The sequence below is a fragment of the Drosophila obscura genome, unplaced genomic scaffold (assembly GCF_018151105.1).
Source record: "Drosophila obscura isolate BZ-5 IFL unplaced genomic scaffold, ASM1815110v1 contig_29, whole genome shotgun sequence".
NCBI lineage: Eukaryota > Metazoa > Arthropoda > Insecta > Diptera > Drosophilidae > Drosophila > Drosophila obscura.
The window spans coordinates 1,693,219-1,830,220 of record NW_024542816.1 but is presented as its reverse complement, the minus strand read 5'-3'; the positions used below and the strand labels follow the sequence as shown (position 1 = coordinate 1,830,220).

Genomic DNA, 137,002 nt, shown 5'->3' with positions numbered 1-137,002 from the left:
TCGGCGCTTTGTCCAGGCAAATCCCAAGTGGTGGCGGAGCTCGAGCTCACATTTAATGCGTTTAAATGCATTTAAACCGACGATTGGCAAATAATTAAGGTGCTCATTATTCCCCTCAGCCATTTGCTAGATATGTTCGGTTTTGTCGTAGAACAGCATTTGGAATGCTTTTTGCATATGATTCAAATGGCATACTTACAGGTGCTCTTTGGGACTAATACTCAAAGACGGATCGGAGCTCGCTCGATTGGTGCTCTCCTCTGGCTTGCTGCCATCAATTCCCAATGCAGTGCAGTTCACCGATCACTCACATCGGCCTGGTCTGGCCTGTCGCCCTTCCACCGTTTCTTTTCTTTTCTTGTTTTTATTTCTTATTATTTTTTTTGTTTTTTGTTTTAGACACAAACACGCAAAACACTTACTTATTTTGTCTATTGACAACGCAAAAAAAAGTTGTAAAAAAAATCAAAGAAAATGTTTTTGTTGTTGGCCGACGGACTTGCTTTTGATAAAAAATAACTTGAACTATGATCCTATGCTATTTTATTTCTTTTTTTTTTTTTGTTTAATTGCTATATTTTGTTTTGTTTTATTTGTCCTATTTGTTAACTTTATTTTTGCAGCTTGTTGATTGAGTTGGTTACCATTAATGAGATAGAGTGAAAGAGTGAGAGTGAGTGAGTGAGAGAGAGAGCGAGAGAGAGATGGAGCTGGAGCGTGGCAGGGAGACTGCGAGAGGCGCGAACTGAGGAGAACACAAATTTCTAAACACAAAATTTCTAGCACGAAATGTTTTCCAATCCTCTGATGTATTTTCTTTTTTTGTTTTGTGGTTTTTTTTTTTTCTTTTGGTTTTGGTTCTTTTTTTTGGTTGCGTTTTTTTTATGTTTTAATTTTTTTTTTTTGGTTTTTTTTGGTTTGGATTTTGGTTTGGATTTTTTTTTTTGACCAGAGTCTGGGGTGATTTATTTCGGTTTAGTTTGAGTGGAGTTGTATTGAGTGGAGCGGAGTTGAGCTGAATTGAACTGAGTGGATGGCTGTTGAAGCTGCTGCGAGATCCGTGCGGCACGTGCGAACACGTTCAGATTTCATAACCAACTGTCGAGCCACGGCAGCGCTGGCCGACAGCAGCCGACACACAGGCAGGCCAGAGCCGAGGACCCCACCATGAGTCGGGGACCAGTGCGAAGCCGCACGAGCCGCAAAACGACGACGACAGCGACGAGGACGAGGACAACGACGAGGACGAGGACGATGACGAGGACGAGTTCTTGGGCATTCGAAAGGCTTTCGAAGTTTGCTCTTTGGAGACGACATGGCTAATGGCATGGCAGCGGGTCCTGCCTGGTCCTGCCAGACACTCGGGCGCTGGGTCCTGGGTCCCTGGTCTTGGTCCTCATGCTGATGCTGATGCTGCTGGTCCTGCCAGCATTCACAGCGACTCTCTTAAGCCAGCTCACCCTGCTCTCTTAGCTCTCTCTCTCTCTTAGGCTGCCAGGCTGAGTGGTTGGGGGGCATGTGGGTATCTCTGTAGTGGCTTGTGGGCTGTGGGGCGGCAAGTATTACACTTTTATAACAGCAAGCAAGTTAAATTCCACATTAAAGCCATGCCCCACCGCTGATGCTGTTGCTGTTGCTGCTGTTGCTGTTGCTGCTGTGCTGCTGCCGCTCAAGTGTTGCACATTACGGAGCTGAAGCCAGGCATAAAACTTTCACCATTAGCCGCGTTAATGTGACGCCCGCGCCAAATTCGTCAGCTGGCCAGTGCTGCAAGGACATCAGCGCCGCAGAGGGACAGGCACAGGCACAGGCACAGGGACAGGGACAGGGACAAGGACACCCAAAGTGGAGGCTTAGCGAAAGTTTTATCGACACTTTCGGCCACATCGTGATGTAAGTAGCTGTCCAAGGATATGTGCACAGCGCCAGAGATGAAGCTGTAAGCGAAAGACGATAAGCAGAACCTTCCATCAAGAGCCCAATGATCTCGAGGATCTAGCCCCCCCCCTCCACTGATGCCAGGGATTTGCATGGTTCAGGTGCCTGGTTCAGGGCTGGAGGGAGGGTAGTCCTGGCCCCCAAGTACACAGCACACAGTACACAGAAAGGCGAATGGAGCATGGAGATTGGGATGAAGATGAAGCCCAGGCATATTTATGCGACCCACTTGGGATCGTAAGTGCTGTCAACGATGCCTTTGGCCATGCCCTGGCTCTGGCTGTGGCTCCGGCCATGGCCAATGCCAAAGCGTTCGGATGGAATCGCGACACATGCTGCTGCTCCACTCCAAGTGGGGGCTTCCCTCGCTTCCCTCCCACTCTCACGGCTCTCATCCTCGTCAGTATGGCACTATGACATATTGTATCCACAAGCGTACGTGCCTTGGGTGCCAACAAAAGAAAGTTTTCTTACTCAGCTCCGTTAAACCTCAGTCCCAGTGCCAGTTCCAGTGCCAGTGCCAGTTCCAGTCCCATTCCTACCCTTCACCTTCGTCAACTCTCTCCGTCTCTCTCTCTCTCTCTCGGCGGCTCCTGCCATCGTTATGGGTAGTTCCAGGCTGAATCTTGTTTTCGTGTCCCTTTTCAAGATCCAGACATAAATTTAATGAATGACATTCTTATTCTTATGCCGCCGTTAAGGGCGAGACGAAATGCAAACACTCGCAACCCACCCCCACGAATAAAATCGCAGCCAGCATTGAGGCTCATTAGGGCAGGCCAATGGAAAGCGAATCTGAGCGAGCACCAATTAGTGTACATAAATCGCAAATCACACGAAACGGTGGTGGCAACAGGAGCGGGGAGAGCATACAGGATCAGGAGCTGCTGGAGGGAGAGCAGTGGAAGTGGGAGGTGGGACTACAGTTGGATCCAAAACTCAAAGGAGCTGAAGCTGGCTAAGGAAAGAGCTGGCAAAGCGCTGCCAAAGGAGCTCGAAGTGCAGCTGGCCGAGCCGAGACTGGAGCAGAGCTGCAGCTGATAGCAGCAGCCAGATCCCTGGCTGGAGGAGTACCAGACCCCGGAACCCAGAACACAACCTGCGGGGGAAAAAAAAAACAAACAAATGCAAAAATTCTGCAAACTGCGAACGGATTGCGAACGGATCAGGTCCCAAATCAATAAATTAAGTCAAAGTCCCGCCTGGGGGAAGCTGCAAACTAAAAACGCAGGACACCGGACACCGGACACCGGACAGAGCACACACTTTCAGGATTCATTTGGTTTGCGCCGCAGCTCCTCCTCCCTCGGCGAGCAAGGCCGCTGGGAATGCAAAGTTTCAATAGCCCTGCCCCCGGTGCCGACCTTGAGCGCACAATTGACACACAAACTGGTGACCCATCCAGCACTTAGAGGTGTGTGTGCCGGGGTGGGGGGGGATGGGTCGCCAAAATAACAAACAGCCGAAAAAAAAAAAAGAAATATACAAAACAAACCGGAAAAACTGCCAGTCAGAGAAGTTTGGCACATATGTCACATGGACACTCGCCAGATTCACATTTTCGAGTGCAATGAAATGTTGCACAAGGCACACGGCACATGGCACACACTCACACCTCCACCCATCCTCCTGTTGAGCCCCTCAACTGGTGGCAGTCAAAGTTAATAGGGTGGCAGAGGGGGGGCAGGGGTTTTGGGGCATTAGTTCACCGCATTTTATAGCCATGCAACCTCGCATATGTGTGTTATCTATCCAACAGCCCAACCACCCAACCACCCACCCCCTGGGGGCATGTCAAAAGGTGCTCACATCTCCTTCCTGCCAACATCCATCCCCCTCCGTACCCCCTTCCCCACCGCAGACAGTGTGTGTGGGCTAGAGAATTTTTTGCGTGTATCAGCCCCAGAGAGAGGGACACAGCGAGAGAGACAGAGAGAGAGAGCAGGGACATGGGCGTGGGTCTGGGCGTGGGTTAAACTTTTTCAGCAACTACAATAATTTAGTATAGTTCACAAAAAGTTCCACCTGTCCGCATCCGCATCCGCCTTCGCATTCCACAGCCGCCACGCCACGCCACGCCGCCCGTATCCGCATCTGTTTCGGGGCTCCAGCACCCCCCCGCACCCGGCCATCCATGTGTGCGTCTAAAGTTTATTGGTAAAATTTTATTGCAGATTTTTGTGCGCCACGAACCCTGCACCTACACACCTACACACCTGCACACCTACAGCTACCCCTAGGCAGGCAGCCGCAGCACAGACCCAACGCCTAGGGCTTGCCGTCGTCTTGTGAAAATATTTTGGGAAAACTTTTGCAATTTATCTGTTTCATAGCCAGCGACCAACGCACACACACACGTGCTGGTACATGAGGGAAAAAAGAAAAGCCAGAATGAAAGGAGGAGAAACGGAGGGGAAGAAGAAAAAGTCCGTTCAGGTATCTCTGCCTGTCGCTGCCAGGCTTATAGAGCTGTGCTCTGCCCACAAACAAGTGAACAAAAAGCAGACCAGAAAAGAAAAGACTAAAAAAAACTAAACACCGAAAACCAAAAGGAAATACCAAAGCAAAGCAAAGGGAAAAAACAACCCAATTGCAAAATGAATCGAGTTAAAGTAATTTAACAGTAGATTGTCCAAGAGCCCCCTCCCCCCACACACACACACACACACACATACAGACAGCACCCGCCAACCATCCACCCACAGACCGTTCCACGATGTCTGAGTCCCAAGGTGGACTACAACAGATGGCCAAGTGCTGATAAGTGCCTCGAGTGGCGAGGAGATGGCCATGGAGTGCATGGCGCTGATGATATATCATTTAAGGGTGGGGGTGGCCAGTTCTTGGGAAGCAGCCACAACTAATTGATGCTCCAAAGGGGGGCCAAAGAAGAGAGGAAAACGACAAATTATATGTAGGGTAAATTTAATTGAATGTATGTACATATAAGTATGCCAAATCAATGTACCCATTTATCACTCGCAAAGGATCAAAGCAGAGAAATCTTTAAGCAAAATCAGACACCAGAACCGATCTGCTGCTGGCTGCTGGCTGCTCAACTCAATACAAGCAGTAAAATGAAGAGCACTTCACATGGAAATAAAACCGATCGCAGCTCGTTCCAGTTCGTTCCCTCCCCATCAAGTGCTAATCCCTCATCAAGTGCTAATGCCGAAATGCGAAAATGCGAAAATGCGAAAATGCTACACCCACAAAAGGGGAGCAGAAGGCGCAACAGAGCAAACTCTGGAATAGTCAACCGCAAAGCGTTGAATTGGGTTGGGATTGGGGCTGGGGGTTGGCGTGGGAGTGGGGGCACAGCCGCAAAAAAAACCAGAATGGGATCGAGGCACCGTTGAACGTTGGAGGCGGAATGGAGAAATACCAAAAATAAATCCCAAGCAGGCAGAGCAGCGACTTCACAGTGGGTGTGTGTGTGTGTGTGTGTGTGTGTGCATGAGGGGGTAATAATCTTATCTTTAACTCGGCAGAAACAGAAGCCCTTGTCGTTGCTGTTATTGTTTTCATCGCCGTGCCCGTAGCCAGCGACTGTGAAAGGCAGCGACTGCGATGCGACAACAACTGCTACACTGAGAGAATATTTTATTCATAACTTATAATAAACACAATGCATATATCTTTAAGATCCCCCATTTAAGGGACAATTGCAGCATCTTGCAACCAGAAATAACTCTTCAGAGTGCTTACGAAAGTGAATCCTTTTATGCTGCATCCCTTACTTAATTATGTCTGAGTTATAGTTGGAGCTTCTGTAGTTTAAATATTGCTTAAATATATGGAATGTTCTTTTTCTGGCTGCGCCTAATTTCTGCCTAATTTTTCGCGCTGTGTGACAACGGGCTGCCATGGTTGTCAGTGTACGGTAAATATTCTTATGCTCCCCCGCTCCGCTACGCTACGCTTCACCTGAGAGCACCGCCCCTCCCCCCTCCACCAGTGCTCCCTACGCCCCTGTGTGCTGCCATTTCCATATGGCGTCATATTGCTGGCTGTCATGGGGCGGTGGGCGGTGTCGTGGCTGCTGCCGTTGGTTTTCATACAATTGAAATTTGTAATTATTCAAATCGGATTTAAATACATACATACATATGTACATTCGCACACACACACACAGAGACTCGCAGAGAAGCAGCCCAGAAACGGATACACATGCCGGCGGAGAGGTGGGTGGATAGGGGGTGGGGTAGGAGGACAGAATCCTGCAGGGACAGTAGTTGGAAGCGCCATGTCGAAATTTAAAATCAGCCATGAAAAAAATAAAAGAAAAAACACAGCAGAGAAATTAAACAAAGCGAAATAAAATGAAAATGAAAATGAGAATCAGAATTAAAAAAAAAAAAATATAATAAAGAGTAAAGAAAGCCAGGAGGCGCGTACAACAGGCGCTTGTCATGCAGCAGCAGAGAGAGACAGAAAGAGAGAGAGAGAGAGATAGAGACAGTGCCAGAGCCCAGACCCAAAGCCAGAAGCAGACGCAGGTGCATAATGAGCCAAAAGACGACAATGTGGCACAGTTCCAGCCTGCGACTCAGTGTCAATCTCAGTCTTGGTTCCACTCACTAACTCTGTCGCTGTCGCTGTCTCATTCTCTTTCACTTTCGCTGGCTTCGGATTCGTCTCCGTCTGCGTCTTGGTCTCGCTCTTGGCCGCCTTCTCTTTGTGTGTGACAACGCCAAATTGGATGAAAATTAATTCATTTTGAAGCGTTAAGATTCTTTACGCGCTAATGAGTTGAAGTGTGTGCACACACACCCAGCCAGCCAGCCACCCAGCCACCCAGCCACCCGACCACCAACACACACCCAAGCCTACACGCACTGCCACACACCTTCACACAGGTGGCTCCTGGACGGGGGGAGGGGCAACAGAGCAACATCTGCTCTAATGTTCTGGCCGCATTTGCTTTGCGGTTTAAAGCGAAGCATCGGTTGACGGGAGGAAGCGCTGCCTGTGCCTCCCCTCAGGCATAAACTTTGCTTCGGTTCTGAGAAAAGCCACACCAAATGAATGAGCCTGGCGCAGATGGAACTGTGAACTGTACCCGTTCCATGGCAAGCGAAACACTTCATCAATGCCTCAGCGAACTCGCCTCAGGCCTGGACAGCAGCCACAAACCCCAAGGCAGCCCAGATACAGCGAACCTTTCTCTCGACAAATCAATAAATACAATCAATTAAATACAAGTATTAAACGGGGCCCAAATAGCTACAGAAACTAATTAAAAGTGGTAAATGCAAAAGTGATACGGGGCCACATGGCGTATGGATTTGAATTTCTTCAATTGCCAAAACTGTTTCCCAATTACTTTGCCATAATCGCAATAATAATACTAATACTAATCGCAACTAACACCAACAGCCACAGCCACAGCAACGGGTAACAACAACGGCAACAGCAACAGCAACAAATTAAAAACCAAATAATTGTCTAATTATAATTCTCAACAAATGAGTTTCCAAGTGGTTATCTTCATCTTGCGAATCCTCCAGCAGCTCCTCCCACACAGCCACGCGGCTTCATTATAGTCGTACCCTGGCAGAGGGTAGCTGTAGCCCTCCTATAGCTGCAGGCTGAATCATATTTAAAAATATAGAAAATTGCAGTTACACAACTAAATACGTCACAAGTAGAATTGGAACTTGAGATATGGAATTACTTCCTGCCAGGTGAACACTCCTAGAATAAATTATTCAGATATATTTATTTAATTTTAAGTTCCATAAAATTTATTTTCTATGGGAAACAATACAATTTGCCAAGGGTAACTTGCGCTTCGACACCCAATTCCACGTCTTGGGTTCTTGTGCTGAAACATGAAAATGTTGTGTCTTTTCCCATTGCAAATTTTTGTGCGACAGTTCGGTTGTAGGATGGTGACGTGGTGTGAGGCTGAGGCGCTGAAGAGTGCTGTGTATTTAGCTAGCTTATCGCTTAATTGCCCCAGAACGAGTCAGAACGAGTGGCAGCGGCACGAGGACGAGAACGAGAACGAGTACCACTTGGAATTATGCAAAAATAAACACGAAATAAACAAGAAATCTTTTGGCACACACATACCCCATGGCTGCGTGTGGCTGGCAGGCTTCCTAGTGTAAGCCAGAATGCATTTCGGCACAGTGCATGCTGGGGCGCTATGGCCTAATAATAAGCATCTTTACACTGAATCTGGCAGGCCACTCAGACCACTCAGTGCACTGTTCTGACTGACTGACTGACTGACTGACTGTCTCCTCTCTCTGTTGGGGGTATCATGCTCTACTGGAGTTGATGGAAGTCCCTCTGTCTCTCTATTCTGCATCGGAGCACAGAGTCAGGGGAATGGCTTATCTAATGAGGAGTGCCAATGCCAGACCCTAGATCCTGTCCAGTTCAGACTTCAGCTGGGTGTCTCGGGGAATGGCAGCGATGATGATAATTATTATGCTATACGTATAATCATTATTTGGCCAATCTAAGTGCGCCCAGAGCCATTTTGCGGACGAGCTTGGGCAACTGGAAAGTGATTAAAAACAATTAGATCCCAGTGGGGCGCCCAGCTTAGAGGATGGACAGCAGCGAGGGTGGGGTGGGGGCAGGGGAATGAGTAACGTTGTAATGCGTTACGAATGGAATGGACCAGGGCCGGATGGCAGGAAGTGCGCACAATGAGTTAGCGCAACGGAAGCCAACTAGAAACTCCCAGAGAGAGAGAGAGAGAGAGAGAGCAAAGTTGGAGTCGCCAACTTCTCCTACTTCTGGCACTCAATTTATGCATAATCCTTCTAGGAATTAGACCTGCCCCACCCAACCCCAATCACCCACTCAATCCCTTTGCAGGCCTTTAATGGCAGGCGCGTTTTTCGTGCATAACTAATCACAAATTCAGTGATTAAAATGGCCCCAAGGCATAACCGAAAAACCAAATCGAAGATGATAATACGCAACGGGAATGGAATTGTAAAACTAAATCAATGGCCGAAGGATACGACTACAGTTACATGGGAAATATCAGTCTCTGACTGCACTTGTTTGGGTTAAGCATTGCCATAGTTTCGAGTGTAACTTTGCTTAGTATTTATGTGGATTAACTACAGCAAAAAGTATCTTGGATCGATCTTTTATATTCCATATATTAATAACATTCAAGATCCAATAGATCTGATAAATAGAAGGGCACTCCAGATACTCCAGTGATCAGTGCAAAGTCGCAGTTGATGTCAGCCAGTTCTGGCAGGCTGCCAGTGATGGTTTAATTAGACTCCTTTATACAGAGCCAAAGTAAATAGCATAATATACACATAGATAAATACACAGCTCTATATGCCATACATACACGTATCCAGTGCAGTCTGTGTCCGAGTGTTGTGTTCTGTTTGCATTGGTGCGCGTGTCCCGTGTCCCGTGTCTGTGTCCGTGTGGCATGTTGGATTTGCTCATGCGAGAAATCAACATATCAAAATTAATTTCCCATGCATAAATAAGTAATATGAATGTCATTTTAATGCATATAAGAGAAGCGTACGAGGCAGGAGGGGCGTGTGTGCGTATGTGGGCGTGGCATTGGGACAGATTGCCATCAGTGTGTGTGATGTGTGTGTGTGTTTGTTTGTGTGTTTGTGTGTTTGTGTATTTGTATTTGGGCTTTTCCTTTTTGGCAGAAGGTGTAATTTTAATGCCAACAGCCTTGCCATTAATATTTTTCATCTTCTTCTCTTAAGGATTTTTCTCCTCCTATATAGACACACCTCCAGCACACACATCACATAAATACAGGCAAATGGCTGCAGGGGATACGAAAAAATAAACGTAAGCGAACAGCAAAGAAAAGGGAAAGGGAAAGAGAAAGGGAAAGCCAATATGCCGAGCAAATTTCTGTGAATTATGGCAAATTACATTCTTATCGATTTTGGTCCATTTTTTGGTCGCAGCATTTCCTTCATTTTTCCCCTACACTTTTGTTGTTGTTGTTTTTGTTGCCTTGCCCCCCCCCCCCAAATATATTTTGTTTTCCTGTTTTTCCCCACCCCCGTACTGGTATTTGGGGTTTTGCTTTTTGCCCGCTGTGCTGCTGCCATTGCACCCACAGCTCTTTCAATTTGTTTTGCCATCGATGGTGGGGCGGTACAGGCGCCGGCCCCCAAACACACGAAAGGTGGGATTAACTATGTTGACGCTACTTCACCCCAAAGGAAACAAATGAAACCAAAAAAAAAAAAAGGGGGGCCAACCATTAAAGCGGAAGGCCTGACTCATCCAGGGCACTGTGGGACGGGGGACACGGGGACACGGGGACACTGGGACAGGCTTGTCACAATCAGAGACACTTAACAGGACACAATGAAGTGGTGACACTCGTTCCCGAAGTGGGCTCTGGGCTGTGGGCTGTGGGCCCTGGTGGTTAATGGGTTTATGTGTACCTGTGTTCCGCCTGGAATGAAAATGCTGGGTGCGAAGCCAAATGATCCCTTTCTTTTGCCTATTCCAAATCCATATCCAGATAGGAGTTTCCTATGCGAATTTACACCATCCAAGGCAAAGCTAACATGAAATGATTACACCTTGTTTGGTCTCCAAAAAGAGTTTCCAGTTTCTATTCTGATTTGTCCCGCATAGATCCTCGCGTTGAGATGTTCCCTATGCTCCAGCATATTGATTCCAGCCAGCCAGCCTTCTGTCTGTCTCTCAGCACATTAGGCCAGCCCTGAAGATGATCCGGTGGGGGTGGGAGGGGTTGGAATGGCGGTGCCTGAGGGCCCTAAGGGCCGCCTGAGCATTATGGCTTGGATTATGAGAAGTGGTATCTGGCTCTGGCTCTGGCTCTGGAACTCTGTGTTGAGAGATTGTGGCATGGGGGGGCGTGGGGTGTGAAATTATTTGCTTCGATTTTGCTGTGCGTGTGTGCTGTCATTTGGTGTGTTCCACTTCTGCCACCCCATCCACTTCTTTATCATCTTTTGCACAGGGTAATAAGATAACCTTATTGCATATGTTTATATTACCGTTACAACGATGCGTGCTTATGTGTGCTGAGTGTGTGTGTGTGTGTGTGTGTGTGTGTGTGTGTGTGTGTGCTGGGTGTGCTCTAACCTAACACCCTAAACAAAAGAAGAAACCGGAAGAAGAGGAGCATTCAGCACCTGACAGACAGCCACACCCACTTAGGAAGGAAGCACAGAATAGGTCCCCTCTCTCACTCTCTCTCTCCCACTCTCTCTCTCTAAGTGTGTGTGGTGTGTGTGTGTGTGTGTGTGTGTGTTCGGTGCCTAATAATGTGATTGCCTTGTTATGGCTAAGCCATATAATGTAATATGTGTGTGCGAGTGTGTCCTTTTGTGTGTGTGTGTGGGTGACTGAGTCCTAGTGTGTGTGTGTGTGTGTGTGTGTTGGATTCACAAATTTATTTTTATGATCATGTGAAATTTATTAATATTTATTGTTGTACGTATACTTTTTGGTATTCTCTTCTTTTTTTTTGTTTTCATTGGTTTTGGTTTTGGTTTTTGTTGTTGTTGTTGTTGTTGCTGAACCTCCTTCCACTCCATTCCATTCGATTTCTATTTTATTGTTTTTATATGTACTCGCACTCGTTTTCCCCCACTGCCGCCAATATTTGTATCTGTATCTGTATCTGAATCTGAATCTGTCAATTGCAAGCATTTATGTGCTGCCGAATGCCCAGGCACACGCCTTGCCAATTGTGGGCGTGTCTATGGCGATGGATATAGTCGTTAGCCAACACTGACAGCCATTGGCCATCCGATTGAATGTCTTCAACAAAAATCCACTCAATAACAGAGGGAATTGCGCAAGAGTTCGATGGAAAGGGGAACTGAGATCCCAGTTCAGTTAATGGTTAAAGGTAGCACCAGCTAAAGCTAAGGCTCTCAATCGGTTGCTATATTTCGTAATGCATTTTTAAGTCTACGGTAGCTGGGGATTGCCTGCACAGTTTAGCCATCGCATTGAATGTCCATCGATGCAATTATGCAAATGATTTCTGCCGGCAATATTCTGGCTTTGTATTTGATACAAATTGCATCGCAAATTGCTTCATGCGTTGAGGAAGAATACGCTCCAATATATAAACCCAATAAAAACAGATTCCAGCTGCCAGTTTTTAATTCCAATCCATTTTTGTAGCCTCTGCAGCACAGAGTCCACAAATCGAGTCCAAAAGTTTGCTGTGTACTGAATGATAGCTCGAAACGGTTCTTCAGCTTAAACAATAACCGATTCGAATCGGTGTTCGTGTAGGCCATGAGCCATCGACACACCAACATCCATCAGCCCCCACCCATCCGTTTGGCTTCAGCAGAAATCTGCCAGCAAGCACTCGTCAAAGGCTTTCATTGCTTTTCATTTCATTTCCTTTACCCCCTTTTTAAGGCCAGTTTGATGAAAAGTTTTGGCTTTCACCTGTCTTCAGTGTCGGTGTGAAATCAAATCTCATGCAAATTATACGCCTTTTTACGCATTTACACAACCAAGGGGGGGCGAAGCACTGCCACCGACTGCCACTGCGGCAAATGCTGCTGCTGCTGCTGCTGCTGCTGATGAGTGAGTGAGTGAGGGGGGGGTGGAATCGCATTTAAATTCTGCCTTCAATTGCGGCGCGCTTCGAATTTTGAGTTCAACAAAAGCGAAAAGGGAAACGCACCGCTGATGAAGTAACAGAGGGCAGGGCAGCCCGCAAGAGTCGTCTGTGTGTGGAGTCCTTAACTGACTGACGGCTCTGACTCTGCCCCTCTCCATTTTCAGCTTCTACTTCAGATCCATCTCCATGCAGAGGCTCCAGAGGCTTCAGTCCCTCGCTCGTTCCGTTTTACATTTCATATCTGATTTTTTTTCGTGCATGTGTTTGTGCCATGGAAATTTAATTTGTATTTCATCATACATATCTGTCGTCTACCGTGTGCCCCATGCACTGTTGCCGGTGTTGTCTGTACCCCATTGCCCCTCCCGTATCCAGTTTTCTGTTGCGTATTCTCTGTGTGCCCTGAGCCGCCGCCTCCTGCCGCCGTCGCATCATCCGCAACTCGACAAAAGAACAAAAGTTAAAGGCAAAAGCAACAGTAGCAGCAACAACGAATTCTTTTAGCCAAACGAGCAATTGAACGTCAGGGTTTATGTGGGCAAATGGGCGTGGCAAATGCGTTAACACATTCGCCCTGTATACAAGGCCGCGATGCGAGTGGCGTGTGGCGTGCGGCGTGTGGCGAGTGGCGCCTCGAGGACAGCTGAAACTTTCATCTGTCATTCCGCTGGTGGGGCAAAAGGGGTGAATTCGGTTTGGTGTGCCAGCGTAAAGCCACGTGATGTAGCATTACGGTATGTGATGTTACGGTCTGTGATGCCATGCATACGGCAGAGTACAAACGAGTATTGCTGCTATGCCGGAACGCAAGTGTCCCGCAAGGTGATGATATGTAAGTGATGGCACTTTAAGCAGGTTGTGACACGTTGGTATTGCGGAATTACTTAGCACGTAACGAGACGAAACTCTGCCCCGTGTGGATCCGCTTGATCCTCATCCCCATACGAGTCCCTATGAGCGGAACTTTATGCAAGCGATTAAAACCAAAAACCAAAAACCAACGAGAAGGAACGTGTGAGTGGCTTCTGGGGACGCGACTCTACTTTTACTTTTTTACTGCCACAGATTTTCGTCCTTTGTGGTGGCGGAAGGGCGCGGGGCGACACTTGTAGCAGTGTTTATAATAGTTTATAATACGGCAGCAACTAAATTCGAAATTCGAAGTCGAAAGCCCTTACTCCTTTTGAGTACGGGTATAAAAACCAATTAAGTTCGTAGATTGCCCTCGGTCAAGGGCATTCACATTCAGAATCAATCGAACCGTAAGCTCATATAAATATATAAATATCCACATGGCACTTGGACTGTGCATGTGTTCAGCATTCTGTCTGTCTGTGTGTGTGTGTGTGTGTACTCTGCTCATTTCTGCTTAAATGCCAAAAATATGCAACACTTATGATCGTTTAATGTCGTGTGAAACAGACAAATGGAGAGGATTGCCGCTGAGAGAGGGAAACACACAGACACCCAACAAAGAGGGAGACAAGCAGCAAAGCATATGGTGAAAGCAAGCAGCAAGCAGCAACAAATGTAGAAGGAGCCGGAGACAGCAGACAACAGACAGCAGACGACTACGGAGGAGGAGCATCGTTCATTATGAAATCGTGGCATGCAGTTTATCCAGCTATTAGTCAGAAGAGGAGCCAAGAGTCATGGCGAGGAACCAAGTCAAATTGCACGATGCACTTAAGCACACACACTCACAGGCTGCGTAGGCGAGTCACTGCACTGCATCCTTCATGCGAAAAATACAAACAAAAGTGCCAAAATGCCATCGCCAGCTGCCTCACAATATAAGCAGCTGCAAATGCATTTGATTTTTTCACAGTTTTCACAGAAATTGGTGGCAATTTACTTTTGCCATTGCCACAACTCCAGCATGTCCTTATATAAAGCGAGCGTACACATGCTCGCACATAAATTTATGGCGGGTGCGGGCGCATATCGTTTGTTGGGCAGCAGACAACGTGCCGTATGCGTAATATGCAATTATCTACACTCTCTCTGTCTCTCTCTCTGTCTCTCTCGGTGTCACTATCACCCACTTTCTCTGAGGGGGCGACACCCATTGCCAGCTCCCAGCAGTGGCAGTTGCCGGCTGCTGCTGCATTCGCCTGTTATTATTCAGTTTTTTCAGCTTTTAATTAAACACTCCACGCATCGCCCCGCAAATAGTCGTAGATTATGCAATACAATGCGAGTAAATGGCATGCTCTTACCCAAGCCAGACGACCACACACAGATACTCAAATTATTTTCACGATGCTGGCAATTTGAATGCAATAATTTTATGAACTTTCGACGCTTGGCGGGTCAAAAAACATAATTGCAGGCAGCCAAAATTAGCCAAATTCTCGTAGCTTATTTAACCAAACTTATTCTAGTCGAAGCTCAACTTTCGCTGCAGCAGCGTTTCCTGTACAGACTTGTGGGACTTCTTCCACTGCTGCTTTGCGCTGAGGGTAGCTGAAAGTGTCCCAATTCTGCTCACCATGCAGGGCATTCAATCATTCCCAGGGACAGAACATTCCATTCCAAGCCATAGCATTCCGTTCCGTTTCATATCGCCAGCCATAAAACACGCTGCTGGAGCAGCAGAGCCAGCGATTGCTGGGGGTAAGTGGCAATCAGGCAGCTGCAATCCTTGGCCACTTTTCAATTCCCAGGCAAGGGACCAGCACCTCGCCTTCTCTCTCTCCCCGCTGCTCGCTCTCTACGGTCTCTCGATGGCAAATCCCAGGACGTAATTTATGCCTATGGCCCAAAGTACGCATTGATATTTTGATGCAAAGCAGTTGAGTTAACAACTGACAGACAGCTGGCACGAGCAGCTCATTCCCAGCACCAGCACCAGACCCAAGACCCGTTTCCATTTCCATTTCGCATGCCCAGACTCAGCTGCAGCTTCACGCTGATGCCAATGGTGGGGAGTGGCTGGGGGGAGGGAAAAGATGAAGCAAAACCCAGAGACCTATGAAAAGTCTAAAGTTTTACATAACAAGCACAATCCAAAGACAGGACAAGACACGACAAGAAGGCAGCAACAGCAACAGCAGCAGAAGACGGCAGGGCGGCAGGGCGGCAGGCAGAACTATCAAGGAGGAACAAGAACAAGAGCCCAACAAGAAAAAAAAAAAAACCAGCAAACTAGTAAAAGAGTGAGCGTGGCAGAGGGGCAGAGGGGAGGTAGTCAAATATATGGGTCTAATTTACATGCAGGAAGCCGAAGCCGAGCAGCCGAGCAGCCGGGCAGCCGGGCAGATGGAGTGCCACACAAATGGAGGATATGCGGCACAGATGGACTCCTTCTCTCGCCTGCAGTTGCGGCATATTTGCGGCAATGCCGGGCCGGGTAACGGGCGCAGGCGCGCCCATTTTTGGGGCAAGATGTTTGAGGCAAGGTGTAACTGCCAGGAAGTTGGGATGATCAGCTGCGGCGACAGCTGCAGTCAGAGTTTTGGTCTGCCTTCTTCTTGGCATAACTTTGGCCATAAGCCACTGCACTGCAAAAAGTTTTCTTAGATTTTTTTTATTAACGATGAGTGGGGAATTTATTGGCATCAAACTGGAAGCAGAAGCAGCAGCAGAAGCAGCAGATCCTTTTCGTGGCACTTCACTCTGAGTGTAAGATTCGTTTCAGCTCTCCCTGCGGCTTTCTCCCAGTGCACGGTGATAGATGTGGCTGTGGCTGTGGCTGTGTCTGTGTTTATAAGCCACATCAAAGTATGCAGCATAATTTTCATTGTGTGCATGCGATGTGCTCTGCTCTGCTATCCTCTGCTCTGCTGTTTACATGGTAAGCTGCTTAGGTCCAAATCCTTTTAGGTATGTCATGTGGCATCAACGCTTAGGCTTCGGCTTCGGTATCGGCATCATCATCAGCATCATCATTGGCAGCGTTTCCATCGTTCTGTGTAGTCATAGCAACTTGCCCCCAGAATATTTTACATATCAGACCCAGCAACCCTCCCCCCCTACCCACAAAGGGGCGCACCCTAATGTGTATAAGTGCACAAAACTAAACAGAATCATTTATCGATTATAAAGAGAGCAGAAAAGAAAGCAAATCAAATGGGTTAGGCTCTCAAATTGGGCTGGAATTCGGTGAGGGTGATGGGTGATGGGTGGGGGGTTGTAGTGCGTGTGTGTGTGTGCGTGTGTGGATGAACTGGCCAAAGCACATTCGACTTCATCTCTTGGCTGGCCACAGATGTTGTGCACTGGCCCGGGCCACTTAGGGTTGCCCTGCCGGATGGTTTTCCGGCTTTGCATGCCCCAGCCAAAAAGTATTCCAATTATGTGCAGACAGTTGGCCACGCCACAGCACATTCGAAGGACATTGAAAATATTGAAAATATATTCTGAGTAGAAATTTTATTTTTTATTTATTTATTTTATTTATTCCTTTTTTAGTGCATTAATTGTGAGCGCCTTTTTTTGCAGATTTTATGGGCGAATTTTTTATATACATATATATTTTTTTTTTTATATATATTTTTATAATTTTTATTTTATATATTTTTATTATTTTATTTATTTTTATTTGTTGCCTAGGATTGATCGATCTATAGCTTCGGCTTCGGAAGTTATCCCTTCGGATGTGCTGGAACTTTCCATGGATCAGACAACGTTCGTTGGCACATCCTTTGATTGATTCCGCTGCTCGCATATGGCTGAAAAATTGGAAGGATTTGTACGCTGCCACTTTGGCTGCGACTTCTCTCTCGCTCAGCTGTCTCGACTTTCGTTGACTTTTGAGCGAAACGTTTGACTGCCAACGTTATGCGATATATGTATGTATTTATGTACATTAGCTGTACCGTTGGCTGTACCGTTAGCTGACGTGCTAATTGATGGGAGCGCCGACGGCATGTGCCAGGTGCCAGGTGCCAGGTGCCAGGGTGCTGGTGGGGCCAAAAGCTACAAAAGGATGCCGCTTCTGCCAGCTCATTAGCGATATGTGGCAGGAATAACAAATGAATGATGCGCACCATACAATACTCATGCCATGCCTCATCGACCTTACCATAGTCAACGGAGAAGCCATCAAGGCAAAAGCTTCAGCTCTACCACCAGCAGCAGCAGAAACAGCAGCAGCAGCACCAGATCCAACCCATATCATACCAGAACCGAACCAACCAGAACAGAACAGACCAGAACAGAACAGAGTAGACGCCCGCGCTGGCAGAGCCAGGGCAAAACCACATCAGACCGAAAAGTCCCACCCAGAAAACCTCAAAATGCAATTTTCAGCGTATCGTTCTGCCACACAACCGCAGCAAGAAAAGGAAGAGTGAAGATACTTCCACACCCCGATACACAAACACACACACACACACACACACATGCTCGTATGTTGTGTTTTTTTAATACCTAACGGGTAACATGAAATGAAACGCCAGCGAAGAGCGGTGCAGGTGGAGTGCAAGAGGAGGGAGCAGAGCTCCATGTGGGGGGATCAAATAAAATGCATATAACACGCCTCATCAGCTATAAGCTTCGAATGACAGCAGCAGCAGCAGCGGCAGCAGCAGCGGCAGCAGCACAACAAAATAACTTTCACTGCACAAGCCACACTTGCAGCTGCCCCGCTCCCATCCTGCCAGCAGCCAGCGCCACCAGCCACCCGCCACCCCTCTCGTTACTCATTGTCAGTCGGGGTAGGAGCTAGAGCCTTTCAGCATCCTCCATCCTCCATGCTCCCACGCTGGAGACGCGTCGGAAAAGGAACACGGGCCACGATGATGAGTGACTTAGTGAAAACAATTTCTTTGGGTCTCTGGCGCTGTCTCTCTCCGTAGCTGGAGGTTTGTTTGTGGAGTTAGTTTTACTGGAATATGGAATTGTACACTGTACAGTGTTCTCTTTCCTCTCTCTCTCTCTCAACTGTGCCTTTGATACCTGAGGAGAACATGAAAATTCGCTGAAATACGAGTATTTATTTTTTCTTATGCGGACAATGTCTAAGTATGACTGTCTGTGCGTGTCCTCCCCAAGGAGCTTTCACTGTTCCACTGTTTTGCCTGCATGCGAAACTGAAGGTTGATACTTATCCATCCTTGAAGCTCCTGCTCCTCCTCCCCCTGCTTGTTTTCTTTTTCCAGCACATGCACTGCGTGGATGGAGTACACATCCCTTTCTCAAGTAGTCCCCCCACACACACACACACACACACACACTTCCACACCTGTGCACCCTAGAATGCAAACCCTAGACCCCACCCAGCCCCGCCACCGCACTACAAGTCTCGTCTTTGCCTTTTGGCCTTTGTAAATATTTATGAAAAGATTGTATGTATGATTTATGACAATGATAATCTCGCATACACAATGACGTGTACAAAAAATTTATATGAGTTGATATATTTTAAGCAAATATTTAATTCGCACTGTTCACCGTTTCTCCAAGTCTCCAACTCCAGCTCCAGCTCCTGTTTCGTTTGCCATCTTAAAGATGCTCCACTCATACTCATACTCGAGGCATTTGTTGACTGTTTCAATGAGCCACAAAAAAAGAGGTTTTGATTTGGTTTTGGTAGGCACTGAAGCAGGCGTGTGCTGCATGGAAAATCAGGAAAACTTTGCCACAATCACAGCCACATCCAACGTGAAAATCTATCCCTCGATTGGGCGAAAAAGAAGGGGCAAAAAAAAAGAAGGTTTACGGATTTCAATCTCTTGGCTTTCCATTTCATTTCCGCTACAAATATGCAGCTGTGCTGCCCCCTCCCTTGATGCAATTATCGCTTCACGCTGTCCAAAGTGTGGCATAAATCTGCGCTGCTCCTCAGTCAAAATTCGGACATTAATTGCATTCGGATAACTCAAAGGGCTGAATCCACAGCAAAGAAGCCATAACCATATTTTGTACTCAGACAAATCCCCTCCAATACCTTCGCACTGAGCCGCCCCCAATCGAATGGCATATCGAAGCCATTTGTTCAATGTGTAAAGATACGGATACGGCTACGGATACGGATATATATTGTATCTGTTAATAACTCACTCGTTGTAGTACTCCTGCTCGTTTTCCTATTCGAGGTATCATTGGAGCTGTCTTGGCAAAGTTCTCAGCGCATCTGTGCAGCAGATTTCGTGTTCGCACAGGTTGAGATACTTTTCACTGTTTATGCAAATGGGGCGGCAGAACACAAAACACGCTCAGATACAGACAGACAGGCAGACAGACAGACAGACAGACAGACGATGGCTGACGGATCGAAGCGACTGAGCGGAGTACAAGGGAAAACTTGCCGCGCTGCCAACTGTGTGCAAAGTGAGCGCCGTGTCTGGCAGCAGCAATGGAGTGGAGCCTCGTAATTTGTTGTCTGCATATGTTTTTCGGGACAAGGTTTTTGGATGGGACTTGGCTTTGGCTCTGGCTCTGGCTCTTGCTGCGGCTCTGGCCCCGGCTGTGGCGCATCAAATTCTAAATATGAAATATGCAAAACTGTTGGCACGTGAAATGCGAAGCGAGAGATCCCTGCCCCCAGCCGAAGAGGGGGTGTGAGAAATGGATGGGAGACAAGGCGGCAATTTGAATGGCAGAATGGCTTAAGCAACTCTGCCGCCTCTGCTGTTGGGGATTTGTTTGAAATCGTCGAACGTGGTTCGTCGCTCCCCTCCGCCAAAGCCCACATCCACGACCCCACGTAAATTGAGTTGATTGTCGTCATTCAGAGTGTGTTATACGGCTGCTGCTGCTGCTGCTGTTGATTATGCTGCTGATTTTGTGGTGTCTGTGCGGATTGTGATGCCAGATCCGGCAACACACCGCAGAATTGTCCGCGACACTTTCTGGCGGCCGCCCTCCCATCATAAACAAGTTGAAACAAAGTAGATCCAATACTGGGTCGAGTTTAAACTCTGTGAAAGCTCAAAGATGGCCCCTGACGTGGCAACAGATTTTACGAGAATTTTGCGGGACGCTTAATCAATGTGATGTCATTCGCTTGATTGGAAATAGCAGCAGAAAAAGCTGAAAAGGCAGCAGCAGCAACGGCAGCAGCAATGGCACAAAAGTTAAGAAACCGCAAGGATCGTGCCTGGGTTACCCATAGCACAAAATTGGCGACACTAAAGCGCACTTCTTTCGCTCACTAACACCCACACACACACACGCACTGCACACTCACACGCCTGGGCGTGCACTCACACTCAAGCCTTTCACCTTTCAAGGATTTCCGACACTCGCTGCGTGAATGTTGGCCGCAAATTTTGCACATCAAACGAACAAAAAGCGAAAGAAGAGAAACCAACCAAAAAACGGACACAAAAAAACAAAAGGGAAGCCCAAAACAATTAATGAGAAAGAGCGAAAAAGAGCTCAGCGAAACGGGCAGCTAAATACTCTCTCCGGAGAACAGTACGATGATTATTGCAGAGAAATGATTGGCTCAATTAATAGAATAAATTTCACAATTATTTATTTTAGTGGGCCAATGAGGAATCTCCCTTCAAGCAACTAATTCTATTGCCTGTCAATTTGAATTCAGGAAGCTATTTAGTAATCCAATTAACACAGTTATCGAATGGAATTCATAACTTAATCATTATTTAATTATTTCATTATTAAATCTTATAAATACAAACCCTATAAGTTAGCATTCATTTCTTTAATTTAGTTTGTTCTCTTCGTTACAGGGAATTAATAATTAAATGCCATCCAATAAGCACATTTATGAAGTATTTTTAAATTCGCAATTTTCTGTTATGCCTTTGGCTGAACATTCCTTTGGGTCCCTTACAGATTTTGTTGCTCAATCCTTTCTTTTTTTTTTGAATCCTTTTGGGCTATTCCAATGAAAAAAAAAAAAACAGTCGCCCGTTGGTCACGCCCACTTTGTGGTCTGTGCGCTGCAAAATCAAGCGAATTAAGTCATTTAAACTGTTGAAGCGTGGGATTTTTCTTTCCGGCATAATTTCCACGGCCCATGCAGCAGCAGCCACAGCCACAAAGCGACAACAACAACGCGACTGGGACTAAAAAAAATACAAACAAAAAAAGCAGGCAAAGTCGAACAATTTTATTTATGGCGAGTTTATGGGCATTCATCATCGTTGGAGTGGGAGTGGAGTTGAAGTGGGAGTGGGAAAGGGGCTATGGTCATGTCCCTGAATTCCTGTGTCTCTCTCCCGCTGGCGCTCATGCTTCTCACCCACCCGCTCCCTGAGTTTGCCTGTGTGTGTCGACTTAGCGATGCATTGTCTGTGTGTGTAAAGCTACTTAGCGTGCGTGCATGTGCGTGTGTGTGTGTGTGCGAATATGAGCAACACACGCACTTGACATTTATGTGCGAAACGCAACTAAAGTCACCCGCCCAACCGCACCTCCTCCCTCTGCCTGCGACTTCCTCCCACAGTCGGTTGTTTTCTTCCGAGATTCTTTGGCATTTTCCTCACGCACGCCAGCGGCCAGCCAGCCCGCCCGCTTCGCTCCTACCCACTCCCCGCGCAGAGCCACTGAACTGTTCTCTATGATTTATTTGCTGCAATTAAGCTAGCGCGTTCCCTGAATTGACCAAAAGGCGCGTGACAGGGTCTCATCGCTGGCACCCAGTGGCTGGCCCCCGTAAGCAGGCAACATTTAATTGCCGAAAATGGAGGATGCCCCGCCACGCCAGGCAGGAAGCAAGGATGACTGCCCAGCTACACTGCAGTGTACGGAGTGTGTGCGATGGTTGGACACCCGCAGTGCGACAATCACATTGCCACAGTTCATCTTTTCTAACTGTCAGACAACCCTTGGGTTAGCTTCAATTTCTATAGTTCGAATAATTTGAGGGCACATCTCATGGAGCAGCGATCCATCCGCTCCAGCGAGACTTTCAGTGTAAAAAAATTACAATTCTGAAATTTGATTAGCCAACATCAGGCACAAGGCAGCAAGAGTCCCAGAGCATCTAAGAGCGGGCCACGCTCTCTTCGGCATCAACTTAAGAGAGCGAGACAGAGAGACAGAGAGGCAACGCAGCTGCTGCTGCCCGCCTGTTCGCCTGCTTCCATTTTGTTCTTTTTCGAAGTTCGAATTTCGAAATGTGTGAATTTGTTTATCACAACGTGCTGGGGGAGGGGGGGTATATGGCGGCTGCTGTGCGTGTGCGCCCCAGTGTGTGCCAGCCATTTCTTGGGCCGCTTTAAAACGCAAAATGTGTGCGGTGTGTGTACTTTCCCCGGAAAATCATTCTCCCCACCCCAAACCACACCACACCAACGAGCTCTGACCGTGTGTTTGTTTAGGCTGGAAAAATGGTCGGCAAATCATTTGCAAGCTAGTTAATATTGGCCGAAGATTTACTTTCCATGTAGTATTTGGTCAGTGCAAATATTTGTCAATATTTGTGGTAATTTCCATCTGATTTTCGAGATTAGTTTTTGGGTCGCTGGGCTGGGTTCGGTTTCCATTAATTGATTTTGAAGGGTTGTTGCCTGAGGTTTTGAGACCATAAATAAATGCATTTTTTAATCTTCATTCGATGGGTTATTGCTGGCAAGTGATGTGCCCACCCATAACGTGGGAGAACGAGAAACCCTGGCAGCCCTTTGGCACCCTCGGCTGATGATGTTGTTGGGGTAATTGAGTTTTGTATATGCTGATAAAAATAAAACTGCATAGTGTCGTGCGAATTTATTGCAAATTTTCAAAATGGAAATTGCTGCAAAATTGTTGCCCAATGAACATGTCGCCCGTATACCACTTACTGGCGCAAAAATTCAATTTATAAAAAAAGAAAATATATGTATACACACATATACTACACATATACATACATATATGTATATGTCTTTAAATTGGTGTGCCTGCAGTTATACAACTCACATCCGTTCATGTAATTCTGCTGTGCTAAATGACCATGATTGGCTTTCGATTGCTCACTTGACAGACAGATGAAGATGGATAGATGGCTGACTGGATGGATGGATGAATGAATGCGGATGATGGGGGGTTCGGTTCGGGTATGGGTGGAAACTTCTCACTTGAAGTGCAATTCATTAAAACAAACGAAGCTGCTAAGAATAATATTTACTTTTCACACATGTGCCTCAAGTGGTGCGAGAGGCAAGCGCTTAAATATTAGCGTTTGGGGCGGGGCAGCGCCGCTCCCTCGCCTCGCCTATTCGCAGGCCATTTTGGTTTGCTTTGGTCTCAGCGGATGCCAGCGGAAAAGGAAGCGGAAACGGAAACGCATCCATAGAATATTCATTCATTCACGTACAGTTTTTAGCAATTACTTTTGCATGCTCTCCCCGTAGCTTTCTCTCTCTCTCTCTCTCTCCCTGTCCCTGTCCCTGTCTCCCTCTCTCTGTTTCTCTTTGCCGCCAGTGTCACGGGCTTTGCCATCCATAATGGCTGGCAATTGGTTAAGTTTATGGCTTCATTTTTGTATTCGCATTCGATACACTCATGGACACATCGAGGCAGTGTGCAGGAGAGACAGGGGCAGGGGGACAAACGCACGTGCGCATTTTCAATTTTGCTCATTAATTTTAATTATTTTGTAATAAATTGAAGATTTATTGCTTCCAAGTTGCATGTGGCATAATTTTTATCACGTATTTGCTCTTTCCTTTCCGCACTCCCTGCCGCTCACCTCCCCCAACGTCAGGCATTGATTTTTGGGGTCTATTTCGGCGCTACAATGAAGTCATTCGGATCCATCAGCTGCCCTTGCCCTGGGCAGCTTCTCCAAGGACTGACTACCAGAAATACCCACGAGCAGCTCCAAGTCCACAGAGCCACTGTCAGTCTCTGCCTGCACCTACAGTGCAGTTTCAGGCCCCACCTATCCGGGCTATCGGTCCATTCTCAGCCACTGCGTCGATCCCCAAGAGCGGCAACAGACACAAAGAAATCTCAAAGTGAATGAAAAAATGGTAGAAGACAAAGGAAAATTGTTGTCTCGAATTGGGCATGGTCTTTCAACATTTTTACATTTTTTTCCTTTTTTTCTTTTTGCTGCCCCACAGCCGCCTCAAAGGGGCCGTCGCTAATGAGGCTCCAGCAGAGGCAAAGGCAGAGGCTGCGACAGAGGTCGATGATGAAGGGGGGTGACCGTGGTTGGATGCGAAACGGTTCTTAAATTAAAGCGCCATTTGTCCGTCGCAGCAGGACACACAAACACACACAAACACACACACACACACACACAAGTACAAGTACAGCAAAGTACAAAGTACGAATAAGAGGAGCCATGGCTGAGGCTGCGGCAGGAGCTGAAGCTGAAGCTGTAACAGGGAAGAAAGTTCTAATTGTTTGTGGACATTAAATGAGTCGCCGTTTGGAAATTATTGCCTTGCGCTTCGAATATCTTCGGTTGGCAGGGCTGTGGGGCTGTGGTTACACTGCAAGAAAGTTTCGATTGCATAGCAAGGCGAATATTTAAAATATAAAATATTATATTATTATATTCGCAAAATAAAGCTAACTTTATAGCTCTAGGTTCCAGGGAGAGCTGACTCAATGCCATTGCAATTATCATAGAAATGAATCCTTTCCATATCTTCTAATTGATACATTCAAAATGGAAACCCTTTTTACAGCCCATTTGCATGAATATATATATATACATAATATAATATAATATAATATAATATAATATAATATAATATAATATAATATAATATAATATAATATAATATAATATAATATAATATAATAAAATAAAATAAAATATAATATAATATAATATATGTTGCAACACTCTCGACTTATAAAGGTCAGCGATCATCTGGAGCCTTGTGCTGCGACGAGTTATCTGAAGTTCATTTCTGTAAATGTATTCGCTGACCCCACCACACCTACTCCCCCTCCCTCATCACACTATACATATATTTGCCTTATTCCACACTCTAATTGGTGGCTCGCTTGGGCCCATGCTTTGGTCATAACAATAACCAGAAATGTTCTTGTAGCCATGTAGCCCTGGCCCCAAACCACTCTTGAGTGCGGCTCATAAATTTGCAACAACAGCAACAACAACGACAGCCACAATTAAGGCAACACAAATGATGTTTTTGGGGCCAGGGGGCGTGGCCACTTGCAATTTCAATTGCTTGTCATACGAGTTTTTGGTGATGGGCTGGCCCAAGGGGAGAGTGCTGCAGGAGGTGGCAGCTGTTCATGTTCATTTCGACGCCTTTCATATGTTTTAATTGTAATCGCCGCAGAGAAGCAACAACAGCACAAAACATTTGATAATTAGATATTAAATAATGAATGACATAATTGTTTTGTGTGCATGCCTTTGTGGGTGTGTCCATGCATGGTCTGTGTGTGTGTGTAACACAAACACTCTCAAACAATGAAGCACTTCCGTTTACACGTATCTCAACCATTTTGCGGTCGCCATTTCCTGCCGCCCATCCTTCCTCACAGCCTACACTTCAGCCGGAAACCACCTTGGGCATTGGGCCGTGGTCCTTGGTCCTTGCTCCTCGGGCCCTTTGCAATTGCAATAACCATTTTGCGGTTCTTCGGCCAGTTGCGGCCAAAGAGGGAATTTAATTTAGCTTGAAATTCGAGGCGAATGTCTGTTCGTTTCGCATTTGACATTTCCGAATTGCCCGAATCGCTACATGGAATTTCCCATTGCATTCCAATGCAATTCTGCAATTAATTTGGCACTGCAGTGGAGACATATTTCTCCTGCCGCGAATGAGTCAAAGTTTAATACATTTTTCTGCCCAATAATTTGTGTAAATGACGCAGCTGCGAAAGGATTTCATAATCGTTACAAATTGATGCGACAATTTGCACACACACACAAAAGGCCAAAGCCTTAGAGCTATGCAGTCGAGTCGAGTCCAAGACCGAGTCAAGCCAAATCGAGTTGTGGAATTAAGTCAGCGCCCTTGGGGCATGATTAATTACGGCGACTAGGCCGATCCCCCCAGCCCGCCCGGTTCCAGCAGCCGCCAAATGATTTATGTCTTTTTAAAGATAGCCATCAACATCAACGCGCAAACATTGGCCAGATAAAACCGCCACAATGGACCCCACACACAGTGCCACACCCACCCAACCAACCACCCACCCAACCATCCACTCCTTCATCTTCCCTGCTCACTCCTCACTCTCATCTCCCCATCACCCCATCTCCTCTCATCGCTTCGTCGGACTTCCGTTTCCGGCTACTGAACCAATACCCGTGCAGTCCAGCTCAGAGCCCTCCTCGTTCTGCTCCTCCTTGAACGTAGTTTTCTGTTGACTTTATTCCTATGTAAGTGAAATGAAGCTGATTTCATGATTCTCGCCCAAATTGTCTATGAAAATGTAAATGTGTAATTATTTGGAAAATGGCAGCCCGCCAAATGGAAGACAAGAAATAAATCCTGATCCTGCCATGTGGCAAATGAAGGGCTCTCACCCCAGCACTTCCCGCCGAATGGCAGGAGGGAAGTGGCTTCATCAGGCAAATGCTTTAAATCGTGTGACAAGACATTAGGCACTCGATAAGCAGTGGCAGGTCACTCAGCCAGAAGGTAAGACATTAGTCCAGCAGCCAGCAGTCAGCCAAAGGCGAGCTCTCAGGTGGCTCAAAGCTATGATCTAAGCTACAAGACGGGGGCCATGAATAGCAAAAGCGACGGGCGACATTGATTTTGGCACAGAATAAGATTAAATTGTGCTCCACTCTACTGCAATGCCAGAGCGCGAGTGTATGTAGATCCTTCAGTTGGCTCTAACTGAGTCGAATGTCCCACTGCATGGGGCATAATATTGGTAATAAAGTTTGCATCGCTAGAGCCATATTCTGCTCTCTGCATGGGTCTTACTTTTGTGCAGATCAAGCCACAGAGGCTACTCTGACATGAACTAAATGAATGAATGAACATGCAAACTGGAGGAGGGTCAGGAGCCAGCTGAAGGGCGACTAGAAGGGGCAGCATAGAGGATAGAGTAAGTGCAGTGATACTCGTATCAATGCACTCAAAGAAAGTGTTCAAGTGCCGAGGCAAAAGTCAGCTAATGGTGAGCATTACCTTTGGCAAGAGATACTCTTGGGCACACGAGCCAGCCAGGCATCCATCTGTGTGTGTGTGTAACTGTAGAACAATGGCAGCACAGGAATTGAAAGCTCATCAACAAGTTTCGATATTTCGCCATCAAAAAGTCAGATTACCCACAAACAATGGCCAGAAAACTTTCAATTTGGCAACACACAAAAGTAACACAATAGATCTGTGTGAAGAACCATCTAACAGGGCTGGAGGTAGAGTGGGTGTGCTCTGTGGGTCTGTGGGTGTGTGGGCCATATTTGGTCTACTATAAGGACAACAATGGGCATGCGGTAAGCGGCTCATTTGCTTCTGCAGTGTTGGCCAAATAGAATAGAGGTGGAATATTTTCCTGAAAATTGTGAAAATAATTTAACAAAATTTTGTTGTCATTGCATTTTGGACAGAGAGACAGCGAGAGAGAGACAGCGAGACAGCGAGACAGAGTGACAGGGAAACAGAGAGACAGGTTTTCATGTATTTCATGTATTTTGGCTTATTGTTGCGTGAAGGAAAGTTGGAAAGTCATTTGATATTCAATTGGGGATTCACTTATACTCACACACACACACAGGGAGAGACAGATGGATAGACAGAGGGAGAGACAGAGGGAGAGGCAGAGGCAGAGACAGAGACAAAAGCAACCAAATGAATTTGATGTAAAAACTTTGGCCTTGGCCAACAAAAGTTTGATGTTTGTGCAACCACAGCCAGAGCCAGAGCACACACCTGACCCCTCACTTACTTAGCAGGTGTGACAAGAACAATGGAGTGACAGAGACAGAGCTAGAGACAGAGCCATGAACTGTGAACAGTGGCGGATGGGTGGAAAGGGGAAACGGTGCGAGTAGAGTAAAGCCAAGTGAATAACTGTGACGATGACAGGGACGAAAGGGCAGGGACACGTTTTAGTAGATAAATGCCAGGCACTTAAGTCATTTACAGCCGGCGCTTAGATGCCACAGCAACAGGGACAGGGACAGAGCAGCTGAGTACTTGCTACACACAGAAATACACAGAGAGAGGGAGACAGAGAAAGAGAGTGGGAAAGACTGTACATAGCTGGATAAAGAAGGAAGGAGAGAAAGGTGCAACCAACTGCTTGTAGGCAACACAAGATCCCAAACGAAAGCCAAAGGACAAAGGACAAAGGACACTGCCGATCCAGCCCCGAACGGATTGTCATTACAATATTATATTGCTTATGGCGCCTGTCACATCACCCCCCCTCCCCCCATGCCCCACCCCCCATGTGCCACGAGTACACTACAGACAATGGCCATAAAGACAGCAAACAATGTTTATGTGTTGCACTGTGCCAGCACTGTGCTGGATGCGGCTTGGATTGGGTGGGCGGTGGGTGGGCTGTTGGTGGGGGGGGGCATGGCACTGACTGGATGGATGGCCGCTGGCATTTTGCATTCGGCACTTGAGCCAAGTCGACAAGCTGCAGTTGCAAGCACTTGAAAATGGCGCAGCTAAGTGCGACAATAATGATGTTGTCACGGGGTTGGATGGGAGGGAGCAGGTGCCTGCCCCACAGCACGAAGCACGAAGACACCAGCAAAGTGGGGGTGAGTGGGTGAGAGGCAAGGGCGATAGTTGGTGACGACTTTGGAAACTTTTGAGCCACTGCCAAATAGTGTTACGCCCCCAAGGAGAGGATAAAGTGGACTTTCTGCCACGGCGCTGCTGTCTGCATGGGGATAATAAAATAACGCCAAATGCTTCACACTTCACACAGCGGAGGGGTAGGGCAGGGCAGGGCTGGTGCTGGTGCTGGTGCTGGTGCTGCTAAGTGAATTGATTCAGTGGCATTACATAGGCTGTGGCAAAAGTTCACTGTCTGTCTGGCAGGTGCCTCCTGCCTCTTGCCTCTTGCCAGCTGCCGCCTGCCCGTGCCACCGTGCCAAGCCGCTTAAGACGCCTGAGTGCAGTGGCAACATTTCAAGTGGATCATGTGGATGAGAGGCGGCGGCGGCGGCCCCTTAGTCATCTGGCTGCAAGACAACTGCAGCACTGTGTGCAACAGTGTTTGGTGGCAAGCGACAGCAAATGGGGAGCATGAGTGGAGTGCCATTAATGGGGAGCAGCCCCTTAGCCAAAAACGAACATTAAAGCGCTGGCGTGGCGGAGAGTAAATATTTCATGGTTCGGGGCTTCGATTCGCTGGCCAGCCTTCGCAGTGCATTCATCTGTGATCGAAATAAAATCTAAATGCAGCACTGCCGTCCTGGCCACTGGCCACTGGACGCAAGGGAAACGCTTGTCGCACTCGTAAATGGCAAACTGCTTAAATGGCATTGTACAATGTGTGATAAATGTGCCGGCCAGTTGTCGAGGCATTAGAGTGTATTACACACACTCACACACAGAGACACAGACACACACAGTTGAAAATACATGCAGCCTGAACGGTTGGTTGCTGCTGCTGCTGCACTCATAGATGTAAATGGCACTCGAAAATTCTCCTCCGCCTGTCAAGTGAGTGTCTGAGTGTAACTCAGTTTGTGTATGTGCAACCTGTAATTGCACATGCCACACAGACAGTCACAGCTACAGTCACAGAAGCAGAAGCAGTCACAGACGCAGACACCGAAGCAGGCACCGAAGCAGGCACAGGCACAGATAGGACACGGGTATCACATGGCATTAACATAGAGAAACACTTAAACAACTTTGACGGATGGCAATGGCCAAAAGTGCCACAAAACCCCACAACGTTCAAGACATGCAGCTGAACACACACACACACACAGGCACACAGGCACACAGGCACACACACATAGGCACATCATTTTTATGATTTATGTGCATAATATAAGTGCATCTCCCTGGACACTGGCAGGGCTGGCAGGACAGGGCTGGGCTGGGCTGTGGCAGAAGCGACTGCTGCAATTTATTGCCCCTCCCCCCACAATATTAGAGCATGCCACACAGCTCCACTCCCGCTGGGGTGGGGGGAGAACCATCACTCAAGGGGCCTGAAGCCTGTCAACAATTGATTGTCCAAATGAAATAAAGAGAAAGTCTCAAATCGAATTGGAAAATGCCAACTTTTTGCCATTACCAAAACAATTAGACAAATGTCCATCAAAGTATCAAAGATTGTGGCAGGGGTGGCAGGGTGGTGGTGGGGCCCCAAGGTGAGGCTTCACTGCTGCTCAATCAAAGCCAAGTTCAAAGTTCTCAAATATAGGAAATCAAAATCATTTTTTTTTTTCCCCTCGAAACAACAAATGAAAGAGAAGCAAAAAAAAAAAGAAGAAGAAAAAATACGGAAAGAACGTAAAAAATTAAAATTATGATCTTTGTATATTTTTCTTAAGAATTTAATTAAATTTTACGTGATTGATTGCACTTGGCTGGGCGTGGCCGGGCACGGCCCACAGGGATCCACTAAGGGGGGGCGTTAGGTGTTGGCCCCAAAAATGATTTTATAATTTTTTGTGACAGCCTGAAGAAGAGGATGGTGGGCGGTGGGGGGTGGAGAAGGCAAATAGAAGGCAGCGGCAGAGTCAGGCATAATTAAAAATGAAAGCTGCTTAATAAGTTCGCTTCATGTTCGCCTTTGATGACGAAATCAAACGGGGGCGGTTGGTTGTTGTGAAAACCCTCGTCCCAACCCCCCACCCCAAAAAAAAAAAAAGTTAAATAGCGGCGAAAAAGGGGCCGCCGTGTGGGGCTTCGTGCAGCGGTGGCGTGGGCGGGACGGGGGTAACTTCTAGCTAGGTGAGGCACCGGAATAAACGTACAAATTAAGAGACACTTTTATTTTTAGTACTTGCATATGCTACCCTACCTAAGGGTGCGGGCATGGCGGGTTTTCCCCAATGTTTGCTCTGGCAAAATCCATCGGAGGATCAGTTGTTGGTGGGCTGCAATGGGCGGATCTCTGCAAGGGTATTTCTATATTCTGATGCGCACAATGGCCGCTTCTCGTTCGTGTTTCCTGTCGGTTTTCATTGTGCGACATGCGTGCCGATTGTGGGGGGGGGGACTCCAGCGGCAGACCCACAACTCAAATAAATGCGCAGGCTTTCGTGTTAATGAGGCAATGCGTCACGGGGAGCTGCTCCTCCCAGTGCCAGTGCCAGTGCCTGGGCTGCTTCCACCCACACACAGACCCCCCCGGGCACTGTCTCTCCTCTCTCTCTCTCTCTCCGCTACAGTCAAGTTCATCAGCATAATTATCAATGGCATTGACTTCATCAGCTGTCCAATTGTTGTTGCTGCCCCCTACCCCCATCAGGCCAACACCATTTGCCACTTCAGTTGCCACTGCCAAATTTGGTTCAAAAATAAAAGGAAACTGGGTGGGTGGTGGCAGCAGGGGCAGCAGGGGCAGACAACAGACAATGCCACATAAAGTGTGTTAATTGTGGAGATTTGGCGCTGGCCAGTGGAATGCCAGCGAAATAAATGTTCGATGGCTTAAACAGATAAATCGAAGGGCCCGCAGGGGAGCTGCTGGCAAAGAGATGAAAGTCCCCACACACACACACACACACACACACACACACACAGACAAATTGATGGAGCAGAAACGCTGTGCCGAGGACACGAACTAAGCGGCAAATAATTCTATGCGTAGCCCGCTGCTTAGCGCTAATTGAGAGCCATCAGAAGAGGACTCTACTCAAAGAAGTAAAACCACAAAAAAAAGAAACCCCAAGCAAACTGGCGAGCAGCTAATGCAAATCGAGAGAAAATCTTTCATTCACGTTTCCAGCTACTCAATGTGGCAGTGAAATTCGTGTAGCTTTAAGCAGTAGTAAAAAGATAAAAATATGATTTGTTTTTGGGCATTTTCTACGCTATATATGTACACTCCCACTGCTTTGTCTCATTAGTTGACACACGCCACGAAAAGCAATCAAATCTTGCACAGCGAAAACAAAAGGCGGCGAGCTCGTTGCCCGCTTTTCCCTTCAAGGCCAGGGCGGATGAGCAATGGGCCTGGACTGACTGCAATGACGGCTGGAATCACAAGTGCTTAAGGTACTGCCAGCACTCCGCCTCGGATTGCCATCTGCATCTCTATTCCAATTGCCCTTACCCCATAATCATCTCTCTCTCTCTTTTTTTTTGTGTTTGTGGCCACTAATCCAATGGCAAGTTCTTGTCTGCGGTTGCCTCCCACTTGCCACACCCCTGGAACCGTGTGGTCCGTGTGCCAGCCACGCCCACCTGGGCAAACAAGTTGCTACATACAACATGCGATTTATTTTTGATTGATATTTGCGTAACTGTCAGCGTTGGTGATTGATTGAAGGGTTGCCTCCTCCAACGCCGACTCGGCTGGGTTCGGCTCCCCTTTGGCAACCCCAAGACGAACGGGGAGCGCTTTTTGCCGAGAACAGCAAAAGTCAACATACAATTACTACATAAGGGGGGGGGTAAAGGGAATGGCAAATGGAATAGAGTAAGAAAAAGTGTAGAGGAGGCTGGAGGCTGGAGGCTGGGTAGGAGTCGACTCCTGTCAGCTGAGAAATTTTGATCTGAATAATGCGTAATGCGGAATAAATAAGTGGCATATGTCTGCATACATACACATACATACATGTGTCTCTCTGTCTCTCTGTATATGTATACAATATATGTACGTGTGTGTGGGCACGCGTGCTGGTGAGTGTGACAAACGATTTGCATTTTGTTTCTCTAAGAAAATTGGTCCAATGACTTCTGCTGCTGCTGCTGCCCCCTGCCCCTGCCCCTGCCCTATCCCAGCCCAGCCTGAAATATTGGAGGTTGCTTGGGCTTTTCCGTTCCACTTTAGACAGACGTGTGTGTGGTGTGTGTGTGTGGGACTGAAGCGGAAAAGGTTGCCGTTGCCGTTGCCATTGCCATTGCCATTTTATTTTGATTTGATTATCGCTAATCAAGTGAACTACCCCAAAAGGCCAGGACTCATGCCCGCCGTAGATTGAACGAATGAAGTGGCCAGCAACGGGTTTGCTCAATAGCATAACGAGATCTCAGGGCTGCAGTCTGCTTAGGGTTATGCTTGGGCAGCCCTTGAAGAAGCGTTGCCCGGACTTCAATCAAGTGAATCTCCGTAAACAAGTTGCTTTGCGCTGTGGCAGCCAGGAATTCCCATTTACATTTACATTTATTTTGACTCTCCGCTTCTACTCTTCTCTGTCATTATGCAGCACGCAAAGAATGCAATCTGAATCTGTTTCGTTTGTGGTAAATAAAATTGCATTTGTCCTGCTGCTGTTGCTGTCACAACAACATTGAGTTGCAAGTAACCAAAGCGGCCGCAGCCAAAGGCCCAAAGGCACTTCAATATATTTTCCTTTGTCGAGAGCTTTTTATGCGGTTTGCTTTTCTGTTGACTGGTCGCCCGGTCTGCCGGTCACTAATGTTCTTTCATAATTGGCTTAATGGCATGGCATCTAAATTTAATTTTTAAGCACACCCAACTTCCCTGTCAGAGGTGGCAGCGGCGGCAGCGGCGGCATGCGGCGTACAGTTGACGCAACTCGAGTCCTTGGAACTGACATTTTTGAGTGGGTTGGCAGGTCCACCTCTTTCACTCTCTCTCTGTTCCTCTCTGTCCCTCTCTGTGTGTGTCCCTCTGTGTGTGTGTGTACTGTGGAAAGCTAAAATTAACATGAAACTAACACATTGAGTTGACATCTTGCATGAAATATGCAGAGACACACACAGACACATGTACGAGTACGAGTACGAGTACGAGTATGTATGAAGGTGAACACGTGTACATGGAGCCGGCAACTCTTCGGCTAGAAAATAACTTGGACCATATCTCTCTCCATGTCTCTCTCCTCTCTCTCTTGCTCCTTCCGCCCGGCAGCATCTGAATAATTTATGTAACAATTGCGACACTTTTTTCTGTTGTCGCTAGTCCGGCAGGGCGGGGGGCATCTACAAGTTTAATGGCATTGTTGCTTTGGGCCCAGGCCCAAACGTGTCGTAAAAGTAAATAGAGCAAAATGTGTTGCAGAAGGGAAATGTCAAATGGGTGCGGGGAGGAGGTGGGGAAAGCCTTCGGGTTTCGGGTGTACTGGGGAGTACTGGGACTACCGGGCGTCCAAATGCATCCCCTTTCGATCTAAGTGAATGAAATATGGAGGCCTAATAAAAATTGTATGAAATAAAAGTGATGACTTTCACTTTCACTTTTGCTTTCGCTTTTGTTGCCACTCCCCACCCCCTGGAAACGGGGTGGGGGCCCAAGTGCGTGGCTCAATGTCTCCTCCACTGGCTGGAGTGGCTGCTTTGTGGTGGCTCGAGCGGTGGGTGGAGCGAACCTGTTGCGCCTTCGCGTAATTCACAGCAACGGCAACGCCAACAACTGGCATGCAATCAAAATGCCAAAAAGTATCTTTGTTATTTGCATAACACACTCGGTGCTCGGTGCTCGCTGCTCGTTGCTCGGATCAGCCCGGAGACGGTACCTGGCTGACGGAGGTGGTACCTACCGCGCGGCTGGCTTGTCAGCGCTTGTCAGCGCCTGTATGCCACACGGGGGAAACCTTTCAAGTTTTTCGGTTAGGAAGCAATTGATGATTGTCCTGATGGATAACAATTTGCCGAAAGGGTTAAGCAAACGGGGCTCAAGGGCATCCAATAGCTGCTGGTGCTGTGGGGAAATACTCACAATGCTGGCAACAATCAGTGTGTGGGGGGCAAATCCTCTTTTTTTAGAAGCGTTTTCCGAGAGCAGAGCAAGAGAGACAAATCGATATATGTATCTGCCAGTTTGTGGCAGCGTTGAATAGGAAAAAAATTAAACATAATTCCCGCATTTAGTTGAAGAAATCTTCTGCAGTTTCTCTTCTCTTACTGCGGCGTGCTGCGACCGTCTTGCGAATTTTTTTTTTTTTTCTTGTTCTTAGTTTATTGTTTGCCTTGGTGGAAATTCATTTCATAGAGCTGGAAATTTTTGTATGCCAGCCCGACGAAAACTTTATAAATTTTTGAGCAAATTCTCAGCACTCAGCACACACAGAATATGAGTGCAGAGAGAGGGAGAGCGAGAGCGAGAGTGTAGTGCAGTGTAGAGGTCAATCCAATTAGACGCCAATTAGGATGCGACTCTGTCGGTGTGCGTGGCCCTGGTTGATGTGGCGTATACGCAATGTTGCCAGTCGGCCACCAAACAAAAACTAAGCAATAACGGCAGACAAACACTCTCGCACACACGCACAAACACACACGCACATACACTGACACACACTGACACACACATACTTGGAACCGGGGACTTTTGGCCATAAAAACCACATGAAATGGCAATAGCAGAGCACACATTCAGGCGCAGCTTAAACAACTATTCTACTGCTCAAATCCCCACGCTCCCAGTCCACCCCCCCGCGCCATTAAATACGGTTTAATGTTGGATACCCTCACAGAGGGTACTGCTATGCTTATGGTAGAGGAAGGCGCCTTTTATGGTCTCTGGTTTTTGTGCAAAAAGAGTTGCATAATTTGCTTTGTTTTGTCATCTTACCCCTTACCTCTCAGCATTCTTGAAGGCAAACTGTCGTTCAACGTCCTAGGGTTAGCTTTCCCACCGCCTATTTCACCCCATAATTTCTTCTTGATCAGCATCTAGCCAGGGCATGTCTCTGCATTCGATCACTGCAGGCAAACTTTTTGTTTCTGTTTCTGTTTTGTTATGCTCTTTCGCTTTCCTGCTTTACTGCTGGCTGTTTTTATTTGCCCCCAAAGTTGCATGTTGCTGTTGCATGTTCCTGCCGCTGCTGCCTGCCTCTCCATTTTTGGTATGCAATAAATTGCGCCACTTGAGCAAAGTTAATAAAGTTACAAATAGTTTAAATATTTATTTACAGTTTTTTGGTTTGGCTCAACAATTTGTGCTCCGCCGATGTTTTTCAGTTCATTGTTGGTCCTCTGACTCTGCCTCTGCCACACTCCTCGACGAGGCGCTTTCCTTTCTCCTTTTTGTTGTTTTGTTGCTGCCTACGTGACATGGCCTGGCCAACAAGCTGTAGCCAAAGGGGGCGATGGCGATGGCGCTGGCTGGGGACAGGGTAGGTTAGCGCAAGAAATGCGAAAGTGAAAGCCACACAAATAAAAGCCATGGACGGCATATCAAATACTCTTCCTCTCCATATTCTCTACAAGTGCAAATGGGGTTCACAATGTTCACTGGCAACCAGACACAAAATTTATTTAGAGTCTTAAAACTCCAATGTAAATAATGTTTAAAACTCTAAGCAATATATCCGATACGATGCCTGATTTCGTAGCAGCTATTTGTATCAGCATCGTAACGCTGTTTGGACGATAAGTTTAGCCCATAGAAGCCATAAACCCAATGGCATGCCCTTCCTGCACTCTGTTGCTGGAAATAACAAACAAAAAAATAAAATAAAAGAAAACCCTATTATCCATTGTGGTTGTTGTAGTTGAAGGGGCTGGGGAGGGGGCCACTTGAAATGCGTAAACAATTTTTTTTGACAAGTGCAGTGCCCCCACACTGCTACTGCTGCTGCACTCAATTTCCTATGAGGCCTGGAATTTGCGAGTCCACAGAGACTCCGATTAAAATGAACTTCAATTTTTGTCACTTGAACGGGGGCGGACGGGGAGAAGGGAGTGCCAGGATGAGGGCGCTTTGACAGGACAGGACAGGACCGGCTTCGAGGAACACACATAATTAGCCAGAAACATGATTTCCATATGGTCAGAGATTTTCACAGAGTGTTTCCCATGTCCACATCAAACACAGACAGACAGACAGGCAGACAGACACACATACCATACACGTATATACTCGCATACATACATAACTGTTAATTTATGCCTGACCCGGACACAGCCTCAAAAGCCCCTCCAGGCACACACGTGTGTCGTCTGCTTGCTATTTGGGAAAAGTCTTGCGCTGGCCAAATGAAAATTCGCTTTTCTATGTTGTCGACAGCAATTTGAAATTGTGGCTGCCATGGCATCAGCATTCAGCATTCAACATTTGCCTGCCACCACAGCACGCAAAGAGTGTGTGGGGAGGGTGGCGAGCCTGAGGGTCAGATTTCGGATCAGATGAATCTGGCTTCCGTACCGCCCCATCCCACACCAGAGACAGCGTAGAGCAGCCGGGGAACCCTTAAGCAAATTCAACAAATTTTAAATTTAAAACTCAACTTTTATGGCAACTTTAGCTAATATGCAGCCAAAGAATTGGGTACACACTGCGGCAGAAAACCCAATAAATAATCTAATAAAATATAAGTTAAAAATAAGCTGGAATTAAGAGCTAAATGGAGTTAAATGTGAGATGGAGCTCAAAATACAATTAAAGTAAATGCAAATGATTTGCAGGGGCAGCTTTGAAGGGGCTCCTTCGGTTGGTTTTGTGGAATATTCTTTTGATATTTTGTGCCCACTGGATTATCCATAATACATCTGCTTCGATGGCTTTAAAATGTATGCAACAGAGTTGCACACACTCCCCCCTTGACACTTAACATTTTTTTTGAAAGATGAAAAATTGCACATGAGAGAGTCGCCATGCCCCGCTTCCCCATTCCCCACAGCTGGCTGATTTACTAAATCAAAAATAATATGATGCACACACACACACACACACATGCACATGCATGCATGCAGGACACACACGCATGCAATGCTACATAAATCTTGGTATTAAAAAATTGAACACCATGGCAGAAGCAGCAGAAGCAGCACAATGCAGGGAGGGATGGTGGATGGAGCACGGGAACGGGAACGAGGAAGTGTGAGAATACCAAGAGTAACCATTGGGCAGCAGACGCACAAGCACACATTGTTGTCGTATATCATTATACACTCAGGCAAGAAGAGAGGCAGGCAGGAGGGACATGCAGGAGGGACATGCAGGAGGGGCATGCTGGAGGAGGGGACATGCAGGAGGGACATGCAGTAGGGGTAGCAAGTGGAAGCGCAAAGTGGGTGTGAGATATGGAATGTGCAACGATATTTTACAATATAATTATGTCAACTACAGAGCATGACGACAAAATCTCCAACGAGCTCTCAACTTCAACAATACTTTATGTGTATGAGGACCCATCACCACCCATCGCCCCAGAGAGACAGCCAGAGAGAGTGAAACAACAGTGGAAAGAGCAAAGAGTTTTGGAGCCGCTGGCGCCAGCATATGAAATTATGTCACCCGCCGGGATTACAAGCGAGCTTTGAGATTTCATATTCACATTCACATTCACATTCTCTGTCTCCCCACCATTCCCCTTCCCGACCCCCACCACACTATCGCCACAACAGCAACAGCAGCATCAGCATTTTGCACTCTTTGCACTCTTTGCACTTTGTTGAAAACAATTTGAACGCTGAATGGATGGATCACCGCTGCTACGTACCCTATACCCTTCAGCGGAGAGAGTAGCTTTTGCGACTGAGCCAAAAAGGAGCACATCTGATCACACATATGTCTGTATATGTTAGCCCTAGGTACGTAATACGTATGTGGGTTATCTGATAATTTTTTGATTATTTATCAGATTTACTGCCACCATGCAGAGCCATGCACAACGCCCCATGGGCGAAAGGCATAGAAAAATTATTATTATGATTTTTACTGCAGTAAAATATTTAAAATAAACAAAACTAAAGTCACATCATATGCATAATGCAGCATTAGCGTTAAAGATTTACATTTATGGAACATTATTAATTTATAAAGATTTTAGGCCAGTTGCCAGCGACGAGAGTTCCGCGTTGCTGGATCTACGTACGTATCTATGATGCTCGCTTTGGATGAACTCAGACACACACATCAAAGGATTGTATACCTATACCGCCCCTCCCCCCATACCACTGGCAACTCGTTCGAGCTGGGTGTACCCCACTCTTGCCAGCAATGAGAATTTTAATTACTTTGCCACTTTTAGTGGCCGACTCTGTCGGTTTACTGTTTAATAATCGCTCTCAAATCAAGGCACATTTGTCTTAACGAGCCAGCACCCACACACACACACACACACACAGCTACACTAGTGCACACACATGCATGTATATGCCAGAGAGAGAACCGCAGGACTCTCTCTCTCTCCTGTGTGGTGTATGCCACAAACTATGCTACATTTATTTGCAATAACTCGACGGGCATAGAGAAACTATTCGTACGCCCAACTGCGTTGACTACTGACACACTCCACATCCATCCATGCATCCATCCATCCATCCATCCATCCATGCCAGCCATGTCATCACTCATACGCCGCGTGTGACCAAATATTTACACACATCGCCACAAAGATATACTCGCCACGCAAAACCAATGTCAGTGGGGGGGGCCGGGGGGGCAGCAGCAAACAGCATACAGCATACTGGCTGCTGCTGCTGCTGCGTATCACGTTCACGTGTATCCGTATCCCAAAGATACATACTGGTACTTTACCTCTCGAGCACATCAAATTAGCTCTCCACAGCAAACTGGCCTCCATATGTGTACGTACTACGTACCGACACAAAACAGAATCTGTTTGTTCAACACTCTGCTGGTGTTTTTTTTATTTTTGTTTCTGTTGGTTTTGTTTTTTTTTTTTGTTTGTTTTGTTTTGTTGTATTCCACCTGCAGTGGAAGCAGCTCGCTCGACCGCCAGACAAACCCGAGCAGCATACGATACTCAGCCAAAAGGCAAACAAATACAAATCCTATTTGAATTGTTCGCAAGTATTTGGCATGAGTGAGTGAGTGAGTGGGTGAGTGGGTGAGTGGGAGCAGAATCAGAATCAGAGCTGCGACCAAATCAAGTGGAGTCAACTGAACGAGCGACATTGGCCCAATAGTGGCTTGATTCGCAGCAGCCAGAGCCAGAGCCACAGTAAGAGCCAGAGCCAGAGCCAAGACAGGCTGAGCAAATATTAATCTAGCTGGCAAGCTGGCAAATCCCTCAGGTTCTCGCGACTGCCAGTAGTAAGCCAAATCAATTGCAATTACAACAAACAAACACTCGCTGATGGTGGCTAGGGAGGGCTGGGGAGGGGTGGTAAGGGAGCTTCCTCTGCACGAATAGATGGCACTCTAGTTAGGTGCAGAAGGTGCAGGCCAAATGCAAATCCAAATCGAAATGAGAAGCACGTCGCCGTCTTGGGCAATGTCTTTTACATTTTCTCCGACTGCAACTCCAACGCCGTCTCCTGTTCTGGCCATGGCCATGGCTATGGCTATGGCTATGGCTGTGATTCCAATTCTGTTTCTGTTTATATTGCCAGTGCAGTCGCATGCTGCTGCTGCTGCTGCTGCTGCCTGTTCTTCTTTGGGTTTTTTTTGTTTGCATTCGATTGCCTTGCTAAACATGTGCAATGAAAAATTCGTGCACAAAATGAATGCCGCACTGGGGGGCAAAAGCGAGGCTCTGTAGAGCGAGGCTGCAGGCAAATGATAATCGCAATGGAATGGCAAAAGCTAACGAAAAATATCATCAACTCGGAGCTAATAAATTGCCACTCTAGCACGGGTCTGCAGACACTACTGCAGTCACTGCGGCTGCAGGGAATTTATAAATTTGATTTAGCTCTTTGCCGCCCCCCTTGGCGGCGGTTTTGGGGCCTCACCGAGCACTTAATTGGTGACAAATTCGTTTGGAATGCAAATGAAAGGCCTTTGTCACGGGCGGTTGTCTCTGCTGCCTCTCATTCTATTCAAGCCAAGCAATCTGCTGAGCTTGAATTAAATATAAATGTGTATTGTTCCATAATATCTCAACTATATTTAGTTCAAATTAACTAGCCCCACAGCTCCTCAGCTCCCAGCTCTCAGCTCTCTCAGCTCCCAGCTCTCAGCTCTCCCAGCTCCCAGCTCTGACCTCTCTCAGCTCCCAGCTCTCAGCTCCCAGCTCCTAGCTCTCTGCAACTTTGCTGAAATTGTTTCTACATTCTAAATGCAAATTCAATAAATTCTAATCACTGCACGGCACTCTAAGTGCGATAAGCACGAATATTACTTAGCCTATCACATTGTTATAAATAATAATTAAGATTTTAAAGTCGCATCCAGATAGCAATGAGAGCAGTGCGAGGAGAAGGCAGAAGTGTAGTGCCCGAGTTCTGGGCAACATTCATCATGTCCGTGGCATGTCCGAGGCATGTCCGAGATAAACCAAAGCAGAAGACAAATGAAAGTTCATAAATTGTCAAGCAGCCGGAAAGGAAAGGAAATGTAATGAAATTCTATCTTCATTTTTTTTTCTCCCTCTTTCTCCTTTCTCTTTTTCGCTTTTTCTTTCGTTCTCCCTTTCTTTCTTTATTTCTTTCTTTCGCTGTGTGTTTTTTTTTTCTTGCAAATAATCCATATAAAGGCTGTGTGTGCAGCCTTCGCCCCGGCAGTTGTATCAATAATCAAAGGCATTCCAGCAGCACAGAAGGGGAATTATTAAGAAATGAAAATTTCAATTCGGCGGGAGTGGGGAAAAAGACAGAGAAATACAGCAAGAATCAGCAACAATTTTCTGCGTTGCTGCCGCAATTCAGAAATATTTTTAGCTATTTCTGATTTCAAAGTTCGGCAGATATTTTGGCATATTTTTGTTTGGCAACTTCCCCTGAACGTTTCTTAATTCCAAGTAAACCGAAAACAATTTTTAGAGATTCCTTACCGCTGTGCTTGAATGGGGAATGGGCACAGCCCGGCCCGCCCAGAAAGTGTCTTTCGGTGCTTTAATAATGGAGAGTCGCATTATGGTACTCGGCCTGCTTGCCTGCTTACCGTTACTTAACCATTAAATCAATTTGCCATTGCTCTTTTCCAGTGCCCACCCACTGAAAGCCCCTCGGGCCGTGGTCGAGTCCCTGCCCCCAGCCTCTGTCGTCTTTCAGTTAATTGGCAATGCAAAGTCGCGACCGAAACAAAAGGCAACTCTGCCCACAAGTCATCAGAAGAAGCCTCCCACCCAGTCCCCCTCCACGCACCCTGGCAACCCTGACTGAATGGTAATGAAGCGCCCTGGCCCGGCGCCCCCTAGCAGGCGAGAACTTAAAGTTTTAAGTGCAAATCGCTTCAATGCCATAAACGAAATTATTATAAAATCAAACAATGAACGACGCCCCAGTGATTGGAGCTGCCCAGAGTTCCAGCGCTGGGCGCTGGGCGCTTTGGGTGCTTGTTTGCGCCGCCAGACATGAATCGCGGCCCTGCAGCGCGCTCCTGACATGTCGAGCATGCCAGCCCGAGCCTGTACCGGTATGTCGAGCATCCCTGCTCAAGCCGCATGACAACAGGCAAACCTGTCCTGTCCTGTCCTGTCCTGGCCTGCAGCTCATCTTGTGGCATGCAAATGCACTTGGCCAGGCTCAGGTGCAAAGCCCACAGCTGCCGGAGCGCGGTTGGACCGTGGCTGTACCGTGGCTGGACCGTGGCTGGTGTATTTTGTGGCCAGGTTGCTTCTTGCTGAATTTAATGAGTTCTTTGTTTATGTATTCTCATTTATCTGAAATTACCACGCACAGGCATCGCGGCCAGCTCTGTGGCAGCAACGCTGCCGCAGTGGTTGTTATGGCAAGTGGAAAGGTGGCGAGTGGCGAGTGGCAAGTGGCAAGTGGAGTTTCGGGCAGTGGCAAGACAGTGAAAGCCTTGGGGATGCTGATGGGTAGGGGCACCTCTTAAAGTTGCTTCACCAAAATGTAATAATAAAATTGCAGCTTATTACCGCAAAAGGTGTGCGCAGAGCGGAAACGGAAGTGAGCAATATTTGTGGTCTCTCTCTCTCTGTTTTCTCGGCTCTTCTCGCGATGCCCAAGGTGTTGACTTAGGACGTTGGTAGGCAGCGGTCTAGTATGTATGTATATGGGGGAATGGGCATATTTCATTATGCCAAGCTGATCCCGTTTATGCTGACAACAAGCAGCCAAATGGCTTTTCTTTTTACGAGCCACTCCCCAGCTAAGCAGCAACAGTTACAGCCCGCTGATAAATAGATGAAGTCCAGCCCAATTAAAGCGAAATAGTCAGAAATATTTGATTCATTTCCGCCACACCAGCAAACATTTAAGCAAATTTAAAATTTTATTTTGTTTTCTGGCTAATTCGTAGAGGGGAAAAAAAGAAGACAAAAACCCAACTCAAGTTCTGGTAATGAAAACTTTGATAAAAGTTTCAGAGTTTTGGATGCGATGCGATGCGATGTGATCGCTCGGCCAACTGCTCCCTGTGGTCACAGCCAGTGCCCCATTTACATGCAGATGCAAGTCCCAGGGAATACAAGAAGTTTGTTCACATATCACATGATAATGCCCCTGCATGGCATTGTCCTGCCGTGCATGGGAGATTATCCAGGCAAAGCCACAAAAAACTTGCCAGGACAACAGCTACACCCGATCTGCCCCCATCCCCGTGCCACCCTTAGTGTTGCCCAATCTGGACAGTCATAGAAGCGGAAGCGCAAAGCAGCAGAAAACCCAAAAAAAAGCCCAAAAATTGGATGCCCAAGCTGTGGGATACCCTTGAACCGGGGTGGGGCGCGGGAGCCCCGGGGGGCGGGGCCTTCGATTGTTCTGCGAGCTGCGCGCGTATTTGAATTTACCCCAACTCTTTTTTTTGTTTTGGTTTTGGGTTTTGGGTTTTTCTTTCGCTTTCCATTTTTGGCAAAAAACTATTCGCTAAGCCAGAGCCTGGGCGGACAGTGTAATGAAGACAAATAAAGTCAATTCCTGTTGCGCCCAGCACTCCGCCCAACCCACTGTCACGTTCGCTGCATATTTGTTTAGGTCTCCATGTACATGTACATGTGCAATACCCTGCAGAAGGGGCATATGCACACACAAGTTCTGGTCAGTGGATGTACGTAATACATACGATAGATGCTGGCACCCAGGAAAAACACGTTAGACAAAATTAAAATAATTTGAATTGTTGTTTCCTTTAGTCTAATTACAATCATTTATAACTGTTAAGCGCATCCCTGGCTTCGTGTTGGCCAGTTTTTAGTTTGTGTTTTTATTTTTTCTTCTGGTCTCTTGCCCTTTGCTTTGTTACGATTATGTTTGCCTTGGTCTAACCCTTGCTGTACTCCATTTAGATACTCGTCTGTGCCACATACCCACAGGCCACAGGCCACATGCCACATGCCCTGAGTCCTGTTCCCTGTCACCTACTTTGTATCGAAGTTATTGTATTTGAATTGACCAACTAAATAGTGTAAATAATACATCACATTGCAGCACAGTTGGAGTCATGGAGTCAGGGCGCAACAGGAATTGACTTTATTTGTCTTCATTACACTGTCCTCGCAGGCTCTGGCTTAGTGAATAGTTTTTGCCAAAAATACCTAAAAATCCGGAGAAAAAGTTCGGGGTTCGAAGTTTGGGGCACACACATGCACACCAAGCTGAACATTTTCGATCTCTTTCTAGCACTTGTCACTCTGAGAGCCGAGATAGAGAGAGAGAGTGTACGGACGTCGCCTTATTAATAAATTCACCCTGCTCTGGCTTATGACGCGGTTCGACCCGAAGAGAACCGACCGCGAGAGCTCCCAGCCGAAGCTGAGAGCTCCCAGAGCCGACGGCCTACTTCCATATAATTCATCAGGCCTTGATCATTTCTGAATCACACATCCACCGACAGATCAATATTTTTTAAATAGAGCTAAACGCAATACGAAACTGCAGCAGCAGCAGCAGCATGAAGGGGAGTACTCACGACCATTTACCTAGCGGAGAGTGACCGTTTTATATAGCACGATGTGACCCTTCTGGAGGCGAGAGCAAATCGATACCCACCAATGTCAATTTAGGCAAATTTCATGTTTATTTGGCCATTGATTAATGGCCCTGGGTCTGGGAGCCGTAGCCCAGCTGCAAAGGGTCCCTGGCCGAGGGTCTTCAATCATAAGTAGTTTCCTACTACTCCTATTTTTTATTTTTTTTCGTTCTCTCTTGCATGAATTTTTTTGCCTTTCGCTTTTGGTTTATTTATGCATAAAATTTATAGGCAGAAACAAACATATTTTGTGTCATTAGCCGCAAAATGTTTGACCCATTTGTCATTAGAGCAGAATGCGGACAAGCAGGGCAGGCAGGGCAGGGCAGGGACCAGGACCAGGGCATTCAGCAAGGAGCCAAGGTTTTGCATAAAACAAACGCCCCTCTACACATATGCATGGGAGTGTGTGTGTGTGTCTGTGCGTGTGTGTGTGTATGTTGGCCATTGTGCCATGCCAAAATGTGTGACCGACAAGATTTATCAAGTAATAACAGACATTTCGGACAACCCATAGACCCATTAGTCACACGCTGTTTGACATTGTCTGAAAATATCATTTTAATCACAGACCACACACAAGGAGCACATGGAGTCAGCCCAGCAGGAGCAGAAGGCGGCTCCTTCATCTCTATGCTCTGATGCCTTCCGGCCACGCCTTCAAGAGAATCATAGAGAGCATCCCGTTGACAGTGCGTTTCGCAGGCTTAAGGACAGTTCAATTCAATGCAAAATGCATCGTGGACTAAAGGCTAAAGTAGCAAATATTTGACTTAATTGCAAACATTGATATACATACATACATATATGTGGCATAAAAAATCATTCATAGGGCCCTAAAGCTATGAAACGCACTGTATGCACGGCCAAAGATATCTTCATCATCGCCAGGCATCAGTCAGCAGTCGCTACTGCTGCTGCCACCGCCAACTGCCTCTGCCTTCCTTACTGTCATCGCATTAAATTTTAAACATATCCACCAGACCAGCCCAATAAGCTTTTGTCTGACAGTGTGTGTGTGTGTGTGAGGCTGTGCTCTAATATTCACGAGCTTATTATGATATCGATGAGAGTTATGATGCCCATAATGGATACGCCCCAAATTGGCCAGTAACACACACAATTGAACTAAGGCTTGCAACTAAATTTAGACAGAGTTTCAATCAAATAGTGCCCCCATTCGCCTAAGACAGGGGTCGACAGCCTGCGGCTTATTCAAAGTCAAGCTGGCGCCTTGATTAACATTTACATTAATATAAGTAGTACATCTTTATTTATATTTATATTAATATTATTTTTATTACATATTAATAAAAGCATTATTTTATTTCAAAAAAAAATCAATACAAAAAAAATATTTTTGACTACAGGCCAAAATGAAATTTTATTTATAAATGGAGGGATATTCGCCAATATAATAAGGCTATGGGATAGCAAGGTATCTTCCCTTTTATGGAAGCCAACGGGTAACAAACAAGGTTACATTCTTTTTTTAACAATAAACCTGCTTACCATAACAGAACAAACTATTCTTCTTCTTCTTTTTTTTGTTTGTAAAATTCTCGTGAAAACCAAATTAGAAATTTTACGTTGACATTTTAAATGTCTCAAAAATGCACTCGAAGTGCGTGTTAAATTTGCTCACTATGTAGCATAAGGGGAAAACTAATTCTACATATTTTTTTTGTCGGAAAGAACAACCTACATGGGGCTGTACAACTGATTGGTTAAATCGATGAACTGCTGATCAAAATGCCCTGGTGGCTGAACTGACTCAAACTGATCTGCAAATAAAATCGAGCCACGGCCCAACTGGAATTTTAACTCCTTTGTAGGATCGTCCTCTTCACCCATCCTCATGCTGATCTTCTGAAGAATATTATGCATTGCCTTGAGGCGATCGTGTATGTTAAATTGTATTTTCTGCCAGGAAGAGGGGGACAAACCGTCACGGGCATGATTCATCATTGAGGGGAGAGGTCTACTCACCCTTATGACCATGGCACTGGACACCACTTCAATTGGTTGGCACACGCAGCCGCTCTCAGTTTTGACGGCGATGGCCAGGTGATCGATGCCTCCCAAATAGGCCTGCATGAGCCATAAGGGCATTGCATCAGTTGTATTGAATTTTAGTCTCAGTGAGGCCAGCTGGCATTTCTTAAGCACCTCCGGATCGTCGCTGTGGAATAATGCGGAGTTAATAGCAATGTGGAGGCAACAGAAGTTCTTTATGGACTCACAGATCGCCAAGTGGTTCGGTGTTCGAAACGCCACTAACTTCTGCCGAGTAGAGCAGTCGTAAGTCTCCCAATTTTGCCGTGAAGATTCCATAAATCTGCTTGCGCTGATCCACTGGAGCATCGAGGTTCGGCGGCTCGCCCGGAGAACCTAAATTGAGTTTGAGGTTACTCAACGATGTTGCTTGGCATGGCTGGGCTAGCTTGGGTGCAGCTATGTATATATGTACTTACGGGTAAAAACGTACTGGCGTGCCTTGTAGGAATACGATTCAGATATGCGTGGCACGAAGGGCGGCCGCTCGTCGAAATCTTCCCACAGGGACCGCACATAGATGCAGCCCTTGAAGCGACAGGCTGCAAAGTTCATCTCTTTGCGGAAAGTGCGATCGCCCATGAACATCAGCATTGTGCCGCGATTGAGAAAAAAGTCCGTATTGTTGAGCAGCTGGCGCGGCTCCCGTAGATGCAGAACATGGTGCTGGATGGTGCTGAATGCGCGTGGAAAGTTTCCGTTTCGGGGAATGAATTGATTGAAGCCCCGTCCTAGGTCCAGCGGATATTCACTTGCCAGCGGCTGGCGATAGTATCCAATCGGGGGATTTCCCCTGAAACTCTTCGTGTCGGGGTCGTACCCAAGCAGGTTCTCCAGTTTTAGATCCATCAAATCCATTTTGACAATTTGCGATTCTACCAAACCACCAGGAGAAAACGTATTCGAAAATAAAATCAATATTTTTTGCCACAAATGAAGCGAACCGAAACGAAATGACGCAGTTGCTAAGCTGAAATGTGTGTAGCAGTAAGAAAAAGATCAAAGAGAGAGACGAAAACAGAAACAGAAACTACGCAGCAGCAGCAGTATAATTCGTTATTCCTTTATGCGCGGTTTTCTTTTTGCTTAGAGCGAGATAGCGAGAGTCGCCCGTTGTTGCTGTTGCTGTTGCGGATAGAAGGCGATGGAAGGAAGACCAAAAGGAGTAGCGCAAAAAAGTGATGCAATAGCGAGACAAATATGGAAAACGCTTGTACAGCGAAAATATCATAAAACGAAGCGGCAAGAAGTAGGGCATCGATGGCACTATCGGTAAATATCGATAGAAAGAGAGATAGAGTCGAATTTTGCAATACAGAAAATCCCCGAAACAAATCCAACTACAATTCATATGTGTACATATGTATGCATATGTATGTATGTATGTATGTATATGTATGTATGTATGTATGTATGTATGTATATGTATGTATGTACTCTACCTCGTTTGTTGTTGCTCCTCAACTATGGCCAAGGCGATGAAAATGAAATCAATTTTGGTTGCGTTGCCTTTTCTCCGCTATTGCGAGTTTTCTTCTTTGCGCCTTTTTCAAATTTAAAATACACAAAAATTGTGAAAATATGCGGTTGATATATTCTATTTAAATACACAAAAAAAATACTCTTGCACGCCCAGACGCCTCAGCACAACGTACCGAACTAGTGCCAAAAATCACGGGTGGAACCAGAGAGGCAGCTTTCGACCAGATCGTTGCCAGATCGCCAGAACAAAGTGGCACTGGGTAGCACCGTCAAAGAAATCATTCATCAGAGCAGCAGAGAAGAGAGAGGGGAAGGCTCTCTCTCGTTTTGGGCTTTATTCGGTTTGGATTCGATTTGGATATACGTATGTATGATCCTGCCCGCAGGACGCACGCTCTGATTCCACCAGTCAGCTGTGACAAATTGAATTTGAGAACTATTCAAATTGATGTTACAACTTTGAATTCACTTAAGCAATTTTTCACACTCATTTGCATAGTTAGCCAAGTGACTTGTGCCGCAACCCATCTGTAGGATCTGTCCCTGGCTACCACCCCGTCCGCGCCTAGCAGGTGGCCTGGCTGACTGATTTATGTACGGAATGTCCTGGCTCTTGGCGGTTGGTTCGCTGGAAACTTTCCGTTGCGTTGTGGGGTGGAGTAGAAGCACCAGCAGCCACAGCAGCACAATGAAATTAAAAATTACAAACGAAAGGAAATCTTGAGTAACTTTTTTGATTTGTCCGCCTCATGCCCCATGCCCCGCCGAACGGCTGTAGTTGTGCTCTCGTTCCCGTTCTCTGCCCACGCTGCTTATCCAACCCAGTTTGCAGTTCCCCATTTCCCATTTCCCAGTTCCCCGTCTGTCTTAAGTTTTAATTACACGAAACGTGATCAAAATTACAAAATGCGAGCACTTCTGATTTGTCTGCAGCCCAGCCCAGCCCAGCACAGTCTGTTCACAAATTAAATCAAAAGTATTCTGCAGCCCACACAGCAGCACCGACACAGGCCATACCCTGCCTTCCCTGGGAATGGGCTGCTGCCTCGTACAGTTTGACAATCGCCCTGCCCTGCCCTGCCACCAGTTACTATACATATGTACATATATACTCAACCAAATAGAGCGGAGCCATTGTTACGAGAGACTTTCAATTGGCTTTAATTCTAAATAATATATTTTTTCTTAACTTAAGTTTCAATCGGCTAAGAACAGAGTATCGGCACAGAATTATGCACATATGTATGTACATATATGCCATTGGGTTTTTTTTTGGCTTTGCATTTAAAAATCAACCATCAGTTGTTACTTTTTTAAACAATACGAAACGGATGTCTTAATACGTATGTCTGAATATCCTTGTTGCATATTATCAATTTATTCCTGTCTGCCGTCCATTACTTGAACCAGCATTTTGCAAATAAATCGCATTTGAATCTATCATCTAAATGTTGCTGTGGGCGGGTGGGCAGGTGGAAGGGAAAGCTATGCAGGGGACAGTGTCAAAAGGCAGAGCAAGAAACAAGCTCATGTCAAAATACACAACACACACACACACAAACTTGATTGTCATTTGAATAGATTACAAGATTTCTGTATCTTCATGGTGTGTGTGTATTTGTTTGTGTGTGTGCGGGATGTGTACAAATATGTGTGGCATATTGATATGACCTATGGGCACACCTGCCTCCCGGAGGGGGCGTCAGGAGTGTCCACTACAACATATCCCCCCACGGGCACGTTCATTATCACAGTGAACGGAGTCGCCAGCTTGCAGTCTTAACCCCACCAACGACCCTGTCGAACGGACGGAAAACACCATGAACCTAAATAGTCAAAGATCTCGATTGGTTAGGGCTGATCGGACGAAAGTGCTGGAGAGAATTTATAGTGCTGATTGCCAAATTGGTAATTTCTGATTTGCTTGCAGTTTATTTCCAATTAATTATGGCATAGACATTTTGCTAATTACGTTTTGGTACTATGTAAGTACACCGTACATATTTACTCGACTAAAATATATATATATACGTTTATGCATCGTTAAACAACACTAGTAGCGGATATTTTTGGTTCACATGGGGGCCTGTGTAATGGTTAACACTCGCAGGAATTATACTAGTAATAAGGGCGGGGGGGGCGGCGTTATGGAGGTTTAGGGCTCTTCTCATATTGTGCAGACAAATTAATTGCGAACTCATGTAATTGTTTGACAATCTTGTCCAAATTCATGTGAGTACCCACTATCCCTGTGTGTATGTGTGTGTGTGCTTCAGCTTTTGCTCTTCCCACACACACACACACACACCCTCAAAACGCCATAATCGCTGTGTTGACTCAAGTGTAACCCAATTAGTCGACAAGTGCTCGAATATGGGGCACACCAGCCCCAATACCCTGCCCAGCCCAGCCCAGCCCAGCCCAAGCCTAGATAACTACGAATACTATTTTTGAGCAGCATGTAAGTCAGGATTATACATATACATATGTACATATATGGTACGAGTATATGCCGGAAAAGGGGGGGGGGGGCACACAATCAGAGTTCAAAACGATAAATTATCTAATCGGCTTTCGGCTTTCGTCCTTCTATTCTGTGCCCCAGTGTGCGTCTGTTTGTGCGCTGCCCGATAAGCTCTCAGGATAACGATAATTATGCTGGCTGTCAGCTGCTGTTGCTCGCTTCATAGCCATATTTGTCACCATATACAGATGTATGTGTGTATATATTATGTGTGCCCTAGATTTATCCAAATTAGTTGTCAGTTTATTGAAAGATGGATTTCTCATTTAACGAGCAATTTACATACTTTGAGCATTGATTGACCAGAACTTAAATGGAATGGCATAACTGGCAGGGGATTTAACTGTGGTTTAGTTCTATATACATATGTATATATCCAGTATACTGCTATGCAGACATTTATTGCATGCGTCTATTCCGTTTCTCCGCTTGGTTAAAATATTGTTTGTCACTTCAAAGGTTGATCGGAATTCGTTTAAAATTTGTTGTTTGTTGTTCAATTTTATTCTATTATTCGCAAAATTGAAATATTTTTGCACACACTTCAATGCTGATGATGTTCCACGATCGATCTTCCAGATCCGTTCAGCATTCAAAGGCAACTGAAGGCTAAAGGCTAGCTGAAGACCATCGAAGGCTGACCATTTTCGAGCATGAACAACGAATTGTTTACGCTTGCTGCAAGCTGCACAGATTAGATACATATATGCAGAGGCTCCTCTTACAGCTCGATCGTAAATTTGTATATGTAGATATGTACACTATACATATGTACATATGTAGAAATTAAGTTTTATGCTTAGATTCCCTTTTTTCAGCATAGCGTGTGTATGAGGATCAATCATTCGTTTTCTTGCAAACTCATCACTTTCGGACTATGGATTATGAAATGCGCCTTTTGGTTTTGCTATTGATGTTGATTTTTTTATTGAAATTTTCCCCCCTAACGCGCCTTTATGGCAGAGCCCCAATCGTAGTGGATTTTTATCGTTTTATGCGCTGAGTGGTGGGGAGGTTGACATTGATATTCGTCTAAAATGTGATTAAATAAATACGCCGAATACACATTTATGTTTTTCCACTGTTTCCACTAGGAGGCCCAGTCCTCTTCTGCAGCTTTTATTCGGGGTTTCTTCTGCTTCATTTTCGCATATAAAGAAAAAACATAATATAGCGCTTAGCTGGAAAATTGTTGTTAGCTTTTGGGATACCCCAGCAGAGAGTATTTCAAATGTTCGCGAAATTTTCAGTCTCATTGAAGTATTGTACTTTTATATATTAGGTAAATATAAGGTAAATATAAGGTAAATCTTAGGTAAATATTAGGTAAATATTAGGTAAATGTAATCCAACAAGGAAATGTTGTTTTCATATGTTACGAGATCTGACACAATGTGATTGTTGCCGGTGTTGTTTGGTTCCACTGAGCAATCAATTGACGTGTATTATTTTATTATTATTTATTTGTTGTTGTTGTTTTTTGTTTTCTCATATTTTAATTTAATATAGAAAAAATAAGCATATAAAAGATTTGATAACGCGATCATAACAGACACACACACACACACACACACGCAGAAACAGATACACATTAGAGGGCGATAGAAGCAGCCATCAAGTAAAAGGCATATTTAGTATACATAATACTATGTGAATAAATATATAAATTTGTTATATACCTTTTCGGTTTCATTTGTATACAAATACTTGTTCTATTAATTTTCCCCAATTTATTAGTCATTTATTTATTTATTTTATTATTTTAAATTAAATTAAATTCTCTATTCATTTTTTTTCTTCATTATTTTCTGCAATTAAAATTGTTACAAAAATGTCTGCTTCTGCGCCAGAAAGTGTAAGAGTGAATGCGAAGGGGCGTGTTTAACGGGTGACTCGCGTCAGAGGAGCAGGCAGGCAGGTAGGGAAGGGGGTTGGGTGTATTCACTACTTTGATGGCCTTTTGGGTCAATACTAATTGGAAATGAACAAGTTCAGTTGCTTCCGGTTGTGCGAAAGTTTGGTAAACTTGATTAATTAGCTAAAGCCAAGCAGGAAATGAAGACGACGAAAAGTAACTTTTAAGACAAATTTTCAAATTTAATAGAAAGCAAAACGGATGCGGAACAGTTAGCACAGCGCCACAGCTCCACAGAATACATAGGTATATACATACATACATATATTCAACAAATATATTGACAGATAAATTTCACAGATACATTCGACAGCTTACAAGATAAAGCTTGTGTTGTATTTTCATCAATTGCATTTACATCTATTGGACACAGAGACAGCTGCTGCTGCTGCTGCTGCTGCTGCTGCGTGCGACAGATATGTATTTACATACATCCTACGATATGCAGTGACAGCTCTCCCTCCAGCACTGGCCTATCCAATGGTCCTGCCGCTTGCAGTACTCGTGGCACTTGGGATAGTGGGGATGGTAGCGAGACAGCTGCTGGCACAGGGCTCGATCCTTGGCTATGACGCGTGCCTTGATGGAGGCAATGCCCAGCGGTACGGTGACCGCTTCCTGCGATTCGCCAGAGTCAATATTCACCTCGTTCTCGGTGGAGTCAGCACCAAGCGCAACGTCAGCGGCATCTGCGGCAGCATCGGTGGCATCGCGAGTCCCACGGACAACGCTCGCCTGGCCAGGGACAAGGCACAGGGCCAGCGACAGGAGCGTACAGACCACCAATAGAAGCTTCATTGTGCACAACGGAATGGCAACTGACGGAGCGCAGTTCTACACACAGCTGAAATTGTAATTCTTATTCTAATTCTAGTTTCTATTCCTCCCTTATCAGCCGTCCCCCAAGGTCAGCCATCTCACCCATCACTGCGACGCTCTAATCGCTGAAACTGAAACTCGACTCGAGCATTTGTGCGGTTTGCCTTTGCCGTTCCCGATTCGGTTTCAGTTTCGGTCTACACACTTTCGTCGAGAGAGTCTGCTGATGCCTGCCAGACGTTTGCCAAGCAGAGGAGTGAAGTAATAATTAATAACTCAATCAAATTAATGGCCCAATTATAGCCCATAGTCCCTCTGCAGTGTGCAAGCTTTTCCCTTAGCTGCACCATTTTTTTTACACATTTGTATTTGTACCGAAAGGTACCACATAGGAGTACTTTTCCTTTTAAAGTGTATCTAGATGCTCGGCTATCAAGACTTGTCTTCGCTTCTTATTCAGCGAGCATACGGGGTGCCTACTGGTGCCCCAATGGCACCCATTGCCGAACTTCCTCGAGCATCAGTCCAACCCACCCTGTAAAATCACTTGAAAATTGAAATTCATAAAATATGCATACGCATATGTACATACATATGTAAGTACATATGTATCTTCGATTCCCCACATCGACAACAGCATCATCGGCAATTCTGCTCGAATGGGTAAACAAACTCACATGTTTAGTACTTTGTGTTGTGTTAAGGGTGGTGTAAGGGGCATGAGGCATCGGGGATATTCGGAGGCATCACCGCTAAATCATCTGCCAGGCAATAATTACTCAATTTGCAACACACACGCATAAATAAACCAAAAACATCAAAACAAAAAAAAAAAAAAAAAAAAAGGGACGCATGAGCCGTCTGTTCCAACCACAACCATACCCTCTGCTGTCTTTGCTCTTGAAGCTTTCATAATTTAAAAAGGCTTAAGACCGGGCAGCAGATATCATGGATTGTATATAAAGTAACGAAGAAATCATATATAGCAAAATATTATAAAAGCGAAAAACCTTCTAAATACGATAAATATATTCTGTTTGCCTTTGAATCGAATATTAAATATTGCAAAAATCAAACAAATGCATACTATTTTTGTTATATACTCCCAGATTGACTTATTTAATTGTCCAACTCCTCCTCAACGAACACAATATATCCACCCGGCATGCTCCCTGAGTGCGTGGCCTGGCAAGGATATATAAATGTTGAGCTAACAATTTATTCGGAAATTTGATTTTTATGTTCCACGAGCTTGTCTTTCCCTCTCTCCCTCCCGCTCAAGCTCACCATTTTGCTGTCTTGAGAAGTTAGTAAAATTGATGGGCAACGGACAGGCAGTTAAAGGAACATAAAATGTAACATTTCCGGGTAATTTTGGCCACACACAAACATAGTCGAGTCTCATTTGTTTTAAAATGCAAAAACCATAACAATAATCATGAGAATATTACACAACAATAATAATAATAACAATAACAGCACTCCAATGTATATACACACGAGTACAAAATGGAAACATCTGCCAGGAAGCACGCTAGCCGTCAGCCAATAAAAACATGAAAATAAGGCTGCTTCTCGGGCCCTTGGCATTTGAGACCCTCACAGATCATTGGAGCCCTTGAAATTAATATTAATATTAATTAATATTCAATCACTTGATCAACTATGCAATAGGCAAACGACTTAAGGCGAACCGAAGGTGAAAGGATGGCCAATTGGTTTCTGATTATTTCCACGATGTGGATATTCAATCTGGCTTACAATTTCCGGTTACATTCTAATTAAAAATGTAGTCCAAAGCCAGGGACTCGAAGCTTTGTGAAGTGCAAAGCCAGAGGAAAACTACCAGCATCAGTGCCAGCAGGTCCAACACTTTTCAACTTTTGGGGAGGGGGGGGGGGGGGGGGGAAAGTAAAAACAAATTGACGGATTAAAAATAATATTTAAATGGAGTAAATAATATTCATAATAATACTATTACAATTAGCCATCTTAGAGACAATCTTAATTCGGTTTTACATTACTCTACTCTTGGGTTTGAAGAGGATAAAAACTGAAAAACGGATATAATTCAGCGAGCCCTTATAATTGAATTTTTTTTGGCAGAAATTTGTGATCAAAATTTGCAGTGCAATTGTAAACTTTGCTGGCAACCAATGGAATATAATTTGGAACTTTTTTGATAGCTGTAATTAACTTGTTGATGATCGCGGACGTGATGTGCAAGCGGAATAGCCAAGTGGATATCACGAGGATTGGCATAATGAAAGCATCTAAACTGTTGGCAGGATGAGAATGAAAACAGGTTAATAATGCATAAAAAAAACTCGTATGAAAAAACTGAAAATTCCTCATGAGCAGACGAACACGACGACAGTATGTACCAGGTATGCGAGGCAGCTCGTTGGCAGCTTACCCAAAAGTTAGACAAACAATTTCAAATTAAATTCGGATAAGGGATAAGGATAATGGCTGCTGGGCCCCCAGCGCGGAACTATTTCAATGACTGTCAAACACTTTGGCTGGCATTTCCGAATGGCACACGAGCCCCAAAAATTATTGACATTAGCTGACATTTTGCACCGTAATAAGGTGGTGGGGTGGGGGGAATGGATAAACGCAAAATATTAGCCAAGTTTGATTAATGCGAATGTTTTTGTGAGTGCGAGTGTGTTAATGTCTGTTTTGGGTTTTGATTCAAGTTTAATGACAAACAGAAGTACCTCCCCCCCACCTCATCAATTCAGCGCCCGTTGGCCCCTGTTAGCCAGATGTGACAGGGAAAATGGGTCAATACGAAATAGATTTTTCGACCATGTTTGTTCTGGCACTCGCTCCCTCTCATGCTGCCAGTCCTCAGGCTCTCAACAATCTTGTAAGCGGATTTTAGCTCGATATAATGTGACGTATCTCAGTTTTGATGAGGGTTCCTCATCCAAAAGCCCGGGGCCTGTCAGATGATAAGCAGCAGCAGACAGGCCGAGACCGAAAAAGGGATATGGGGCAAAGATACAAAAATTGTTATCATTGCAACACTTTTCCATGCCGGAGGGCGTGGGCGTGTGGGAAGTGGGGCACGCACGAGTGCATGTCCAATTAAAAATTCAAAAGCTTTTCGTCTGCCACTCACAAAGCGAACGAATTACGTGCCAAATCAAAGAACCAAAAAGCCTTACCCACACACACACACAAACAACAACAACAACAACGTTCTATTGATAGATTCACGAGTATTTATAACTACGCAGAAGGGTACAGATATCCAGTATACATCTATCTGTGTTGAGTATATGGGGAAGCAGGTGGATGTGGAGTGCCTTCAATTAAAGATATATTTTGCCTGTGATAAATCATCTATCTTCTATCTGAAATACTCGTATGTTTTGTTTAACATTTTCTTCAGAATGAAAACTTCCATAACAATTAAATTCAATTTTTCATGGTTTCCAGCGAGATTTCCTCAACGCAATTCAAAGTTCTAGAAATTTAGTTACATTTTATTTAACTATAAATTATATATGACACTTGTTCATGGTTGATTTTTTCCTTCGTAACTCAAACAAAAAATAAGCTTAATTATCCACAAACTGTTGCACAAATATTTGGAATTTATTCAACAAATTCGAACTTGAAAATATCTCAAGTCAATGGCGCCGCTGCTTTCCTTGTTATTTCTATTTTTTTCAAAGATATAATCGCATATTACCCAGACGGGCAACTTGCTAGACGCAGCTAACAACAACAGAGGGGCGTTGGCTATGGGGATGGAAAGTTAACAAGCGCCACGGGAATAGGACTAGGCTACTGAATAAAGGTAGGAATATTGCATCTACATATCCTCCACCTATCCTCCACTTATATATGTATATATGAATATATATATATCTTAATAATAATTTGTTTGCCAGCAAAATTCTCCCTGGGGCACATTCAACTAAACGCAGACAAGGACGGCCGCCAGGAGGACTTTGGGGTGTACTACTGAAGGTGGCCAGTGCTCGACTGCTCGTGGCAATTATAAATTGTTGAAAATAATTTCATTAAATATGTAAAAAGGCGACGCCAAATAGAGGAGCGTATAGCAGGACAGTAACAGCAGAAGGATCCCTTTCAGCAGAGTGTCCTGCGGACTACGTGCCAGCCATTAAATTTGCACTCCTTGCTCCTCGCTCCACGCTTCACGCTCCACTCTCCATCTATCGCTCTGACCTTCTGCCCCTGCTCCGTTCGAACTTTGTCTTCCGGTGGCCTCGAAAAAAGTTACCCACTTTCAGTTTATATTGGGAATACTTAAGGGGGGATGATGGGGGTCCATAATGGAGCCCAGAGAACTAGATAACCTAGGGGAAAGCAAGGGGGAAGTCGGCTTTTTCGCACTTTCCATTTGCTTTGCAAATTTTATGATTTCGTAAACTGAATTTTCATTTTCGCTTTTGCAATTGTTCATTTTAGCTGACACACACAGGGGGGGATTCATCTGAGGGCGGGGCAGCAAGAGGTGGTGGTGCATTCTACTCTCCTGCTGCTGCTGTGGCTCTTTGTGTGGAAGATGTACAGGAAATTAAGTTTGCAACTCTGCATAACTCGTGGTGACATCGGCCCCGGCCATTAACTGGCAACATGGAACAAAAATCAAGAGGCAAGCACTTGATTAGAAAAGGCTGGAAAATTCATTCTGCTAATTTCCCCCAAAAATATGCCAAGCAAAAATAGTCCCAAAAATGTATACACAAGAAATTTGAGCAATAAACATTTGCTGTGAAATCTAAATGGGCTTTAACGAGTACCAAACTCAAACTCAAACCGAGTGGAAATACGAGTGGGATAGGGGACTTCCACCTGCCACTGCATGTAAGATTTCCCTTTAATTTCAGGTAAAATATTCCACAATTGTCGCTCATATTTCTAAGACAATTGTCGGCTAATCTTTTGAGTGTGCATTTCAATCGAAATTTTATTGTGCAATTGAGGGATTTTCAATCGAGTGGAGCTTCGCCTTCGTTTTGATTGGTGCCAAAGCGATTTCCCTCAACACTTAACTGCTTCGTTGCTTTTCCTGCTCTGTGATGATGGCCGCGTAGGGGCGGGGGGGGGCATAAAAAAAGTCGCTCATTTATTTTGTGGCGTTGTCGCGTTTCGCTTAAAACTCATTACTCATACCACATGTTGGCCGCTGAGCCCCTTACATACGTGACTACGGGGGTGCACGAGCCCGAACACGAGTGGGCTGCTCAAATTTGATTCAATTGCCCTCCATTGAGTTGGAGACACGCGCTCGCGCAGCCAAACAAATGCTCGACTCATTTTAATAAAATAAAAGAAAAGTAATGAGTCCTGCCAAATAAGATTGCCAGAAAATTAACTAAAAATCACACCAAACACCAGGCACTGATTGCATGGCACTTGGGCGGTTCTGAAGAAAAATATACGTAGGTACATACATACATTATATCGTAGATTTACGCAATCCATCGATGTGTTAATCTCCGTTTGAGTTCATGGAAATTAATCCATGGAATCCATTATGAAAATTGGCCAATTCAAATGCGTATGAAGCAGGCAAAGTTTTGGAGCAGGAACTTCTCATCATTATGGTTAAAATCCAATTCAATCGAATTTTAATGTACCTTTAAGATTATCTTTCGGCAGATAATATACTGAGAAAGAACTTGTCTTCTAGACATTTTCTGCAACCAAAATTTGCGTTCCTTTGAGACATTTCCCGAAAGCAATCATAGCAAGTGTTTGCCAGACTGTTCAAGTCCAAGAAGTCTTTTTTCCTTAGCCTTATTATGTGCCAAAACAGATACTACACTTCCTTGATCAATTAAAAATCCTGGATTTACATTGATGAACAAATATAATTATACACTTGGATTCATTTCCTTCCTCTTCCTGTGTAACAGCTTAACACATGCAGTGGGCATCAGTTGGCACCACTGGAAATACAAAAAATTCGATCTTGGCAAAAGCAAAACAGATACAAAAAACATGCAAGGAAAAGCAACAGACAAAACATTCATGGCGGCATTCCAAAAGGAAAAACAAAAGCGGGCAAAGACACACAAAAATTAAACGAATATTCGAGTGCTATATGTTATGTTATTTGATATGTATAAAATATGAAAAATGTGCAAATTAGCTGAAATTTGTTCACGCTTGAGTGCAAGAGGCACTGGGCGAGAGCGAGGCGAGGCAAGGCCAGGCAAGGCAGCTACTTGGCATTGGGGAAATGATATAATTGCTGGGGCCAGGAAACTTAACTGACTGAGTGAGTGACTCAACTCGACTCAACTCGGTTCAACTCGGCAGCCGGCAAACACACACAAAAATTTACGAAAATTGTAAAATGGCAAAAGAAAAAAAAAATGCAATGCAAAAAGGAAGAAAAGAAGAAAAGAGTAACAAGAAGGGGACACTTGCTGTGGAAGCCGTAATTTAAGATACCCTCACAGAACCGTCTAACGTCTGGGCTTGTCTTTAAAATAAAAGAGATTTAATAAAATAAATAAATAATAATAGTAGACTGTAAAAATAAAAAAAAAAATTTTTGCCTTACGTTTAAATATGGCTACAAGTTGTAAACAAAAATCGGCTTACCTTTAGCGAAATCTGTTCTTTTTATACGCATAGTCTGTGCAGTTGCGATTAATTTACTGCCACAATTGAGGGAATACTTTGCATAGAAACATGACTCTACATGGCTCTGCAAGGCTCTTGTTGATCAAGAATCGATGTACAATACACGACTCATGCTCTGTGTGTCGCATGTGTATGCTCATACGTGCCGCACTCCTTTCATAGGGCATACCAAAATGCAAAGTTGCCGCGCATGCTGCGATTGCCCCCAAAGTGTTGCACACTTGACTGCGTCAAGTGATGGCAGCAGCAGCGGGCAAGTTGAATGGGATTGGGATGGAGATTGGGATGAAAATGAAGATTGGGATTGGATACCGGGGAATGTCCATGACCAGGGGGAGCCGCGCGGTTGGCTTACACGGTTTGCCAGCGCCCAGTCACCCAATTGCCAGCAGCATTTTTCATTTTTATTATATTTTTTTGTTTTTTTTTTTGCTACCTTTTTTGTGGGCGTCAATTACAACCTGAGTGCCGGGGGGTTCAGTTGCTGCTGCTGTTGCTCCTGCTGTTGCCAGTCACAGATAAAAATCCATTTCACAAATGAGCTTCAGCTTCAGTTTCAGCTAAATTTCATCTGCCGCGAGTCTTCCTTCCGTCGACTGTGCGTGCCTGGGCCCCACTGGAGCTCCTCTGTTGGCCTGTCCTGTTCTGGCCTGGCCTGGCCCTGAGGCTTGCCACTATCCGAGGCCTCAATTATGTTCTATGTAGATCTGAAAACAGGTCTAGTCCAGTGGACTCTCAGCCTGCAGAGGCATGCGAATGGAAAACTTATTCTGTATTTTTGAAGGTAACCAAAATATTTGATGGATCTCTGGAACGCAAATATAATTCCTCAGGGATTTTATCATTAGTTTATTTTATCAAAAGCCTAAACCAAAAATCTGTAATAATCCATATAAAAAAAATACATATAATAATATAATATAATAAATATAAATATATAGTAAATATTAAAACGAAGAAACAAAAAAATACTTGTAGCAGAAAGCATTTGAAATCTGTTAGAAGTTTCTTATTTGTAGCAGCTGAAAATAGTTGCATGTACAATTTGCCTGCCTATTGAGTGGGAGAAATTAGTACCAAATAGATGGAGCATTGGGGCAAGCAAAGGCTTCTCTTCGTTCCTTAAAGTTCCTGCCGCCCATCGAGTGGGGGTCCAGTAATAAGCTTTACGGCTTACAGTGGCATGGAATGGCCAGACCCGGAGACCAGATGCAGCGATTACACTTCAATGGAACCAATTGCAGCCACTCAATGCCCCTTCACTCGCTTACTTATTCATAGTTCATGCTCATGGCATGCCTGCACTCGCATTCGATGCTGCTGTCCGCCTGCTGCTGCTGCTGGTGCTGCTGCCAGCCAATTGCCATTATTTCAGTTTAAATGCTTACACCCCGGTATTTGCTAGAATATCCAGAGGGTATATTCTATCTATACATTTATTGTATGCTTTTCATGCCATACTTTACACATTTCGTGCATTTAAATTATTATAAATTATAATTAAAAATTATATATTATAATAAACACAATTCAAGGGGTATCTTGTGGCTGTCATATTCGTCTATCAACGATTCTAGTTGTTTTCTTTTGGCTTCAGCTGTTGTGTGGCATGCAACACAGAATGTCCTGCGCTGATGCTGCTGGTCCTGCTACTGCTGGTGCTGCTGCTGTGCATTCCTTGTCGTTCCGGACACAGACGCTGATAGCGGAAATTATACTATCTGCTAACTGGTTTCGTAATGCTAACCCTGCCCCAGAGCTGCACAGCCCCAAACCAAAACCACCTAAACCGACTACCCCGAGGGACCAGACACCGGGCACCCGGCAACGTGCAACGGGGCAGCAGCCCCCTCGGAATGCATTCACAAAATATTCAGTGAACAAATCGACGCTTGGCCAACAATTGCATTTAAATAGTTTTTCATTTGACTGAACAATTTTCGTTTGTTTCTACTGCTGCTCTGCTGCTGCTGCTGCTGCTGCCTGGTCGATGAATTTTCTTTTGCCCTTTTTTTGCGCTGTGGCAGATAGTGGTGGAGTGAATGGGGTGAATGGGTTGAATGGGGGACTTTCCTGCGTGTTTATTAGGCAACCTTTTCTGTGCATTTGGCATTTTGTGAGTTTTCAGTGAACTGCTGCCCCCCAAACCTATTTTCCATTTCCTTCGCTAACCACATCCATATCCCATTCCAAGTCCCTGGTCCCCCTCCCTCTCTCTGGTCTAATTTCAGAATATTCAAGTGAAAAGTCACACTGTCAGTTACAGGTCACAGGTCACAGGTCACTGTGATTTATGTTAACACACATGTCCTCCTGTCCGCCTGTTTATTTGTTTGTTTTTTGTTTGTTCATTTGGTTAAAGGACCTTTTTTTTTTTTAATGACTGAATTCATTTCCAGTACGCTAAATACCAACGTAAAGGGGATCAAAGCGGTTCAGATAACAAAGTTTGCCACTTGATTGTACTTGTTCATAAATTGTAATAGGAAGCTTCCTTCCCATCCTTCATATTCTCATCCAACTATCTTTTAACCAGCAAAATTCCCTAACTAAATACGAATATAAATAGTGTGGGATTTATTCGCATTTCTTTAAAGTTAAAGTGAACTACTTTCAGCATTTTGCACACACGTTCCTGCCCCCCCATTTGGATTTTCTTCTCGCCAATTGCCACATCTTTCACTTAGTGGCTTGCTCTCCTTCTGCGCTTATGTTTGACTATTTTAGTTGTCAGCTTTGTATTCACTCTGCTTTTCATTTTCATTCTTTCTAAACATTTTCAGTTTCCTTTTGTTGCTGCTGCTGCTGCTGCTGCTTGATTGTTTGTAGTGTGTATTCCCTTGTCCAATTAAACGCTTTTTTCCAGCCGCCCACAAACGCAACAACCAGACCAGAACGAAACAAAACAGAAACAGAAACAGCAACAGCAACAGAGACGGAGCTGAGCTCAGCTCAGCTCAGCAGAGAGCTGAGAGCAACAACAAAAAGTTTTTTGATTAAAATTAAAGAAAGTTTCTCGACTCGGCTCAAGAGTCAAGTGGATCCAAGGGATGCCGATGGGGTGCTGTGGATGCGGATGCGGCAGGCGGCAGGCGGCAGTAGGCAGTAGGCACCCAAGGGGAGTGCCAACAAGTGGCCAAGGACCGAATTGGATACATTCCCCCAGAAATGCATGATACGAGAAAAGCTGCGTAAACCATGAAAGAATTTATAAAATTAATTACAAATAACAATGAAAACAAGCAAACAAATGTGTAAACAACGCAAAAGCAGACCCAAAGGCGATTAGGTGGATGCCCTTACTTACACATTGATTATTTTTGATTGAATTAAAAACAGCCTTAGAAAATATTCCACAAACTCCGAACTACTTTGGCTGTGTTGTCCACTCAAAGATTGGAATATTTGAGCAATATATATGGACTGAAAGCAGTCCACCGATATATGTAAATATCATTTGTCTTGATTGGGAACTATTGAGCATTATGATTATACCACTGAGTGCCTTCTGCTCTGCCTTCTGAACGAATCATCTAAGCAAACCAAAGTACCCTTGCTAAAGGGTATGTAGCCTCCCCTCCCCACCCCACGCCAACCCACCAATGATGTGAGCCACTGTCACAGCCACAGTTGGCCAAGTTAGACAGACAACAAGCCAACAGCAAAGAAATTGGCATCATTTCAATGCAGCGAAAACTTATTCAAAGTCAATTGCCCCGAGTGTGCGACGGTGGCGGAAGGAGCAGGAGGAGGAGGAGGGTGCGTTTAAAACAGCGCCGAAAACGGGACATTTCTCCACGCTCCACACTAGTCCCCCACCCCGCCGCAGATCTGCCCCACCCCAGCAACGACAGACCGCAAGCAAAATTACTTGGCAGATTCAAATGAGCATTTGAAGCATTTCCATGGAAAACTTTTTCTCTGGCTCTGCCTCCGCCTCTGGTCTGGTCTGGGGGCTCTTATGTGCGCGGCGGCGTTCGCGTTTTTTTCTCTCCAGCGCGGAAATTGTAATGAATAATTTTGCTTTTAACTGTTTTGGTGGGGAGCTGCAGCTGCAGGCTGATCAGGGGTGACAGGGGCCGGGTAACGAGTGCGCGTACAGGGAGACTGATGGGAGCGAGATGTTTGCAAATGGGTTGGTGGTGGGGGTGGGGGGGGGGGGCGAGTTGGTTGGCACGCAATCTGGTTTTGGGATTGGCCAAATGTTGTTGGGTTTAGTTTTTGGCTTGCTGCGGCTGCTGCGGCTGCTGCGGCGTTGACAAACCGCTCGGCGTCTCTTCCGCCAGGGGCGTTGTGCCTCCCAGTCGCTCTTTAAAATTTCCATATATATATATATATGTATGTAATATCCTAAAAAACTTTATAAGCTGATGGAATTGTGCAAAAATCCCTTGCAAAAACGAAAACAAATTACTGTGGCAATTACAATTGAGATTACTCTTCATCTGAAAGAGATCTACAAGTTCTTGTATGATGCAGCTTAATGGTTAGTTATCCCCATATTTTGTACATAAGTATGTACTTTCGTAAGCCCCTCTTTGGCACACCTCTGTCGGGGGCAAGGAGGCACGTACATGGAGGAGGAAGCCAATAGCACCACATTTGGGTCGCTTCAATTTTGTTTTGTGTTTGTTTTTCCTACTTGTTTCAAGATGAAGAAAACGCTGAAGTAGCTGAAAACACCGTTGGAAAATGCTAGAAAAAAAGGAAAAACTTTTTATTTGTATTTTAAATTATTTTTCTTAGTTTTTAAGGCTCTCCACACCAAACAATTACGTGTAATAGATTTTTAATTTCGCTTGAAATGCAGTTAATTAATTTAAAAACGTTAAACATCTATCATTAATTAAAGAAAACAATGCTTTAATCTGTAAATATATTTTCTGCGCAGAGTATGGCTGAAGTCAGCGATGCTGCGGCTGTGGCAGTGGCTGGCAGATCCCAAGGCTAGCAGAGCAAAAATGCATTTAAACCAGTTAAAAGAAATAGAGAAAGAGAAAGAGAGAGAGAAAGAGCGTGTGTGTGTGTGTGTGTGTGTGTGTGTGGGGGGGGATTTAGCTGTATCCCCACACATCTGGTTGGGGATCTCTCTGTCTCTCTGTCTCTCTGTCTCTGTCTTGAATTGCAACATTTCACCCAAAATGCGACAACCTGAGGCGCATTTCCGTGACAATAATTGGCGCTGGCCAAGAGATCTACTCGTACTCGTACTCGTACGAATATTGTACGCTTCCTCCAATCGCCCACCGAAAACTCGTTCCAATTGACTTGGCCGCACTGATTTAGTTTCGATTGTGGATTGCATAAGTCCGTTTGGCAACGCATCGCCGTTTCCTGTAAGCCCCCCTTCCATCCATAACTTTATTTGGGTATGCACCTGAATCTGAATCTGAGGCTGCAACTGCAACTGGACCTGGACCTCCCCCACCCCTGCAACCCTAATTAGTTTTTGGCCATAAATTATGCCGATCCAAATGACAGTGAAGGCAGTCTGTCATACGATATTATTGCCTTGAATTATTCGGTTAATTTGGCTGGCATTTGATGACAGAACCCAACCCTGCCCCCAGATGCCAAATGCCATTATCTATAGATTCGTGGGTACTGTAAATTTACACTGAACAAATTAAAATATTTCATTTTGAGGCTAATGCAATTATTTGTGGCTTCAAATTGCGTTTTGTTGCGCTTTTTAGATGAAATTCGATTAAGTACGCGAATGTATATATATGTACATTAAATATTCACACTGGCAGCTGTGGAATTCAATTTTGTGGAGGGTACAGGGTACATTCTACAAGTCACAGTACGATCAAAGTGAAGACTGCCTTGATGTGGACTGGATTGGAGTAGCTTATGCCACAGCGCATAATTTCCACAGTCTGTAATTTTGCATCGTTTATTTCGCACACGTTGTGGCAGCTTGTGCCAGTATGAGATTAAACCCAGCTGCCTGAGAAACCCTCACACACACTCATCCAGTTTCCATCCAGCATCCTATCCTCACTATACTCTGGAGGCAATTACTCGCACCAGCCTGATGTTCCTCTGCCCATCGTTGACACTACTAATTATAACACTTTCCTGTCCGACATGCGCCAGCACCAGCCGAAGAACAATTAAATGGATGTTAGCCGCAACAACAACAACAAAAAAAGGCAGAGGCAGAGCCAGAGCCGGATCCAAGGCGGAGTGGTGTAACCGTAAGTAAGCCTTTTATGAGTACTGCCACGGTAGCTAGCTGCATTCCACTTTCACATCCACTCGGTATATTCTTTATTTCCGGCGACTAAACGGGTGCTGAGCGCAGGCGGGCTTGGAGGGGACTTGAAACTTGCCGCACACACACACAGATTTTATGTCTGGCTGCAAATTGGGGAGAATTTTTATTCGACATGCCCGCCACATTGGGCATTTGTTCGGTTGCACACACACACACACACACACAAGCTAAAAGGGGGATGGTGTTGAAGGGGGGTTCTGTTGGTGTTATTGCTGAAGTAACAGTTAAGTTTTACGGAAAGCCACTTGATTTTATTAGGAGCACTCGTAAAATCATCGTCCGTTGTAAACGGTTCGTTCAGCAAACGGAAATGGCAGCCCAGCCCAGGCCCCTACCCCTACCCCTGCCCCTTCCCACAGGTTTTAACTGTAATGCGAATGCAAAAACTCTTAATGAGTGGAAAGTTAATTGCAGGGCGAGACCCAAAGAGCTCATCCTTAATTTTAATATGCAGAATTAGTGGACATTTAATGAGGCATCGAGTTCTGTGGCTTCTGCGTATCGATTAACTCTCTTCCCAGTTAAAAACCAAATACACACCGACCACATAATCGAATTCAGTTGTGGCAGCCACAAACCAAAAAAGGATCTTACAATGACCAAGGTCTGGGTCTGGTCTCTACGACTGTGTGCATTGCACATCTCCTAATGGCAATGGCAATCGGTTAATGGCCATCCATGATGGCTGGTAGCTGCTGGTAGCTGCTGCTGCTGCTCCACAAATGGTGCTCCTCAGCTGGATTTGCAGCGACACCACCAGGTGCTTGCCCCCGTCTGTGGCAGCATGCAGCCGGGACGGACCGGGCCAGGCCAGGCCCCGGCCGCAGTATATAAAATGCCACAAAGCTGGCGAACCAATTTCACTCTCACTTTGTTAGCCAACACGCGAGCCGGCAGCGTCGAGACGGGGCGCGACTGCAATGCGATTACAATTTGGTTTCATTTTTTTCATTTTGTTTGCTTAAAAGCCACACATAAATCGGGATATATTGTACATCCTATATACGCGTATATAATTATTTTATAACTGTGAAAAGTGCATCATTTGTTAGTGTTTTTTTTTGGTTTTGTTTTGTTTTGTTTGTTTTTTTGTGCGAAAAGCGAATTTTAATTGTGTTACCAGAAGGAAACAAAAATACACAGGAGCAAAAAAGAAAATTGTGAATCAACATTAATTCGTATTGCCTTTAATAAACAAAAACGGCCGGAACAACGGGAATAATGGCTATCATACGGGTGAATAATGCAAAATATGATTAAAATTATGTACATATACTCTCGGACTTAATAATTGCCAGCGAACTAACCCAAAGTTTGCCCATGATAATATGTACATATGTACATATTATGGCCATGATATTATGGTGCACCGATTAATTTTGATTATTTTCACACGACTAGATTGAGTACACTGCTCACGGCTCAGATAAGCGGAAGATTAATTAACAATGATTCAAATATTTATGCCGCTTACTCAGTGTATCCTGCAGATGCAGATAAGCAAAAGATTTATTCTGTAAAAAAGCCACAGCATTAGCAGATATTTTTCTATATACATACATATGTATGTGGCTCTGTATAAACTAAATTTTTAAAGGAACATTTTTATATGTCATGCATTTTTGGTCATTAAATATTTTTATTCGTATTTAATAAATTTTAAATTATAGTTCGATTAAAGGGCAACATCTTTGCACTTCAATAAACTGTAGTATAGAGGGGGCTAACGTAAAATTTGTTGCAGAATCGGGTTTCATTTGTGGGCTGGCTTTTTGTCAGGAGCGATCCCTAGACACAGCCAAAAAACGAGCGAGGGCGAATTTAGATGAGAGTGCAAAGCAGATCGGCGAGCGAGAGAGACGCCGAGAGATTTTTAATTCAGCCAGCAAACGATGTAAAAGATTTTTATTCGATTAACCATTTACCATTTTTGTTTCTTTCCCATCACTTTACTTGTAATAACAAACCACAACCCCCCACAAATATTGCAGAAAGGAATGAAATTTAAATAAACTTCCCGCCCCATTTGCGCCGTGGCATTGGGGAACTATTCTTTGACTATTTTTCGATCATAAAAAAAGCAAGTATCGATTAAAAGTTGTGTTTTGGTATAGGAAGCTGAGCTGAAACTGAAAGGAAAACTGAATTGTGGGGAAATGCGGATTGATAATTGCGTTTTGTGTGGCGGCGGCGGCGGGTTCATTGTACAACTGCACAGCATAATTATTAGTTAGTTATTAAACGTGTGTTGTGTGTTGTGGCATAATAACAGCAAGAGCGGCCAAACAATAGCAGCGGGCGACGGGGGATTTTCACAATTAAATTTGTATAATTGCATTTATAAATCAATTCAATTAAATTATTATTAAATTACTGGGCAAACATTTTTGTATTTATAATGAAGCTCCTTTTCCTGACATTTAATGCGCCAAATTACGCGATAAATACTGAGAGATATAAACAGAAATTGCGAATTTTATTTAACGCGATTTGTTGTTTGTGTTTTTATATTTTATTTTTATTTTCTGTATTAATTTCAATCAAATTTAATTTGATTTCGATGGCAATTTCCAGGCGCTGGCTGTCATCGGCATTTGCCTTGTGGCGGTCAGCGGCGGGGTGGAGATCGAGACTCTGGCGCCCAAGGCCGCGGACAAGGTGGAGGAGGCAGTCACCACCAAACTGACGCCCAGCATCACCGAGGATGCCAAAAGTAAAACAGAGAAGCGCGACTCATCGGATCAGACAGGTAACGAGTAAATTAAGTGAATGAACTCCCGGTAAAAGAAATAAATAAATAAAAAAAATCACAGGTGCCATCTACCCGGGCAGGCCCACAAAGGATACACCGTTCCGACCCATCTACCCATCGGCCAACTACTATGAGGCGCCAATGCAAATCTTTGGACCGACCACCGTACGCTACACGGCAGCGGAGGCGGCACCGCAAGTATGTTCCAAGCAGCAGCAGCTGCCACAGGCAAATTCATTTAATTAACGCAAACAATCCACCCACCACACACCACCCATCCACTGTAGACGTACTACGATAAGCCGGAGAGTGGTCCGGGAATTCGATATGGCCCACCGCCATCAGGCCCGTCAGGTGCTGCTGCTGGAGCTGGAGCGCATAAGCCTGCGTTGCAGTACGCCCAACAGGGGCCGACCACGGCGCATCGCTTCAGCTTTGCAGCGCCACCGCAAGTGGAGCTCTATCAGCGGCCAGCCGCCACTAAGTCGGTTTCATTAGGAGCGGAAGCACCCCACCAGCATCATCAACAGCATCAGCAACAGAAACAGCAACAGCAGCAACAGCAACAACAGCAACAGATTTTCAATTACGGCGAAGTGGAATCCGAGGGAGGACCCATTTATGAGCGGGCGGGACCGCAGCAATATCAATTAACTCTGCCCCAGCATCCCCACGGCCACCGCAAGTTTCAGCAGCTAAGTGCACCGCGGCAGCAGCGCATTCAGTACATCATTGCCATACCACTGTCCTACATGCGTCAGCTGCAGCAGCAACAGCAGCAACAGCAGCAGCAACATCAGCTATTGGTGGCTCCACCAACACCATCCGCCAGCCCCAGCAGCAGCACCACCACCTCCAGCACAAGCAGCAGCGCTGCACCAACAGCAACGGCAGCGCCCGGACCTAGGCACCATTCCATTATGCAGCTGCTGGGACCGCTGGCCCGCGACCATCAGGGCTTGTATAGACCCTACTATCAGTCGGACGCAGCCAATGCACCACTGACGGGCATAGGCACCCCGGCTGGACCCAATCCACCAAGCCACCAGCAGCAATATGTCCAGATACCAGCCAGCCTGCTGCTTGCCGCCGCCCAGCAGCTGCAGCAACAGCAGCAGCAGCAGACCCAGCAGCAGGCGGTCTATGCCAAGGCTGCAGCAGCACCACCCAGCTACCAGCAGCTCATCTATCAGCCACAGCCACAGGCAGCACAGCCACTGCAGCTGCAACTGCACCAGCTGCAGCACCATCCACAGCTGCAGCTGCAGCGTATCTTTCTGCAGCCACCGCAGGATCAAACATCAACTATCTATGGCGAACAGCCGGGCAGCAGTTTGTACGGTAAGCAAAAGACTTTGAGAGCTTTCACTATTAAGACTTGTAAGAAAGGGGAGCTACGCAGGCACAACTATGTTCATCAGATGAACAAATTCAACTCTAAAAATTCCACAAAAATATTCAGTTTAGAAACTGTAACGCTGCATGCCATCATGCAGCGACTGTACCGACTTCTGCCAGCATCCTCCTCCTTGCTGTACCTCCTTGCTCGCCTCATTAAGCAACTGCAGCGTTTCCTTGCAACAACTCCGCGCAGCAGCGCAGGCATTCTGATTAGTTAGCCTCGAGGGAGGTGGCAAAACGGAACTGTACTTTCGCCGAGACATCGGCACATCGTGGCAATTAGTGGCGCTAATTTAACAGACTGCAACAAACGCCTTGGGGCAGGGAACAGGAGAGATGTTGTCAGTCATGTAACTATCCATCGGTTTTTTTTTTTGTTGTTGTATCTTTCAGCATATCCGCTACATCAACAGCAACGCCTGAAACAGCAGCAACAGCAACACAAATACACACCAGCATCGGAATCCGTGGCAGCACCAACAGTGGCAGGGCCAACAGCAGCCGGAGATGTGGCAACAACAGCCCCGGCAGCAACAGAAGCGGCAACAGCAACACGTCCAGTCGGCGGCCAACACTTACCCATCGTGCACTACAATCCAATTTACGTGCAGGCACCCGCCGAACAGCAACACCAGCAGCAACAGCAGCAGCAACAGCAGCAGCAACAACAACAATTTGCCATATTGCCACGTTTTAGCAATAATAACCCAAAGGCCGCTTACAATCTGGGGCATGAATCAACGCCACCGATTCATGTTGTCAGATTGTCGGCGGCTGGCGGTGCCCCCGGTCCGCCCATCCACCATTTCCATCACTATCAGCCGGGTACGGGTTCAGTGCCGGTGCTGCAGCAACTTTATCATGCCCCGCAGCAGCAGCAGCAGCAGCAACAGCAACAGCAGCAGCAATACGTATCGCATCTGCCATATGCCCACCCAGAAGAAGTTCCACTTCCTGGACCCATCTCACTGCCAACTCCAGTGCCTGGCATGACCGGCGCCTCACCCGCCATTATACCATACTTCAGCCATCCGGGTGCCGTGCATTATGGCACGCATTTGTATCACCCGGCAGCGGCAGCCACTGTAACGGGCTCGACAGCAGCCACAGCAATACCAAGAGGTGCAGGAGGAGTAGCTGGTGCACCAACAAGCCTCAAGCAGCAGTCAACGGTTGGTGCCGCCGCAACAAGTGCAGCAGGACACTCACCAGGTGGCGGCAACAATATTGTGAAATATCCCTAAAGCATTCAAGCTGATGAGATGAGATGACACCAACAGAAGCAGCAGCAGCAGCAACAGGAGGAACAGGAGGAACAGGAGGAACAGGAGGAGGAACAATCGATAGCCCCTAACCACCAGCCCACACTTTTCTGCAGCGACTCCTTAGCAGAGGGTTGAATAAAAAAAAACGTTTCATATTTTCACAAGATAATAAATATTCTTGTTGAAGTTCAATCGACTGGGCCGTGCTACTAGTGACTCGCAGTAGCCGCACAGTTTGAATCCAATTTGCATAGAGCTTCCATTATTTTTGCCGAAACATTAATTTTTTTTCTTCTGCTATAATTATGTATTTATGTACCTCGATTTTTCCTGCTGCGCCCCATGCCACTGGATTTGCTCTTGTTCGCTGGCGCTTGATGTCCAAAAGTTTGCGCTCAACTTTTAATGAGTTTCGTTTCGGTGTTTTCGTTTATGTAAATATATGATAAATTTCCCAATAGACTCGCCAAATAAACACTTAACATATACGGTTCCACTTTGTTAGCTATTAATACATGTTATTTGTTGTATTAGAATTTTATGTGTGTGTATTTTTTTTGCTATTGGTATTCCAAATAAAATTATTCCCGTTCCATCTGAACTATGCACAAATAAATGCCTCAGAGTTTTTCTTGTCCACCATAAAATATGATCTTGGGGCCCAATATGGATCCAAGTCTTTTGTGGCTAGTAAAATCGGTTTTTCATCAGGGAAAAATTAAAGTTATTGATGTGCTCGTTCCGATCATAATTATACCGGTACCCAAAAAGAGTTAAGGGGCATATTGGATTTGTGGTAAAAGTGGATGTGTGCAACGCAGAGAAGGAAACCTTTCCGACCCCATAAAGTATATATATTCTTGATCAGCATCAATAGCCGAGTCGATATAGCCAGCTGCTGCCGCGCCCGCTGTCTGCTGCGCTGTGCGCCCGGACTAGGCTGGCCCGGCCCGCCGGTACGCCCCGCCCCCCCCCCCGGACGAAACGGGGCGCCCGGGCCTACCGACGCACAACGCGGACTCCTGCTCCCCCCCCCCCACCACACACCCCCCCCCGCCACCCCCAGTGGCGGCAACCCAGGGGGAGAGGCCCCAGTTGGTCAGTAGCTAAATTTTTACTAAAAAATCATAAGCTCAAAAATGTATATACTGACTGAGTACGGGTATAAAAGTAGAGTCGTGTCCCCAGAAACGACTCACACGTTCCTTCTCGCTTTAAATTAAATTCAGCTGCTCTCAGTCTTGCCATTCACCCGTTAGCTGTGCAAATAATTATACAACTTCCAGTTCATTTTAAGGTTTCATTGAAAATTTTTGCAATTTTCATTTGATAGGTAAATGGAAATTTCAGCTTAATACCAAAATCCACTTGCCATTCGGAGGCTACGCATATGTACATACATACGTATATGTATATGTGCGAGTATCTGATTGAAAGTATCGAACACGAATCGAACATCGGTTAAGCAGGTTAAATCATTAATCGCATATCCATTAAGTGACTTATGTGGGCTTTGCCAATCGATTGCCACAGCCCAGAGAAATAAAACCAAATTAAGCGCTCGCTGTCATTTAATTGTGCAAAATACACGAATACTCGCATTATTTTTTTGTGTTTGCAAATATAATAAAGGGAATGGCAACCAACCAACCTGCCTCTCGGCTTCAGCAGTCAATTAAATTGTCTATTAAGGAGCCCCATATCCAGTGGGGGTCTGTGCGTGCGCGTTTTGTGGTTCAGGTGACAGACAGACTTTATTTGTCCGTACAATTGTCTGCCAACATTTTATAATGAGCCCACTGGATTATGCGGCAATAATTATAAGCCCTAGACCATGCTAAATCTTTCAGTGATTCGAGTTTCGAGGGGGCAAAACTCTGGCGAAAGATAAACCAACTTCCGGCGGCTGGCAGCGAGTGACATTTGCCGACACTGGCATGAATGGAAATCCGGTTACGGATACCCATCCCCCCAGTTTTCCATGGACCATTGACCAATGGGAAAGTGAATGGTGGAGCCCCTTCGCACCCCCCGACTACGACTTCTGTGGGGGAATCTTTAGGCGCACAATCCACGCTACTGCAAACAGTCGGCATTGTCATTTTAACTGGTATGTGTGGCTTTATTTTGAAAGTACTTAAAGTGAAATCTATTCCATGTTTCCCCATGTTGCATTGAATCGATTTTGCCACTTGTATTGGGTATGTTTCCGTACGATCTATCAACTATTGTGTAGGATATTTTGTTTTTGTTTTTTGCAGGTGCATTATTCAACCTCCGAGCTCTGCATTTCGTTCAGCAGCGTGAACATGGTGTAGGCGACCTTGCACACCTGTCACGATCGAAGCTGAATGATACACACATATTTGGAAATGGATATCCCACGATATACTTACCATCCTGAAGGTGATCATTTGCACGGGAACTATCAGGCCGGCACGCATAATCATCGGCTTTTGGGTGCGCGCCAGCATGAGGACGATCATGCGACGAAACTCCAGCGACTGATCCAGCCAATTGCAATCGTAGATGGCCCTCATCAGATGCTCGCCCTCGTGGCACACCAGTTCGGCGCTGTAGCACAGCAGCAGCGTCTCTGTGGTGAAGATCATCAAGAGAAAGATCATGTTCACGGACTGCATGATGCCGATCCTCACAAAGATCAGGAAAAAGAAAATTGCACACTGCCCGATGGCCGTGCTGAAGAACTGCAGGAAACAGGATATGGACAGTGAGTGTTCCAGTGACTGAAAAATACTAAACATTAAGGGGGCGGGGCGGGGCGTTATATTTAGGCTGTCAGAATGGCGATACAGCAATACCCACTTCAGAATGAGCTGATGATCGTTAATGCAATCGCGCAGCCGATCGCAGGCCTCGGCTCTCGTCAGGCGGCGATCGTAGCCGAGGCGGGAGACGCGATGGGCCAGGGCCTGGGTGTGGCCGGCCAGCATAATGAGGTAGGAGGTCGGACAGGTGTCCACGTGGCCAACCATCATGGCGTTCTCGATGAAGCCGAGACTGTGCAGCGTGACCGTCACCAGATAGACGGTCAGGGACGACTCCTTGTAATTCCAGGGTATCCAGGAGGGGAACATCATCAGCCGCTCGTTGGACACGAAGAGAAACAGTATGCCAAAGCCTAGCACAAAAACGATTGCACGATAAATGCAAATAAACACATAGTGAGCCCTCTTAATGGCATCGAGAATGATTTTGCTCTCGGTGAGAGATGCAATGCGGCCATCCAGATGTTGCAGGATGTCATGGGTATCCAGAATCTGCTGCCGCGTACGCCGCAGACTGAAGGCCTTCAGATTTTCGACCGTCAGGGGCACTGCCACAGACAGGCTCTCGCAGAATGACTCCAGCGAGGTGGACAGCAGAAAGTTCACCATCACCGAGAGCCACATGACCAGGCGAAAGGTAATGAGCCACACTGTCGCATAGACCTTGTAGTGGCGACCCCACAACGTCTGCGGGTCTGCCGGATGCATGCCCAGCAGTCGCCATATCTGCCAGTGATGCCGAAAGGCCCTCATCGAATCCACCACCACCTGCCGCATGCCGTCCAAGTACTCTTTGGACAGGGCACAGCTGGGCCAGACCCTTTTATAGCCACATCCATTCAGGCCGAAATACCCATCCATCTGCCCACGTACGAGTGGGCGAGTGAACGAGTACGTACGGGTAGAGTATCAATTCACTCCTTTAACCGCAAATTATGCAAATTGCTGCAAATTAGACCGAAAAAGTTTCCTTTCGTATATTTCACACCACGCTTGCCATTTAATCGATTCGAATAGAAATTAAACCCACAAAAGGTGGCTCTAACTACGGTCAAAAGGTGCGCCCCACCCTGCAGGCATGGTGCGAGCAATGGACATGGCATTCCACACGGCCCTTTGCCTTCTATCGTTTCATCTGTTTGACCGCTTTCCGTTTTGCAAAAATTAATGCAAAATTTAACATAAAATCTTTAGATTTTCCTACTGGTAGCATCCGCTAAACGAAACCTCTATATTTATTCCAAATATAAATTATTTTATAATTATTTTCAGATTAAATATAAACTTATTTTGAATGGTAAACTTCTAAAATATTTTTACATTTTTTTTATTCCTAATATAAATACATAAACATAAATAAATTATTTCCAGATTAAATATAAACTTATTTTTAATGGTAAACGTTAACTTTGGAATTCGGTTGTTTGTTTTTTTCGTCACTCTGATGTATATACTATATATGTATATATAGGTATAAAATACAGTTGTTTATTTTACACATTTATTTTATGCAGCCTCTTGAGTGCTGCGGATCAGTAGTAAGTCCACGCTCACTAATACTAATGCAAGCAGTAGCACTGCACTATGTACATAATTATATAATGTAGGTAAAGGTAAAATATATATTTATAGATATATTTTTATCGCTCTGCGATAAATATAAAATTGTTACGAATATTTTAAGCTCCCATGCAGATTCTCTTTGCATGTCCGAATTCAAGCAAAGGGTAACAACAGCTGCGACTTTCTCTATGCTCCCCGCCAATCCCTGTCGCTGGGGGGGTCTCTTTTTCACTGACCAGAGCCCAACTCGACCCATGGGCAGTGAATCCAGCATCCATTTCGGAGACGTGGCACACAGGTGGCGGCGTGTATTCAAATTAATAATGCCAAATTGATTATATAACATTTGTCAATGGCAATCTGGTATGGGCTGTGGGCAGGAAGCTTAGCTACACCCCCGGAGCCACCATCATGATTGAATATGATTGATATTGGGTGGCATAAATTATGAACAGGAACAGCAACAGCAACAGAAACAGCAACAGGAAAAGGGCACAGGAATGGTAACGGAAACAGGACATGACGCTGATGGAGTCCAGATCCATCAGGGCAACCTGTCGCGACCTTGAGCATTTGACAAATGAGCTGCGTAAGTCCAAAAAGACTTGGCCGGCAATAGAAGGCATAATTAAATTTGCCAAGCTGCCATTTTCCATGGGTACAGGTGCCGACAAACCAACCAACCAACCAGCGACGAACGGACAAGTCAATTTTCATTCAATTATAGACCCCAAATCCGCCCCAAACCTGTAATCTCCTGTGCCGCCACTCTGTACTTATGGGGAGGGAACACTTGGCAATTGTCAGTTCAATTTATAATATACCCATATCGATTCATTTCGGTTGACAAATGCGATTCAATTGGCAAATGGAAATCAATTGGGGGGACACGCTGAACCATGAACCCCAAACCCCCCTGCCAGCTTATTATCTGTCAACTCAAGGCCGGACTTTCCTATCACACAATCAAATGTCAAATTGCATTGTGGTTGTGGCTATCTCTATTCTAAACGATTCAGTTTGTGGATCTGACAGGCAAAAGGAGGCACAAATATGCCTGGATAAGCCCGTTTTATTCAAGCGAATCTTTTAGTCTTTATTTAAGAGACTTTTTGGATTACATTTCTTTAATTTCCGATTTTTTAAATTTCACACAAAAAACAAGCAACAATTTGTGCTCTTATTTGGTTCACACAATCAATTTATTTTTGCATTAAATATTTACATGTGCGAGGCAGCTCCCAACTATTTTTATTTATAAAATATTTGCTTCAACATAATTGAACCGTTGAGATTTTTATGGAGCTCGACATAAATCATTTGTACAAATCATTCCATGGAATTAATATAAACATTTTATTTTGTTTTTGTTTGACATTTGAAACTAAATATTTAAATTATATGCTCTGGCATTTTGGACAGCAATACCATTCCATAAATATATACATAAATACAAACATATGTATATATATATATTTACATACGCTGGGGTATGTGATGACAACGGAAATGAACAATTCTATTTGCTGGGCTCTCCACATATCACAATCCCATTTCCGACAGTTTTCATTTTGGACTCCAAAGTTAATTAAGTTGGGGAATGTGGGCAAATAATTTTTTGTTAACGGATCGAAAAACGTAGCAGAACTGCTGTTACGAAACCAGCAAACAATTTGTTTGCTCTGTGAGCTTATATAATACGCTGTTCTGACTTGTGGAAATTACCATATTGAATATCTGTGTAATTAATAAATGCGCATCTACATGCAGCGAATTAGATGCTTGAACTATATTTGTAACGACCGGTGTGGGGGAGGACTATCATCTATCTGGTAACCCGATGAACACCGAATCGGGGTTACTCTAAAGAGAACTTGCTAAGCAATTAATTCAATTTATTTCTCTAGAGCATCTTTAGAAACTTTATAAATTAAAAATGTGTGTTTGGAATATTGCTAAGATTCCCAAAAATTCTGTGGTTTCCAATTTAGAGATCTGGCAATTGTATATATGTTAAATCTGATACTTCAATGATCCGCTGCAAAAGGGAGAGCCGAGTGCAAAAGATTATGGGTTTTGTTTGCAAAGCAAAGTCTTGGCAATTGTCATGTGTTTGGTATAGCCCATGGAAGGGTATCATATTATTTTAATCTGTGGCAGTCAGAGGGAGGAATACTCTGCTACTAAGTAAATATGTTGATTGGCTTTCGCCTAAGAGAGGGTAAGAGTAAAGCACTAACGACACGAAATGCTCAACGTAAATGCATCTTTATTTTCTCTCACTAAATTCCGTGCACAAGGGACACTCGTTGGAGTTCCCCTGGCCCCGCCAAGCACAGCTCAGAGCGAGCAGCGATCTGCGGCACAGCGGAGGCAACAACGGCCCACGCACAGGCACACAGGCAGGTCTCAGTCGGTGTCTCAGTCTCATGGCTGGGTATGGCCAGAGTGGGGCAAAAAGTTGTCAAGTACACGCTTAAAAATAGCCCGATGCCCAAACGAATGTATGAATGAATGACTGAGTGAGTGAGTGAGTGAGTGAGTGAGTGAGTGAGCAACTGACTGAATGGCTGACTCAATCACTGAATGTGTCTCAAAGATACAGCAAATGCCTTTTAGCTGAAATCCAACAACAAAACGATCAGCCAAAAGCACAAAAGTAGTTCCGACTCGGGCCAAGTTTGTCAACAAACAACCCAAGCCCAGTCCAGAATCGGATCGTATTGGATCCGATCCGATCGGCTCGTCTCGTCTCGTCTCGGTTCGTATTGGAGACTCTGGAGGGAGGATGATGACGATGATGACGCCAACGTTGCTCAGCTGTTTTAATGCCAGAGCCCAGAGTCAGTCAATGGGCGTCCTATAAATAGGCCCGCTACCCCTAGAAGTCGCTTCAGTTCAATTCGAGCACTACCTTATAACAAGTGACAAAAAACTAAACTCATCTTCAGCCTATAAACTATTTGTTTATCTTTTTTTGTTTGTTTGCTTTTTTTTGTATTGTGTGTGCTCAGAACTTTTTCTAGAAAAATGGTGAGTTGCAGTCAAATAAATAAATCATGTGAACGAAAAAAAAAAAAGAATTACTTTCCTTTTCTTGTGGGTTCATAAAATTACGCACAAAGACAGGGCATGCCAGGGGATTACATTACGAGTAGTCGTAAAAAATGCATTCAGTGCCTCAATATACGTGTATGGCATACAGATTGAAAATATTGAAAAAGCAACTGAAGGCAAAGCAAAACATGAACAAAATATATGTACATGCCAATAAAACAAAACTAGAGGAACGTTCAGCGTATAATTAATGTTGATGGCTTTATGTTCCGGCTTCCGGCTCGTTCGGCTGGGATTCAGTGTGTTATCTATGATCTTACCACAAGGTGATCACTGTGCAGATATTCGTGGATATAGTCACGAGCAGCAGGCAAAAAAGAACAGTGGAAGTACAGTCCATGTAGAGTTCATTCAAACAATTTATTCCAAGAGCAAATTTGAAGCATGCATTCATATTTTTTATATCTTCGCCATCGATCCCAACGATTAACCAAAGAAGATTCTATCTAAATTCTCCATTGCTGATTCGCTGCTGGTTAAATCAATTTGTCTTCAGAAAACAATTAATAATATATAGTGATGGGTGGGGGACACTGTCACAGAACATATCTGCGTGGTTCATTAATCAAAAGGAATGAATATAAAATTATTGAAAATCATTAATAATAATCCCAAATGGAATCCAAGAAAGCACTCAACCTTCTTCCACATGCCATTCTTTTTCTATGAATATATTACCTAAATACCAGAGAAGAGAAGAAAGAGAAGATCGATCATGCCGATGTTATAGGAGAGGCTTAAAGCAAGTCAACAAATCCATCAAAACTATTAATCCCAAAAGGCAAAAATCTTGGAGACTCTTGGATACATAATTCTTCTGTGACTTTTATGGAGTCTAGAAAAAGTCCGAACCCTGCAGAACCATTACGCGTTTGCCATAATTAAATAAAGATTCAAATAAAGCAAAATCTAATTTCCGCTGACAATTTCCTACCTGCCTATCTGCCTGCCTGCCGCCCTCCCTGATAACCCGATCGAACCATATGCGAGTGGCTGGTAGCCGCCGCGTAACCGAATCGACAACTAAATTAATACAAACACAAATCTTGGCCAGGCCATATTTGGGCGGCGTACAGTAATTTAATAAGGCAATGCGGACATTTGCATAATCTCATTGTATCACTTGAATTGATTCATATTTAAGTGGAAATTGAACTTCCAAAGAAGCGGACTTAACGAGTTTATCTTCTATGTGTCATCCATATAAATCCAAGCAAATGATTATCATCATCATCATCATCATCCTCCTCACCTTGAGGCACCGCAGCACCCCTCAAATCATCAGCGATCGTTATCTCATCTCATTGGACGGGTTAAACCAAATTTGGTGTCAAGTTGCTTTCTGGCAGCTGAAATTCCATTAAACAGTCCAAACTAATGTTTGCCATCATAAACCGACCGACTGACTGACTGACTGACTGACTGAGAACCCATCTATTTTTACGGGTATTTTGCGGGCTCGTTTTGTTTCTTGTTTGTTCTCGCTGATGACACATTGAGTGGTGTGTTGTGGTGTGTTGCTGCTCATCGATTTGCATTGCTTTGCCTTGCCAGTGACCGGTAATGGGTCTTCAATGTGGTTTATTTTGTGTGCTTCAACTTAAGACTTGGGCATTCGGATTTAATTTATTTTGTTCTTGTTGCTTTTCCAGATGGAGCAGCGGCATCAGCTACTGCGGGTCTGACGTTCTTGCTACTGGCAATCGTGGCATTGCCCCAACTGGCCATAGGTAAAAAGATAGAGAAACGTTGTCTCAACTGTTCGTATCGTACGTATTACACCTACGGCGATGGGCGCGCCCTGCAGCGGGTTGTCTATAGAGATCCGGTCTACACACGTGGTATTTACACAACTTCTACTGCAAAACTATTTCCTGCACCAAAGAAAATAAATAATCAAATCAAATAAAATAAAATATATAAATACTACAATAATAATGTAAGAGTGCACAGAACCCAGCCCCGAGCCACAACCGCACAGAAAATCCTACTACACCAAAAAAAACCCTCATAGAAACCCCTCCTAGAACCCCCCACCCCCTACAACCCTCCCACTCGCAGCTACCCCTTAGCTCTCCGGGATCCCACCCTGTACATACTGACACCAAGTCTAGAATTATCTTTAAAGTTAACACCTAACACCCACCCACAAGAAAAGTAGAGTAAAAAAAAAAAAGAAACACCCCACCACACAACATACAGAACATCCACCTGTGCACCTGCATTACCACCTGTATTTCGTTTTTGCCCCCAAACAGCCGCACAGTCCTACGGATGCAGCGGTAATCCGTGCGGCGTGAGTGCCGTGTGCCAGGAGGCTGCCGGAGGCCGTCCGGTCTGCTCCTGTCCGCCCGGTTACAGCGGTAATCCGCTCACGCACTGCAATCGCGGCGAGTGCCTGGACAACGTCGATTGTCGCGGCGACCTGCAGTGCAAGGACAATCGCTGCGTTAATCCCTGTGTGGGTGCCTGCGGCATTGGCTCCAATTGTGATGTAAGTGGATAGTTCTCTCTCTCTCTCCTCCTGCTCTCCATCTCTTCATCCTTTTCGACTGTTCTCATCTTCCCTTTTTTTGTTTTTTTTTTTTTTTGCAGGCCCGCAACCATGTGGCTGTTTGCAGTTGTCCAGCGGGCTACAATGGTGACCCCTACCATGCCTGCCATCTCAACGATCCAGGTGAGTGTCTCAGTCCTTGCCGTATCACAAGGATAACCAGCTATTGGTTACCCTAAGCCCCCGCCCCCCAGTGCTTAAAAACTGGAAATTGCTGACCCACATGCATTCGTATGAAAACCCCTTAAAGGGTCTTTATGCTCAGAAGCTATCAATCAGAAGAAGGAAACCATCAAGTGGAGTTTGTTGCCTTGTCCGTCTGAGGGAATGTACGCCGCCAAACTGGTTTCACACTTCCCAAGGCCATTGAATGGTCTTTTTAAACAGAGTTACAGAACTGCCATATAGGTTTAGGTATAAATTAAGGGAACAATGATATTTATATACAGATAAACAGATGCCCAGTAGGTCAAATAGCATGCAAAAAGATGGGCATAAAATATACATGAATAGCTGCTTGAATTATGTTGCTGCTCTGTCAGGAACTAACCCTAAAATTGTGACAGAAATATTCATGGCAAGCCCCCACATAGCCATCATAATTAGCAATAATTCGTATGACTATATTGCTAGTAGTACAAACTACCTACGGGGGGGTGGGGGGCACCAGCGCCACATTTTGTGTGTGTGCTTGCGCTGACGTTTTCTGCCGATTCGATTACTCGTTTTGACCAAAAGAAGGCAACAAAAAAACCAAAACAAAACAACAAAACTTGTGGCTATAGCCCCACAGCTGCTGGGTATATCCATGTGGGATTCGCTTGCATAAAATTTTCGCGCTCAATAATAATAACAATGATAATAATAATCCATAATAAACACAAACAAGCGAGGCGACGCGACGCGAGTGTCAGTGTCCGCCCCATGTCCAACCAGAAGCGCTCTCGGGGCCTTTGTAATGTTATGTGTTATGGTAATTAGCTAAGCATTTTGTTTCATAATTGTCAAGATCAAGGACAAGGGCGTGTGGGCGCGTGGGCGAGAGGCAGACCCAAAGCCGAAGGCGAGCCACTGACGGCAAAAACTCCCAGAACGCAGACCCCAGGCGTTGAGTCGACATCCGTTTATGGTTATACAAATGTAAACACAATATTTACATATGTATGTATGTACGTGTATAAAGTGCTGGCACAGGAAAAACGTATGCTGGGTAGCAAAATATCGCAAGAGTTTGCCCCAATTGGAGTCCACTTGCAACGCAGTTGTCGCCATTCCTTTCTCCATCGCCTCGACACCTCTTCCTCTTGGCTCGTTCCCTCCAATGCCTGATTTATGCCGGGGGTCATGTGATTTATGCTCCGGCCAGCAATTGGGGGCAGCCGATGGAGTACAGTGTAGCATGAATAGAAAATCAAATTCGAAACAGCAAGAAAAAAACATTTATGCGCATATTTTTGGTTTTTTTCGTTGTTTTTTTTTTTTTACTTATAATTTTCTTTCACTTTTATGCCAATTGTTGTGCTTTGACTTTTCCGGCATTGATGCTAATGATGATTATGATGATGATGGGGTCCCTTTCCCTTTTGTTTGTGCCATTTTCAATGGCCAAAGTTTGCACCATTATTTGGCCCTTCCCTCGAACATTCTTCGGTCGCCACACTTGAGCCAACCAAGATTAAGCAGTCTGAATACACCACAGGATCACAGATATATTCATGCAAGGAAGAGGACAGCCATAAATATTAAAATTAAATTTTAATTAAAATTCTCTCCCTATCTGTATCGCCCGCAGAGGAACAGTGCCATCCGAGTCCCTGCGGCGTGAACACCAAGTGCGAGATCATCAATGGCGTGCCCACATGCTCCTGTCATCACGGCTATCTGGGCAATCCGCTGAGCGGCTGCCGGCACGAGTGCGAGCACGACGGCGACTGCAGCAGCCGCGACATGTGCAGCAACTTCAAGTGCGTGCCGTCGTGCGGCCAGTGCGGCACGGGCGCCACCTGCCAAACGGTGTCCAACCATCGGGCGGTGTGCGAGTGCCCCAAGGGCTATATCGGCAGTGCGTATACGGAATGCCGGCCGGAATGCTATGGCGATGTCGATTGTCCCGCCGGTCGGCCCGCCTGCTTCTACGGCATCTGCAAGAACACCTGCGATGGCGCCTGCGGCGTGGGTGCCGACTGCAATCTGCGCGGACTGACGCCCGTGTGCAGCTGTCCGCGTGACATGACTGGCGATCCGTTTGTGCGCTGTCGCCCCTTCACCAAGGAGGATCTGTGCGACCCCAATCCGTGCGGCTCGAATGCCATCTGTGTGCCGGGACACGATAACACCGGACGCGAGCGACCCGTCTGCAATTGCCTGCCCGGTCACACGGGCAATCCACTGACACACTGCACTCGGGTAGGTCTACTCTAACGATCTTTGCGGATCTTCAATATAATCTCTCTCTCTCTCTCTCTCTCTCTGGCTGTCTAGGGTGAGTGCCTGAGCAACAACGAGTGCCCCGATCATAGGGCCTGCATCAACTATCAGTGCATTGATCCGTGCATCGGCAAATGCGCAACTGGCGCCAGCTGTGAGCCCAAGGCCCATTTGGCCGTCTGCCGCTGTCCGCCCGGACAATCGGGGGATGCCCTCGTCTCCTGCCGCCAGACGCGCACCTTTCCCGTGGCCAAGTATCACTGAATACCGTTCGAGTATCATGGAGTGAAGCTGCAGCCGCACTGCCTGCCACCTGCTATACCCTGTCTCTCTCTCTCACTCTCACTCTCTCTCTGTCTCTATCCCCTATGTGTGTTTTTTTTTCCTCTCTTTCTCATACTAGTCGCTAATTCAGCTTGATGTTCTACTCAGTGAAAACGAACAGAAATATTTCGAAAACAATGAAACAAAATAATAAATTAAAATAAATATTAATAATTTATATAAAAGTTATTACCAAATTGATTGAATAATTGTTTGAACGGGGGCCGGGCGTATACAAAGATTAACGCTTTCGACGCTTTTCATCTCTCTAAATGTAAACAATTTTTTGCTTACAAAATTTAATTTGTTTTCTTTATTTATAGTCGATAAATATATATACACATATATAAATATATAATTTTTCATTCTGATCAGTAGATTTACATACATTGTATGTATATGTATGCATGTATGCATGTGTGTGTGTGTATGTATGTCTATGCATATAGGCTTTAACTATGGAACTGCCTCACTTTCTAAAAGTCTGTTTGCAGCCAAAAAGAAATAACTAAATAATTATATTTGGTGTTCAAACACAATACATAATTATACATTTTATCAATTTAAATTTCTAATTGGATATAAATACACCTGGTCGTGCATGCAGTACGCTATTGAACCATAAAACGCTTAGAAAACCGAATGATCCGATGCCTTCCTTTTTTTACTATGAGATGTGGGGGGGAATATATGCTTAGAAATTAGAATCCTGTATGAAAAAGTCAAGTTTCGCTTGGTTAATAAATAGCATTGCATTAAAACTGAACATTATTATTTAAAATGAGATATTTTGTAATTTAAATTTATTGCAAAAATTCACTGAATAAATGTTCCAAACATTCTTTTGCTGTTGATTCATGCTGCAGGCATGAACTATGTTATCTGTACGCATGGGTAAGGAAGCTATCTTGATGATGGAAGTAATCGCTTTTATCGTATGATAATATTTCACGAACGTTGTCTATTGTTGGGTATGATTCAAATACAGACTTGGAAGTCTGTATCTCAACGAATTATTGTCATTATCCAACTGTCTGATGGTGTTCGAACGTACTGCATCTTCGAATGCCAGCAAAAACATTTCCTAGTCACACAATCAAATACAAATTTGGAACTCTTTAAAGCACATCCAACATCTCAATGCACTCGCACTCTTTTTCCCCACAGAATATTCTGCTCATTCTCCTTTAATTGGTAGTAGTAGTAGTCTTGAAATGCACTGTATCCATAGTATTTACCGATTAACAATATCAGCATTTATTCCATTTTTTTTGGTATTCGTATGGAAATCGAACAAATTTAATTTTCTTGTGCCATTTTTTGTTTTGTTTTTTAATATCAAACAATTGGAATACAATTTAATTATATGGTTCTGGGTACAGGTATGGGTATATGTAGGTATAGCGAACGGTAGTCATTACTTTGCTGTTTTATCTCCGCTTGAAATGCATTAATGGAAATAATACAAAATATTATTTATTTCATAAATGAAAGCTTTCATGTTCTTGTCTCTGTGTGCATCTTTATAAAAAATATGTATGTATGTATACGGTTGTTTGGGAAAAAAACGTATCTGGTTTTGGTAACTCCTCTTAAAATATATACAATGAAATTGTTCATTACGGACAGTATCCACAACCCGATTAAATTACCTTTTTTGCCATGCATTTTTCCATACAAAAATAATTCCCATGCTGTGTCCGTCCGGCTATGAGAAACTTCACTGTCAATACGTACATATGTACATATATTATTATTGTTCTGATTTTTGCTTTCGTGAGATTTTGGAGACCTTTTCGTGTTCTTGTTGTTGTTGTTTTTTGTTTGGGGGGTGTTGGGGTATGTTGCCATTGATGCCATTGTAAATACAATTTTCGCAAATATTATTCTTGTATATTCTCTTGTATATAAATATGCCATCTGTTTCAATTTCGTTTTTGTGTATATATATTAAATATTGTATGTATGTATATAAATTTCTAAATACATTTAATTGCGCTTTTCACATATAAATTTTAGTTTAACGGCTAGCTGGCATTTTATTCCGAATAAAATAGGATTTAAAAAAAAAACAGACCAAAAAAAAAAAACTTTGTCTCTATGTGGGTTGTTTTGTTGGTGTTTCTGGAGGTGTTGGTGTTTGGATTGGTGTTGTTGTTGGTGTTGGTGCATTGGTGTTAGCTATGTCTATGTGTGTGTGTGTGTGTGTGTTCAACTGTGTGTACCATAATGTACGCCAATAACCCACATTATTATCTATATACTATGCGCCTCCCCTCAACTATTTTAACTGCTTCAGCAAGCGGGCGCTCGCGCGCTCTCTTGCCACCAATCCTGGTCCTGTTCCAGCTTTTGGTTGTTCCAGTTCCTGTGCCCACGACGCTTTCAACTGCAACATTTTCTACGCTTAGTGCCGGGATTGTTCTTCAAATGAATGGTGTCCTTCTGCTGCTCGTTGGAGGTGGTGCGCAGCTTGTGGTTGAGCACCTGCCGCGTTATTGACAGAAACATATTGTCCACATTGATGTTGTCTTTGGCGGATGTCTCGTACAGCTCGATGTCCATTTGTTTCGCAAACCTTTGCGCATCTTCGGTTATGACCACCTTACAATCGGGATCATCGTTCTTGTTACCCACTGTTCGAGAAGAGACGTGTTAAATGGCTACACTTTTTCTTTTTGCAACTCCCCGACACACGTACTCACCTAATACTTTGTTGACCACATCGCAGTTGTTCTGGATCTCTTCCAGCCACCGGCGCACATTCGCAAAGGAGTCTCCGTTCGTTACATCGTAGACGATGATGACGCCGTGGGTGCCCCGGTAATAGGTGCTGGTTATGGTGCGGAATCGCTCCTGTCCAGCCGTGTCCCATATCTGCAGCTTCACGCGCAGTCCATCGATGTCCACCGTTCGGATCTTGAAGTCCACACCAATGGTAGTTATATAGCTACCCGAGAATGTGTCGTCTGAGAATCGAATCAGCAGCGAGGATTTCCCAACTCCTGGCGGGTAGAAAGATGGAACAATCGTTATTCAATACTCTTAAAACAAACAAATAAAATTATATTGCGTCGATTCTTGGGAAAATAAACTAGAGTAGAGTGTGTGGCACACCATTTTCCTATCCAGAGCAGATGTTCAAATTACAAGCAGCTGGGAAAAGCCAGAAATTGAGACACCACCAGCATTCCTGGGTATCAAGTGCAAATCCTGCCCTGCGATGTGTCACCATTAGTCACGGCCCAGCGGCAGCAACAGCCACAAAAGAATGCATGCAATGATATCTTGGGAGGGCGAACTTTTGATACACTTGATGTAGAGATATGTCCTTACTATAGCTTAAGTTGCTGTTCAGAAGAAATAGGAAGGATCTGTGCATGCAGACAGTCGGATATGGCTATTTGGATTCACATTGCCCGATGAAGCTTTTTCTTTAAGTTTCAAACATTTGCACGAATACATTATACCCTTGCCAAGGGTATAACATTTTTTTTTAAATAACGGGGGTCCCATCCCCCCTCTGTTGCTAAAAACAGCTGATTGCTTTTAGCGGGGTGGAGGATGCTGGCAAAATGAGGACAAGGAAAAAATTAAAAATAAATTTATACTTATTTATAAACGTTCTGTACAGGAGAGAGATCATTACGGGGCTCTCCCTTTAATCTCTCTTTCGTTTTTTGCACTTACCGCTGTCGCCGATTATAAGCAGCTTGAACAGATGATCAAAGCCGCGTGCCATTTTCTGATCTCTTCGATGCTGCTGCTGCTGCTGCTGCTGTCTACTATTTGTCTGCTGCTGTTATTTACAGTTAAAGTCGCTTTCAACAATGCAAAAATAATTTGTTGCAAAAACAAACTCTATGCCCTTGCTCCCACACACAGACACGCACACACGGACACAAGCAAGAGAAGTATTGAAGCTGTTTAGTTCTCGCTCGCACTTAGGCGGCACCCGGCTTGGTTTTTATGAATATTTGAGATAAACTGTTCTCTGCTGCTTGTACTTTTGCTTCTCCTCTGCTGCTGATTGTGCTTCTCTGCCGCTGCCGCTGCCTCTGCTTCTGTGTCTGCTCAAACTTCTCTTTTGCTGTTGCGGCTGCTGCTTCTCCTCTGCTCCTAATTGCTGCTGCTGTTTTTGTGATAAGCTAGCTATTGTTACTAGTGCTGATGTACTAAATTCGAATTTATGTAAGTTGTGTGTTTAATTTCCTTGGATTCAAATGATTATATTTTTTGGCTCTGCTGCTGCGCTGCCTTTGCGCTCTGCTGCTGCTGCGTATCAGCAACGGTTTCATGTGTGTGTGAAAGACATATTGTTGTTGGTTTTGTATGATAGGAGAAGGAGGGAAGCACTGTGGAATTTATGCACTAATTATTGTCGGTCCACAAATAGTTATTATAACACAGAAAATGGAAAAATTAGACGGTTCGCCCGATTTGCACTCATTTATTAGACGGCTGACACGCTCATATGTACACCGACACACACTTGCCTACACAATGACAGACTTGTTGTTTAATTTGTGTGTATTTTAGCTCCGCTCTGTGTGCGTGACATCAGTTTTTATTTCGAATTGTATTCCTTTGGGGGCTGTGCATTCGTTTTGCGGAACGTTGAACGGGCTTCGGGGGCGTCTGGTTCAGTCCTTAAATCATATTCTGGATAAACTATTACTAACGCACTAACACATATAAAAAAATAACCTTATTTATAGTCTGTAGAGCTGGAGAAACATCGATGGTAATAGTCGATGTTTTTTTTGTCAACCATCGATGTTTCTGCAGCTCTAGAAGTCTCACCAGAGGTGGACGTTTTACAAATGCTGCGCTATCGCCACGTTGCCATGCACTGGCCGAAGGGCGGGTTTTTTAAATAATTTTTAAACGCCAAAGAAATATATTTTTCATTCTTTTTTTTATTGAAATCATCTTGCGAATTTTCGCAATTTCAAGTTTTTATTTTAAAAACTAAATTAAAGTTTCTTCATTTCATTTTTTTTTTAGGAGATCTTGATTTGAAGATAAATACTGCATAGTATTAACAAAAAAAATTATTATTATGGCCTTGCCATGATAGGTATTATCTAAAAAAAATAAATTAAATCATATGGATTCACACTTGCGTGGACTACTTCTTTGGCGCACCGGTTGTGGTGCGCTTTCGTGTGCGATTGGCGATACATGAGGTGTTTTCCGCACGACTTTCCGGTGCGGCAATATGGCGAGGACGAGTTGCGCTATGGCGGCGTCGACGCAATTCCTCGCTCAACGGTGTAGCTTCCTTGCGTGCAGCATTCAGCGTTAGGCGCCGTTGTCCAATATGTTGCACTCCACCCTCATGTTCGGCTGCCAGGGTTCGTCGGCGCGATAAGGTCCGCTGACGCGCAGCAGCAGGAGGCGCCACAGTTGCATGTGGCGATGGGCTGAGGCGCGGTAGGTCCTCGTTTCGAATAGATCGTGCTCTCGATGCAAATCCCAAGCGAGTCCGTGTTGACGATCTGAGCATCCTTGGCCCGCGCGATATAGGGGCGCTTTCTGCTGCTGCCGATACGCCCGAGGAGCCAGTTGTCATGCGACCATCGGTTTCTACGGTGCTACGGCCTGAGGCTTCAGTCGGTTGAGCAGCGGCTGGCACAGCCAACGACGGAGATGGGGTGTTGGCCGACTCAGCTCCTACCGTGCAGCGGCGTGCTTTTACCTGATCGGCAATCGACTCCCAGTCATCTTCTTCATCGTCATATTCGTCGTCAGTGCTCGGAGCACGCAGCTTATCATGGTAGCGACTACGATTCAGATTGCGGGCCTGGCTGTCCCGCCTGGTGCTGGTGGACGGTCTCGCAAACATCTCGAATTCGTCGTCGGAATCATCCATGGGTGGCTCCACAATGCTGCAGGTCTCGCAGATGTACATATCAGTGCCGGCGATGCAGTAGCAGTGCACCGGGTTGGATCCGCACAGCTGGCAAAAAGTAATACTGCGCGAGTCCGAATTGGGCCCATCGATGGCAATGCAATCGGAGACCGTGCAGGTCACGTCGCGCACAAGCTGATCCCGGAATGCATTCGGTTCGGTCTCCCACGTAGCATCGCTACAGCGGAAGAGAAAAAACGATCGAGTTTGAGTATTGATTGCGCCATCCTCACCATTACTTTAGACAAATACGAACCTATTGGGCACCGACACGCCCCAGAGGCAGACATCCATGAACTTGGTCGAGCTGTTGCACAGCGGACACTTGAAGAAGTAGCCAGCATTGTAGGCGTACATCTGAACGCACTTCTTGTGAAACCATCCATTGCGGCAGCACGGAGCCTGCAGCATCAATACCTGACTAAATTTCTCCTGTTCAGGCATCACCAGCTCGAGGCACATGACGCACTTCTCGTCGGCCGATGGTCGCACTTTGGTGCGACCGACATGTGTATGGCAGTAGGATTTATACGAGCCGCAAAATTGATTGCGCGCGAGATTCTCTAGGCCGCAGCTGTAATGGAAGCTGCGGCGACACCCGGCTCGGCAGCAGCCAATTGAGGCGCCGTTTTTGGCACAGTAAATGCACGACAATTTGCTGGCACGCTTCACCTCGGCCAGAATGTCCTCCTTCAGGAAACGTGAGATTCCATTGTTGTCGTCGCCGCGTTGCACCAGATTGGAGCTCAAATACTAAACAAACAATAAATGGAAAAGAAACAAAGGGGGGGAATGTAATCAATGCGCTCGCTTTGTTGTTGTTGTTATTTTTGTCGCTGCTGCTGTCGCTGTTTGGTTGTGGTGGTGGAGGTGGAGGAACTGACTTACCAGACAATTGCGGTGCACCTTATTCTGTTTGTCGTAATGAAAGGATGGGCCGTAGTCACGGACATTCTCTACCGAGGAGCCACACAACAGGCAGTCCACCATTTTTCCAAGCACGCAATTGTTATTTACTTATTTTAACACACCAGGTTCACTTTTGCCGGGAAAATAGCGCGTCGCCGCGCCAAAGTAAAATGAAGAAATTGCAGACGTATCGATATACCATACGGCCAACGATGAAACAACTTCACGAGTCGGTATTTTTTGCTGCCACTGCAAAAAAAGAAGTCAAATGTTTATTAAACATCTAATAATACAAAAACAAACATGTGTACCCAGATGCATGCAAAATTATCTCTTTCTCTTTTGTTTAGAAAATTGATACGCGGCTCAAAAATAATACACCAACAATTCCGTTCTCAGGAGGTGGCAGCTCTGGCTATTCGTAAATTTCTGCGAATTTCGTCCGCTAGGCAAATCCAAATGTAAACAATATGGCGGCGCTAATATATTAAATTTCACTTGAAGCCGCCTTTCCTGGTGCCACCGTCTGGCGCCGGTTTGTAATTTCACGAAACTATAATCCGTGTTTATGTTTGTATTCATCTTATGACAGATTTGATGAGACACCTCGCACAAAGACACAGAGTGTGAGAATTAGCCTGTGCCGAGAGAGCTGCAAACTGCGCAGAGTACTTAAGGAATTTGCTATGTTTGTGCTGCCAATGGAAATCAGTTTAAAGTGTGCCAAATAATTCTACAAAGTCTGATTCAGAAATTAAGTAAGATATGTAAGAAAAGTAAAGGACAAGAAAGGAACAAGTCAGGACTACCTGCCGCACACACGCTCGCACACTCTTACAAAATAAACGCAATTGCCGTGAACTTTACGAATGCTTTCAGCCGCCAGACAACAGAGCAGAGAGATTTGTTTACTTGTCGCAACCTGCCGTTCTTTTAATATGCCTATCAGTCGGAAGTATTGGGTAAACAAACTCAGTGTCCCCAATGACTTGTCAGCATTTTTGCATATTTCGCCGGACGTCCTCTAGAACTTCTAGGTCGCGATTAGGTTATTTTCTGAAACCGAATTTTATTCTCCTGATATGTGCGACCTACCTCCACGAAAAATAGCCAAAGGTTGTATCAATAAACCCTTAACTGGGTATATTTTTATTCACTTTTAAACACACAATTACAACAATTCACTTGCGAGCTCTACCGGGCGAAAAAAACCAAATGATTGAGCTCAGTCGATGACATTTGAAACGTCGATACAAATTGAAAAGGCAGCTCTGTTCGGTATTTTTAGCATTATGGTATTTTTACTAACTATCTAATATCGATATATTTTTATTTTTGTACTGCGCTTTTCGGCGAGAAAAGCTATTCCTTATATTGTATTTGATATGCACATATATAATTGCTCTTAAGTATTTTTTTAACAAAGCTTAGTACTCTGCAAAGATAAATTTTTCGCTGGCAAAAAAAATACCACGAAAAACAATCGACACTGTAGAGTTGCCACCGTGTCCATTGGTAGATCTTTGTATATCGCTGCCGCAAAAAAGAAAACATTTAAAATTAGTTTATTCATCAAACATGTCCGTCTATCGCCTGAACAAGCTGATCCGGCTGGCACCCAACATGACCGGTGTGTAATTGGGTAACATCATTGGCTTGTCCATAGGACTCTAATCTTGGCCCCCGGATCCAACTGGACCGTGGCGGTTCAAAGTCCGAAGTGCCAGTGAACCTTTAACCGCGCTGATATCCGTTTCACATTTACCTTCTGGCAGCCGGCCGATCTACTGTTGCGATGCAGTCCCAACGCCACAACACATCCCACAGCGCCGTGGCGGCCGACACTCCTGGACATACCTCCTTCAAGACCTTGGCCATAACGACGCCCAAGCCATTTGTCTTCCATGTGGAACTGCATCGCCCCAACAAGTTAAATGCGATCAACAAGCAAATGTGGCTGTGAGTACTCAGCTCACGAAATGTCAGCTGTTCATTCACTGAGTCCATCCACCTTCCGGCCCCCACCCTTTCATAGGGAGATCAAAAACTGCTTCGAAGAATTGTCCACGAACCCCGATTGCCGTGCCATTGTACTGTCCGCCTCCGGCAAGCACTTCACGGCCGGCATCGATCTTAGCGACATGATGAACCTCGGCCAGCAGTTGTCCGACACCGATGACTGTGCCCGCAAGGGCCACATTCTGGAGCGTGTCATCAAGCTGTACCAGGACTCGATCAGTGCACTGGAGCAGTGCCCCAAGCCGGTGATAACGGCCGTCCATCAGGCGTGCATTGGCGCTGGCGTTGATCTGATAACAGCCTCTGACATCCGCTACTGCACCCAGGACGCCTTCTTCCAGGTGAAAGAGGTGGAAATCGGCATGGCCGCAGATGTGGGAACATTGCAGCGACTGCCCAAGGCCATCGGCAGCCAGTCGCTGGCCCGTGAGCTCTGCTTCACCGGCCGTCGCTTCGAGGCAGCCGAGGCGCAATCCTGTGGCCTCGTTAGCCGTGTTTTCCCCGACAAGGAGTCTCTGGTGAGCGGCGCCCTAGCCCTGGCCGAGCAAATAGCCAACAAGAGCCCCATTGCGGTGCAGACGACAAAGGCGAACATGGTCTACTCGCTGGAGCACACCAATCAGGAGGGACTCGATCATATTGTACGTTCCACCTACGCGCCCATTAATCCGTTTGAGCCACCAATCCTTGACACAATCTTTGCAGCGCTGGTACAACAAGTTGAATCTGCAGTCGGAGGACTTTGCCCAGGCTGTGGCCGCCCAACTGACGAAGGACGACAAGCCAATCTTTGCCAAGCTCTAAGCCGAGCACACATTTCATTTTATTTATACAATTTCCAATATAATTTCCATATTCACATTCATCAGCCAATTCCACATTTGCCTTTGGCGAGGAGTGAGCCGCGAATGCCCCCAAAAAAGTGCATCAGATTGCATCAGGAAAGATTCTGACTAGGAATTTTGTAGGAGAGCGAGAGAGTGAGAGAGAGGGTGTCAAGCCGAAATCAGGCCGAATCACTGGCTGCTTTGGCACTGCTGGACACCTGCTGGCAGAGATGCTCCAAGCTACGGCGATCCTTGATGCACTCGGCGGTGAGAACCTCAACGACACTGTCCTGACTGATCAACAGATCGTCCTCGATGCGTATGCCAATGCCCCGGAATTCGGGCGGTACATCGGTGCACTCGTGTCCGATATAGATGCCCGGCTCCACGGTGAACACCATGCCCGGCTCCAGAGCCTTGCTGCGCGGTATATTCGGCGTGTCGTGCACATCCATGCCCAGATAGTGTGACACATGATGCGGACAGAATCTGTAGCCATGGCTGACCACCGTCTTGTAGTCGTCCGATGCCTTGGGCACCAGCCCAATCTCCTGCAGATACTTGCCCAGCCGGTAGCAGGTGGACTGGAACAGCTGGTCCAGCGTCTCGCCACCAATGCTCCCGATCATTCGGATGATGTCCGACTGTAGCACCGACACCATGTCGTAGAGGGTGCGCTGGGGATCGGTGAAGGTGCCGCTGGCGGGCCAGGTGCGCGTGATGTCGCTGGTGTAGCCGCCATACTCGCAGCCGGCGTCCATCAGAACGAGTTCCTGCGGCTGCAACAGCTGGCTGTTGTCCACATAGTGGATGATGGTGGCATTCCGGCCGGCGGCCACCACCGGCGGATAGGCCAGGAAGCTGGCGTTGCGCTGCCGGCACTTAAAATCGACGGACGCGAACAGATGATGCTCAGACTGGCCGGGCCGTGTCTCGGCCATGACCTCGTTGATGGACTGGGAGGCAATGCTGCAGGTGCGACGCATCAGATCCATTTCGGCGGGCGACTTCACCAGGCGCATGCCCTCCAAAAAGCTGTGCACGGGCAGCAGTTGGATATTTTCCGTGCTGCTAGTCTTGATTACGCCCTCCTTGACGTGCTGCAGGTCGCAGGATTTCAGATCGAACCAGCAATGGGGCTTCAGGCCGCTGACCAGTTTCCCGAGCATCGTCTCGAACTGGCCCAGGGAATGCGCCTCGGTGACCCCAAAGAGTGGAACGGACAGCTCGGGGCCAGTGCGTGGACCATCCCACAGCTCGGCATGCGCATCCTTGGGGCGCATGAACAGCATGGACTCCACACGGGAGCCCTCGTCGATGGTCATCAGAAGAATTGAGTCCGGCTCCAGGCAGCCGGTCAGGTAGTAAAAGTCAGAATTCTGCCGAAACACAAACGGTATTTTGCCGCTCATGTACTTCTTCGAGGCAGCGCCCACGATCACCTGCAAAGAAGAGTTCCGGGCTATAGAAAACGATGGGCTATGGATGGGCTTTGCTTACCATATGATTCCTGGTGGAGCGGCCATTGTAGTTGTCGCCAAAGGTGCTCGCATAGGACTGTATATTCTGCATCAGTTTGATGCGCCGCTGCTGGAACTCGGCCAGCGTCAGGCCCGGCACCAGCTCGTGGGGCAGAATGAGATGCGGATGACTAGCAGCAGTGGGCTGGCCAAGCCTGGGGCCATCTAGTTTATTCAGCAAATTGACGTTTGTCTTTGTGCTGTCCTGGGACAGACATCTCTGTGGACGGATAAATGGGGAGATCTTCGCCACGCTGCGTCTCCGCATTGCGCTGCAGCGCGCTAAACGTTTCAGGGCAATCATCCTGCTGTGGCTCTTGACCGGGATGTAATAAAATTATATTCTATTGTTTTGTTTCTAAGTTTGTGTAAGGATCGTCGATAAAATGTTTAATCCGAAAAAAAAAAAAAATTACCGGCGGCTCCAGCTGTTGATTGTGGCAGGGTTGCCATCCAGTTGGTAAATTTTTTGCATGGGAAACATATGGGGTACTCTAAAAAATGTTTTAGGTTTGCCTAGGAGATGTCCAAAATCAGTTGTTGGATAAACTTCCCATGGTGGTAATATTTATTAAGAAAAATATGCAATAAACATAGGTATAAACATTAGTTAATAATAATAAAAATACAAAAATTCTGTATCACATCAACCTTAATGTCGATTTGGATTCGTTTGTCAATAATTTTTATTGTGCTGTGAAACTGTTCCAAATCGGTTACAGGAATACCCAGACTATTTACTTGCCGCTGTCTTTCGATGATATGAAAAAAATTCGGATTTGATTTTGGCGAATTTTATACAAAATTATTCACCGCCTCCGAAAATGGACAATGATGTAAGTAATTGCAGCAGCCACAGGTTGCCTAATCTGCCCGCAATCTCATTTTGCTCATGTTGCAGCAGTGCGCTGTGCCTCGGCTGCCGGTGGATGGCGAGTCTATTCGGTTCAATGACTGGAACATTAGCTACGAAAAGTCGCACATATTGAAGAGCATCTGCAAGAAGGGCAGCACCGGATGCTGCGACAAGGACGATGCCAATCGCTGTGAGCTCTGCCACTACCAATACTCGCTGGATCTGCCCCACCTGCCCGACATGGTGTTCCACAAAAACAAGCTGGTGGTGCAGCACAAGGATGGCGCCTTAATGGAATTCAAGCCCATGGATGCTCTGGCCCTGGTCGACAATGGCAAACAGCCCCAGCCGCTGGAGGTGGCCTGTGCCCAGGAATGGCGCCACACTCGGTGGGTAGTTAAGCGGCTGCCCAAGTCCTTACTCATTTTTGATGCCCTTTCAGTCCGGAGCAGACCATGGAGGAGAAGTTCAAGCCGTTCGACTGGACATTCACGTCCACCTATCAGGGCACCATGAACGAGAAGATTCGCTCGGAGAGCACAGATATGACCCTCAATAAATTCAAGTTAATGCAGCGCGAGAATATCATTTTCTACACAGATCTAACACTGTTCGAGGATGAGCTACACGATCACGGCATCTCGGTGATGAGTGTGCGCATTGTAAGTATTCCAATCAGGGGAGAGCACCATGGGCTAGTGTGGCTTGAATGATTATGATCTTTTCTTTCAGCGCGTTATGCCCTCTGGTTTCTTCATACTTCTACGTCACTTCCTGCGCGTCGACGATGTGGTTATGCGCATGTACGATACGCGCTTTCATTATGAAATCGAAAACGATTACATCCTCAAGGAGTATGTGCATCGCGAGGCTCCGTGCTCCAAGCTGCAGAGCTCGTTGGCCTTCTGGACCAATCCGGATGAGATGCAGAACTACCTGCCAGTGCTCTCCAAGCAGATGCACAAGTTGTCCTTCAAATAGCCCCACATACCACACCATCAACACACCATCCATGCTAGCAACCACACCACATGCACACAAGATATTCAAATTGTATTGTTTCTAGTTTATTTCAACATTGACGCTAAGACCTGTGCTATGTGCGATTAAATATTTCCATAATTATGCGCATGTGCGCAGACATTAAAAGCGCTTCCCCTAGAAGGTACACTACGAATAAGCATATTACAATATTACATATGTATGTGATGCGATCCCGTCCGGATTTATGCAGCGCCCAGCAGTGCTGTCAAAGCACGCTTGTAGTCGCCCGAGGTCTCCGCCTGCAAGAGAGTGGGAGATAACACAGATTAGAGCACTTTCAGCCGGGACAATAATCTGGGCAATTTTGAGGGGGCAACAGGGGGCAACTACCAACAATACTTACGTCCTAGCACAACACAAACACCGAAATGGAAATGGAAACGGAAAGGAAATGCAAAACGTTAACACGTGGAACGAACTGATTGCCGTGCGTGGGAATGACATCCATCCCCAAGGACATTTTTTCACTTACCACCACAGCACTGAGCAGAGTGCGATTGTAGATGCGCTCAAACTCCAGCTTGATCGTCTCCAGATCAATCTCGGAGCGGCACACAATAATCCGTATAAGGGTGGAGTCATCCGTGCCAGCGCCATTCATGGCCTTGTACAGCCGATTCGCGAAGAAGGCCGCCGGCGATTGAACGCATTCAACTAGGGGGTGGGGCAGAGGTGGTGGTACATTATAGTAGATGATTCAATACAGGATTCAAGGAGTGCGCATACCTATGGCCATCATGGCCTCGTGCAGCTCATCGGACATCTCGTGCTTGATGGCCTGCTCGATGGTCTGGCCGGAGAGCTCCTTGTACTCCTCAAAGACGAGCCGCAGCTGGGGGAAGCTGGCATGGGACATGATACGATTGAAGATCTCCTCGTCGGTGCCCAGCTTGGCCTCGCCAGCGGCATACAGCTGGCTGGCCTGCTCCTTGGCCTCGGCCGCATCCACGGGTGTATTGAGGCCATCCCTCACCCCGGTGACGATCAGGGTGAGCAGGCGGCGAAAGAAGCCAGATGTCTCGCTGCACATCTGCTCGGCCAGCGGACGCTGGTACTTGTTCTCGTAGGCCTCCACAATCTGGTGCATCTCCTCGTTGCTCTTCGTGCACAGTATCTCCACGAGGGTGCCCTCCTCGGTGCCCATGCCGGCCATGGCCGCGTGCAGCTGCTTGCACAGATACTCCACGGGCGGCATCATCATTGCCACAATCACATCCTCGAACGCACCGCCCAGCTCGCTCTTCAGGTCATCCACCAGATCCCGCTCGAATTCCGTGTCGTAGACTGAACGAATCAACTGACGCTGGCCGTTGCTCCTGTTGGCGAGCACATCGATGATTTCCTGCTCATCGGTGCCAAATCCCTTCATGGCGCCCCTCAGGGTCTGGGCATCGGTGGCCGCATCGAAGGGGGCGGCAGCCACAACCGTGGGCACAGGCTGTATGACGCATAGGTTTTGTTATTCGGTTATGACAGCGCCCAATCGATACTACCAGAGGAGTGTGATGGAATCCCACTGCCACTGTCACTGCCCACTGTCCCTGCCCTTACCTTGTAATCCATTGAGATTCTTGCAAGTACTGTTTAATCGGAATGGCGAAATATATGTGTCAAAACAATTGCAAACTTTCGCAACGTTTCTCTTTTTGCTGTTTTTCCTACTGCTGCTGCTGTTTCTGCTGCTTCCGATGTAGCCGCTCGTGCATTTATTTGTGTGTGGTGTTGTCTTCTCGTTTGCACTTGTCTACTTGGGCCAGAGACGAATGTCTCCCACTGTCTCAGCGCTAGTGCTGAGAGCGCAAGCTATGGGCAAAGCTTTCGAGAGCGCGACTTGGCAAGCTTTCAGTTCGGTTTTTGGTATGGAATGTGCCGTTGCACTCTGGCATGCCAGAGCAATGGAATCATCTGGATGGTTGGCGTTGCCAGCTAACACAGAGGAGACCCCACCAAAAAAAGCGCACAGCCAGAAGATCAACGTTTGTCGGATCGCTATCAACCTGTTCTCGCCCCACTTGTACTCAATTATCTCGGTGTCTCTGCTGTTGTATTTGTTTATGTAGATATTATCTTTATTTAATCTCGTTAAATAGGCTTCGCTCTAATACATTTACATGCTGCGGCGCTCGCTGGCTCGCTCTCTGTCTTTCAATTGGGAGGAGCTACTGTGCTTGTTCGTTCTCCATTTCCTTTACATTCCATCAGATTTAAGCTTAATTTGTTTTGTATCGAATATATAATATATAAGTATTTAATTTATATGTTGCTCTCTTTCTCTCTCTCATACTGCTGCCGATAATGCATTCCATCGAATCATAGATCTGATCTGATCGGATCTGATCTGCTTACACACTTCGTTCTCATTAGTTGCACGAAAATAATAGGAGAAGTGTATCCAAAATGTGGAGAATAAAACCAATATCTAATAATACAAAAAATAAATTACAATATCAATCAAGGATGGGCTGAGACCTTGGACTACACACGGATAAATTCAATTTCCCTTTCTTGCTTTACATAATTTCTTTCTCTTTCTCGTTTTTTTTTTATATATGTATATGAATACTTTTCCTATTTTCTTTCTTTCTTTAGAATTTCATTCAATGACCTTTTCTAATGCACATTATTGCTGGTTGGTTTTTGTTTTGTTTTTTGTTTTTGCTGAACTTGAATTGGAGAATGTTTTTTGTTGTTGTTTCTGTATGATTGGTTCTGGGCTATACACAACTATGGAGCGGGTTCACACATAATAGTTAATGGATAAAAAAAAAAAACGCACACAATTTATATAAAAATTACATTCCACTGGGGCTTGAGAGGGGAAGAGCTTCTTCTTTCCGTTCAGTGAGGCCCAACGAAAGGAGGGAGAGGTTACAGAAATCGCAGAAATCGTACCAGTTATCAACAATCGACTATCAGCTATCGTCCCAACATCAACATCATCATCATCGGTTAAGGCCTGTTCCCCGGGGGGCACCGCCTTAGACCTCGTCGCCCTGGTTCATCGTTAGCTCGCCGAGATGGGCATTAAATCGTGACCATTCATCCCGCGACGGTTGCGCCAGATGCTCAGCCACGTCATAGACATACAATTTGCCGGCCTCGTCACCAATGCAGACATGCAGTCCGGATGGTGTCCATGAGACACGATTGAGCGCCGGCGCACCGGCAACGACAATCGATGCTGTTGGTACTTCGGTATCCTGATTGAGATTCCACAAGTCAAGACGACCGCTACCATCGACAGCAGCGAAAAGTGCGGGATGAATGGGCGACCAGGCGACGTCCATCACATAATCCGAATTGTCCTCGAACGAGTACAACGGCTTTGTGTCCTGCAAGAGAGTAGGGTCTCAATTAAAGAAAAAACCTTCGGTATATATATAAAGAGAAATCGCTATCATACCTTGAGGGACCAGAGCTTGATGGTCCAGTCAATGGACGAGGTGAGGAACAGGTGGCCAAAGTCTGGCGACAATTGGTTGTAGTGCGTCGAGATGCCCGTGATGGGGCCCAAATGCCGTTCGTACACCTCATTCACCCCCGAACGCAGGCCGTGCCGCGAGGCCGAATAGACATAGCCATCCTCGCTGCCCATCACCAGACTGTTGATCTCATTGGCCGGGAATGCCATCGATGTGATGGCAATGGCCTTCGACTGGCGCTGCTGCAGCTCGAGCGTATCTTGGGGCTGTGACAGCATGTCCAGCGACCACGAGCACAGCTTGCCGTCCGACGATATTGAGATGACATTGTGCGCATTCTGTGTGCCCACCATCTGGAGACAGTAAACGGGATGTGTGTGCGCCGCCGCGCTCAGCGGCGTCCGCTGTATGGGCGTGCGCTTCTGCACGCGATTATCCCAGAGTACAATCTGGCCCGAGTAGGTGCCGCCGAGTATCAGATTGGGATTGAACTTGGCAAAGCAGGTGGACATCACGGCGCTCTGGCAATGGAAGACATCCTCGGGTGTGCTCTTCTTGAATTTGGTATTCCACACCATCACCACGCCGTCCGGCTCATTGGGGCTCTCCTCGTTGTTGTGATACGAGGCCACCACCAGCTCTGGGAAGTGTGTGGACCAGTCCATGCTGGTAATACACCGATTCTTCGACCATCGCTCATCGTAGAATACCCGATTCAGTGAGAGGCGTGCGTGCGAGCGCTCATCGCTGGTCTCCTCGCTGTCCCCACCGCCAATATAGTCCATGTAGATGTCCACGTTCTCCGACAGGGCCCGCTCGATGACACGTCCCGCACGCACCACAAATCTCTGAAAGTCCTCCGATAGTATGATCATCTGTTTCTGCTCCTCAGACAGTTCGTTGACTTGAAACAAGGTACGCGCGAGATATATATATAAATGAGGGAATATTCATTTGTATACGTTATACGTTATAAAAGTACTCACCCTCCTTCTTGATTTCGTGCTCCTTTTTGATCTCGAGCGGTGTTATGGCCGGCGCCACATCCTTCACCGTGGGCAGGCCATGGGTGAGAAAGCCGGGCGGCAGCTTCGATGAGAATCCATTATCCAAATGGGGCAGGGAGCTCTCTTCGTCATCTCCTTGGGCATCAAATGCAAGCACTGTTTAAGGTATAAAACTAACACAGCTAGAGGAATATGACAATCGACAGAACAGGAACAATTCTACATCTTCGCTTCATTTTCCCAATAGTGTTCAATTCTTTATCTTGCTTTGTCTTCATCTTTATATTTATCTTTTGCTAGGTAGGAAACTGCATAAATTCTTTGACTTTTGGCTTTGTCATTGGTTTTTTGTCGATTAGGTTGATCAGATTATGGTTAAGGTTGGTGTGGTGTGGGGACTTGAGGCTTACGGGTGCTTGGTTAAGAGAGAGACAGACACAGATGGCAGACACATACAGGAAGGAAAGAAACAGAGAGAGAGAGAGAGAGAGAGATAGGGAGAGAGACAAATAGGAAGGTTAGTTCGCAGCGCACGTCTCTGGAGCTGTTTTTTTTGTTGGTCTGGAGCTAATGCGGATGGGTGGGTGGGGGGTAAGTGTGGTGAAGTGCATGGTGGATAAGTGAAGCTGCTGGTGCTGGATATTTGGAGCTATTTGGAGTGGGTGTTTTTAGTGGGTGGCTGGGGGTGGTGTGACAACTATGCATGTGACGGGGTACGTGGCTGTTTGTTCACACCCACGAAGATAATATATATATATATACATACATATATATAGATATATTACAATGCATGTATGTATGTGTATGTGTGGTTTGCTGTTGTTTCACCTAATTAATATACAAAGCCAATTATACAAATAAAAATATTACAATTTTCTCGCCTTTTATGTTTTTTGATTAACTCTAAATGTATCGTTAGCCATCGTTATCGTTGCACGATTATATGACAACATTTTGTACGTATTTGTTCTCCACCCAGTTTATAATTTGCTTGCACTTAAAATTATTTAGTTTTTATGCTAGCATAAAATAATAATATACATCATATATTTAACACTTTAAGTTTAATGGCCGATTATTGATCGATTGGCGCTCGATTATTCTGTAATGCTGTGCTGTAAATTGAAGAGAGGGGTTTCATCAGGAGGAGCTGAGCTGAGAGAATGAGTGTGTGTGTGTGTGTGTGCGCCTGACTGTAGAGAAAAACATAAAGAGAGAGAGAGTGCAGCAGCAGGCAGCGGCAAACCCTAAGCACTGGCTAAATGAGGCCAGAAGAAGCCCCCCGTTTAGCCATTACTTCAAATGTTGAACTATCCTTCGCTTTCCCCTATAGCATGAAATAAAGAAAGTGGGTACCCGTTCCCCCCTTCCCCCCTTCTAGTCTTAGGATAGGCCCCCTTTGATGCTGCTTTTTGGTGAGAGGCGTTAGTATATAGTTAGGCATATTATGGGTATTAGCTCATGGACAATACGACGGGGCGGTCTGCAGGATGATTGACTCTCTCACACACACACACACACACACACAGGCACGCACCGTAGAAGGGTCTAGACTCTAGAGGCTGGGTGAGGGGTGTTTGGATCAGGAATGGGGAGCAGGACATGCAAACAGATTGATGATTTTGTTCGATCGATTGAGGGGGCTCTGACCGTTAGTATGTTGTGCGTTGTGTCTACATGTAAATCTTTCTTTTCGACTCTTTCTCAACACTGACCACTATTTTCCAACACTGACAACCACTCGAAGTACTGAATATTTGCAACGCGTTTCGATTCGATTCGATATTTTGATCTCTCTCTTGAATTTACTTTTGGATTTGTTTTGTTTTTTGGTTTTTGGATAGAATTGGTACGTTCCTATTTTGCTTCATGTCGATTCCGTCACTGTTTCAATATGGGCAGAGGCTGCCGGCCCTGGTTGGGGGCCAGTGGAGGCCTGTACCTACCTGTGAATTCATCCTCCCACTCTAAACCCGGATTAAGATTGTATTCATCTTGAAGAAATATAAAGAAATAAATACATTTTTACATACATTGTTGCTGTTTTGGGTTTTTTGTTTGTTGTTTGTTGTTGTTTGATTTAATTTGGTTACTTTTTGCTGATTTTTTTTTTGTGATTTAAAAAAAAAAAAAAAACAAAAAAAACAAACGAAACGAAAGAGAGTAAAAACAAAATATAGTTTTGGCTCTGCATACCGCCCATTAATTAATAAGAGATCGATAGTCAATGTTTGTTTAAGCTAAATGCAATAACGTATAAGAAAAAAGTGAGGAAATGTTTTTAGTGTGCTTAATATTTGCTGAATTTTTGCTAAAATGAGAGATCACACATGGGCGGGCACATATAGAAAGATATATAAGTATGTATATACGAGTATATATATGTATATGTATAGCACACAAGCCTGGCTTATGATGGGTACACAAAAAATAGGCTAGCAGTGGCAGGACAGGGTAGGGCAGGGCGAGGACAGATCAGGGCAGGGCAGAAAGTTTATCATACAATATTAAATACGTATCCAAATGTTTCAACTGATGTATCAGATATAATTACTATAGTTCATACGGATTGAGGAGTCTCTTCTTCTGTGCTTTTTGCTTTCACATGCAAATATTTGGTGTTTTTTTTTTGGGCTTACAAAATATCATAATAGACTTAGAATACTTGGAAGTAGGGTTGGGGAGGGGGGGACTCCAAAATAATCATCATCGACTAGTAGCTATAAATAGTGTGTATGATAGATCATAAATGGGTATACAAAATACAACTTGAAAGAGAATTTCTTCCTCGAAAACTTAAAACTGTCATATAAAAAAATAAGCAAAAAAAACGATTAAAAACAACTGTTATACGAACATAACATAGCCCTACAAAAAAACTGTTATACATAAACTAATATGCAATAAATTCGATGATCTTAAAAAAAAAAAATAATATCACAACTTAAAAATGCATACGAAAACTAATTATACGAAATAAAATTAACAAAAACAAATTTGAAAAAAAAAAAAACTTATAAATTGGGTGGAGATTAACAAATTTGTTGATTTTTGTTCGATTTTTGTTTTTACGATTACGATTACGATTATAAAATGGCTCTGATACAAACTGAATATCTGTGGCGATGTGGTTCTAGAGCTAATTTGAAAAACAAATCAATTATATAAATCATAGAATGTATATATATATATGTCATATATAGATCAGATATCAGTTATGGGAGAACAAATCAAGCGACCGAATCGGAAACGAAGATCAAAGAAGAATTTTCTACGATAGTTTAAAAGCTACCAAAAAAAAAACATAAAACCATATACTACTACATATACATATATTTGTAGGTATATATATATAAAAGGAGGGGGTTTGGGGGATATCCATATAATACGTATCAGGCATAATATAGGCAGGACAACGCAAGGCGGGGTGGGGTGGGGTGGCGGAATGGTGTGTAAGAGTGGGAAACGTGGTTGGAAGAGAGCAAAAGAAAACTACACACAAAATATACATAGATACAAATAGTACATAGATCGGTGTAGTAGCAGTAGTAGCTATAGGGTATAGAGGGGCATAAAGTATATAGGATCTACATATATATATATATATATATATATAGTATAAAGGCATACGATACGGTTTACGGTTAACGCTTTTTACGATTTACAAGTTACTGTTACTTTTGGTTTTACATCTACAGAGTCTGAAAAGTTGTCGGGTACAAAAATTACGGATAGAACGTAGGCTACTCACCATAATAATCCGTAGCATGAGCTGCAGTTTTTTTTGCGTGCGTGCCAACAACAGATAAGGGGAGGGGGGAGAGAGAGAGAGAGAGAAATTAAATTGACAAATTATTAAATGCGCTACAAAATGTATGCTCTAACGATGGATGGTTGGGGCGGGTGATGCTTGGGCGGGTGAGGAAATGGAGCGAAAAAACAAAAATGATAATGATATAATGATGTTAGTGGTGTTGTAGTGGTGGAGTTGAGGGGTTGGTGGGTTGGTCAAAAACGTAACGAAAGAGAATGCCTTTAATGATTGTTGTTGATCCAATCAAAGCCAAGCCACAAGAAGCCACGCTCGCAACATGATAAATAGCATTTTTTGATGATTTACGACGTTTATACGAGATCACACTCCCCGATCTGCCACTGCCCACACCCCACAATCAATTTTGGTTTGCTGCCGATTCGTATAAACGTTGCAACGTTTTTGGCTCTTTTCTAAGTATTTTAACATTACAAAATATTTGTGTGTGTGTGTGTGTGTGTGTGTGTGCTGATCTGATTTGTAGTAGTTGTTATTGTTGTGGAATTTGCTTATAATTAAGATTAGTACCTTTACGTGGACGCCACCAATCCTCCATATATCCTGACAGAGGCGAGGAGTGGCAAGAAAGAACTGTATTTGTTATTTTTATTTCACTATGGATTGCTCGTATGATTTATCTTTCAGGACACGGGGTGGAATGGATTTTTCTTTTGTAATCTTTTTTTTTTGTTTTACTCAGGGGGGAACGAGATAAAGCGCAGAAGCCGAATGTGTCTAGTTATGGGTTAGGGTTAGGTTAAAGGTAGCATGCAGCAGCCAGACTTTAAGCAACAGAGAGACGACTGTGTGTATGTGTGTGTGTGAGATCCCTTTTAACAAGAGCAAACTTAGACCAGAGAGATAGAGAGAGGGAGAGAGAGACATAGCGAGTATATACAGAGACAAGTTAAGTTAACATTGAACAACAGTGACCCAGAACAATGTAAACTTAACAATAACGATAGATGGAAACAAACTATGGATAGTGGTTACAGTAGTAGCTTCGTTTATGGCCATTTTGCCATTCTGCCATTTGCTTTTTGCTTTTGTTTAAAGTGTACGCACCATCACGCTCATGTCCCCCGGTGCTGGTCGTTTGTGTTTGTTTCGTGTAGACCAGGGTCTCCTTTGGTGGAATGTTCGTTGCTTGCACATTGTAAACGCTCAGATTCAAAGGCTGTTGTTTCTTACCGCCACTGGTAGAGGGTAGAGAGAAGGAATATAAATATAAAAGTATATTCAATTAAAGCTGGGGGCCGGGGGAGCAACAACAAAAAAGTAGCTCACTTTTGACCATTGACAGTGGCCTGAAGGCTGGCGTCGGGTGTCTGTGTATTGGAATTTTCCGACGTCATTGAGTTAACCGATGACAGAGACGACAGCACCTCGGAGACAGGTGCCACGCCCAGGGACGACAGCATTTCATCCAGATCTCTGTTGGGCGGAAGGGGGGAGGAGAACATTCACTGTGTACTTGAGTTGGGTTTTTATTCAAATCCAAAACTCACTTTCGCTGATCTTTGTCTATGCCAGCGCCACCGCCAATGCGTCCGGCCGCCTCTTCCATATCTTTAATCTCCTTTTCCCTCCGCCGACGATCCTTCTCCTCGCGTAGGGCCGCCAATTTGGCCTTTTTTCTTTCCAGCTCAGCCTTGCGATCCATTTTTATTTGTTTGTTTGTTTGTTTGCTTGTTTAGTTTTTCTCGAGGTCTCTCTGAGTGTTTTTGGATGTGAATTGCTCTTGGAATTGGGTGGTGCTTCCTGAGGGAGGGATGGTCGTCGGCTAGAAGCTACTGAAGCGGGATACTCTGCAAGGGATAATACATGATGATTAATGAAGCATATTTGATGATACAATCAATGGTTATGGCCGTCGCCTTAACCAATATTGGTTGCTTTGATGATGTCACCAGTTGGCCAAATACTCAGAAAAAAAAACCCTCTTTCTATGTGTGTGCGTGTCCACTAACTCTGTGTTCGGTGCGGTTCGGTTTTTGGTGTCCAATTGCACATTTAAATAATCACTTGATACGCCATTACACATTCCATATTGGTCTTTGACTCCAATTCTAATCAGAACATCTGTCACCAACACGCGCACATTCCCTTTCTTTGATGCAAAAAAATCAATAAATCTAATGCACCCCACAAAATGAGAGTTTTCATTTTCGCTTCTTTTCTCGTTTCATAGATTTTGTTGCATTCCAAATATTTATGATTCGATGAATAGCTTTATGGACCCACCTCTTGGCGTTCGTTAAACGTTCAATTTTGGCAATTTAGGTACTTAAATTAACATTTTTCAACTATGTAAAAATTCAATGTTTTGACCAGTGTGACCGCGGACTCGTCGATCAAATATACCACCTGACCCTCAGAAATATACTATCTAATCTTTAAAATATACCGTAAATATACCGAGGAATAAAACGAAATTAGCCCACACTGTTAAGCACATGTTGAACTTAACAGCGAGAAGTCTTACCATGTTATGATTGCTGTTAGTTAATATATGCGTTGCGCGTTTCGGGGGCGGGCAAGTGAAACCATAAGAACAATAAGAACCTGCCGCTGGAAATAGAAAGCTGACTAAGAATGCACTAATGTACAATTAATCATTGTCTTTAATTTATGCCATCAATGCCACACCGGCCCCACCTGCTGTTGTCATGCTGTCTGTAGTGTGGCCCTCCAGCGGCAACATGCAAACTGCATACCTGTTTACCGTTAGTCGGTTGTGTGTGCATGTTTGTGGGTGTGTGTCGGTGCATGCGTGAGCAAATGGCGTTTTTGATATTGTTTGTAAAACGAATGACCTGTTAATTACCCCGTCCTGACCAAACCCAAAATGCCACAAAATGCATCGGAAACTTTTCTTTGGAGTGGGAGACTATTTTTGGCGCATTTCCATTTAAATGCCAACATTTGATGACCCATAAACTATATTACAGTCCGTATGCCTTTTGGTTTCTGTTGTTTTGTCTTTTCGTTAATTTCGTAACATCATTGGACAAACCGGACTGGAAGACGATCCCAGAGCCATCCGAGCCGATGTTGCCAGTTAAAACCTTGAATTACCAAATCTTTAAATGATTTTATTTTTTTGCTCCAGGCTGATAAATCTCCATAGGGATGGGGAAACCAATGTGCCGGTTGGCCTGTGTCTCCATCAGGATGGAAGAAACGATAAACATATATATACATATGTATATGTATGTATGTATATGTCGCTAATTGCAAACGCAAAGCAAAGCGGTTCGTTTAATACGATTTTTATTCGTGATTAGTTTACAAATTAATTTGCCAATTGAATTTTAGATTTTTGCTGGTTTCTTAGAATACCGAACGGCAACGGACGGTCGGTCGGTTGGTCGATTGAGAGTAAAAGTGTCTGGTTAATTAAGTTTGAACCCAAACTAGTTTCTATCTCATCTGGTTTTTGCCACCGCCGCCGCAACAACAGATGCCATCCGATTGGATCGTATCGGAGATCGCATCTCTCAAGGACAACTGGTTTTGGGAACATTGCGTGTCGTATATTTAGCATATATATGTATATATTATGTATATTACCAACTATCATCGGACATTTCGTTTTGATTTCCCCTGTGACACAGTTTTCCCACCAGCCAAGGAACACCTCTCAATACATCCCCTCCCTTCCCAAAAACCAGGTCCTCGTCAAGGCTGCGAAATTGCTGGAAGGGCAAACTCTGCCGGCGACTCTGACCGGGGCATCTGCCACTGGGAAAGGCTCCACCGGCTAGGGGAATGGAAAGGCTGCACCTTCACTCACTTCTTTTTTTCTCTCTTTTTTTGGTAATCGCGAGAGTTGTTATCGTATGCGTTGATTGTTCGTTTTGGCTTAATTCGTTTTGGGGCTTTTGTGATTCGGGTTTTTATTGCTGTAAACGACATTTGCATGCGGCCCATCAAGCCAAGCCGCTGGTAGCGTTGGCGCATATGAATGTGGCTTGCTGGCGGTTTTTGTTTTGTTTTGTTTTCGGCCACATCCACAGCATGTACTCCCTGGAACTGTTCATGCTTGGAATACCCTAACCCAGAGTTGTACCATGTGGGCGTATGAGTGGGATGGATTTCCAGGCTCTTCCAGGCTATGCTCTCTCGCTCGCTCTGTCTCCGAGAACAGAGAACAATCTAACGGGAGGCGAAGCTTCTAGAGTTGCATTGAACACATGTTGGTGAGAGAGAGAGAGGTAAGGGTAGGTTACTGCTGATTCATTACAACTTTACGCTCTTCCCACATCATCACATATCGATGCCCTAAGCCAAAGCTGCATTGATCACATATACATATGTATGTATGTATGTACATGCTTGCAAGTTATGGGAACGCATGAGTGTGCCACTCTCCGACCCGAGCTTCCTTGTGGCATACTCTACCCAGCTACTGCACTGACGCCCTGAGCATACATGTGCTGCTGCCGGGTTTAGTTGGCAGGTGGAAGGGTATGCAAAGCTCGACTTGCTCCTCTCACTATTTGGTTTCATTACATCTTTGTCTCGCCTTTCTTTGCCACCTTCCCATTCCTTACCTTCCCCTGCCCCTCCCCCTGCCACTGCCCAACCTCCACAGTCGTTTCCATCGGCCAGGTTAAGTGGCGGCACCCTGCCTCTGCCCGTGCCCCACCTCAGAGCTGTGTGCTGCTGGCGCTGCCATTGCTCTGCCGCGGCCGGCAACGGCGTCGGCGTCGTCGCAGCGTCTCCCGGGGCCGGTGAAAAAGTCTTGAAAAGTGCGCCTCTCTGCCGTTCCGTTGTTAGTTTAAGTTTAACCATCGCACCGCTTGAGTCGCGATCCAGTTGCTCAGCAGTTCCCCTCTTCCTGGAAGGACCCGCCGTCACAAACTCGTGTGCTGAATTTTTTTTTTGCTATTCCCTGGAATCTGCATAAATCCACAAAATGAAATTATTTTTATGTGCCATTGCTGTGACGCTTTGTGTGGCAGCGACAAGTGAGTGTTGAACATAAATGCTTAATCGGTGATCGATGATCGTTGATCGTTGTGGATCGCAGGAAATTTCGGTATCGGTGTCGGGTGTCGGTCGGGTGGTATCAGTAATATCCAAATTGTCTTGTCTGTCTGTTTATTTGGCTAAAAAATACACCCGCAGAAATCGCAACTTGTTGCTAATTATTTTGACATTGACACCAAATCAACATTATAGGCTTAAGCTCTTATTTTCCTGGCCCCAGACGAACGAATGACATTTAAAGTGACTTGAAATGTGGTAATGGCGATGGCGATGGCGACGGCGACGGCGACCCAACCTTTCGAGAAGTTCCCCAGATACAGACGCAGATCCATAAACGGTTTCGAGGCGGGGCATAACGAGATGAGGAGTGAAAACCGGCTGCTGACTAGGACTGGGTCTGGGAAAACTGGCTGCTGCTGGGATTGCCAAGCCTAAAAAGCGGTCGTTGTTTGGCTGGAATTGTGGATTATGCAACTCTTTGCCGTCGCGATGCCATCGCGAACCACATAGCCACAGAGATGCACAAACTGTGACTGTCACAGATATTTGCAGTGAAGTGACTGTGACTTTAAATCGTGATTCGATTTTGGGTTTTCGGGCTTACAATTGCTTCAAGATATTCCCTAAAATTTTCAATATTGCTAGCAGCTTCTAATTGAAATAAACATTTCCCCCAACGTTACGTTACTCTGTTAAAAGTTTTCCCCCCCTCTCCCACTTATTGGTATGGCAAGCAGGAAACCGCAATAGCGGAATTGCTATCGACTGTTCGATCATCGGTCACGTTGCTGTTACACTTTTCCGTACCATGGAAAAAGTGAAAGTGTGAAAAAAAAAAAAACGAAAAAAAAAACAAGTTGACTGAACTCTTCCCGTCTGTATATTTTATTTCTTCCTCGATCTCTAGCTGTATCCGGTGCCGGCTTCGAGTGCCCCAAGCCCAATGGCCAGTTCGCCGATGAGATCCAGTGCGACAAGTTCCATGTGTGCGAGGACAATGTGCCCAAGGCGAGATTGTGCCCAGACGGTTTGGTCTTCGATCCACAGAACCGCAAGTTCAACAAATGCGATCAGCCCTTCAATGTAGACTGCGAGGATCGTACAGAATTGCGTAAGATAACGGGACACTAGAATGATATCCGTTGGGATGCTGGTTATTAATTGATTTCCATTTATAGAGGAGCCCAAGTCCAGCAAGTATTGTCCGCGCAAGAACGGGTTCTTTGCCCATCCCGATCCGGCTGTGTGCAACATCTTCTACAACTGCATCGAGGGCGACGCCCTGGAGACCAAGTGTACCGTCGGCCTGCACTTCGATGAGTACTCGGGCACCTGTGTGTGGCCCGATACGGCCAAGCGTGAGAACTGCAATCCCGAGCAGCGTAAGTCCTTTGAGCCGCCTTCCGAGCTGGGACTTTTGACTGATGCGTTTCCCAACATTTGGCTTTCGTTTTCCTCCTCTCTCTTCATCCATATTATAGGAATGTCTGAGACTGGCTTCGAGTGTCCCAAGGATCAGCCCAAGACCGATGATCGCGGCCAGGTTGTGACCCATCCCAAGTATCCCCATCCCACCGATTGCCAGAAGTTCTACGTCTGCCTGAACGGCGAGGATCCGAGAGATCTGGGCTGCCAGCTGGGCGAGGTTTACAACGATAGCACAGAGATGTGTGACGCTCCCGAAAATGTGCCCGGCTGCGAGGACTGGTACAAGGATGTCGATGACAAGAAGGACTAAGCCGGCTGTTGTCCAGCGCTGCCCGCCGATATAAGCCCCAAAACGCGTCTCCTCCACTTCCACTCTCCTATCCATCTACACACTACACGCTACACGCACGACACCCTGACACCCTTACACCGCCCCCACAGCTACACAGTCACACTCATACACACACACACACACAAAAATAGACACTGAGAAAAAGGATTCGCGTCGTAGTCACTTAAAGTTAGTAGTTCTAGCCCATTTCCTATAGAGCGTACATACATATTGTATGTATGTATGTATGTATGTGTAGCAGTTAAACTATAATCCTCACTGTCTCACTGTCCAACTGTCTGACTGTCTCACTGTCCCTCACTGTCTCGTTCTTTCCGTTCTATCACGCTATATAATTCTTCACTTTCTGTGTCTGCCTGTCTACGCCTGTCTATCTCTGTGCCCAACTGAATCTACTGCCAAAATTGTTGTGTATATATTTCCCCCTCCCCCTACTATTTCTGACTTTCATTTAATTATTATACAAGAAAATAAACTGATTTTTTTTATAAACTACACCTGCAACCTCTTCTATATTCTATCCTTGCACTTCCTTCAACTATTTCTGTTCTTTACTATTCTGTATTCTATCTCCACCTCCCACCTCTGTCTTAGCTGTTTCTGTTTCTGATCCTCCAAGGCTATGAGATCTCTCTGATCATATGTTGCTCTATTCTATTCATCTATGGATATTTCACATGCACATATATGTATCTCTAGTAACAATATCTGTACTGTATCTTTATGCTTACCAGTTTGACATGCGAAATATTCTCTATGTTATTTGCTTGCTCTAAGATCTACAATTGTATGCAATCTTTTCTGTTTCTCCTAAAATAACTTCGATTTCTATTTTGTTTCTATGAAATCTAGTTAACTATTTTCCATTACCTCTTCTTGGTATATTGAAGCAACTCTTCTTTGTATTTTAAACTATTATGATAGACTTTATGCCTAACTTTCTATTTTCTTTTGTGTTTCTACAACTGTTTCTATGAGACTCCTTTTTTCTGGTATAACTTTTCCTGAAACCTATCCCGCAGCCATTCTAAGAACTCATCATCACTTGGGACTATCCTGTGAGCTTTCTCGATCTGTACCTGGATAACATTTATCTGTTTTATCTATTTCAACATCATTTTTTTATTCATCTTTCTATTCGTTTTTATTCTTTGACTGAAAAAACTATTCTCTATCTTGTTTATCTGAAGCTTAAGACCCCCGACTGTTAGTCTGCCATCTGAATGGATCACAGACACACTTTAAATTCATTTTTTAATTAAAATATTATTTCAAAACTGAAGGAAATCTTGTGTGTTGTGTTTATCTTGTTTGGAAATGGATACGGGATGGCTGCATATCAGAGATCATCTGTGTCGAATAATCAATCAATCAAGCCTTTCACTTGGGACGCAACACTCCAGCACAGACAGGCAGGAGGGGGTGGGGATGGGGATGGGGATGGGGCTAGGGTGATCTATTAACCCTTTGTTGGGACAGGGCACACAAAAGAGCCGTTAATTACCAGAGTGGGCAAAGCGGATTGCCGCAAGCGAAACAAATCACAAGAGCAGCAGAGCCAAAAGAAACAACAAAAAAAAAGGCTGCAGGCAGAGCAGAGCAGCAGATCTGTTGGATTATGCAATAACCACAGCAGCACAGCAGCAGCAGAGGCCAAAAGTTTTGCAATAGTTAACAATGTAACGGTAATCGGCAAGCAACAAACGGGACAAGAGCCAATCATGAATGAAGCTTGCACTCTGTTCGAGCTTTGCCTTTTACTTTCAATCACATACTCGTGCATGCCTGCTGGAAGCTTACCCCAAATCACGTTTTGCATGCAACAGCAGCAGCTAGCAGCAGGCAGCGATGACCACATTACAACACCAACAACAGCGGCAGTGTGAAAAATAACAGGAATACCAACAGCAGCAGCAACAACAGGCCAACTTCAATTTCAACAACAATAGTAGGTTCAACAACAATAGTAGGTTCAACAACAATACCAATAAAACAGTTACACCAACAAAAGCAAGGAAAGAAGTTGCAACAACACCGTACAGCTACACCAACAGAACAAAAGTTACAACAACATTAGAATGATCAGCAACAAGAACAACAATTCCAACACCAAGCACTATAACACCACAGATTTAACAACACCACCACAGCCCGAAAACAGTTACAGTTACATTAACACCAACAGCAGTAGGCACACAACATGCCCGCTGCCGCCACCCCCCAATTTCCACCCACTCTGCTTTGCTTATTTCTCCACTTCCCATCTCGGCCACCCACCAAATATCTCAAACTCAACAACAACAACAACAATGAAAAATCCAAAGCTTTTGCAAAACTTTTTGTCGTTTGTTGGTTGTTGTTGTTTTTTTTTTGTCGTTTCTGTTTTTCTGTCGACGTCGCTGCTTGCTGCCGCTGTTGCTGTCTGCCGCTACCGCCTACCGCCTACCGCCGCTTGCTTCTTCTTCTTGGAGTCCGGTATAAATCTTTTCAGTTGAGTTTGGAACGCGTAACCGTTAAAACGTATAAAAGCCACTTGGAGCGAAAGTTTCAGTTTATTTTTCGACACCTATTTTTTTTTTGCGCGCGCGTGTTGAATATTTGAAATTTTGTTGTTGTTTCTGTGCTCCTGAGTGTGTGTGTGAATTTCCGTTTTTGAATTTCCGCTCTTTCCCAAAACCCATCAAACAAAAAGGCACAAAGTGTTCAATATGCAGCGAGTTCTAGCATCCAGTATCCTGGTCCTGTCCTGTCTAACAGCTGGTGAGTATTCCAAAAGGGCCTGTTGGGGGGTGGGGGGGGTGTTGTCTTGTGTGCTTGCACCATTAACATAAACCATTCGCCCAGACATTCGCAATTAGCGCAACCTTTCAATTACGAAGCATGTTTTGCTTTTACTTTCAAAAATTCCAATTGCAATCGCGTGAAGTGGTCATAGACGGTCGCCAGACCAGAGACCATAGACCATAGCCCGTAGACCCGTAGACCTACCACACACACACACACACATACACACATGCCGCCACCGTTAGGCTCTTTTGTTCTCAGCTCAGTAATAAAACCGAAATACGAAATATGGCAAGCAAAATCCAGTTTAATTACTGGTTTCAAGCGAAGGCTAGGCCAAAGATTAGTTACCTGACTGCTCCAATTGGTAGATACTTAACCCTGAGACAACGCCATGGCGCAGGCGTAGGGTAGGGGGTTGTTGGACCTGTGGCTTGGCTTATTGCTGATTTGGCATGCAGATCATGTGCGCTCGATCACTTTTGCTTTTTTGTTTTTGCTTGTTTGTGACTCACGACTCAGCGTAGAGAAGGGCATGGGCTGGGCCTGGAAACGATCCTCCAGCCTCAAATCTTCACTTGATCATCGATACCAAATCAAATCAAAAATCATTTCCAGCCATTTGGTGCTTGGCACCACAAGTATCAGTATAAATATCGGGAATCGCAAGCTCTCAATTTAATGAACTAAAACAAATGCCAAAGACCGCCCGCCCGCCCGGTCAAAGTAGAACTGGGGCCCGTCAAACCAGTTGACAATTAGCCAAGAATATAAATAAAACAAAAGACTTGCAAAACAATCACTTGATACGATCTAGATACGAGCCCAGCCGACACGACAAGTTTCAGCCAGCAAAAGGTTAGAAAACGAAATGGATTAGCCATAACAATTAGCCTGTATTTAATTCAAATATCATTCAAGACATAAGTAACCTTTGGCATGATCTTATACGATCTGCGAACAGTTTAGATCAGTTGAGGAGATCATCCGGCGACCTGTTGCAGCATCGATTAACTTTCGTTTCGGCATTTTCACCCCGCGAGAGAGTTTTCCCAGCACACTTTTTTGTGCCAGACAAATTACCGGAAATCTTCACAGATTTAAATACACTCATTCGTACACACACACACACACATTGTATGCGTCGGTGTCTGTGTTTGCTTTTGTTTTTTTTTGTCGGCTTTGGGCTTTTGCTCTGAGCAAAGTGTTGGCAGACAGGTAGGCAATCAACCTGTTACCCGATCTCGATGGTGGCATCGGCATTCCAAGCGATACCCAGCGGGGCGGTTACATCACGTTACGGCGCCGCACATTTGCCGCTAGACGGCGACGCGACGCGAAGCGCCGCGAAGATGCGCGAAAGTGTCGAGACGGTGGCGTCACTTGCACTCGCACTTCCCATCCCAAAAACCAGTTGCACGCCTCCGCCCCCACCCATGTTGGCAAGTGCGGAAGGAAGGCAGGAAGGAAGTGGCTGCCAGCAGCATATCCCACTTGGCTGCCACATGGGTGCTGCTGACACTTTCCGCAGCTGCAGCAGCAACTGTCAAAATGATCCGATTAAATAATCGAAGATGTTCGATCGATGATTTGATATTTATCGATTTTTGATTTATTTAATTTCATTTATTTTTAAATTTTTCTATTACCAGGACATGCTTTGGCCGTAGGCTCACCCGAGTGCCCCGAGAAGTACGGTGAACAGGCGTATGCCCACACCGAGAACTGTGACCAGTTCTTCCTCTGCACCAATGGTACCCTGACCCTGGAGACCTGCGAGAATGGGCTGCTCTTTGATGGCAAGGGCGCCGTCCACAATCACTGCAACTACAACTGGGCCGTCGACTGCAAGGGCCGTCAGTGGGATCGTGAGTAGTTGCGGTACATCCGATTTGGTTAACTTGAAATTGAAATTGAACCACTGCACACAGCCACTCCGATCTCCTCGCCGGGCTGTGAGTATCAGTTCGGTTTGTATGCGGTGTCCAAGGACTGCGCCACCACGTACATCAAATGCGCCCACGGCGAACCCCACGAGCAGGACTGCGATGCTGGCCTGGCCTACGATGAGCGCATCCATGGCTGCAACTGGCCCGACCAGCTCCTCGAGCACTGCAATCCCGAGGGTAAGATCAACTCAAAGCTCACACCCGGCACTCTCTCTCTTTACGATCGTGTGTTCACAGCTGTCGTTGGCTTCAAGTGCCCCACCAAGGTGGATCCAAATTCGGTGGCCGCTCGCTTCTGGCCCTTCCCACGCTTCCCCGTCTCCGGGGACTGCCATCGCCTGATCACCTGCGTGGAGGGTCATCCCCGTCTCATCAGCTGCGGCGAAGACAAAGTCTTCGATGAGCACACGCTCACTTGCGAGGAGCCCGAATACGCCAGCGGCGGTTGCGCCAACTACGGAAAGTAGAGATCCATCATCGGACGTCGTCGTCGTCGTCGTACGATCTCTGCTGGGATCGGCTCTGTATATAAATACGTACATATGAAAAGCTCAATAGCTCCAGCTCTCCAGCTCCGACTAGCTGTATCAAATCCACTCCAATCTATTTAGCTCACCCTCTCTTGAGTCTTTTTTTTTCTTCCTGCACGCGTATGCCGTATGCCTTTCGCACTGTCCCGAATTTCCTAGCGAAAAGAAACCCAAAACCTAATTAAACAAAATATTGCATATAGTAGTTTTGCCTATTAACATTGTCGTCTATCGTTCTTTCTTTCTTTCTGTATTTAATTCACTTTTTGTTGTTCTTTGGGCTCCCTGTTTTTGTAAATGAATCGCAATAAAGTTAATTTTATTTATTGTAATACTTTTCGGGGAACAACTCCGGGCTTTCGGTATGTTGGGTGTGCTTATTTTGCCAGCTTTAATAGTGTCATAGCAGCCAGCCTTGCAACTGTCACTTTTCACACAGTTTCGACTAGGTATGCTGCACCCCCCCGCTCACCTGATACACATCCCATCAAAGTGCACTGCAAAGTGTTTTAATTCAATGTGAAGCAATGTCAGAAAGCGAATCTCATACTAATTGCTCACCATGTCCATCAACTCACACTCTCTCCCACACGCACTCTCTCTCGCTCGGTGCAAACAGATGACACCAAGAGAGAGACAATAAACTGCAATGGCATATACCGTGGGATGTCGCAAGGCAATGCGATGGAATGGTGCAGACAACTTCATTTTAATACTAATCAGTTGCCAATAGAGAAAAAATAGCATGTATCCCACCTCGAGTGCACTCTCTCCTTCTGTCATTGCAAGCAGTGCAGTGCAGTGCTAGCCGAGTGTGTGAGAGGGAGAGGCAAAGAGCGTAGCAAGACGTACAGGGAGCGCTGTCCTGCCTCTACCTGAAGCTAACGGTATATGTACGTATATGTAGATCCTACGGTTCCACTGTTGTTGTACCATGCCAATATTCAATAAAGTTTTGAATGCTACAATAATGGGTTTTGCTTTATTTATATATGTATTTTGAGTAGTTGATTTCTTGTACGAGTAAACGACATTTCCATCATACAGACATTCAGCTTAATTGTACAAGTAGTTTATTCTAAGTACATTGTGTGACATTCAAACATTAAACATACATACATATGCATTTAGCATGGGGCTGCCATTGGAGCGATCGATCAAAGGTGAAGCAATTCTTTGTAAGAAAAACCATTGGGTGGGTCACTAAATTTTGTTTGTTTCACGACGGAGGGCGATGTTTATATAGACACAGACGGAAATGGTTATTAATTTTGGTTGGTGGATTCTTACACAAATATTTTACTTAATTATATTTAGACTTAATGCGATCGGAAATGCTGCCCTTCGAGTGCATTGAATGCTTCATATTCCGAAACTGGAATGCGCCCACAATGGTATAATCCAACATAAGTGTATGGGCATTTCTCTGAGTGCCGAATGGCACGCATATGAAAAGTGGTAGAAAGAACAAAATGGGATTTTTAAAATTGTTTTACCATTATGACACGCCTTTTGACTAGCCCTATAACTGGTGCTAAGGTGGAATTTAGGCAAAAATTAGTTTTCGAGTTTTTTTGCCAAAAATCAAGCCATTCGAACGGCACAAATATGGAAGTGGTTTTCGCGGCGATCAATTTAAACTCATCAAAAATGATTCGTAGTAATGTTTTTTGTTTAAATTTAATTAAAACCTTTTTCGCACGGCACAAAATTTCCTAAGTTAATAACAGTTAAAAGTATACCGTTAACCGAAATTTAACCATTTTACTTGTATTTTTTTTAGATAGTTGAATATGCTAGAAATTTGTGGAATAAATTCTCTCAAGAATCATCATGTTTTTATAAAAGATTATAATAATAGAAAAAAGGACTAAGACAATAAGAAAATAACAAAACGTACCAAAAAAGTGAACTTTTGCTTATTTGAATAGGTTTTCACATCACATCAAAGTTAATAAAATTATTTGTCAATTGGGTTAATTAGTTGTCGTTCATTAAATTTAGACTATAGAATTATTATTAAATGGAAATGTGTGTGTTTAATAGACATTTAATTTGTTGGTCTCGTCAGAGAAATGCCCATATGTTTGATTTAGGGTTTAGGGATATTTGGAATAGGACGATCAATTTTTATTCTAACGATAAGAATATGGGCAAAGTAGTTTCCAACCGTGCGGAACAATACTTCGCCGGCCTAAAACTATCACATTAAAAATTCAAAATTAAACTTAAAATGAAGCCAAATGTGGGCGGCATCCGTTGAATACCTGGCTCAGTCGATCAGATGCCGTGCATGGTCCTGCGGAGTGAAGAATATGATCGCATAGATGAGGCCATCGCGCACCGATTCCGTCGGATTGCCCACATTGAACATGAACTTGACCCGATGGCTGTTCGCGTCGGGCACGCACGAGTACATCGGATACCAGCCAGTCTTGTTGAATACCACGTATATCTTGTAGATCTGATTGCGGTAGATGTACACGGGCCGGTCGAAGGTGATGTCCAGCAGCGAGTCATAGCGCACCCGGGCCGTGCAATGGGTGTAGGTGATCCGCGAGCCGTGCATATCCTGGATGTGGGCGTACAGAACCTCGTTGTAGCGTTCGGTGAAGCCGGCCGAGGTCATCAGTTCGCCGCAGAGTACACGCGTGGGCACTTGGACGCCCAGTATCCAGATGTTTGTGTCCACCTGGAAGGTGACACCCGCATCTGTGACGCTGGTATTGCGATAATCGAACTGACGTGTCAGCGAGCGCGTGCAGTAGGCTCGGACCATGTCGTTGTGTTGATTCCCGCCAGATTCTCCACCACCTCCAACGCCTCCACCTGCAACACCTCCTGCCACTGGGGGCTCGTTGTCATTGGCGTTGTTAGGTCCAGCGGGTGCGGCTCCTCCGCCCTCATAGCCATCGCCAAAGCAACGCAATGTGGCATGGCTGGCGGGATTGGCGCCAGGATTGTCTGCCACACTCACCGTTTCCGGTGCCCGCAGTCCTATGGGCATGATACCCTCCTCGCCAAAGACGCCCGCATTAATAGGGGGGGCGGGCGCGTCGGCGCGATTGTTGGTACGATGTATGGTGGCCCCCATGCGGGAAAAGAGCACCTCGCCCCCGTTGTTGCGATTCCCAAAAACCGGAAAGAAGGTGGCCGACGATGCGACAGCGGCTCCGGCATGCCTATACGAGGTGGACAACTCCCTCTGACGGTGTCCAGATTCGTAAAAGTTGCGAGTGCTGCGCGAGATGCAGAAGCCCTCGGGCATGTTGCAGTCGTTGAGGGTGGGACTGGAGATCTTGATGAGGATGGCGAGGGCCTCGTGCTGCTGCAGCAGCTTGGATCGGGCCGGTCCTTCGGCAAACTGCTGCGGCGTCATGGTAAGGAAACGTATCTTCTTGACGGCCTGCCGCAGCATGGCCCCGTCCATGATGGTGCGCTGGGCATCCATTATGTTGATCATGTTCACCTCATCGTCGAGGGCATTGCCGGAGGCATCGCTTTCAATGATGACCACATCGTCAGAGGCAGCGGCGTCAGCATCACCATCCGCCTCCGCATCGGGCGAAGATGTGGCGGCGGCCGCGGCAGCTGCTGACGAGGTTGAGGCTCCATTCGGGTCTGCCTCGAAGCTGTCGCCATCGTCATCCTGATGCATGTGCTGCACCATAGCGGCCACATCGGGCTCCATTTTGATTTCCTCCACCATTATGTCGCCGGCGGAGTGGTCCGGGGACTGCTTGGTCGTCACTTCCTTGTCGCCGGACATGTAGAGGCCTTCGGGCTGGCCAGATTCGTTCAGGATGCCTCGCTCGCTGGCAAACTTCAGCAGGCAATTGAAGAGATCCAGCTCCGAGTCGATGTTTAGGCGGTTCTGGTCCAGTATTGCCATCAATGTGGATACCTCGATGTCCATGAAGCTGGGATCCGATAGCACCTCCCTGGTGTTGGTCGCAATCAGGTCCATGCTGCTCTGCATAATGCGCGGCTCATCGAATAGCTTGGCAAACTCGTAGGCGCGACAGGCGTTCTTGGGACTGAGATCGGCCCACAGAAAGTGGGTGCAACGGGTGACCACATGGGGCAGCATATATTTCTTGGCCACGTAGCACAGCTCGCAGGCCTTGTCAAAGGAGCCAATGGTGATGCGATCCGTGTAGATGTACTCCATCATGGCCTCAAAGGCCTCCGGCTGCACATCGGGTATGACAATGGGATCGGTCTTGTCCGGCAGATTCCCAAAGAACATCCGCTCGAACACCGGCGAGCCCATCGCCAGGAGCAGCTTGTGGCCGGCAATGATGCGGTGATTGGGCGATGTGCCCACCAGGAAGCGACAGTCGGCCCATTTTTCAGTCTGCAGCAGATACTGGCCGCGATCCTTAATCGCAGTCAAAGTGTTTTGCCAGTCGACATCCATGACCCTTTTCTTTGTGCAAGCGAATCGTTAAATATCAGCTATTGCCCGACGCCAACTCTATTTACCAATGTTTCGCTAAAAAATTTTCTTGTATTTAAAAAAGTAGAAAATGTACAAATACACTATCGATATGATCCATATTTTACTGCTAGCCTTTACTATCGATGGTTCTGCGATAGTTTTGATAGTTGATATTCCTCGAATTTGATATTCCGTTTAATATTACTAGCTAGCTGGGACTCTCAGCCCTAAAAAAATAATTTTATCCGATAGATACATAAATTTTCTACAAGATTGGCTAGTTTTCAGAACTCCTTTTCATTATTCTTTACATAATAGGGTTTAAACTAAAACGGCCAAAGCGACGTTACACGACGTTCGAACTTGAAGTTGAACTTTTGATTGCGCCGCAAGGATAAGGGTTTGAGGTGTGACGTATTACGTCACAAAATTCAGAGCTTTCAAGAAAAATACCCACCTCAACACATAACTCACCGTGCGGGATTTTGTGCTTTCACGCAAACATGGTATATTTATTCCGTCGGGGCTAGGGTGAGGTCCTTACGAGGCCCTTAAAAAAAGTTTGGCCGTCTTAATACTGGGGCCATACCTTGCCATGACCCAGTCGAAAGAGAGCACTCAAAACTCTGTCCGGACTCATTTCTGCGTGTAAATTGTGAGCCACTATCGATAGTATTGACATTTTCATAGTTGATATTCCCCGATTTTGATATTCCGTTTAATATTACTAGCTAGCTGGGACTCTCAGCCCTAAACAAATAATTTTATCCGATAGATACATAAATTTTCTATAGGTTTAATTAACTAGGGGCTCCATTTTTTTTAAGTATTCATAAAATAGGGAAACGGAAAAACGATACCTGCAATTTTTGTTCACGCATGACATGTTCGCTACTTTTTGGTCCGGTAGATATCGATACTGTGATTTGGCGGCACAACTTAAATTTTAATTTCCCCCTGTTCACTGATAAATCTAATAAATAGAGCGTCCCTGACCAAAGGAGAGCATGATGTCATTTTGGTAAAAAAAAAACTCGTTTCGCCCAAAGCCAGTTACGCAATTCGCATCTTCGCGCTATTCCCACACCATCCCCCCACCCATGAAGGAAATGCACATGAACGCATTTTTCAAATGCTTCCTCTATGCGGTCAGGCGGACATATATATGGGCAAAGGAGCCCAGCCCAGGCCAGCCCAGGCCAGGCCAGCCCGGCCGTGGCCGTGTGACAATTCGGACAACTGGTTGCGCCACAGTCCAGGGACGGACCCCTGTCTGGCCGCACATGGAGGAGGAGTGGAGTCCAGACCCGAAAAGGAAAAGTGGTTCGCAGCCAGAGGCCAAAAACCGGACCAGGGACTGAGACTGGCTGGGATCGAGTAGGTACTTGGCCGCCTTGTACTTGTGCGTCTAACTCGTGTTTCGATTAGAGTGACCATCTGCTGTGGGCAGCTTGGGGGCCTGCTGGGGGAGGGAACCTGTTCGATGCTCACCCGCCGCCGCCCAAGGTGCGTGTGCACTTCCGTTTGCTTCCGCTTTCCACGTTCCCCGTTCCACGTTGCACGGACAGACGGATACTATAAAAAGAGCCAGCTCCTCCCCATGGACAGGCAAACGGTCGACAGTCGCCATGTCCACAACAATAAGAGTAGCGCTGCTCTGCTTTCTGTTGCATCTGGTGGGCGCTGCGGCTGCAGCTGACACTTCCGGCCAGCAGCTGCTCCTCGCGCGTCCTCAGCGCAGCTCCCTCTTCGCGGAGTCGCCTCCGTTGGATCCGTTCGCTTCCTTCGGCTCCATTGGCCACCTGGCGGCCAGCTCGCCCGGCTGGAACAGCGTGACGCCGATTGGCGGGGAGTGGGCCTACAATCCGATTGGCCTGGGCCACATGAGCAAGGATGAGCTGGTGACGCTGCTGGAAGCCTGGCGAGAGGTGGAACAGGAAGCGGCCACCAGCCCAGCGCCGGAGGAAACCACCACGAAGCCAGCACCACCACCACCACCGCCACCAACCGTGCGTCCCCGTCCACCTCTTCCTCCTCCACCGCCGCCGCCGCCACGTCCAGTGGTGCTGGCGCCTGCTCCCAATCCGCTGCCTCCCGGCACTCCGGTCACCGTTCGTCTCCCCGCCTTTGTGCCAGTCCGGCTGGCGGCCATGTTCACGCCTCCCGCGGCCGTTGCTCCTGCAGCTGCTGCTGCTGCTCCCGGGGATGACCTGCTGGTCACTGACAATCAGCCAGACGACGATGCGATGCCCCGCCTCTTTCGCTTCATGCAGATTACCCCCTCCGCCCGACGCCAGCAACAGCAGCAGTTTGTGGTGCGGAATACGCTGGACAGCATCGAGGCGGGCTCCTCGCCAGGAGCCAGGAATCGCGTGAAGCCCAGCCCCAGGGCGGTCCCACAGCTAGAACCACAGCTAGCCCCACAGTCAGCCCCGCAGCTAGCTCCAGTGTCTGCCTTCCGTCCCAGGTATGTTCCCACCCAGTGGGGCCTCCTGTGGGCGATGGTCTGATACCCATCATATTTTTATTTGCAGATTCGGAATGCCGTCCCATCTGTTCAACAGTCGCCTGGAGCTCGTGCCCTCGTCCCAGATCATCGGCGATTGGCGGGAGTGAAGCGAACCAAAGAGGAGCCCAGAACCGAACAGAACCCTTCCGAGGGAGAATCGAGGACACATACATATATATACATGATTTTTTTTATATTTATAAGGGGGGCGGGGGAAGATCTATCACAGAGCCGAATGTCAGTGCCGAGCACAGAGACAGAGTCTCTCTCGTGAGCTCAGACGTAGTCGAACCCCGGAGCACAACTAAAACTAAACTAGAACTAGAACTACAAAAAATTACACGAATAACACACAGCTGAAAGCAAAAAAAAGAAGAAGAAAGAAAACGTTGACTCTGCTGAGCAATGAATCAGCATAACGAGATTTTCGATCGAGCGGGCGGTGTGGGCTTTCCCCAATCCCAACTTCCAGCGACTGATTCCCTACAAGGAGCTACCCAGCGATGACGAGGAGGAGGATGCCCAGTCCCCCTGCCCCCCTGACCCTCTGCTGATGGATGTCCAGCAGAATTACACCGAGGACAGTAAGACAGCTTACGAATCGCCATCAGCGCCATCAGCGCTTGCGGCATCGGAGCGCAAGTCCTTCGAGGAGTTGAACAAGGACACCAGCGTCGACGTGGATCCCACGGAGCGTCAGAAGCTCGTCGCTGAGTCGTCGCCCCGCAACGTGCTGGCGCACCCCTCGCTGAGACGTCGCAAGAAGACGCCCAATTTGGCTGCGGCCCGCATACAGCAGCAGTGTATGGAGCCGTGGCAGGAGCTGCTGGAGGAGACCGATGAGGGCGAGATGAAGGTGCTCTGGGTGCGCGGCCAGAAGCCCTTGGGCAGCTGCTTCAATCCCCAACAGCTAAGAGAAGTGAAACAACACAAAGAGCAAGGGGCGCCGATGGATGCCAAGTACTCGCCGTTGCTGAGTAAAATGCACGTCCACACGGAGCTCCCTCCCAACCACTTGGAGGAGTCAGACGATAATATGACACAATTTGTAGATGCCCAGGAACCGGGCGAAGATATGCTCTGCCCATCCGAGTCTGAGTGCACCATGGTTCCAGCAGACGACTCGCGGATCTCCTTAGACACTGGTTTGGCGGGCGACCAGCAGCAAGCAGCCTGTGAGGAAAGACGCGTTCGGTTCCATCCCCGACCGATCATGTTGGAGCCTCTAAGCGAATCGAGCTCCGAAGATAGTGTGACAATGGATAAACCTACCCAAGCGAGTGGCTCTCAAGTTCAACCGAAGGTGCAGAAGTCTGAAGCCTTCTTGAGCCTGTCGGAGGAGCCAAAAGACAGTGATGTGTACGATTCGTATTTCTGAGGCACCTGCTCCCGACAAAGACAGTTTAGTTTATAAAATTTGTATTTTTTTTTGGTTAATATAGTACAAAAATTAATAAGTAATAGAACTCCAAAGCAGTCGGCCGTTTCTTTCAAATACGACCGCCAAAAAACAATCGATAGCCCTGCTAATGACAAAACTAGTGTTTACCAACACATATTTCGGTTCATGAAGAAAAACGAGTCAGCTCAGAATGTGAACTTACTAGTTCGTTTGGCAACACTGCTTTCCCGCCAGGGGGTAATACGGTATATTTTATACTTTTTGGTATATTTTCACGTCGACATTATAAGGTATATTTACGGTGCATGCGGAAGAATACATCAATTATGTCAATATGATAATGATGTCAGATAAAGGAAAATACGGTTTAATTACATTTCTTATGCAAACATTTGTCTATCAGTATATTTACGGTATATTTGGCAAATGAGATGGTATATTCCGGTATATTTTTGAGGGCTATCGATAACATCGGCCGTATCACTGTTTCCCGCCATTTACTTAATAAAAAAATTAGGTGCGGCGCGTAAAAGTGCATGCCCTGCATACGGTAGATAAAATAGGAACACAGTTTCCCAACCCCAGCACAACTTCAGCGAGCATCCGGAGGCGCGCCAAAACAGGCTACTAAAAAGTACGGAAATCTGTCATCGCTGCCTGCCTGCACACGTCCCCCGCCCCGCGGCGGCAGCAGCAACACCAACAATCAGCACCACATACAAAATATACAAAATCAAACAAAAACCCACAAAACCTAAGTTAAGTGTAGTGAAAATTAGTGAAAACGCATCCGGGCACGATGAGCAACGATGGCCAAGAGCAGGAGCTGGGTGCCGAGGTGGTCAGTGGGGCCGTAGTCACCGACGACACCCTGGAGATCACGAAAGCCAAATACATCAATCTGTGCCGCGAACTCAATATGGACAGCCAGACGGAGGAGGACGGCTGGGCGATGTACCTGGATGTGAGGCAGCGCTGCGTCATGGAGGTAAGTAAACCCGGTCCCGTCCCCCCTTGCCCCCGCCCGCAACGCAACCAATCTGAAATGTGATATCTTGCAGGGGGACTCCTTGATGTGGCTCTGCTGCGCCCTCTTTGCGGCCTGCCGTCGCTCGAGCACGCCCACGGTAATTGGACAGGATGCCGTGGTGCGCGGCAATTGCGTATCCCTCAACAATCTGCTGCGCTGCTGCCAGATGAGGTAGGGTTCCCTTTGGATTCACGCACGCTGCAACATCAGTTTGGCATATTTGTGTATTGTGTATTGGTCTATTGCAGCATCTACGACTTCAAGACCAAAATCAAGCAGTGGTGCGACATGGCCAACCTGCCGCAGGAGTTTGTCAACGAGATCGAGGTACTGGATCGCAAGTTCAGCATCACATTCACACTGTACAAACGCTTTCGCAACATCTTTGACAAGATCTTCAACTGTCCGCCCAACGAGAAGCGCCACTCGAAATACATGTGAGTCCTCACCCACCGGCTCTGTGGCTGTAATCGCATAATCATCTGTTCCGCATTGCAGTTCCCTGCATGCCAATCATGCCAATGGCAAGTGCTCCTACATCAAGCTGGATGACATTTGCTGGCGGCTGTTCTTGTGCGCCAAGAACCAGAAGCCGAGCACCACCGTTGACCTGGTGACGTCCTTCAACCTGATGATCTGCTGCCTCGATCTGATCTACAACAATGTGCTGGCCGAGAGGCGCACTGATCTCATCAATCCAAAATTCGACGGCCTGCCCGGCAACTGGACGGAGGTGGACTTCAAGGCGAATCCCCACTGCATACTGACGTACTTCTGTGACATGACCGAGGAGGCCAAGGCCATGAAGGCCACCACCTTCAGGGAGATCATGTCCAGCTTCTTTCAGACAATGGTGAGTGGCAAATGGAGAGAGAATGCAGCAACAAATTCATTCAATTCGTTAACATGCCTCTCCATTCCCCTCCAGACCATCTATGGCCAAAAGGACACCATGCTGGGCCTCCTGGCCAATGAGAACTTTGAGCGCAACCTCAAGTCGCTCAACATCAGCTACGAGCAGTACGTGCTGAGCGTCGGCGAGTTCGACGAGCGCATCCTGAGCGCCTACGATGCCAGCGATCACACCAACCTGAACGACCAGGCCCTGAGACCGCCGGTCACGCCGCTGACACGCAAACAGGATCTGCCCGCCCAGCCGGCCATGGCCGGCGAGAAGTTTGAGCCCGTCCTCAATGCCACCAACAATGTGAAGCAGCTGAGTGCCTTCGATCGCATCACCGAGCCCACAGACTATGTCAAGTGAGTATCCCCCATCCATTCCGACGGCTATGCGGTTGCTTATCGTTCTGTATCGTGTATTGTGGCAGGCAAGCTGGCGACGAGGTGATTGCCAAGCTGCTGAAAATCATCGAGGACATCAAGCTGAAGTTTCTCGCCAATTATCCGTCGGGAGAGGCGAAGAGCCGCTTCAAGCTGGCCAAGTCCTTCTACTACTATCTGCTGGATCAGATCCTGCAGGCGGAAATCAAGAACAAGCCCGAGTTCGATCTCAAGCGTCTGCTGGTGCAAAAGATCTCGCTGGACATTTTCAACATCACGCTGATGGCCTGCTGCGTGGAGCTGGTGCTGGAGGCCTACAAGACGGAGCTCAAGTTCCCCTGGGTGCTCGAGTGTTTCAGTATTAGCGCCTTCGAGTTCCAGAAGATCATTGAGATTGTGGTGCGTCACGGCTCGCACGAGGGCTGCCTCAACCGCTACCTGATCAAGCATCTCAACTCGATCGAGGAGACCTGCCTCGAGCGGCTGGCCTGGGCGAGCAACTCCCCCGTCTGGTACATGATCGCCACCGCCCCCAAGCCGCTGCCCACCCACTACGATGTGAACTGTGACCGCACCGCCGGCGCCCTGCAGATATTTTTGCGCAAGGTCTATCTACTCGGCTGGCTGCGCATCCAGAAGCTCTGCTCAGAGCTCAGTCTGGTCGACCAGGCACCCGAGCGCATCTGGCACATCTTCGAGCACTCGATCACGCAGAAGACAGACCTCATGAAGGATCGCCATCTCGACCAAATTATCATGTGTGCAATATATATCTACATAAGGGTGAGTTTGTCCCTCTCTGTCGCTCACTCTGTCTCTTTTGGATTGATGCGCGCTTACATAAGTGCTGTTGCCATGCCATGCCATTCCATTCTTCCCCTGCTATGCTTTGCCCTATCTTAATGCAATTCTAATCGCCAATGGCATCCCCCCTCCCCCCCCTGCGACCTGCCACCTTTATAGGTATCGAAACTGGAGGATCCCAAATTCAGCGACATTATGCGCGCCTATCGCAATCAACCGCAGGCGGTGAACAGCGTCTACCGCGAAGTGCTCATCGGCCTCAATGACGATGGGGAGCCCAAGGTGAAGGACATTATCTACTTCTACAACAACAAGTATGTGCCGCTGATGAAGCAGTTTGCGATCGACTACCTGAACATGACACCGGACGTGACCGGCTGCAAGATAAAGGCCGCCGATCTGCTGCTCTCGCCCCATCCGTCGGAGCGGGCCGCCCAGCCGAAGAAGGTAACCCAAAATCACTCGCTGTATGTGACGCAAATGCCCAAGAACGAGATCCAGCAGTCGCCCAATCAGATGGTCTACGAGTTCTATCGCAGTCCCGCAAAGGTAACTGTGGCCCGTGGCCGCGTGCCTCTCCTGCCTCTTACCATCTGTGGCTCATCAAATGTTTCAAATGTCCTTTCTGCAGGATCTGCAACTAATGAACGAGAAGGTGCGCGGGGGCAAGCGCATGCTCAGCTTTGGCGATGACCTCGAAACGAAGCGCCTCAATCTGCCGACACACCTCAGCCAGATCAAGGCGGTGATGGACGACCGGGAGAGCGAGCAGCGGGAGCCCAAGTAGAACAAGAAAATGCGAGTCAAACGAGACATAGACAGACACGGGGTCTCTGGGGGCAGCTTAGATTTTAGTATAGAAGGACGATGGCGGCGTGCCGACGCGGGGCGATGCGCTGGCAGTGGGACCAGAGGACCAGAGGGGGCTATTTGGTCGATTTTATGATTGTTTTTTATTTTTTTTTAGTTTGACTTGTTAATTTAAACACACAAAAAACCCAAAACCCAAAACCCAAACCCAAACCCAATCGTAAGCATCCTTTTATAGACCTTGTTCGATAGAAATCCGCTTAGAAATCAGCAGCATAGAAATCCACATTATATCTCCTACGACTCTTGCAGTTAATTCAAAGTTCCAACCACACATTGCATCCGTATTCTCGCATTCGCAGTTGCATCTGTAGCCCCGTTTTGGCATCCCCTTTCGTTTCGATTCCCTCATGAACGAGTGGAGTGGGAGGCTGAGACACAATCATTGGAGAGTGCCACACCCACACACACACACACACACACCAAGTCATATGTCATATGGCAGAAATTGTACCATAGCACCGAGCCACGAAACTCACTTAGAGCCCAATTTGGTATCGCTAATCTTTAGACATTAGATAGATCATATGTGACATTTGTAATTACTTTTGGTGGCACTTAACAAAGCCATTCAATTAATATGTATGCATATATATACATACATATATATCCCCTTTCACCCACTAACTATTCCTTTGCTCTATGCCGTATGCATACCCCTCCGCTAGTGATTTAAAGAGCATCTCTCTCTATCCCCACTGATGGAGATTTAGCGTTGCGTGTTTTCTGAGTTCTCAAGTTCTTAAGAAAGGATGCAATGAAAAGAATCGATGCAATGGTCCCAGGGCTATTCTTCTTGGGCCTTCTATTCCTGATCGCCCCCATACATGTTTCAGATTTCGGATTTCAAACATCAATAATCTTTGATAATGCTGCATGCTTTTTGTGCAATAAAGGACCAGAGCCAGGGGATATATACATAGATTATATGTCTAGATATCCTAACCATTAAGTAGTCCACACACACACACCAGACTAGACTCCATTTAGATCTCCATGATTTGCCCTATGATTTGTCGTTCGTTTGTTAAGGGACTTTCCGCTCTGCGCTGTTCCTATTTCGATACACAATGAGAGCTTTCGCAACACCATCCGAACATCTTTCGTGGGTGGCACGTGCAGTCAGATCGCTCTGATCGATAGGCAGGCGCTCTATTCGCTTAGGAAGGTCCCCCACATTATAAACGAGTATACAAAATATATAGAAATAAACTTTATAGAAATCAATGTGGCTGGCTGTTTCATATCTGTTCCCCCTGGGGGGGGAGGTTTGGAGTGAATTTATTGGGGGAACAGTGGGAGGTGGGCTGAATGCTTCCTACGAGTCCAGTCGCAGTGTCTTCACTATGAAGTTCAGGGCGGGACGCTGCATGACGGCAGTGGAATGAAGTCGTTGGTCGAGCAGCTGGCTGCAGGTGAAGAGCGGCGCCGACTGCTCGGGTATCATGCGATAGGCGACGCGCCGCCAATTGGGCACCACCATGTCGACACGATGCTCGAGATCCGCGTGACAGGCGGGCAGATCGATGGGCAGAGCCAGGGCCAGCAGGTGGACGATGGCCAGGCACAGCTGCTGCTGCAGCCCGTCACGGTGGTTGTACTCCTCGAAGCTGTCCAGTGCATTGGAGCGCTCCAGGGCCTCCAGTAGCGAGCGCCACACGAGCGCAAAGTGCGAGTCAAAGTCCGTGCGCTGCTCCACCTGCAGCAGGACGGCCGTGGCGTTGATGCGCACCTTGAAGTTGGCGTGCTGCACGATCAGCTGGCAGAGCGAGGGGAAGAGGAGATCGCCCAGGCCTGCGCTGCCGGAGAAGAACGCCCGGTGCTTGACCAGGCTGCCGATGGCGTAGCAGGCATTCCACTTAACCTTGGCCCCGCCAGCGGTCCGCATGCAGTCCAGCAGCTTAATAATGGCCGCCTGCGCCAGCGTCTTCTCCTGGGCAACATCTTGGCGCTGCACTTCCAGCAGCTGCAGCTGGAGGAGATTGCCGAGGGCCCGCACCGCGTTGGCCCGCACCTTGTCGTGGTCGCCGCAGCATTTGGTGGCCGTCTGGATGAGGCGGTCGAGCAGCGCGTCGTAGACCCGCTCCGAGTTGCCAGAGACGCCGGTCAGCAGCGCGTCGCTGATGTTGCCCAGGGCCCAGGCAGCCTTGATCCGCACCGCCACCTGGGAGTCGCTGGTGAGGCGCAGCGTCAGCTCTGCCACATTCTCCACGAACACGAGGTTCGCCTTCAGCGAGGGATGATGCGCGAAGACGGCCAGGGCCCGCAGCGCGGCCGCCCGCACCAGGGCATCCTCGGCATCGTCGCTGCTGCAGCCGCTGAGGAAGGCCACCAGACTGCGCCGCTGTCCGGTGGGCAGATCCTCGAACGTAACGACGCCCATGTTCGACAGCGAGTCACAGAGGGCGCTCTTGAGGGGGCCGGGCGCCGCCTCAGCGTAGAAGGCATTGAAAATGTGGGGCAGAAGGCCGAGCCAGAAGGAGAGCTCCAGGTCTCGGTCGGAAGCCTCGGGCTGGACATGCGCCATCTGGTAGCCCATCGAGTCCAGGCAGCGGGCGGCATGCAGCCGAACGTCTGCATTGCCATACATGAGGCCCGAGGCGATGGCCGGTCCGAGGTGTGCCAGCTGCTTCCGCAGCAGTCCGATGTGTGTGGTCATGGCCAGCAGCACCTGGTAGCACTCCAGCTGCAGCAGTGGCTCCGTCGACAAACAGCTCAGATAGCGCAGCACCATGCGCAAGAGCCACGAGTTGCGCGGTATCGATGACGGCTCATGCAGCCCCTGAAGCGGTGCCACCTGCTCCTCTTTCTGTTCCTGCTCCTGCTCGTTTTCTTCCGTTTCAGAATCACAGAGCTCCTCGAGTTGCTCACGTTCTCGCTCCTCTTTACGTTCCAGATGGAGGCCCTCCATTTGGACCTCGATTCGCTGTGCAGGGCCCAGGCCCACGGCACTGGACATTTCCTGGGTCAGTCGCGGTGTCGCCACCAGCATCTCCATCACCATGAGGGCGGCCACTGCCACCGGCGTGTTCATGCCGCTCTTCGCCAGCCTCTTGACGGGCAGCACGAACTCGTAGACGAAGCCCATTTCCAGCTGGTCGAAGGGCGTGGCCTGCACGAGTATGGCCAGGCACTTGAGGCACTGCGTCAGCACGGGAGGGGCGAACTCGCGCTCCAGGATGGCGGTCAGAGAGCGGTAGACGGCCATCACGCATCTGGCCAGGCTCACGGAGAACGGGGTGAAGGTGGAGGGTCCCCGGGAGTGGGCCTGGCTCAGGTATCCCTTGGAGCCGTAGAGCAGTTGTCCGGCCAGCTGGAGGGCGAGGGCGCGGCAGCGGGAATTGCCATCGTACTTGGCCATATGGAGCAGGTGGTGTTGCGACTGCGAGCCCTCTTCGCTGGGGAAGATCGCGTGCCAGTAGCCGTAGAGGCAGCGGCGGGACAGCTGCTTGGTCAGGGCGCTCATCAGGTGGAGGGCGGAGATTCGCACGCTGGCCTGCAGCTGGCGCAGCGCTTTCGGTGCGTCTGCCTGCGCCTGCTGGCCTTCCGAGTCGGAGGGGGTGCACGCCTCCGTGTCGCCGGTGAGGCAGCCGTAGTCGAGATTGCTCAGCAGCAGCAGTCGGTCCTGCGGCGCGTTGTGGGCTGCCTCGCCCGACGGTCCGCTCTTCTGCTTGTGGTTGCGGTTGCGCACCTTCCTTACCTTGCTGCGTTTGCCGCCGGAGCCGGACTTGTTCAGGCTGCTGGTGGGCTGATGCTGATCCTCCTCCTCGGTGCCATAGGCAGCAGCCTGCTGGGCGGGCTGCACCCTACGGGGCACATGCAGCTTGGCGGGGTACTCGCCGCAATTGCCATACGGCAGGTAGGCCAAAACGTAGCCCATCAGCTCCGGAACGTGCTGCTCCGCGTAGTCACAATTCTTGCTGACGATCTTCTGGAGGAGCTGCAGGGTGTGGGCCAGCAGCAAGGGCAGCTTCTCCGACTGGGCGGACACCCAGCGTCCCTCATAGTGTGGCTGCAACAGGTTGTTGGCCAGGTACTGGCTAAGCTTCGGATCCTCCGACTCACCCAGCTCGACATACACCGTGTCCTGGCACATGACCAGCAACAGAGCCGCCTCCACGTCCTGCGGCTGGGACAGTATCGACAGAACTGGCCAAAAGGGCTGCAGAACATGTCCAGGCAGCGATTTCAGTAGTGTGTGCAGCAGCTGCAGCTCGTCCGCGACGCCGTTCCCAGCCTCCCGCTCCAGCAGCCACTCCACCAGCAGCTGCGGTCGAGCCAGCAGCAGCCGCCTGGTGAGGACCAGCTCGTTGAGCCACAAGTGCCATGCCCGCAGCAGGTCATTGCTCCGCCTCTGGTCCGCGTCCGCCAGCAGCTGTTTCACTCGCTCGGCTGTGATGCCTTGCTCCACGCCTGCTGCCCTCCGGATGTCGTGCAGCAGCTGCCGATGCTCCTGAAGACTCGCCCTGTCCAACGGCAGTCCTGTCAGGCATTCACCGGGTGTGTTTAAAGCGTTTAAAATACTCAAAAGCCCATCGTGTGCTTGTTTCTCCCTATCGCCGTCCATTGTTAGTCATCAAAGACACCATCGATAGACCCATGCTAATATCGATAGTTTCTGTGTGCAGTAAAAGTTAAATGGAATTTAGTCAATGACTAACTGCAAAAACAGAGATAGCCTCGTCGGGACATCATGCAGTGAGGGCGCGGGAATTATATATGTCAGCTAGGCTTTGCAGTTGAGCTGGAATATATTCTGGCGCGCGTTTCTATCCCAATCGATATCTGCCCGGCAAGCAAGAACGTTATTTTTTAAACAAAAATTAAACTTAAATTTTCGCTTTCTGTGGGCGAAACATAAAAATAAAAGACCTCAGATCGTTTGAAAATGAACCTTTATTCAAGCATCAATTGAGTTTTGGTTTGGATGCCCAAGGAATTTGTCCTAAAATCTAAACTAGACCCGAACTGCGCCAGAAACAAAGTCTACGCTGAAAAACCCATTGTAGACCTTAAAAATATACAATTATTCGGTTGTTGGTGGAGGGAGGGGGTGCAGGAGGGCCATCACGAACCATCTCAAGAGTCTAGAATCATATCAAATCATTATCTTTCAGTATCTGCGAATACGTCGAGTAGTCCCTGAGCTAAACAATGAACTGGCCAACAGACTGGTTCGTGACTGTGGGACGGGGACTGGGACTGGGACTGAGACTGTCTGGCCTTAAAATCGAACTACAATACATATCCGTATATAAGAGTACATAATTATGTGTATGTGTACTATGTATGTATAATATATATATATTTTCTGATCTGATGTATGTATGTACATCTTCTGTATATAAACATGTATTTGTTATGCATGCTAGGCGGGCTTCTAGTGTTCAAAAGGCAGGAGGAGGTGGCCGGGCGATTGAATATTTAATTTTATGTTTGTACAAATTGGATTTTCGGGTCTGAGTTGTTTGCCTTTTGTCTGGTCGAAGTCTTTGAGAAACATGAGCTTTGTATAAGGGGCATCAGGTGTATATAAGGTATATACAATACAGCAGACTGTATATAAATCTGTCTGTCTGTATCTGTCTACCCACATACATATACATATACAAATATATGAATATCCATATCTAAATATCGTACAGTACGGGCTACGGCCTAAGAGTGTATATAATATAGTTGTATACAATATACATTGTATTGCATGTATGTATGTATATAATAAATAAACGTATATTGGGTGAGAAAAGTAGAGACATGAGCCACGTATAATATGAATCTTTGGCAAGACCGCAGATACTGATCACAAGAATCGTTTCGATTTTAGTTTAGTTTTTGTTTTTGTTTAGTTTTAGTGTTTTAGTCGTTCGTTATTCTAAGCTACAACTATTATTCATATTTCCATGCGCCAGAGCCGGGGCCAGAGCCGCGGCTTGGCGTCATAAAATTTGGCTAATTGTGGAGCAGCAGTGACTTGTGTGGGTGGGTACCGGGGTACGGGGTACCATCGTTCAAAGGAACACGTTACACAAATGGCTGACCAAAAGAGCGAACCCTTCGAATACACCGCGAGCACACTCATACATACATATATCGCACCCGAATCCCTGTCGTTAAGTACTCTAAGGTCTAAATTCGCTGTTACTCTCCGCAGTGTTTG

At 46.1% G+C, this 137,002-nt stretch overlaps 19 protein-coding genes across 42 annotated transcripts in view; 8 read left to right on the top strand and 11 right to left on the bottom strand.

Annotated features, from left to right (window-relative positions):
* Positions 1-46,779: 46,779 nt before the first annotated feature.
* LOC111076055 lies at positions 46,780-48,902 on the bottom strand. Its single transcript, XM_022369652.2, has 5 exons — positions 48,721-48,902; positions 47,698-48,165; positions 47,467-47,614; positions 47,213-47,405; positions 46,780-47,146 (listed from the first exon to the last, which is right to left on the bottom strand). Exons 2-5 carry the CDS (start codon positions 48,134-48,136, stop codon positions 46,925-46,927), a joined length of 1,002 nt encoding a protein of 333 aa, XP_022225344.2. The 5' UTR covers positions 48,137-48,165; positions 48,721-48,902; the 3' UTR covers positions 46,780-46,924.
* A 4,731-nt stretch (positions 48,903-53,633) lies between these two features.
* Positions 53,634-54,050, bottom strand: LOC111076054. The gene has a single exon (XM_022369650.2). It carries the CDS (start codon positions 53,995-53,997, stop codon positions 53,635-53,637), a length of 363 nt encoding a protein of 120 aa, XP_022225342.2. The 5' UTR covers positions 53,998-54,050; the 3' UTR covers position 53,634.
* Positions 54,051-68,067: 14,017 nt separating this feature from the next.
* On the top strand, positions 68,068-72,349 carry LOC111076078 (E1A-binding protein p400). The gene is made up of 6 exons (XM_041594485.1): positions 68,068-68,179; positions 69,518-69,692; positions 69,757-69,893; positions 69,983-70,183; positions 70,253-71,036; positions 71,490-72,349. Exons 1-6 carry the CDS (start codon positions 68,165-68,167, stop codon positions 72,338-72,340), a joined length of 2,163 nt encoding a protein of 720 aa, XP_041450419.1. The 5' UTR covers positions 68,068-68,164; the 3' UTR covers positions 72,341-72,349.
* A 2,270-nt stretch (positions 72,350-74,619) lies between these two features.
* LOC111076077 (putative odorant receptor 19b) lies at positions 74,620-76,011 on the bottom strand. Its single transcript, XM_022369677.2, has 3 exons — positions 75,188-76,011; positions 74,758-75,118; positions 74,620-74,693 (listed from the first exon to the last, which is right to left on the bottom strand). Exons 1-3 carry the CDS (start codon positions 76,009-76,011, stop codon positions 74,628-74,630), a joined length of 1,251 nt encoding a protein of 416 aa, XP_022225369.2. The 3' UTR covers positions 74,620-74,627.
* Positions 76,012-77,232: 1,221 nt separating this feature from the next.
* LOC111076070 (neurogenic locus notch homolog protein 3) lies at positions 77,233-85,174 on the top strand. Its single transcript, XM_041594484.1, has 6 exons — positions 77,233-77,302; positions 81,483-81,671; positions 82,089-82,324; positions 82,426-82,507; positions 84,177-84,790; positions 84,866-85,174. Exons 1-6 carry the CDS (start codon positions 77,233-77,235, stop codon positions 85,073-85,075), a joined length of 1,401 nt encoding a protein of 466 aa, XP_041450418.1. The 3' UTR covers positions 85,076-85,174.
* A 1,956-nt stretch (positions 85,175-87,130) lies between these two features.
* Positions 87,131-88,904, bottom strand: LOC111076062 (ras-related protein Rab-35). The gene is made up of 3 exons (XM_022369660.2): positions 88,826-88,904; positions 87,841-88,140; positions 87,131-87,771 (listed from the first exon to the last, which is right to left on the bottom strand). The coding sequence occupies exons 1-3, from the start codon at positions 88,875-88,877 to the stop codon at positions 87,521-87,523; spliced, it is 603 nt and encodes a 200-aa protein (XP_022225352.1). The 5' UTR covers positions 88,878-88,904; the 3' UTR covers positions 87,131-87,520.
* A 1,210-nt stretch (positions 88,905-90,114) lies between these two features.
* Positions 90,115-92,203, bottom strand: LOC111076053. Its single transcript, XM_041594513.1, has 3 exons — positions 91,938-92,203; positions 91,306-91,802; positions 90,115-91,227 (listed from the first exon to the last, which is right to left on the bottom strand). The coding sequence occupies exons 1-3, from the start codon at positions 92,037-92,039 to the stop codon at positions 90,267-90,269; spliced, it is 1,560 nt and encodes a 519-aa protein (XP_041450447.1). The 5' UTR covers positions 92,040-92,203; the 3' UTR covers positions 90,115-90,266.
* Positions 92,204-93,478: 1,275 nt separating this feature from the next.
* Positions 93,479-94,842, top strand: LOC111076061 (delta(3,5)-Delta(2,4)-dienoyl-CoA isomerase, mitochondrial). Of its 2 annotated transcripts, none has more exons than XM_022369658.2 (4): positions 93,479-93,588; positions 93,734-93,917; positions 93,994-94,618; positions 94,683-94,842. In XM_022369658.2, exons 1-4 carry the CDS (start codon positions 93,537-93,539, stop codon positions 94,779-94,781), a joined length of 960 nt encoding a protein of 319 aa, XP_022225350.2. In that variant the 5' UTR covers positions 93,479-93,536; the 3' UTR covers positions 94,782-94,842. The 2 variants fall into 2 exon arrangements, with proteins under 2 accessions (XP_022225350.2, XP_022225351.2); XM_022369659.2 differs by having other exon boundaries at positions 93,520-93,600.
* LOC111076060 (xaa-Pro aminopeptidase 3) lies at positions 94,767-96,769 on the bottom strand. Its single transcript, XM_022369656.2, has 3 exons — positions 96,741-96,769; positions 96,305-96,640; positions 94,767-96,246 (listed from the first exon to the last, which is right to left on the bottom strand). Exons 2-3 carry the CDS (start codon positions 96,626-96,628, stop codon positions 94,984-94,986), a joined length of 1,587 nt encoding a protein of 528 aa, XP_022225348.2. The 5' UTR covers positions 96,629-96,640; positions 96,741-96,769; the 3' UTR covers positions 94,767-94,983.
* Positions 96,770-97,036: 267 nt separating this feature from the next.
* LOC111076083 (TIP41-like protein) lies at positions 97,037-98,353 on the top strand. 2 transcript variants are annotated; one of them, XM_022369705.2, is made up of 4 exons: positions 97,037-97,160; positions 97,229-97,569; positions 97,623-97,842; positions 97,913-98,353. In XM_022369705.2, exons 1-4 carry the CDS (start codon positions 97,149-97,151, stop codon positions 98,159-98,161), a joined length of 822 nt encoding a protein of 273 aa, XP_022225397.2. In that variant the 5' UTR covers positions 97,037-97,148; the 3' UTR covers positions 98,162-98,353. The 2 variants fall into 2 exon arrangements, with proteins under 2 accessions (XP_022225397.2, XP_022225396.2); XM_022369704.2 differs by having other exon boundaries at positions 97,038-97,160; positions 97,226-97,569.
* LOC111076082 (annexin B10) lies at positions 98,235-100,017 on the bottom strand. Of its 2 annotated transcripts, XM_022369702.2 has the most exons (5): positions 99,776-100,017; positions 98,951-99,662; positions 98,697-98,878; positions 98,568-98,570; positions 98,235-98,463 (listed from the first exon to the last, which is right to left on the bottom strand). In XM_022369702.2, exons 1-5 carry the CDS (start codon positions 99,785-99,787, stop codon positions 98,407-98,409), a joined length of 966 nt encoding a protein of 321 aa, XP_022225394.2. In that variant the 5' UTR covers positions 99,788-100,017; the 3' UTR covers positions 98,235-98,406. The 2 variants fall into 2 exon arrangements, with proteins under 2 accessions (XP_022225394.2, XP_022225395.2); XM_022369703.2 differs by lacking the exon at positions 98,568-98,570 and having other exon boundaries at positions 99,776-100,015.
* A 905-nt stretch (positions 100,018-100,922) lies between these two features.
* LOC111076079 (cytoplasmic dynein 1 intermediate chain) lies at positions 100,923-108,822 on the bottom strand. 21 transcript variants are annotated; one of them, XM_022369679.2, is made up of 10 exons: positions 108,712-108,822; positions 107,976-108,275; positions 107,755-107,901; positions 107,533-107,663; positions 106,996-107,058; positions 106,405-106,455; positions 104,600-104,647; positions 102,633-102,788; positions 101,628-102,550; positions 100,923-101,556 (listed from the first exon to the last, which is right to left on the bottom strand). In XM_022369679.2, the coding sequence occupies exons 2-10, from the start codon at positions 108,128-108,130 to the stop codon at positions 101,203-101,205; spliced, it is 2,028 nt and encodes a 675-aa protein (XP_022225371.2). In that variant the 5' UTR covers positions 108,131-108,275; positions 108,712-108,822; the 3' UTR covers positions 100,923-101,202. The 21 variants fall into 21 exon arrangements, with proteins under 21 accessions (XP_022225371.2, XP_022225373.2, XP_022225374.2 ...); XM_022369681.2 differs by having other exon boundaries at positions 102,633-102,785; XM_022369682.2 differs by having other exon boundaries at positions 106,405-106,452.
* Positions 108,823-111,243: 2,421 nt separating this feature from the next.
* LOC111076049 (protein obstructor-E) lies at positions 111,244-113,735 on the top strand. The gene is made up of 4 exons (XM_022369644.2): positions 111,244-111,440; positions 112,370-112,573; positions 112,641-112,844; positions 112,944-113,735. The coding sequence occupies exons 1-4, from the start codon at positions 111,389-111,391 to the stop codon at positions 113,198-113,200; spliced, it is 717 nt and encodes a 238-aa protein (XP_022225336.1). The 5' UTR covers positions 111,244-111,388; the 3' UTR covers positions 113,201-113,735.
* A 3,684-nt stretch (positions 113,736-117,419) lies between these two features.
* LOC111076048 (protein obstructor-E) lies at positions 117,420-118,837 on the top strand. Its single transcript, XM_041594521.1, has 4 exons — positions 117,420-117,540; positions 117,678-117,894; positions 117,958-118,152; positions 118,213-118,837. The coding sequence occupies exons 1-4, from the start codon at positions 117,463-117,465 to the stop codon at positions 118,440-118,442; spliced, it is 720 nt and encodes a 239-aa protein (XP_041450455.1). The 5' UTR covers positions 117,420-117,462; the 3' UTR covers positions 118,443-118,837.
* Positions 118,838-120,308: 1,471 nt separating this feature from the next.
* LOC111076047 lies at positions 120,309-123,029 on the bottom strand. Its single transcript, XM_041594491.1, has one exon. It carries the CDS (start codon positions 122,923-122,925, stop codon positions 120,778-120,780), a length of 2,148 nt encoding a protein of 715 aa, XP_041450425.1. The 5' UTR covers positions 122,926-123,029; the 3' UTR covers positions 120,309-120,777.
* Positions 123,030-124,442: 1,413 nt separating this feature from the next.
* LOC111076052 (uncharacterized protein C6orf132 homolog) lies at positions 124,443-125,586 on the top strand. The gene is made up of 2 exons (XM_022369648.2): positions 124,443-125,413; positions 125,481-125,586. Exons 1-2 carry the CDS (start codon positions 124,575-124,577, stop codon positions 125,560-125,562), a joined length of 921 nt encoding a protein of 306 aa, XP_022225340.2. The 5' UTR covers positions 124,443-124,574; the 3' UTR covers positions 125,563-125,586.
* Positions 125,587-127,344: 1,758 nt separating this feature from the next.
* LOC111076051 (retinoblastoma family protein) lies at positions 127,345-130,983 on the top strand. The gene is made up of 8 exons (XM_022369647.2): positions 127,345-127,845; positions 127,919-128,058; positions 128,136-128,324; positions 128,386-128,740; positions 128,816-129,147; positions 129,216-129,951; positions 130,132-130,521; positions 130,604-130,983. Exons 1-8 carry the CDS (start codon positions 127,657-127,659, stop codon positions 130,757-130,759), a joined length of 2,487 nt encoding a protein of 828 aa, XP_022225339.2. The 5' UTR covers positions 127,345-127,656; the 3' UTR covers positions 130,760-130,983.
* A 1,132-nt stretch (positions 130,984-132,115) lies between these two features.
* Positions 132,116-135,429, bottom strand: LOC111076050 (HEAT repeat-containing protein 6). The gene has a single exon (XM_022369645.2). The coding sequence runs from the start codon at positions 135,407-135,409 to the stop codon at positions 132,161-132,163; it is 3,249 nt and encodes a 1,082-aa protein (XP_022225337.2). The 5' UTR covers positions 135,410-135,429; the 3' UTR covers positions 132,116-132,160.
* Positions 135,430-135,720: 291 nt separating this feature from the next.
* The window catches only part of LOC111076058 (monocyte to macrophage differentiation factor), a 4,247-nt gene continuing 2,965 nt past the window's right edge, over positions 135,721-137,002 (bottom strand). The window contains exon 5 of the mRNA XM_022369654.2: positions 135,721-137,002. This exon is cut by the window's right edge and continues 296 nt beyond it. The gene's annotated coding sequence lies outside the window, so the exon portion shown is untranslated.

Excerpts from the sequence above, each read along its gene's own strand:
- LOC111076082 (XM_022369702.2), bottom strand. Across the intron at positions 98,879-98,950 it reads CGAGGCCATGATGGCCATAG|TTGAATGCGTTCAATCGCCG; the intron begins GTATGCGCACTC and ends CCCACCCCCTAG.
- LOC111076054 (XM_022369650.2), bottom strand. The coding sequence starts at position 53,997 with ATGAAGCTTCTATTGGTGGTCTGTACGCTCCTGTCGCTGGCCCTGTGC.
- LOC111076050 (XM_022369645.2), bottom strand. The coding sequence starts at position 135,409 with ATGGACGGCGATAGGGAGAAACAAGCACACGATGGGCTTTTGAGTATT.
- LOC111076060 (XM_022369656.2), bottom strand. The coding sequence starts at position 96,628 with ATGATTGCCCTGAAACGTTTAGCGCGCTGCAGCGCAATGCGGAGACGC. Across the intron at positions 96,247-96,304 it reads GCTCCACCAGGAATCATATG|GTGATCGTGGGCGCTGCCTC; the intron begins GTAAGCAAAGCC and ends TCTTCTTTGCAG.
- LOC111076061 (XM_022369658.2), top strand. The coding sequence starts at position 93,537 with ATGTCCGTCTATCGCCTGAACAAGCTGATCCGGCTGGCACCCAACATG. Across the intron at positions 93,589-93,733 it reads GCTGGCACCCAACATGACCG|CCGGCCGATCTACTGTTGCG; the intron begins GTGTGTAATTGG and ends ACCTTCTGGCAG. Across the intron at positions 94,619-94,682 it reads AGGAGGGACTCGATCATATT|CGCTGGTACAACAAGTTGAA; the intron begins GTACGTTCCACC and ends CAATCTTTGCAG.
- LOC111076062 (XM_022369660.2), bottom strand. The coding sequence starts at position 88,877 with ATGGCACGCGGCTTTGATCATCTGTTCAAGCTGCTTATAATCGGCGAC. Across the intron at positions 88,141-88,825 it reads GCTTATAATCGGCGACAGCG|GAGTTGGGAAATCCTCGCTG; the intron begins GTAAGTGCAAAA and ends TCTACCCGCCAG. Across the intron at positions 87,772-87,840 it reads TGTGGTCAACAAAGTATTAG|TGGGTAACAAGAACGATGAT; the intron begins GTGAGTACGTGT and ends CTTCTCGAACAG.
- LOC111076077 (XM_022369677.2), bottom strand. The coding sequence starts at position 76,011 with ATGGATGGGTATTTCGGCCTGAATGGATGTGGCTATAAAAGGGTCTGG. Across the intron at positions 75,119-75,187 it reads GATCATCAGCTCATTCTGAA|TATTTTTCAGTCACTGGAAC; the intron begins GTGGGTATTGCT and ends CTTAATGTTTAG. Across the intron at positions 74,694-74,757 it reads AAATGATCACCTTCAGGATG|GTGTGCAAGGTCGCCTACAC; the intron begins GTAAGTATATCG and ends CGATCGTGACAG.
- LOC111076047 (XM_041594491.1), bottom strand. The coding sequence starts at position 122,925 with ATGGATGTCGACTGGCAAAACACTTTGACTGCGATTAAGGATCGCGGC.
- LOC111076051 (XM_022369647.2), top strand. The coding sequence starts at position 127,657 with ATGAGCAACGATGGCCAAGAGCAGGAGCTGGGTGCCGAGGTGGTCAGT. Across the intron at positions 128,741-128,815 it reads CCAGCTTCTTTCAGACAATG|ACCATCTATGGCCAAAAGGA; the intron begins GTGAGTGGCAAA and ends ATTCCCCTCCAG. Across the intron at positions 129,952-130,131 it reads CAATATATATCTACATAAGG|GTATCGAAACTGGAGGATCC; the intron begins GTGAGTTTGTCC and ends CCACCTTTATAG.
- LOC111076055 (XM_022369652.2), bottom strand. The coding sequence starts at position 48,136 with ATGGATTTGATGGATCTAAAACTGGAGAACCTGCTTGGGTACGACCCC. Across the intron at positions 47,615-47,697 it reads ACGCCAGTACGTTTTTACCC|GTTCTCCGGGCGAGCCGCCG; the intron begins GTAAGTACATAT and ends AACTCAATTTAG. Across the intron at positions 47,147-47,212 it reads CCAGTGCCATGGTCATAAGG|AAAATACAATTTAACATACA; the intron begins GTGAGTAGACCT and ends TCTTCCTGGCAG.
- LOC111076049 (XM_022369644.2), top strand. The coding sequence starts at position 111,389 with ATGAAATTATTTTTATGTGCCATTGCTGTGACGCTTTGTGTGGCAGCG. Across the intron at positions 112,574-112,640 it reads CGAGGATCGTACAGAATTGC|AGGAGCCCAAGTCCAGCAAG; the intron begins GTAAGATAACGG and ends TTCCATTTATAG. Across the intron at positions 112,845-112,943 it reads GAACTGCAATCCCGAGCAGC|GAATGTCTGAGACTGGCTTC; the intron begins GTAAGTCCTTTG and ends TCCATATTATAG.
- LOC111076048 (XM_041594521.1), top strand. The coding sequence starts at position 117,463 with ATGTTGGCAAGTGCGGAAGGAAGGCAGGAAGGAAGTGGCTGCCAGCAG. Across the intron at positions 117,895-117,957 it reads CAAGGGCCGTCAGTGGGATC|CCACTCCGATCTCCTCGCCG; the intron begins GTGAGTAGTTGC and ends CACTGCACACAG. Across the intron at positions 118,153-118,212 it reads CGAGCACTGCAATCCCGAGG|CTGTCGTTGGCTTCAAGTGC; the intron begins GTAAGATCAACT and ends GTGTGTTCACAG.
- LOC111076070 (XM_041594484.1), top strand. The coding sequence starts at position 77,233 with ATGACGCTGATGGAGTCCAGATCCATCAGGGCAACCTGTCGCGACCTT. Across the intron at positions 81,672-82,088 it reads AGATCCGGTCTACACACGTG|CCGCACAGTCCTACGGATGC; the intron begins GTATTTACACAA and ends GCCCCCAAACAG. Across the intron at positions 82,325-82,425 it reads GCATTGGCTCCAATTGTGAT|GCCCGCAACCATGTGGCTGT; the intron begins GTAAGTGGATAG and ends TTTTTTTTGCAG.
- LOC111076078 (XM_041594485.1), top strand. Across the intron at positions 69,693-69,756 it reads CGACTCATCGGATCAGACAG|GTGCCATCTACCCGGGCAGG; the intron begins GTAACGAGTAAA and ends AAAAAATCACAG. Across the intron at positions 70,184-70,252 it reads GGCCAGCCGCCACTAAGTCG|CAACAGCAACAACAGCAACA; the intron begins GTTTCATTAGGA and ends CAGCAACAGCAG.
- LOC111076053 (XM_041594513.1), bottom strand. The coding sequence starts at position 92,039 with ATGGTGGACTGCCTGTTGTGTGGCTCCTCGGTAGAGAATGTCCGTGAC. Across the intron at positions 91,803-91,937 it reads AGGTGCACCGCAATTGTCTG|TATTTGAGCTCCAATCTGGT; the intron begins GTAAGTCAGTTC and ends TTGTTTGTTTAG. Across the intron at positions 91,228-91,305 it reads GGCGTGTCGGTGCCCAATAG|CGATGCTACGTGGGAGACCG; the intron begins GTTCGTATTTGT and ends CTTCCGCTGTAG.
- LOC111076052 (XM_022369648.2), top strand. The coding sequence starts at position 124,575 with ATGTCCACAACAATAAGAGTAGCGCTGCTCTGCTTTCTGTTGCATCTG. Across the intron at positions 125,414-125,480 it reads GTGTCTGCCTTCCGTCCCAG|ATTCGGAATGCCGTCCCATC; the intron begins GTATGTTCCCAC and ends TTTTATTTGCAG.
- LOC111076079 (XM_022369679.2), bottom strand. The coding sequence starts at position 108,130 with ATGGATCGCAAGGCTGAGCTGGAAAGAAAAAAGGCCAAATTGGCGGCC. Across the intron at positions 106,456-106,995 it reads TTGGTGGCGTCCACGTAAAG|TTGTTGGCACGCACGCAAAA; the intron begins GTACTAATCTTA and ends TCCCCTTATCTG. Across the intron at positions 102,551-102,632 it reads GCACGAAATCAAGAAGGAGG|TCAACGAACTGTCTGAGGAG; the intron begins GTGAGTACTTTT and ends CCTTGTTTCAAG.
- LOC111076083 (XM_022369704.2), top strand. Across the intron at positions 97,570-97,622 it reads CAGGAATGGCGCCACACTCG|TCCGGAGCAGACCATGGAGG; the intron begins GTGGGTAGTTAA and ends ATGCCCTTTCAG. Across the intron at positions 97,843-97,912 it reads CGGTGATGAGTGTGCGCATT|CGCGTTATGCCCTCTGGTTT; the intron begins GTAAGTATTCCA and ends CTTTTCTTTCAG.